We start from the raw sequence: 131727 nt of genomic DNA on the forward strand, positions 1-131727 counted from the left end.
CAGGTCAGAGGTTGGGAACTCTGCGGCGAGTAACTCACCTCCTGACTCCCCAAAGCCTGTCCACCATCTACAAGGCACAAGTTAGGAGTGTGATGGAATACTCTTCTCCCCCGAGCTTAGAGTGCTGTTTTAACTGCAGCCATCCAGGCAAGCAAAAAGAAATGTGGTAGTAATAGAGGATTGCATAGTTAGGGGAATAGATGCTGTTCTCTGCAGCAAAGATGTAGTCCCTAAGGCTGTGTTGCCTACCTGGTACCAAGGTTAAGGACATCTCTTCTGGGCTGGAGAGAAATTTGGAGTTGGAGGGGAAGGATCCAGTTGTCATGGTCCACATAGGTACCAACGACATAGGTCGGATTAGGAAAAAGGTTCTGCTGAGGGACTATGAGCAGCTCGGGGTTAAATTTAAAAAGCAGAACCACAAAGGTAATAATCTCCGGATTACTATCTGAGCCACGTACAAATTGGCGTAGGGTAAATAAGATTAGAGAGGTAAATGCGTGGCTCAAAGATTGGTGTGGGAGAAATGGGTTACGATTCATGGGGCACTGGGGAAGGAGAGAGCTGTTCCGTTGGGATGGGCTTCATTTGAACCGTGCTGGGACTAGTGTCCTGACGAATCATATAACTAGGGTTGTAGTTAGGACTTTTAACCTAATTAGTGGGGGGGAGGGTTCAATTGGAGGGAAGTTTAAAAAAAAAAACCGAGAGCAGAGGTGCAGGGTAGTGAAGAGGCGAATGATAATCGAAGTGTGATAGGAAGGGGCAGAAAATATAACGGAAGAGTGCAGCAGAAATTAGAACCAGAATGAGTAATAATGGCAAAAAGTCAAAGCTTAAGGCTCTTTATCTGAATGCACGCAGCATTTGTGACAAGATAGATGAGTTAATGGCACAAATAGAAATTAATGAGTATGACTTGATAGCTATTACAGAGACTTGGTTGCAGGGTGACCAAAACTGGGAACTCAATATTCAAGGGTGTTCGACATTCCGGGTAAAATAGACAAAAAGGAAAAGGAGGTGGGGTAGCATTGTTAATAAAGGGAGGTATCAGTGCGGTGGTGAATAGTGATATAGGTACAATAGATCATGATGTGGAATCAATTTGGGTGGAAATAAGGAATAGCAAGGGGAAGATGTCATGGGTGGGAATCGTCTATAGGCCCCTGAAGAGTTGCCTCACTGTAGGACAAAGTATAATTCTGGAACTAACGGAGGCGTCTAAGAAGCGTGTTACAATTGTCATGGATGATTTTAATTTGCATATTGACTGGCCAAATCAGATTGGCAGAGGTAACACGGAAGACAAATTTGTAGAGTGCATCAGGGATTGTTACTTAGACCAATACGTTGCAGGGAACAGGCTATTTTAGATCTAGTAATGTGTAACGAGATGGGATTAATAAGAGATATCATAGTTAAGGATCCTCTAGGGGGTAGCGATCACAACATGGTAGAATTTCAAAATTAGTTTGAGGGCGAGCAATTCGGATCTCAAACCAGTGTCCTCAACTTAAACAAGGGCAATTACAGAGGTCTGAAGTAAGAGTTGTCTAAAGCAGGCTGGGAAAATAGACTAAGGGGAAGGTCAGTGAATGAGCAGTGGCAGACATTTAAGCAGATATTTCATAACAGTCAGCAAAAATTTATCCCAGTCAAAAAGAAGGACTTGATGAGATGGATGATCCACCCGTGGTGAACAAAGGCAGTCAAGGAGAGTATCCAATCAAAAACTAAGGCATACAAAGCAGCAAAAACTAGTAGTAGGCCAGAGGATTGGGAATTTATTTAGGAACCAGCAGCGGATAACTAAAAAGCTAATAAAGAGGGAGAAAATTGATTATGAAAGTAAATTGGCAAGAAATATGAAAACAAACAGCCAGAGTTTCTACGGGGATATAAAAAGAGAGTAGCTAAAGTGAGCGTGGGACCCTTGGAGGATGTGACTGGAGAATTGATAACGGGGAACAGGGAAATGGCAGATAATTTAAACCAATATTTTGCATTGGTCTTCACGGTGGAGGACACTATAAACATCCCACAGATATCAGATAAACAAGGAGTTAATGGGAGGAAAGATCTTTTAACAGCCTCTATCACGAAAGACAAAGTATTTGACAAACTAATGGGACTAAAGGCAGACAAGTCGCCAGGACCTGATGGCCTGCATTCAAGTGTTTTAAAGGAAGTGGCTGCAAAGATAGTGGAGGCATTGGTTGAAATATTACAGAACTCACTGGATTCTGGGAGGGTTCCAGCGAACTAGAAAAGCGCTAATGTGATGCCCCTGTTTAAGAAGGGAGGGAGACAAAAAACAGGAAACTATAGGCCAGTCAGCCTAACATCAGTCATTGGGAAAATTCTAGAGTCCATTATTAAGGAAGATATAGCAGGAAATTTGGAAAAGCTTAACGCAATCAAACAGAGTCAACATGGTTTGTGAAAAGGAAATCATGTTTGACAAATTTGCTAGAGTTCTTTGTGGATATAACAAGCAGAGTTGATAAAGGGAAACTGGTAGATGTAGTGTATTTAGATTTCCAGAAAGCATGCGATAAGGTGCCACATAAAAAAATTATTGCACAAGATAGGAGCTTACGGTATTGGGGGTAATTTGTTAGCATGGATTGAGGATTGGTTAACTCATAGAAGACAGAGAGTCGGGATTAATGAGTCTTTTTCAGGTTGGAAAGACATAACTAGTAGAGTGCCACAAAATCAGTCCTAGGCCCTCAATTATTTACTATCTATATTAATGACCTGGAGGAAGGGGCAGAGTATCCAAATTTGCTGATGATACAAAAATAGGTGGGAGGGCATGTTGTGATGAGGACATAAGGAATCTGAAAGGGGATATAGATAGGTTGAGTGAGTGGGCAAAAACTTGGCAGATGGAGTTTAATGTAGGAAAGTGTGAGGTCATGAACTTTGGTAGGAAGAATCAAAAGGCAGACTATTATTTAAATGGAGATAGTCTTCAGAAAAGTGCAGCACAGAGGGATCTGGGTGTTCTTGTGCATGAAACACAAAAGGTTAGCATGCAGGTGCAGCAAGTAATTAAGATGGCAAATGGAATTTTGGCCTTTATTGCTAGGGGGTTGGAGTTTAAAAATAGGGACGTCTTGTTACAAATGTACAGGGTGTTGGTGAGGCCACACCTGGAGTATTGTGTACAGTTTTGGTCCCCATATTTAAGGAAGGATATACTAGCATTGCAGGCAGTTCAAAAGCGATTCATTAGGCTAATTCCTGGGATGAAAAGGTTGACTTCTCAAGAACGGCTAAACAGGTTAGGCCTTTATTCATTAGAGTTTAGAAGAATAAGGGGTGATCTTACTGAAACGTACAAGATTCTGAGAGGGCTTGACAGGGTAGATGTTGAGAAGATGTTTCCACTGGGAGGGAATCTCGAACTAGGGGACATAGTTACAGAATAAGGGGACGCTCATTTAAAACTGAGATGCGAAGGAATTTCTTCTCTGATGGTAGTGAATGTCTGGAATTCTCTACCCCAGAGAGTTGTGGAGGCTAGATCATTGAAAGTATTTAAAGAGGAGGCAGATAGATTTTTGAAATATCGGGAAGTTGAGGTCTATGAGGAGTTGAGGTCTGGGGCAGATCAGCCATGATCTTATCGAATGGCAGGACAGGCTTGAGGGACCGAATGGCCTACTCCTCCTATTTCTTACGTTTTTATGTTCTTATGTACCATCCAGGATAAACCAGCCTGCTTGATTGGCATCCCATCCACCACCATCGACATTTACTCCCTTCACCACTGACGCACAGTGGCAGCAGTGTGTACCACTTACAAGATGCACTGCAGAAACTCCTTCGACAGCACCTTCCAAACCCGCAACCTCTACCATCTAGAAGATCAAGGGCAGCCACCTGCAAGTTCCCCTCCAAGCCACACGCCATCCTGACTTGGAACTATATCGCCATTCCTTCACTGTCACTGGGGCAAATTCCTTGAATTCCTTCCCTAACAGCACTGTGGGTGTTACCTTCTGTCATGATCCTGTCTTTTTTTTTTCTCTGGGAAATATATCTTCAAGACAGCAAAGGAGCTGTACTGCTTTAAGAACCAGCAAGCCTCGAGAATTAGAAAAAGTGCATTTTGGTTGCTGTTAGATACAAGCATACGGAGAGGGAACCAACCAGCTTCAAAGAATGCATCCTGGTTACCCGGCAACAGCCATTCAGAGACCTGGGACCGGGTATACAATGTTGCAATTATCTTTTAAACTAGCTTTTTAGTTGACAGTCTGTTCTAACAGGGGACACACAAAGACAGCTGTATGTTAGCACCTGAAAGGAGAAACAGACTATTTAAACTGAAGGAGGAAAATTTAGTCTGTTAATTCATTATTATCTCTCAAAATTCTAAAAAAAAGTCAAGCCAAAACAGAGATCTCTGATAATTTAAACTGAAGGAAGGGAAGTTAGACTGTGACAATCTTTTATCCCTCAAAAATTCTAAAGCCAAATTGATTCATTTAAAAAGTGTTTGCAAGTCATTAATTGTGGAAATTCATCGCTGGCGAAGGAAAGCATCACTTACTGCTGGAATTAGACTACGGACTGTTCTACTGTTGAAGAACCTTTTTTTTCCCCTCCCCATCGGATGGCTGAGGACTTCAAGCAAACTTGGACGTTTTCATCTGCGGCAGAGTGTAAATTTGTAAGGACTGTAATTTCTTCTATTTTAAATGTTGTTTAAATTCTTAAACACTAAGAAGATATAGTTTTTCTAATTAAACAGTTAATTTGTTGATTTAAAAACATCTGGTTTGGTTAGTCTCATTCGGGGGTTAATAGATGGTACAATTTGGCTGGTCTTTCTTTAATTTTGAAAGTTTAAAATGATATGTCAGGCAATCTGTGGAGGGATGGGATTGAATTAACAGTGCGTTTCTCCCACCACAATCAGAATAGTTTATTTTGATTGGGGGCTTTGACTAAGTCAACACCTACCCCTCATGGATAGCAGCGGTTTAAGAATGCAGCTCACCATGCCCTTCTCAAGGGCAATTAGGGATGGGCAATAAATGCTTCCCTAACCAGCGATGCCCACATCCTACAAAGAGAACAAAACGGAAGGTGTGCGATAGGACAGAAGGCCGGAGAGATTAACTGACAGGAAGGTCATGGGGCAAAGGCAAAGAGAGTGTGCTAATGGTGTGGTGAACGGCAAAGCATTAGTGCAGAGAGAGTGTTAATGAACAGTCCTAGCCAAAAGCACAAACATGAAAAATGCAGTAGGCAGGCACATGGTTAAAAAAAAATGATGAAACAAAATAAAATAAAGGTTTTAAAAAAAAGGGCCAGCAAAAGTACATGTTGGCCCAGTGGAAAGAGACTGCAGAAATTATAATGGGGAATCAGGAAATGGCAGTGATGTTGAACTAATACTTTGTATCTATCTTCACAGCTCAAGACACAAAAAATGTCCTGAAAATAGTGTGGAGTCAAGGATCTAACGACAATGAGGAACTTATTTTAATTAATAAAGAAATTAATGGGACTAAAAGTTGACAAATTCCCTGGACCTGATGGACTGCACCCCAGGATCTTAGAAAAGGTAACTACAGAGATCCTAATATGAATAGGTAAAGTCAATACAGACTTATGAAGCGGAATAAAAACAAGAAATGCTGGAAATACTCAGACGGTCTGGCAGCATCTGTGGCGAGAGAAACAGAGTTAACGTTTCAGATCAGTGACCCTTCATTAGAACCTTCACAGCGCAGTGGTTAGCACCACAGCTCCAGCGACCCGGATTCAGTTCTGGGTCCTGCCTGTGCGGAGTTTGCAAGTTCTCCCTGTGACTGTGTGGGTTCCCGCTGGGTGCTCCGGTTTCCTCCCACAACCAAAGACTTGCAGGTTGATAGGTAAATTGGCCATTACAAATTGCCCCTAGTGTAGGTAGGTGGTAGGAGAATGGTGGGGATGTGGTAGGGAATATGGGATTAATGTAGGATTGGTACAAATAGGTGGTTGTTGGTTGGCACAGACTCAGTGGGCCGAAGGGCCTGTTTCAGTGCTGTATCTCTAAATAATTTTAAAAAATAGTGTTGTGTACAGTTTTGTTCTCCTTACCTAAGGAAGAATATACTTACCTTAGGAGTGCAATGGAGGTTCATTAGACTGATTTCTGGGGTAAGAGTATTGTCCTTTGAAGGGAGATTGAGTAGATGAGGCCTATATTCCTAGAATTTAGAAGAATGAGAGGTGATCTAATTGAAACACAACATTATTTAGGAGCTTGACAGGGCAGATACTGGGAGGATGTTTCCCCTGGCTGAGGAATTGAGAACTAGGGGTCACAGTCTCAGAATAAGGAGTCAGACATTTAGGACTGAGATGAAGAAAAAATGTCTTCATTCAAAGGGTTGTGAATATTTGGAATTCTCCACCCCAGAGAGCTGTGGGTGCTGAGTTGTTTAATATGTTCAAGATAGAGATTGATAGATTTTTGGACACTAAGGGAATTAAGGACCATGGGAATAGTGTGGGAACTTGGGAGTTGAGGTAGATCATTGGCCATGTTTTTATTGAATGGTGGAGCAGGCTCGAAGGACCAATGGCCTATTCCTACTCTTATTTCTTATGTTCTTTATAATACTGGCCCAGATTTTCCTATTAAAATAATGTTGAGGCTAATGGTGATCAGTTACTTATGCATAAATGGTAAAGCAACGTCAGGCTAGTAGCAGATGCACAGTTTAACTCCAATCCAAAAATTGCTGTCCCAGTTATATCACTCCGTCGTTAGCATATGTATGCCTCGCCATTGGATTGTATGAAGTTGCTGTATTTCCAGTAGCTATGCACCACAAAGTTAACTCTTGTCCGTTCCAGTCTAATACCTTTTTTTTTAATGATGTGACAACTTGCATTTATATAGTACTTTTAACATAGGAAAAAGTCCCAAGGTGCTTCATGGGAGCATTATGCAAACAGAATTTGACACTGAGCCACATAAAATCTTAAGGGAGATGTGCAAAAGCTTGGTCAAAGAGGTAGGTTTTAAGGAGTGTCTTAAAGGAAGAAAGAGGTAGAAAGGCAGAGAGGTTTAAGGAGGGAATTCCAGAGCTTGAGGACTAGGCAGCTGAAGACACAGCCACCAATGGTGGAATGATTAAAAACGTGGGTGTGCAGGAGGCCAGAATTGGAAGAGTATAGATATCTTGGAGAGATCACAGAATTGTTACAGCACAGAAGGAGGCCTTTTGGCCCATTGTGTCTGCACTGGCTCTCTGAGGAGCAATTTACCTAGTGCCACTCCCCTGCCTTCTCCCCGTAGCCCTGTAAATTCTTCCTTTTCAGATAACAATCCAATTCCCTCTTGAATGCCTCCACTACACTCTCAGGCAGTGCATTCCAGATCTTAACCACTCACTGTGAGAAAAAGTTTGTCCTCATGTTGCCATTGCTTCTTTTGCCAATTACCTTTTAAATCTATGCTCCCTTGTTCTCGATCCTCCCACCAATGGGAACAGTTTTTATCTTTCTATTCTGTCCAGACCACTCACGGTTTTGAATACCTCTATCAAATCTTCTCTCAACCTTCTCTTCTCCAAGGAAAACAGTCCCAACTTCTCCAATCTGTCTACGTAACTGAAGTTCCTCATCCCTGGAAACATTCTCGTGAAACTTTTCTGCACTCTCTCTCTAATGCCTTCACATCTTTCCTAAAGTGTGGCACCCAGAACTGGATGCAATACTCCAGTTGAGGCCGAACCAGTATTCTATATAAGTTTAACATAGCTTTCTTGTTTTGTACTCTATGCCCCTATGAATAAAGCCCAGGATACTGTATACTTGATTAACAGCTCTCTGAACCTGTCCTGCCACCTTCAATGATTTATGCACATATACACCCAGATCCCCTCTGCTCTTGCACCCATTTTAGAATTGTACCCTTTATTTTATATGGTCTCTCTGCATTCTTCCTTCCAAAATGAATCCCTTCACACTTCTCTGCATTAAATTTCATCTGCCGCCTGTCCACCCATTCCACTAACCTATATCCTTTTGAAGTTCGACACTATCCTCTTGACAGTTCACAATACTTCCAAGCTTCCTATCATCCGCAAATTTTGAAATGGTGCCCTGTGCACCAAGGTCTAGGTCATTAATATATATCAGGAAGAGCAAGGGTCCTAACACTGACCCTTGGGAAACTCCACTACAAATCTTCTTCCAGCCCAAAAAACATCCATTAACTACTACTCCCTGTTTCCTGTCACTCAGCCAATTTTTCATATCCATGTTGCTACTGTCCCTTTTATTCCATGAGCTATAACTTTGCTCACAAGTCTGTTGTGTGGCACTTTATCAAATGCCTTTTGGCAGTCCATATATACATTAACAGCATTACCCTCATCAACCCTCTCTGTTACCGCATCAAAAAACTCCAGCAAATTAAACGCAATTTTCACAAATCCATGCTGGCTTTCACTAATTAACCTGCATTTGCCCAAGTGACTATTAATTTTGTCCCGAATTATCACTTCTAGAAGCTTCCTCACCACTGAAGTTAAATTGACTGGCCTGTAGTTGCTGGGCTTATCTCTACACCCTTTTTTGACCAGGAGTGTAAAATTTGCAAATCTCCAGTCCTCTGGCACCACCCCTGAATCTAAGGAAGACTAGAAAATTATGGTTAGTGCCTCTACAATTTCCATTCTCTCTTCCCTGAGTATCCTTGGATGCATCTCATCCGCTCTTGGTGCCTTATCAACTTTAAGTACAGATATCCTCCAATACCTCCTCCTTATCAGTTTAAACCCTTCAAGTCTGTGAATTACCTCCTCTTTCACCATGACTTGTGCAGCATCTTCTTCCTTCGTAAAGACTGATGCAAAGTGTTCATTTAATACCTCAGCTATGCCCCCACCTCCATGCATAAATCCCCTTTTTGGTCCTTAATTGGCCCCACTCCTCCATTTACCACCTTTTTACTAGTTACATGTCTATAAAAAATCTTTTGGATTCTCTTTTATGTTAGCTGCCAGATTTGGAGCCAATGTAGGTCAGCTGGTACAGAGGTGATGGGTGAACAGGACTTGTCGCGAATTAGGATTAGGACAGCAGAAATTTGGAGGAGTTCCAGATTTTATAGTGTAAAAGATGGGAGGTGAGCCAGGAGAACATTTGAATAGTCAAGTCCAGAGTTAACAGGTATGGATGCAGCAGATGAGCTAAGGGAGGGGTGGAATCAGGCAATGTTACGGAGATGGAAATAGGTGGCCTTAGTGACAGTGGGAATATGTGGTTGGAAGCTCATCTCAAAGTCACATGTGACATCAAGGTTGTGAACGGTTTGGTTCAGTCTCAGACAGCTGCCAGGAAGAGGGCTGGAGTTGGTGGTGAGGGAGTGGATTTTCTGGAGACAATGGCTTCGATCTTTCCAATATTAAGTTGGAGGAAATATAGCTCATTCAGTACTACTGTAATTACTTCCAATCTGACACTAAGATTAACTATTATAAGTGTGGACGCAGAAGTCCTCGAGGCCGCCAACATACCCAGCATATACACCCTACTGAGTCAGCGGCACTTGAGATGGCTTGGCCATGTGAGCCGCATGGAAGATGGCAAGATCCCCAAGGACACATTGTACAGCGAGCTCCTCGCTGGTATCAGACCCACCGGCCGCCCATGTCTCTGCTTTAAAGATGTCTGCAAACGCGACATGAAGTCCTGTGACATTAACCACAAGTTGTGGGAGTCAGTTGCCAGTGATCGCCAGAGCTGGTGGACAGCCATAAAGGCGGGGCTAAAGAGTGGCGAGTCGAAGAGACTTAGCTGTTGGCAGGAAAAAAGACCGAAGCGCAAGGACAGAGCCAACTATGTAACAGCCCCGACAACCAATTTTATCTGCAGCACCTGTGGAAGAGTCTGTCACTCTAGAATTGGCCTTTATAGCCACTCCAGGCGCTGCTTCACAAACCACTGGCCACCTCTAGGCGCTTACCCATTGTCTCTCGAGACAAGGAGGCCAAATAACAAGAAGTGTGGACTCTCATTCCTTCAGGTTTTAGTTGTAGGGAGATTTTTAATGCCAAATTTGACATTTTTCTAAATTTTCAATTTCTGTCTTCACTCAATCCAGTCTTTCCTTCTCTTTCTGTACCTGATTTGACATTGAATTCACCCACTCTAATTTACACTTCCTTTTCAGTCCTTAGGTTAATTCATAATCCTTCAATCTGGTTAAGGAGATACAGTTACCCTGTTCACGCAGGTTCCGATGTTATCATGGAGGTTTCAATAATGTATTACATAGGATTAGGAGTAGGCCATTCAGCCCCTTGAGCCTGTTTCACCATTCAATTAGATTACGGTTGATCATCTCCACTCCATTTATCTGCATTTAACTCCATATCCCTTGATACACCAGCCCAACAAAAATCTATCTAACTCTGTCTTGAAAGCTTCAGTTGATCCTCTTTTGGGAGAGAAATCCAGATTCCATTACCCTTAATGGCAAAAGTTTTTCCTGATTTCTCTCATGAATATCCTTCCTCTAATTTTAAGATTTGCCAAACACTTTCATCACGGTCCCTTTAATTGGACAGGTCAAACTGTGACATCACAGGGCAAGACTCAACCTCACACTGTGCATCATAGTAAGATCACAGTAGCTTTATAAGCTGGGTAACTATAAGGCAGGAGGCTGCACAACCAGTGGAGGTGAAAGAAAGGCATCTGTACTGATGGCAACTAACTGGCTGATCTATCCAGGAGTGAATGTGGTCAGTTAGAAAATCTGACCAGTTTTGCTTTGTGAGGGGAACACAAATAATGAATATGTCATCAACCAGCAGATTAGATGGAAGGTTGTGGACATTGAAGGGTTTGTCTCACCATGGTTAACTTGTATCATAATTTGTGAAAGTAATAACCAGCAATATGAACATTTTAACAGACACAGTAATATTGATGTGCTGAATGGGGGAGTGGATGAATTTGTCGCCACTAGCAGCCCATCCATGGTGTTGCTCATAGGTAGTTTTGGGCCTGCAGCCTGGTTACTGATGGTAACTCAGCCCCACTCTCAGGTCTGTCCTGTGGTCCCTCACTGACCAAATGCTGCCAGTCCTTGAGTATGGTTCTCATTCCCTGTTCTATAAATGTATACAACCCACTGGTAGATTTTCCATGGTGTTGGTCATAGGTAGTCTTGTGGGCGGGCAATAGTTATAAAAGTTCATGGTGTCCCACTCTGAAGTTCCAGACCTGCGCCTTGCTATATGCAAGTACATAATAGAGCTTAATAGAACTGGTTCATCTCCCCTGGCTTTTCCCTTGGGCAAACACTTATGGCCCAGCAGAAATTGGATTCAGCTCCATCTAAGGCCCACACCAGCACTGGCTGGTTGCACCAACTCATTGGCAGCAAGCCAGCATCAGTCGGTCCTGATCGATGGTGTCTAGGACCAGCGATGATCTGGACACCCAGATCTATAGCGCTCCAAAACCAAGAAACCAAGAAACATAAATGCTGTTTCAGAGGGACATTGGGATGTTGGAATCATCCTCCACCAAGGGAGAATAAAGGCAAACAAACCCATCACTACCCATAGCTCACACACCCTGTTCTCTAGGTTGTAATGACATAGAAACCTTTTAATGCATTCTAGCACATCAAGTTATTTTAACCTAAATGGCAAATCATTGGGCTTCAATCACTCATCAAGTTGAGGCCCTTTTAACAGGACAAGTCAAACCGTGACATCACAAGGCAAGACAATCTCACACTGTGCATCATAGTGAGATCAGACATCAGTCATTAAACATGAGGCAGGAGGCTGCACAACTGGTTTAAGTGAAGAAGGAGCTGCACTGACCGACCAACTGGCTGATCTATCTAGGAGTGAATGTGGTCAGTTAGAAGATCTGAACAGCTTTGCTTTGTGAATGGAGTGCTAATAATGGAAAATCGCTAGCCAGCTGACCCTCAAAGTTGTTGCTATAGAATGTTTGTTTATAAATCAGAATAACAGTAAAATCCACTATAACGACCATTCAGATATAAAGGCTCAAATCCAGGGCAATGAAACTGTTCTGTGTAAAATGTGCAGGCTTTCTTGCTCAGTCATGTTGGTTGTTCTAATTAGCTTATCCTAGACCCTGGAATAGTCTGTGGGATATCTCAGCTTAAATAGACAATTTAAACAGTTGAGGGAGTCAGCCCAAACTGACCATTCGAACAGCTGAGAATATCCCTATTTGAATTGCGGGTTGGTGTTGAGCAGTGTCCCAGCGTGCAGTTTTGAGATAGAATGAATTGGACTAAGTAAGAGGAGAGGCTGAGAGGGAGAGAGAGAGAACATCTGAATAAACAGTTATTCAGAAATGTGCACCATTACTGAAAATTCAGGCTTGAGATTCAAAGGAGGCAACTGAAGAAATTCTTCACACAGGCAGTTATAAGAAGAAGTAGCTATTGAGACAGAAACTGCAACATCATTTAAATAATGATATTTGAAAATGAAGAATGTAAAAGTATATGGGGAAAGGCAAGGATTAGATTGCATCAGTTGAAGAGCTGCACTGGGCACAGGCGGACAATTTAAATGGTCCTGTTCTTGCTGTAACTGTGCAGCAGTAGAAGGGGAGTTGGCTTGAATGGTCAGCGGGGCTGCAGTCATCATTTGCTCCAGTAGGTAGACCGAATGGTTTCTACTGTGAACATTTGAACAGATCCAGTAACACTGAGGCACAGCAGGATTGAGCCCTTTATTTGTTGTCACTGCGAGATGTCCTGTGACTTTACCCACAGTGAGCCCAAAACCTGCTGTGTGGTTATTCATATTTACTAGGCCCCCAACTGAAACCTTAGGGCTAGATGTTCCTCCACACCAGTAATCCCACTCGGGCTCTGTTGACTGACCTTGGTTCATATATCACCATTCTGACACTGGCCCAGGTGCTAGCTTTCAAGAGAATTGGGTATTTACTTCTAAAGCAAGAATTTTCAGATCAGGGTCTTAGCAGCTGTGGGGCCAGTACGGTACTTTGCAACTCATGCAAGAAAACAGCAGTGGGAGTGAAAATTAAAATACCACAGCTAAGGAATCCCATCCTGGCCACATGGCAGCCTTAACCAATTTTCCTGAGTTACAAAACTCAAAATTCATTTTTCTCATTAGAAAACCCGATTCCAAATGCTCTAAATAGAGCACACGGATCCAGCAGAATGGGAGAGAATAGAAGGCTTAGAAAGGGGGAGAAGAAATTGACAGAGGAAGAGTTAAAGGTGGGACGTAGATACAAAAGAGAGACCAAGATAATAAGCAGAGAGCTCAAGATGGAGATGAGAAAACCTACACTAGATCGAGGGACTCTCAAAGAGGCAACTATTGCAGCAAATGAGTAATATACTAATTACTTCCATTCTTTAAAGCTGTTGGCAATATTTGATCCTGGGGGACAAAGGTAGTATCTGTTTTTTTTTAAAAAAAAGGAAATGTTGTTCCTGGAATAGTTTATTTAATCGCTTGGTTGTATAGAACTTGAGTATTGCTGAAAAAAAAGAGACATGCTGTTAAAGCTTTTCGTCAAGGTTGTTAGTGTAATTCTTAGCACACTCGGGATTGTTCACAAGTGTTCTCCAATCGTGCAATCACATCTAACGTTAGACATTGTGTTCTGAGTTTTGCAAGTATGGGCTGGTTGAGTACAGTCAGTACTCTGACTATTGCGAACAGGTGAAGCTAGCCGTTTCACACTGCCACTATGCAGTAGCAACACAAGTCGTATTTTCCACGAAACGGTTGCTGCCGTCAAGCCAAAAAGACATTCTGCCTACCACATAAATGAGTAATGTGATATATGAATTCCGGTACCAGTACGATGCCAGATATGTAGGCTGTACATCCCAACGACTGGCAGATTGTATCAAACATTAACCAGCACTTACTAAACAATCCTGATTTGTGCTAAGAATTACACCAACCTATTTAAGATCATCAGTCTGGCTCACTTATGCTTGCTAAAAGCTACATATATTCATATGCAGGGAGCTGTCCTCTGCAGGCAAAAGGAACATGTCCAGGCATTCTGCCATTTTATTTAAGAAGTTCTGTCCGTTGGATTGCGACCCTAACAAGTTTTGACTTTTTGTTTTTTTGGTTTTTCAGTAGATTTGTTGGGAATTTGGAATAGTGGGAATGGAGATTAAGGCAGTTGTATGTTCCTGCTGCAGAATGTGGGAGGTAAGGGTCGCCAAGAGTGTCCCTGCTGACTGCATCTGTGGGAAGTGCACCCAACTCCAGCTCCTCGAGAACCGCATTAGGGAACTGGAGCTGGAGCTGGATGAACTTCGGATCATTCGGGAGGCGGAGGAGGTTATTGAGAGGAGTTATGGGGAGGTAGTCACACCTCAGGTAAAAGAAGTAGGTAGATGGGTTACCGTCAGGGGAAGGAGAGGGAACCAGCAGGCAGTGCAGGGATCCCCTGTGGCTGTTTCCCTCAACAACAGGTATACCGTTTTGGATACTGTTGCGGGGGACGACTTACCAGGGGTAAGCAATGGGGTACAGATATCTGGCACAGAGTCTGTCCCTGTTGCTCAGAAGGGAAGGGGGAAGAGGAGCAGAACATTAGTCATTGGGGACTCCATAGTTAGGGGAACAGATAGGAGGTTCTGTGGGAACGAGAGAGACTCACGGTTGGTATGTTGCCTCCCAGGTGCCAGGGTTCGTGATGTCTCGGATCGTGTTTTTGGGATCCTTAATGGGGAGGGGGAGCAGCCCCAAGTCGTGGTCCACATAGGCACCAACGACATAGGTAGGAAGAGAGATGGGGATTTAAGACAGAAATTTAGGGAGCTAGGGTGGAAGCTTAGAGCAAGAACAAACAGAGTTGTTATCTCTGGGTTGTTGCCCGTGCCACGTGATAGCGAAGCGAGGAACAGGGAGAGAGAGGAGTTGAACACGTGGCTGCAGGGATGGTGCAGGAGGGAGGGATTTGGTTTCCTGGATAATTGGGGCTCTTTCTGGGGTAGGTGGGACCTCTACAAACAGGATGGTCTTCACCTGAACCAGAGGGGTACCAATATCCTGGGGGGGAGGTTTGCGAGTGCTCTTCGGGGGGGTTTAAACTAATTCAGCAGGGGAATGGGAACCCAAATTGTAGTGCCAGTGTACAGGATGTTGAGAGTAGTGAGGTCAGGGATATGGTTACAAGGACGCAAGAGGGCACTGGCAAGCAAGAACCTGGTTTAAAGTGTGTCTATTTCAACGCCAGGAGCATCCGGAATAAGGTGGGTGAGCTTGCAGCATGGGTTGGTACCTGGGATCTCGATGTAGTGGCCATTTCGGAGACATGGGTAGAGCAGGGGCAGGAATGGATGTTGCAGATTCCGGGATTTAGATGTTTCAGTAAGAACAGAGAAGATGGTAAAAGAGGGGGGGGTGTGGCATTGTTAATCAAGGAGAGTATTACAGCGACAGAAAGGACGTTTGAGGACTCGTCTACTGAGGTAGTATGGGCTGAGGTTAGAAACAGGAGAGGTGAGGTTACCCTGTTGGGAGTCTTTTATAGACCTCCGAATAGTTCCAGAGATGTAGAGGAAAGGATAGCGAAGATGATTCTCGACAGGGGTGAGAGTAACAGGGTAGTTGTTATGGGGGACTTTAACTTTCCAAATATCGACTGGAAATACTATAGTTCGAGTACTTTAGATGGGTCAGTTTTTGTCCAGTGTGTGCAGGAGGGTTTTCTGACACAGTATGTAGACAGGCCAACCAGGGGCGATGCCACATTGGATTTGGTACTGGGAAATGAACCCGGCCAGGTGTTAGATTTAGATGTAGGTGAGCACTTTGGTGACAGTGATCACAATTCGGTTAGGTTTACCTTAGCGATGGGCAGGGACAGGTATATACCGCAGGGCAAGAATTATAACTGGGGGAAAGGAAATTATGATGCGATTAGGCAAGATTTAGGATGCGTAGGATGGGGAAGGAAACTGCAGGGGATGGGAACAATCAAAATGTGGAGCTTATTCAAGGAGCAGCTACTGCGTGTCCTTGATAAGTATGTACCTGTGAGGCAGGGAGTAAGTTGTCGTGCGAGGGAGCCGTGGTTTACGAAAGAAGTTGAAGCGCTTGTCAAGAGGAAGAAGAAGGCTTATGTTAGGATGAGACGTGAAGGCTCAGTTAGGGCGCTTGAGAGCTACAAGCTAGCCAGGAAGGATCTAAAGGGAGAGCTAAGAAGAGCAAGGAGAGGACACGAGAAGTCATTGGTGGATCGGATCAGGGAAAACCCTAAGGCTTTCTATAGGTATATCAGGAATAAAAGAATGACTAGAGTTAGATTAGGGCCAATCAAGGATAGTAGTGGGAAGTTGTGTGTGGAATCAGAGGAGATAGGGGAAGTGTTAAATGAATATTTTGCGTCAGTATTTACAGTAGAGAAAGAAAATGTTGTTGAGAATACTGAGATTCAGGCTACGAGGCTAGATGGGATTGAGGTTCACAAGGAGGAGGTGTTAGCAATTTTGGAAAGTGTGAAAATAGATAAGTCCCCTGGGCCAGATGGGATTTATCCTAGGATTCTCTGGGAAGCTAGGGAGGAGATTGCAGAGCCTTTGTCCTTGATCTTTATGTCGTCATTGTCAACAGGAATAGTGCCGGAAGACTGGAGGATTGCAAATGTTGTCCCCTTGTTCAAGAAGGGGAGTAGAGACAGCCCTGGTAATTATAGACCTGTGAGCCTTACTTCGGTTGTGGGTAAAATATTAGAAAAGGTTATAAGAGACAGGATTTATAATCATCTTGAAAAGAATAAGTACATTAGAGATAGTCAGCACGGTTTTGTGACGGGTAGGTCGTGCCTCACAAACCTTATTGAGTTTTTCGAGAAGGTGACCAAACAGGTGGATGAGGGTAAAGCAGTGGATGTGGTGTATATGGATTTCAGTAAGGCATTTGATAAGGTTCCCCACGGTAGGCTATTGCAGAAAATACGGAAGTATGGGGTTGAAGGTGATTTAGAGCTTTGGATCAGAAATTGGCTAGCTGAAAGAAGACAGAGGGTGGTGGTTGATGGCAAATGTTCATCCTGGAGTTTAGTTACTAGTGGTGTACCGCAAGGATCTGTTTTGGGGCCATTGCTTTGTCATTTTTATAAATGACCTGGAAGAGGGTGTAGAAGGGTGGGTTAGTAAATTTGCAGATGACACTAAGGTCGGTGGAGTTGTGGATAGTGCCGAAGGATGTTGTAGGGTACAGAGAGACATAGATAGGCTGCAGAGCTGGGCTGAGAGATGGCAAATGGAGTTTAATGCGGAAAAGTGTGAGGTGATTCACTTTGGAAGGAGTAACAGGAATGCAGAGTACTGGGCTAATGGGAAGATTCTTGTTAGTGTAGATGAGCAGAGAGATCTTGGTGTCCAGGTGCATAAATCCCTGAAGGTTGCTAACCAGGTTAATAGGGCTGTCAAGAAGGCATATGGTGTGTTAGCTTTTATTAGTAGGGGGGTCGAGTTTCGGAGCCACGAGGTCATGCTGCAGCTGTACAAGACTCTGGTGAGACCGCACCTGGAGTATTGCGTGCAGTTCTGGTCACCGCATTATAGAAAGGATGTGGAAGCTATGGAAAGGGTGCAGAGGAGATTTACTAGGATGTTGCCTGGTATGGAGGGAAGGTCTTACGAGGAAAGGCTGAGGGACTTGAGGTTGTTTTCGTTGGAGAGGAGGAGGAGGAGAGGTGACTTAATAGAGACATATAAGATAATCAGAGGGTTAGATAGGGTGGATAGTGAGCGTCTTTTTCCTCGGATGGGGATGGCAAACACGAGGGGACATAGCTTCAAGTTGAGGGGTGATAGATATAGGACAGATGTGAGAGGTAGTTTCTTTACTCAGAGAGTAGTAAGGGCGTGGAATGCCCTGCCTGCAGCAGTAGTCGATTCGCCAACTTTAAGGGCATTTAAGTGGACATTGGTTAGACACATGGATGAAAATGGAATAGTGTAGGTCAGATGGTTTCACAGCTCGGCGCAACATCGAGGGCCGAAGGGCCTGTACTGCGCTGTAATATTCTAATTCTAATTTTGAATTAAACTAAGTGTGGGGGACAATAGTTCCCTGGTGCATTCTCCATGGCAATCCCTCGACCAGAGTCGACTTGCCAACCCATCAGCATCCCTTTTTCCATGCAGTATAAATTGTTGCTCCCTTTGAAATTTGGCATTCTTGTCTGTCCTGATGAGTGCAAGATGAAAAGCTTTGCCAGCATGTCTCTTTTTTTTTCAGCAATACCCAATAGTTTATTTCTTAATTAAACCCAGTGTATTGGCACTCAGCTTGAGAGCCTCAGACAATATTACTGAAAGTGGAGTCTGTCTTGATAGTGGCTGTTCTAAATATAGAAACAAATATTATGGCACAAAAGGAGGCCATTTAGCCCATTATGTCTATGATGGCTAAAAAAAGAGCTATTCAGCCTAATCCCACATTTCAGGTTTGGTTTGTAGGTTAGGGCACTTCAAGTTGATAACTAAATATTTTTCAGATGTAATGAGGGTTTCTTCCTCTACTATACTTTCAGGCAGCGAGATCCAGACTCCTACCATCTTATGGGTGAAAGAAATTTCATCTCAAGTCCCCTCTAATCCTTCTGTTAATTACTTTAAACGGAAAATGTAAATATTGCTCCTGAATTGAATTATTTTGTCCTGGAATAAATTATTTCTTAAATGAACTCAGTGCACTTTATCATGCAAAATTAAAAAAAAAAATCAGGAGCTTGGGCTTAGCATGAGACAATGAGACTGAAGCAGTCAGGGAGAAGCTCATGAACCAGGTGGTACTAGTGTCATCTGGGTTTGCCAATCCCTGGGTCCTTGCCAACTATCGCCCAGCTCATCTAACACACTCCAATGGTGTCAGACAGCTCCTCTTATATCAGTGATCCTGGTTCATCTAATGGCATTGCAGCCATTCTGCACCTTCTGATTCCAAAGAAGGCGTCAATTGTCTAATTCCAGAACCAGTAGAATCTTCTGTCTTTAATACTCAGCTAGCATCAGAATCTGTGGCCAATAATGTTACAAGAAGCAAGTCAATATGTTTTTTGGATCCAGAATCTGCATTTAGTATTTATAGATTGTGGTTTACTGTATGAGGGGAGCTATAAAAGAAAAACTGTAATTCTTGTTGCTCCAGTATTTGTGTAATTTCTTCTTTGACCACAGGTGCACAGTTAGTATCAGATGAACAAAAGGAATTTTAAAACAAAAGTACAGGCTAAAGTTGTAAGGAACAAAAGCACGTGGATCTAAAACAAAGAGCACATACCCACCAAAGTCAAATCAATGACAGTGGAGACACCATAATGGTGGGAGCAATGCAACTGAAATTGTCCTCATACCATCCCTGTGTTCCTTCTATTGTTCAGTGCCAACCCTACATCTTTTAACTTGGTTTTTAATTGACCGCTATGACCACCCATCCAACATTGTATACTTGTCTAAATGCCCAGTCAATGGTTTATCCCATCCTTCTGCTGCATTTCTTCCCTATCCTAGGCATCCAGCTTTAGCAAAATGTAAGGGGCAGCCTTCCAGGCCTACTTTGTGCCCCTAAGATAAAATAATTAAAGTAGGTATGGATTTTAAGAAAGCATTTGACAAAATACCACATAAAAGGCTGAACAAAATTGAGGCTATTGGAATAAGAGGGTCAGTGTCAGATTGGATAAAAAAATTGGCTTAACAAAAAACAGCGAGTCATGCTAAATTGTTGGTTTTCAGACCGGAAGATGGTAGGACCACTGCTTTTTTGATATATATAAAATGACTTGGATATTGGAATATAGAGTAAAATTTCAAAATTTGCCAATGATACTAAACTTGGAGATGTGGCAAGCAGTGAGGATGATACCAATTGACTGCACCAGGACATAGACTAGCAGAATGGGCAGACAAGTGACAGATGGAATTTAACAGAAGTGTGAGGTGATGCATTTTGACAGAAGGAATAGAGAGAGGCACTATAGGCTTAATGGCACAGTTCTAAAGAACGTGCAGGGGCAGGACCTGGGGGTTCACGTGCATAGATCTTTGAAGGTGGCAGGGCATATTGAGAATAGTTAGCAAAGGCCGAATAGCCTCCTTCTGAGCCATAATGACTGACTCTCCAGACAGACGCAGTCTAGTATGTCTATAACCGGGTGGGATCGACTCCTGGACCGCCCTGTAATGATGACACGTTGCTTCTCATTGATGCTCGACGCTTGGTGCCACATTTGGCTGGGGTGAACAACACAACAGTCAGCGCACTCAGCTATACAGAGCCCACCCTGAGGTAGTCCAGACTATTGCAGGATTTTTTTTTGGGGGGGGGGGGGGGGGGAAAAAGGGCTGGGTTTACAAATTGATTGTCCAGTGTTGCATGCAAACCTAATCACCAATCTGCTCAAGGAACGTAGCCAGTCATGGTGGAGGCTCGAACATTCATTTGCTTCTAGATTCTGTTGATCAGGTTTGCCTGATCTCAAAAACTACAGAAAATTGCAGCAGAGTGTAGATCTGGTTTAGCCTGTACCAGCCTCACAAAGCCTGAATGTTGTCTAGGTCTTTACTAAATGTGAGGACAACTGCCTTGTCTGAGGAGTTGCAAATAGTACTGAACATTGTGCAATCAGCTGTGAACATCCACACTTCTGCTTAAGATGGAGGGAAGGTCACTGATGAAGCAGCTGGAGATGGTTGGGTCCAGGCCACATCCCTGAGGAACTCCTGCAGTGATATCCCAGGGCTGAGATGTTTCACCTCCAAAAACCACAACCATCTTCCTTTGTGCTAGGTATGACTCCAGTGGAGCGCACTCCCCCCATCCTATAATGAGGTCTGGAGCCAAGTGGTCCTGGCATAACCCAAACTGAGCGGTGAGCAGTTTATTGGTGAGTAAGTGCTGCTTTATAGCATTGGCAGGGCTATGTCCTTCTGAGTCAGAAAGCCAACAATTTCTCCGGTGTAATGCTGCCACTCCAGTTTTGGAATGCAGATTTTAAGAACCACAAGATTTCACAGCGCTCGTGTGATCGTGCAAGAGGCTTAAAACAAATCACATCTTTGGCAGTAAACGTGTGAGAATTGGCATATCGGAAGAGTTCTCTGATGGGGATTGGAGTGTGGTTCTGGGCTCAGCTCCTGATTGGATGAACTCTGAGCCACACACCAGGGAGGAGCCAGAGACATTCTGCAAATACAAATGTACAAAAAGGAAATTAAAGACCATCAGGTCCATCAAGATTTCCCTATCCCGTAGGTAGTATAACCTCGCATGCTGCCGGCCATCTCCTAGTGACATTATCTCTTGGAACAGACAAGAAAATGCAGACAGTTCAGGAGAAACTCTCAACAATTCGCTATTTATGCACAAATTGCACAGAACGTCAGGCCTGGGGCAGAAGCAGGGTTAAACGCGAAAATCCTAAAGTTGCTGTTCGAGTTGTGCTGTAAGCTTCAGGAAAACTGCAGGTCGCCATTCAAATACATTGAATGGTGTGAAGTTGCTGTATTTGTGCAGCAGACACAAACTAAACTGACTACAGTAAGTTAAGACTTGTCCATTGCAGTCCATTTACCCTCTCAACGTGATTAATTACTGCCAATTTAATTGGCAATTTAAAAATGTCAATTAAAATGTTACTTTTCCTTCATGTTTTTCTCTCAATCCAATCTTGCCTTCTCTATTTCTCTCTGTACCTGCCATTTGACATTAAATTCACCCACTCTAATTTACAAAAGCAAAACACTGCAAATGCTGTAAATCTGAAATAAAAACAGAAAATGACACAACTAGCATACTCATGCCAACTATGCACGCATGCGCCTGTCTCTCCCTCCCCCAATACTCTTTTCTCCCCCACCCCCCAACCAACCCATCCCCAAGGCGGACTGCCACATCTATCGTGACTCGTGCACCAAGGGCCAGAAACATAAATGCCAGATCTCTGCTCCTTTAACACATCATACATAGTTAATAGCTTTCTCCCCAGTGCAGTATACAGTAGTGTTGGCTATACTTCTGATTCTTCAATCTGTTTGAAAATTTCTTACACTAACCATTTTCATTCTGAATGCAATATTGGATGAATTTACTCTCTATCCCTTTAACACTGTTCTCACTGACCATTTTCAATCTGAATGCAGTATTTATTTAGTTTACACTGTATCGGTCATTTACAAAAAACTAGTTCAATACCTTTTTTCCAGTGCATTGTCCAATATTGTAATTAACAGTCATCAGTTCTTGGTAACACAGAATGCTTTTATGAAGAGCACATGCTTCCAATGAAGGCCTTTTCCATTTCTACATCAAATGGATTATGCCAGACAAAAAAAGATTGTTTAGCAAGATCAAAATAAAATTCACTGTGCCTCAGACCTGCACGTGAATACATTAAAATGGGAATGGAGAAGCTTTTGCCTCTAAGCTAGTGGCAGCCTACACAGTATCATCTCTACAGGCATAAATTTTTGCATCAATTATGTAAACAGCAAAACACACTGCAAAGCCCAGATGAGAATCTTTCCACATCAGCAAACCACCTGCTTTTTAAAGACACCCCAAACTTTTTTTTAATGCCGTTTATACAACAACCTCTCATTGGAAACAGCAATTTGATTAGAGCTCTACTGTACAATTATATCCCACTGGATGTGCTTAAATGCATATTTTGCGAAGACATTTTCAGCACAGTATAACTGAATTGGTTTACTACAAATGTAGAGAGTATCATCTTTACCAAGTCAAACTATATACCATACGTTACATATTCAGACTTTTGAGCCATTTCATATACCATGGAACACATTTTGAACAGAAGATTTAAAAATGTAAAGATAATTGCAAACAAACTTATTGTAGCCCATGCCCATAATACACAATGGAAAATATGAAATCACAATTTTGTTGCATTTGTTGTAGTTAGCTAGAACAATTTTTACTTTTAAAGGGAGTGCCAATCTTGTACTGTACAAGAGTTTCTTTTTTTTTTAAAAAAGCACATCATCCTATATGAAAGTAACCATAAGATGTTTTGTGTGGCCTGATTATGTTAGTGTAAAAAAAAAAGTTTTGTTCAGTGCCATAAAAGGTAATTCCACTTTATAGGCCAATTCGAGTGCAATTTTTTTGCACATATTCATCAACTACTTACGCACCTATACAGAAAACATTAACAAATATCACAAACATTGCTGTGGCATTCAACAGTTTATAAAAGTTATCAGAGGCTTAACAGAAGAACAATGGGAATAGCTTTGTGGTACTTTTTAAATCAGAGTGTTGGGGGCTTCAATCCATATTTTTTAGCAACTTCCGTCTGTGCATATGCAGCATCACAAAGCGAATACAGATGTGCCATCTCCATTTCTGACTTGGCCAGGTTAATGGCCTTGCTAAACATATCGATGGCCTTAGTCAGATTTCCTCTGCAAACAGATTTTAAAACAAACTTAAGTTAAGATGCAAATACTATGGGAAAAAAGAGCAATTGTTGAAAACAATTTAGATAATCTATGTAGAAGATGTACTTTCAGCTGCAGCCATCTAAAAATCTAATACTCAAACATCAAAGGATTAACATTTCAGTAGATGGGAAAATCATAACCAATTAGGCTTTCTTGCTAGATTTCCATGAACACATTAGAACAACAATTCAAACCCTAATATTCTTGTCTTTTTGCTTTTAGACAACTAATTTCCTAGATTCTAGAACAGTCCCCATGGATTGGAAGATAGCAAATGTAACCCCATTATTCAAGAGAGAAGGAAAACAGAAAATAGGAAACGTATTAAGTTAGTTAGCCTGACATCAGTAGTAGGGAAAATCCTAGAATCTATCAAGGACACTAAAAGGACACTTAGAAAATCATAACATGATTGGGCAGAGTATACAAAGTGATTTATGAAAGAAAAATTGTATTTGATAAATCTGAGAGCACTTTTTTTCAGTTTAACTAGCAGGGTGGATATTTTGCATTTTCAAAAAGCATTTGATAAGGTGCCACACAAGAGGTTATTACATAAAATTAGGGTGTAAGGGATTGGGGATAATATACTAGCATAGATAAAGGATTGGTTAATGGACAAAAACAGAGTAGGAATGAACAGATCATTTTTGGGTTGGTAGACTCTAACTAGTCGAGTACCATAAGGATCAGTGCTTGGGCATCAGCTATTTACAATCTATATCAATGACTTAGATGAGGGGACTGAGTGTAAACAAAGAACAGCACAGGAACAGGCCATTCGGCTCTCCAAGCCTGCGCCGATCTTGATGCCTGCCTAAACTAAAATCTTCTGCACTTCCGGGGTCCGTATCCCTCTATTCCCATCCTATTCATGAAGTTGCCAAGTTTGCAGATGATACAAAGTTAGGTAGGGGAAAGTAAGCTGTGAGGACGACACAAAGCTGCAAAAGGATTGAGACAGTTTAATGTGGAGTAGTGTGAAAAATAGAAAAGCAGAATATTTTTAAAATGATGAGAGACTGGGAAATGTTGGTATTCAGAGGGACTTGGGTACACAAATCTCAAAGTTTCTGAAACAAAAACAAGAAATGCTGGAAATACTCAGCATGTCCGGCAGCATCTGTGGAGAGAGGAGCAAAATTAACATTTCAGGTCAGCGACCCTTCATCAGTTCTGATGAAAGGTCACCGACCTGAAATGTTAACTCTGCTTCTCTCTCCACAGATGCTGCCAGACATGCTGAGTATTTCCAGCATTTCTTGTTTTTGTTTTATATTATATAGGGCCTTAGTTAGAACATACGGTGTACAGTTTTGTTCCCTTTACTGAAGGAAGATCATTATTGCATTGGGGGGAGTGCAACGTAGGTTTATGAGATTGATTCCTGGGAGGAGGGGACTGTTCCATGAGGAGCGATTGAGTAGACTAAACTGATATTCTCTGGAGTTTAAGAATGAGAGATCTCATTGAAACAACTGAAATTCTTAAGGGGCTTGACAGGGTAGATGCTGGGAGGATAAAGAATAAAGGTTTGGCCATTTAGGACGGAGATGAGAAATTTGGAATTCTGTACCTCAGAGGGCTGTGGATGCTTAGACGGAGTATATTTAGGACAGACTGACAGATTTTTGGGTACTAAGGGAATCAATGGATATGTGGATAGTGCAGGAAGGTGGAGTTGAGATAGATCAGCCATGACTTTTTAAAGATTCGTTCATGGGACGTGAGCGTTGTTAGCAAGGCCAGTATCTGTTGCCCATCCCAAATTGCCCTTGTGAAGGTGGTAGTGAGCCGCTTTCCTAAACCACTGCAGTTCACGTGGTGTAGGTACACCCACAGTGCTGTTAAGAATGGATTTCCAAGATTTTGACCCATTGACAGTGAAGGAATGGCGATATGTTTCCAAGTCAGGATAGTGTGCGACTTGGAGGGGAACCTGCAGGTAGTGGTTTTCGCATGAGCCTACTACCCTTCCTCTTCTAGGTGGTAGAGGTTGCAGGTCTGGCAGGTGCTGTTGAAGGAGGCTTGGTGAGTTGCTGCAGTGCATCTTGTAGACAGTACACACTGCTGCCATTATGTGCTGATGGAGGGAGTGAATGTTTAAAGGTGGTGATGGGTGCCAAACAAGTGGGCTGCTTTGTCCTGGATGGTGAGTGTTGTTGGAGCTGCACTCATCCAGGCAAGTGGGGTGTATTCCATCACACTCCTGTGGAGTGGAGATGGCCTTTGTCTGGCACTTGCGTGGCACAAATGTTACTTGCTGCTCATCAGCCCAAGCCTCGACTGTTGTCCAAGTCTTGTGCATGCAGTCACAGACTGCCTCAGTATCTGAGGAGCTGCAAATGGTACTGAACGCGGCAATCGCTGTAAACATCCCTATTTCTGGCATTAAGATGGAGGGAAAGTCATTGATGAAACAGTTGATGATTGGGCCTAGGACACTACCCTGAGGAACTCCTGCAGTAATGTCCAGAGCGGAGACGATTGGCTTCCAACAACCGCAACCATCTTCCTTTGTACTAAATATGACTCCAACCAGCGGAGAGTTTACCCCCGATTCCCATTGACTTCACTTTTGCTAGGATTCCTTGATACATACTCGGTCAAATGCTGCCTTCAGCAGTTGCTCTCACCTCACATCTGGAATTCAGTTCTTTTGTCCATGTTTGAACCTGGGCTGTAATGAAGTCAGGAGCTGAGTGGCCCTGGTGGAACCCAAACTGAGCCTCGTTGAGCAGGTTATTAGTGGATAAGTGCCACTTAATATCACTGTCAATGACACTCTATCACTTTGCTGATGATTGAGAGTAGATTGATGGGGTGGCAATAGGCTGGATTGGACTTGTCCTGCTTTTTGTGCACAGGACATACCTGAGAAAATTTCCACATTGTCAGGGAGATGCCATGTTGTAGCTGTACCAACAGCTTGCCTAGGGGCAAGGCTGGTTCTGGAGCACAAGTCTTCAGTATTACAGCTGGGATTTTGTCAAGGCCCGTAATTTTTGCTGTAGGGTGCAGGCTGTGCCTTTGTTGTTTCCAGTGTCTAGGTTGATGCCGGGTAGTCTGTCCAGTTTATTCAACTTTTCTCTAGCAGTTTGATAGAACTGAGTGGCTTGCTGGGCCATTTCAGAGGGCAATTAAGAGTCAACCGCATTGCTGTGGATCTGGAATCACATGTAGGCCAGACTGGGCAAGGGCACACAGATATCCTTCCCTGAAGGACATTAGTGAACCAGACGGGTTTTTGAATGACAACCTGGTAGTTCCCTGATGATAATTAATGATACTAGCTTTGCATTCCAGATTTATTATTTAATTGAATTTAACTATTGTGCTAGTTTGGACCTCATTTTTCTGCAGCATCAGACTGAGCCTCTGGATTATTAGTCTAGTAACATTACCACAAAGCTTTTTTTTCCTTTTTGGCCTCCTTGTCTTGAGAGATAATGGGTAAACGCCTAGAGGTGGTCATTCATTTGTGGAGCAGCATCTGGAGTGGCTATGAAGGCCAATTCTAGAGTGACAGACTCTTCCACAGGCGCTGCAGGTGAAGTTGGTTGTCAGGGCTGTTACACAGTTGGCTCTCTCCTTACACTTGTCTCTTTTCCTGCCAACTGCTGAGTCTCTTCGACTGGCCTCTCTTCAGCCCCGCCTTTATAGCTGTCCGCCAGCTCTGGCGATAACTAGCAACTGGCTCCCACGACTTGTGGTCAATGTGGCAGGATTTCATGTTGCATTTGCAAACATCTTTAAAGTGGAGACATGGACGGCCAGTGGATCTGATACCAGTGACAAGCTCGCTGTACAATATGTCCTTGGGGATCTTGCCATCTCCATGCGGCTCACATGGCCAAGCCATCTCAAGCACCGCTGGCTCAGTATGGCATACATACTGGGGATGCTGGCTGCCTCAAGGACTTCTGCGTTGGAGATACGGTCCTGCCACCTGATGCCAAGGATTCTCCAGAGACAGTGAAGATGGAATGCGTCGAGACGTTGCTCCTGACTGACATACATTGTCCAGACCTTGCTGCCGTAGAGCAAGGTACGGAGGACACAGGCTTGAAACACTCGGACTTTTGTGTTCAGTGTCAGTGTGCCATTTTCCCACACCCTCTTGGCCAGTCTGGGCATAGCAGCAGACGCCTTTCCCATGCGCTTGTTGATTTCTGCATTGAGAGACAGGTTGCTGGTAATGGTTGGGCCTAGGTAGGTGAATGCGTGATCCACTTCCAGAGCGTGGTCGCCGATATTGATGGATAGAGCATTTCTGACGTCCTGTCCCATGATGTTTGTTTTCTTGAAACTGATGGTTAGGCCAAATTTGTTGCAGGCAGCCACAAGCCTGTCGATGAGTCTCTGCAGACACTCTTCCGTGGGGGATGTTAATGCAGCATCATCAAAGAGGAGTTCCCTGATGAGGACTTTCCGTACTTTGGCCTTCGCTCTAATACGGGCAAGGTTGAACAATCTGCCATCGGATCTAGTGTGGAGGGAAATTCCTTCTGAAGACTTGAACGCATGTGAGAGCAACAGAGAGATGATGATTCCAAACAGTGTAGGTGCGAGAACACAGCCCTGTTACACACCACTCAGGATGGGAAAGGAGTCGGATGAGGCACAGTTATGCTGAATTGTGCCATTCATATTGTCATGGAATGAGGTGATGATACTTCGTAGTTTTGGTGGACATCCGATCTTTGCCAATAGTCTGAAGAGACCACGTCTGCTGACGAGGTTAAAGGCTTTGGTGGGATCTATGACGGCAACGTAGAGGGGCATCTGTTGTTCACGGCATTTCTCCTGTAGCTGGTGAAGGGAGAACAGCATGTCAATGCTGCACTGTGCCTCAGGCTAGACACGCTCAGCCAGCTTCTGGAGTATGTTTGAAACGACTCGAGCAAAGGGTTTCCCCACTGTGCTGAGCAGGGAGTTTCCACGGTAGTTGTTGCGGTCACTGCGGTCACCCTTGTTCTTATAAAGGGTGATGATATTGGCATCGCACATGTCCTGTGGTACTGCTCCTTCATCCCAGCACAGGCAAAGCAGTTCATGGAGTGCTGAGTGTACACTTGATTATTTTTGGGGTAATGCCGTCCTTTCCAGGGGCTTTTCCGCTGGCTAGAGAATCAATGGCATTACTGAGCTCCGATTTTGTTGGCTGTTCGTCTAGCTCATCCATGACTGGCAGAGACTGGGCTGAATTGAGGGCAATATCAGTGACATCATTTTCCCTCGAGTACAGTTCTAGGTAGTGCTCCACCCAGCGGTCAAATTGCTTGTGTTGGTCAGTGATAGTTTCCCCTGATTTAGACTTGAGGGGGGTGATCTTCTAGACGGTTGGCCCAAAAGCTCTAATGTGGTCATACATTCCTCTGATATTTCCAGAGTCGGAGGCCAGCTGAATACTGGTGTTCCCAGTAGTTGTTTACACAGCGCCTGGCTGTTCTTTGCGCGGTGCTTCTGGCGGCTTTAAGTGCTCAGGATGTTAACTCACTGGGGGCTTTCTTGTAGTTCAGCAGCGCAGTGCGCTTGGCAGCTATGACTGGTTCCATCCCTTCAAAGTGAGTCTGCATTCTGCTTCTCACGTTTGCCAAAGGTGGTCATTGCTGAGTCATAGATGGCATCTCTGATGTGGGCCCACTTGGTCTCTGCATCCCCTACAGGAGTGTTTTGAAGGGTTTTTTCAAGCAAATTGAGAAACTTTTGCGACAGTTGTGGGTAAGAAATTCTGGTAGTGTTAATGCACGAGCAGCCATTCTGCTTGGAGTATGATTTGAACACTGTTTATGGATGCATGCTTTGTGACGATGAGGTCCAGCTGGTGCCAACGAGTTCATTCCTCTGCAGCATCAGACTGAGCCTCTGGATTATTAGTCTAGTAACATTACCACTAAGCTACTGTTCCCATATTCACCACATTGAATGGTGGAGTAGGCTCGATGGACCATATGCCTCCTGCTCCTATTTCTTTTGTTCTTATAACTAAGTGCTTTTATTTGCACAAGGATCATTCCACGACATAGGGCTTCAAGTCTTCAGGAGACTTGCAGAGCTGAGCATGCTTTCATTGGAGAAAAGAAATCCAAGATGGATAATATGCCAACCAATGGTGGGAGTCATTAATGATCAGAGTATAAATTTAAAATTAAGAAGCCTCAAATGAGATAACTGTTTTATCGCACCCCCCCCCCCCCCCCCACCTCCTGCAGAGTGTTACCTACATGGAACTATTACAAAAAGCAGTTGAAGTTATATTGGTCAATTCCTTCAAGAAACAGCTGGATAAAAATTGGGTTGGGGATAAACTGAAGGTAATAGGGAAAAAAATGAGAATGATCACAAAATTCCCAGGACATGGTCCCTGTACTGCTGGGGTAGAAGAGAAGGAATATTGCCTGTGGAGGATGGCTGAGCATTGCAGAACACTGAACATAGATAAATATGCTTGAATTTTTCTGCCACCATTTTTGAAAAAACAGGTTTATTTATACAGCACTTCATCACAGAAGGTTAAGTGGTGGGGCAGAGCCCATGATAGGGTAGGATAATACTATGCTCTGCCAAAAATTATGACAGGGTCCTGCAGGATAAGAACATAAATAGGAGTAGGCCAGAGGGCCCCTCAAGCCTACTCCACCATTCAATATCATAGTTGATCTGACTGTGGCATTAACTCCACTTTCCTGCTGGCTCCATAACCTTTGACTTCCTTGTGGATTAAATGACCCTCCGAGAAACAATTCCTCATCTCAGTCTAAAAAGGGAGACCCCTTATTTAGAAACTGTGACTCCTAGTTCTAGACTCCCCAATGAGGGAAACATCCTCTCAGTATCTACCATCAAGCCCACTCGGAATCTTATACATTTCAGTAAGATCACCTCTCATTCTTCTAAACATTAAAGAGTATAGGCCCAACCTGCTCAATTGTTCCTCACAACACAACCCCTTCATCCCAGGAATCTGCCTAGTGAACCTTCTCTGAACTGCTTCCAATGCAAGTATATTCCTCCTTAAGTAAGAAGACCAAAACTGTATGCAGTACTCTAGGTGAGGGCTCACCAATGCCTTGTACAGTTGTAGCAAGACTTACCTACTCTACTTTTATACTCCATTCCCCTTGCAATAAATGCCAACATTCCATTTGCCTCATAATTACTTGCTGTACCTGCATGCTAACTTTGTGATTCATGTACAAGGACACCCAGATCCCTCTGTACCACAGCATTCTGCAGTCTCTCTCCATTTAAATAATATTCAGCTTTTCTATTCCCGCCAAAGTGGACAACCTCACATTTTCCCACATTATCCTCCATCTGCCAAATTTTTGCCCACTCACTTAACCTACATCTCTTTGGAGACATTTTGTGTCCTCCTCACAACTTGCTTTCCTACCTATCTGTATCGTTCGCAAATTTGGTTACAATACAATCGGTCCCTTCATCCAAGTCATTTACAGATTGTAAATATTTGAGGCCCCACCACTGATCCCTGTGGCACCTCACTAGTTACAGTTTGCCAACCTGAAAATGACCAATTTATCCCAACTCTGTTTCCTGTTAGCCAATCTTCCATCCATGCTAATATATTACCAACACATGAGCTCTTATCTTGTGTCGCAACTTTTTATGTGGCACTTTATCAAATGCCTTTTGAAAATCCAAATACACTACATCAACTGGCTTCCCTTTATCCAACTTGCTTCTTACATTCTCAAAGAACTCTAATAAATTTGTCAAACACTACTTCCCTTTCATAAAACCATGTCGACTCTGCCTGATTGTATTATGATTTTCCAAATGTCCTGCTACCACTTTGTTAACAATGGATTCTAGCATGTTCCCAATGACAGATGTTAGGTTAACTGGCCTATAGTTTCCAACGATACAGCTCCCTCTTTCCCCAGTACTAGTGGCAGTGTCCCATGAATCGAAATCCATTTCTCCCAGACCACTGAGCCATACATTCATCTTATTTTTCTTTCATAGGATATGGGTGTCACTGACAAGGTCAGCATTTGTTCCCCATCCCTAATTTCCCTTGACAACTGCATGGTTTGCTAGGCCATTTCAGAGGACAGTTAAGAGTCAACCACATTGCTGTGGGTCACATGTAGGCCAGCAGATTTCCTTCCCTAAAGGACATTAATGGGTTTTTATGGCAATGATGGTGTCATGACACCATTACTGAAACTAGCTTTGAATTCCAGGTTATCAACTGAATTCAATTAATTGAATTTAAATTCCACCAGCTGTTGTGGTGGGATTTGAACCTGTGTCCCCAGGGCATTAGCCTGGGTCTCTAGATTATTAATTCGGTTATTTATCCTGTGCCAATTTGCTTGTGGCTCAGGTAGTAATCCATAGATGATCCAGTCTCTTGCGAAACTGGAATACTAACTGAGAAAATTCTGACATTCTTGGTCTTCCCCTCAGCAGGTCCACAACTGTATCCAGCACCTCCCTAGATTGCTGTCTACAGCACATCACAACCACACAATTCAGACGCGTTTGAATATACACCTGTCGGTTGGACGGGCACTGCCGCAACAGCATTCAACGCAATGAATGAATGATAAAGCAATACACTTTAGTTGGTGCCACTGCCATTGAAATCAACGTGCCTCCCCTCCATATCATGGCTGCAGTATTTACTACTTATAGGATATGCTGTAGGAACTTGATAAGCGTACTGTAACTGCATCTCTTAACACTGCAACGTCTTTCCTGAGTAGGACCAGACAAGCAAGGTCAGGGGAACAGCATCACCTCCAAATTCCCTTTCAAATCACAAATAATCCTGACATGGACATATATAGTCATTTGTTATTCATTGCTGGACCAAAATCCTGGAATCCCTCAACACCATCAGCACAGAAACTAGAACAGCTGAAGGAGGTCCACCACCTCTCAGGATAACTAGGAATCAGCATTTAATGCCGCCCATATTCCAAGAACAAACACATTTTAAAAATGCATCCAGAATCTTGTGCACTTTCAAACAATGAGCTGCATAAAAATTAGCATAATGAAATGATGGCGTTTCTATCTGACAGATGTAATCCACACCAGCTTTACAAGTTCTAAAACCATACATGTTTTATAGCGAACTACAACTTTGAGTATCTTCCAAAGTTAAACAGCAGAGAATATTCCTTTTAGAAATGCAAGCTTTAAGAGCAAGATTCAGTGGGAGTAGAAACAATTCATTAGTAAATTACCTCTGGACCTCGATAGTGCCCATGGTCTCGTATGCAAAATCACATTTATTGTCGATCTCAATGGCTTTGCTGATTAGTTCCAAGCCTTTATCCAAATCCTGTTTCCACTGAAGCTGAAGCAAACTAAAATAAATTAAGTACCAAATTGGCATAAACAAAAAAGCAAGGTCGGTACAATTCAGTAATTCTGTACAAACTGTTTATAAACAGCAATATCAATAGAACAAAAGAAGGACATGCCAACTTTCCTCAAAGCAATGAACTCACTGGATTGGCTCCAAATTTTCAAAAATCACAGTATGAAAGTACTACATAGGTTCCTCACTTTAGTTAATGAATGAGATATACAAACTAGGCAGGCCCGATGTTAGATCTGTGGGTTGTGCAAAATTAGATGATCTCAGTTCAGACACACAAGGAGCAGTAAACGGGCTTCAGCATTTCTGGGATGGGGTGGGGGTGGGAGGGGGGAAGAAATACTTTAGATTGCTATGCACTGACTTCTGCAGGGAATGTGCTTCTATAAATATTGTTTGGTGAGAGGAATGGGCTCAACCGTGCTGCTCTTACAATTGAATTATCTGCTGATAGTTGCAGCCAAGGCCTATACTTAAGAACTCCCACTTGAGGAAGGTACTGGAGAGCACCATGCAACTGTATCCTCAAAGCAGACAATGAACTGAAGAGAAAATTGGCAAAATAAATGCGCATGTTGTACCACTGAGCCATACAGAACAGGAATTTTTCAGGGTAAATCCTTGTGCCTGCATTGAATAAGCCAATTTCAGCTAGACAGCAGTGAATGGGCATTACAATTTAAAAAAATAAATTCATTCATGGAATGTGTCTCTCTCGCTGGAAAGGCCATTCATCATTTGTTGCCCATCTCCTTTTGGTCTCGAGTAGGTGCTGCTGAGCCACCTTCTTGAACTGCTGCAGTCCATGTGGCTTTGGAATTTCATTTTTTTCTGATGGCTGGCAGGGACAGGGTAGAGTGAAGAAAGGAAAATTTGAGGGAATGATGACTAGAGCTCCCAGTCCTGATTGCTGCTCTCAGTTGAAATTCCACATGTGCAGAGTTAACTTTTGCCTATGGTAATTAAGGGGCACTACTGCCAGAGCAACTAAGCTCCAGCATGATTTAGTGACATCATGTGCAGAGGTGGGAGGGGAAAAAACTGGAGCAGGAAAAGAAACTATTAATTTCCAAGCCAAATTTATTTGAATTGTGTGAAGTTTAAAAAAAAGCTATTCTAGACATTTGCCAGTACTAATGGTTCCCCTTTTCTAAAAATTAGTTGTAGTTTGTGTCAAACAATTTGATTGACAAATTTCCTTAGTCAGCATGCCTATGATCCAAGGACTAATTTCAGCATTTATGGAGGACTTCCTTCCTCAGCTCCAAATATGTCTGTCTAGAATATAGACTTGAGCTAATATGGTACTAATGTTCAAATTAAGTCCTTATAGGGAAAGCTAAATAGTGAAAACAATTATAAAAGTTCCCAATTATGTGTATTTCTGAAAGCAATAACATCATAACTGAGCAAAATTCAGGGAAGAGACAACCTCTACACACCAGTGGTACACAACAGGTATATGGAGTTAGGCCGCGGATCAGCCATGATCTCATTGAATGGCGGGACAGGCTCGAGTGGCTGAAATCCTGTTCCTATCTTCCTATGTAACTTCAAGCAATATTGACAAAGTAAATGCATAGCCTGACTGTCTTTTCACTTTTACTTAGTGCAGTTCGGGATTAATTGGAGTGTTAGCACTACATATTTGGCCTTGATATTGTAGATGGAAAAATTGAAATTACTGGGTTTGTTCCAATTCTTATAAATTACAGATCACTTACCCTTTGTGAACATATGTTGTTGCATTGTCTGGTTCCAGTTCAATGCATTTATCGTACATTTCATCTGCCTTGCTAAAATGTTGCTGGTCAGTTAAAGCCTAGAACAAATTTTTTTTTGTCATGTTATATTCTTAATAACATACGTCTAAATACAAGATAGCATAGATTAAAGTTCAGAATTCTAGTGAAACTGAATTAGAAGAACTTGCATTAAAATACCTCCCACATCATGATATTCCAAAAAGTTTCACAGCCAATGAATTTCTTTTTGAAATTTAATCACATGTAACACATAGGGAAACAACAGCCAGTGCGTACAGCTAATGGCCAGATAATTTATTTTGGTGGTGTTGTCCAAGAGATAATATATTGGCAAGGACACGAGAAGAACTCCCCCAATCTTCAACTGATATGTAATCTTTTACTTCCAGACGAGAGACGGGGTCTCAGTATAATTTCTCATCAGACGATACATCACTCCCTCAGTATAATGTTATACAGCTGTTGTCTCAGGGGAGATTTTGAAGATACAGGCAGCTATTTTGGGCTGAGATGGAGAGCATTGGAACCCCAAACTCTTGATTCAGATTTGTAATGTTTGTTTCTCTGCCAAGTTGGTGTATTCACCCAATAAAATACAGGAATCTCTGCAGATACAAGAGCATTGAACAGGTTGCCATCATCTGTGCTGCTTTCCACCCTTATAAACATTTGAACACAGTCTTTATAGTAATAAAAGTGGGGATGGGGGGGTAGAGGGAGACAGAATTTTCAAAAATTTTGAAGTGACTTTTAAAACTGGCATAGCTGTGGGCATTCATCTTAATTTGTAAACTAAAACATTTTAGTAACCTGCAAAGCGGCATTTAGGATTGACTTATATGTGTCTCGAACCAGGAGACCCTTAAACGTATTTCAAAGCATTTACTGTATTTACTAAAAATACATAAATAAACGAAATGTGGCAATGACAAATGGAAGAATAAATTTAAATGAAAAATTTGACGTCCTAGATTGACCCATGTTATACCACGTTCTGCGCTATAGCGGACTGCATTATAGCAGGCCCCCAGCATATTCTTGCCTTATACACGTAGAATCAAAGAATGTTCATTATTGCAATAAATTGAGGTTGCCATGCAAGTTGCATGGCTGAACTAGAAATTTATTTTAGAACGGGTTGGTACCTGGGATCCTGATGTTGTGGCCATTTCAGAGACATGGGTAGAGCAGGGGCAGGAATGGATGTTGCAGGTTCCGGGATTTAGATGTTTCAGTAAGAACAGAGAAGAGGGTAAAAGAGGGGGGTGTGTGGCATTGTTAATCAAGGAAAGTATTACAGCGGCAGAAAGGACGTTTGAGGACTCGTCTACTGAGGTAGTATGGGCCGAGGTTAGAAACAGGAGAGGAGAGGTCACCCTGTTGGGAGTTTTCTATAGACCTCCGAATAGTTTCAGAGATGTAGAGGAAAGGATAGCGAAGATGATTCTCGACAGGAGCGAGAGTAACAGGGTAGTGGTTATGGGGGACTTTAACTTTCCAAATATTGACTGGAAATACTATAGTTCGAGTACTTTAGATGGGTCTGTTTTTGTCCAGTGTGTGCAGGAGGGTTTTATGACACAGTATGTGGACAGGCCAACCAGGGGCGATGCCACATTGGATTTGGTACTGGGTAATGAACCCGGCCAGGTGTTCGATTTAGATGTAGGTGAGCACTTTGGCGATAGTGATCACAATTCGGTTAGGTTTACCTTAGCGATGGGCAGGGACAGGTATATACCGCAGGGCAAGAATTATAGCTGGGGGAAAGGAATTTTTGACGCGATTAGGCAAGATTTAGGATGTGTAGGATGGGGAAGGAAACTGCAGGGGATGGGCACAAACGAAATGTGGAGCTTATTCAAGGAGCAGCTAATGCGTATCCTTGATAAGTATGTACCTGTCAGGCAGGGAGGAAGTTGTCGAGCGAGGGAGCTGTGGTTTACTAAAGAAGTTGAAGCGCTTGTCAAGAGGAAGAGGGCGGCTTATGTTAGGATGAGACGTGAAGGCTCAGTTAGGGCGCTTGAGAGTTACAAGCTAGCCAGGAAGGATCTAAAGGGAGGGCTAAGAAGAGCAAGGAGAGGACACGAGAAGTCATTGGCGGATAGGATCAAAGAAAACCCTAAGGCTTTCTATAGGTATATCAGGAATAAAAGAATGATAAGAGTTAGAACAGGGCCAATCAAGGATAGTAGTGGGAAGTTGTGTGCGGAATCAGAGGAGATAGGGGAAGCGTTAAATGAATATTTTTCGTCAGTATTTACAGTAGAGAAAGAAAATGTTGCTGAGGAGATTACTGAGATACAGCCTACTAGGCTAGATGGGATTGAGATTCACAAGGAGGAGGTGTTAGCAATTTTGGAAAGAGTGAAAATAGATAAGTCCCCTGGGCCAGATGGGATTTATCCTAGGATTCTCTGGGAAGCCAGGGAGGAGATTGCAGAGCCGTTGTTGTTGATCTTTATGTCGTCATTGTCGACAGGAGTAGTGCCGGAAGACTGGAGGATAGCAAATGTTGTCCCCTTGTTCAAGAAGGGGAGTAGAGACAGCCCTGATAATTATAGACCTGTGAGCCTTACTTCGGTTGTGGGTAAAATGTTGGAAAAGGTTATAAGAGATAGGATTTATAATCATCTTGAAAAGAATAAGTTCATTTGCGATAGTCAGCACGGTTTTGTGAAAGGTAGGTCGTGCCTCACAAACCTTATTGAGTTTTTCGAGAAGGTGACCAAACAGGTGGATGAGGGTAAAGCCGTGGATGTGGTGTATATGGATTTCAGTAAGGCGTTTGATAAGGTTCCCCACGGTAGGCTATTGCAGAAAATACGGAAGTATGGGGTTGAAGGTGATTTAGAGCTTTGGATCAGAAATTGGCTAGCTGAAAGAAGACAGAGGGTGGTGGTTGATGGCAAATGTTCATCCTGGAGTTTAGTTACTAGTGGTGTACCGCAAGGTTCTGTTTTGGGGCCACTGCTGTTTGTCATTTTTATAAATGACCTGGATGAGGGTGTAGAAGGGTGGGTTAGTAAATTTGTGGATGACACGAAGGTCGGTGGAGTTGTGGATAGTGTCGAAGGGTGTTGTAGGGTACAGAGGGACATAGATAGGCTGCAGAGCTGGGCTGAGAGATGGCAAATGGAGTTTAATGCGGAGAAGTGTGAGGTGATTCACTTTGGAAGGAGTAACAGCAATGCAGAGTACTGGGCTAATGGGAAGATTCTTGGTAGTGTAGATGAGCAGAGAGATCTTGGTGTCCAAGTACATAAATCCCTGAAAGTTGCTACCCAGGTTAATAGGGCTGTTAAGAAGGCATATGGTGTGTTAGCTTTTATTAGTAGGGGGATCGAGTTTCGGAGCCACGAGGTCATGATGCAGCTGTACAAAACTCTGGTGAGGCCGCACCTTGAGTATTGCGTGCAGTTCTGGTCACCGCATTATAGGAAGGATGTGGAAGCTTTGGAAAGGGTGCAGAGGAGACTTACTAGGATGTTGCCTGGTATGGAGGGAAGGTCTTACGAGGAAAGGCTGAGGGACTTGGGGTTGTTTTCGTTAGAGAGGAGGAGGAGGAGAGGTGACTTAATAGAGACATACAAGATAATCAGAGGGTTAGATAGGGTGGATAGTGAGAGTCTTTTTCCTCGGATGATGATGGCAAACACGAGGGGACATAGCTTTAAGTTGGGGGGTGAAAGATATAGGACAGATGTCAGAGGTAGTTTCTTTACGCAGAGAGTAGTAGGGGCGTGGAACGCCCTGCCTGCAACAGTAGTAGACTCGCCAACTTTAAGGGCATTTAAGTGGTAATTGGATAGACATATGGATGAAAATGGAATAGTGTAGGTCAGATGGTTGGCGCAACATCGAGGGCCGAAGGGCCTGTACTGCGCTGTAATGTTCTAGTTCTAATTCTAATTCTAAAAACGGTTAGGGGAGTGCAGAATTCAAATGCTAAGCATTTAAATTATATTTTAAGTAAAATTAATTTTACGTGCTCCAAATTCAAAGAACAGGGCAAGGTGGCATAGATTCAAAGCTGTGACAGGTCAGTTTAACAGAGACTCCTGGAAACAAAAGGTAAAATAAAAAAGGAAAGTTGTGAATGCTGAAAATCTGAAAGGAAAACAGAAAATGTTGGTAACACAAAGTTAATAAAAACAGCACGATATGATTTAATCAGCAGCCTGGAATGGGTTGTAACTTGGCCGAGACCAGGACAATGCAATGAAAGGAGACAACAGACCTTGTTTGTATATTTTAAGGATCAGCCAAATGGGTTGAAGTGCCTTTTCTAAACATGCCTTCTGATCTTTAGGAGAATCAAAATTTAGTATCCGTGCAGCAGTAGTTTGAAGGACATGCATGTAAACAAAATAAATTTGCTAATATTTGCAACTGGACACAAAGTCTTTAGATGTTAAATGTTCCATTCTGCAGTATAATCCTTAACCTTGCTGAACACAAATGCTGAAATAACCTGTGTTGAATGTTGAAGGCTTACCTGCGCATATAATGCATAACCCTCTGCACACCTGGGAAAATTTTTAATAACATCTTCAAAGCCTTTTACAGCCACTTGAATCTGCAAAGGATTGCTTCCAGTGTAGGCCTGACGATACTGGAAGAAAATGTATGACAGAAATGTATTTCAGTTGGTAGAAGGTGAGAAATTTTTTTTGTTAGTAACGTGAAATTACATTTTTTCTTTTTAGATGTATAAAGATCAACTGTGTAAGATTTAAACAATTTTTATTCTATTTTCATGGGATGTGGACATCACTGGCAAGGCCAGCATTTGTTGCCCCTCCCTAACTGCACTTGAACTGAATGATTTGCTAGGCCATTTCAGAGGGCAGTTAAGAGTCAACCACATTACTGTGGGTCTGGAGTCATATAGAGGCTAGACCAAGCAATGACAGCAGATTTCCTTCCCTAAAGGACATTAGTGAACCAGATGGGATTTTGCGACAATTGATGAGAGTTTCGTGACACCATTACTGAGACTAGCTTTCAATTCCAGATTTTTATTAATTGAATTTATATTCCACCAGCTGCTGTGGTGGGATTTGAACCAGTGTCCCCAGGGCATTAGCCTGAGCCTTTGGACTACTCGTCCAGTGACATTACCACTACTCCACCGTCTCAAATCTTACAGTGCCCTTTGCATAGCACAAGAGAATCTCAGTGGTTCCACAATAAGGGCCTGAATTTCTAGATATCTTGGATGCTCACTGTAGGAATTATGTGGTGTAAAACAATATCCAACTTGGCACACTCTAATTAGCTCAAAAGGTGCACTAAATACCGCTGTCAAGATGTATAGCTATTATTGATATTCATTCATGATCAGCTCCACATCATTTAGAGCCTGTACCCTTGGTTTGAAACGTACAGAAAAACAAGGCATCTTTGTCTGCCAAGAATCTAGAGCTCACCTGTAAATTAAAACTCTTAGCTGTGTGCGTTTAGGTGACAGGAATGGAAGAGAACTTGGAAGGTGGGGAAAACGAACAGTCGCTGAGAAGGCCTTCAGATTATTTGAAGACAGAGGGAGGTAACCACATTGTTACTTCTGGGTATCCTCCAATTATTTATAGTTGGTCCCCCTCTACTTCTTTCTTGTCTACATGCTGCCCCTCGGTGACATCATCTGAAAGCATGGTATGCATGCTGATGACACTCAGCTCTACCTCGCCAACACTTCTCTCGACCCCTCCACCGTTGCTAAATTATCAGACTGTTTATCGGACATCCAGGACAGGTACAGCAGAAATTTCCTTCAATTAAATATTGGGTAGATTGAAGCCATTGTTTTCAGTTCCCACTCCAAACTCCGTTCCATAACTACCAACTCCAAGCTTCTCTCTGACAACAGTCTGAGAAAGCCAGTCTGCTCACAGCCCTGGTGTCACATTTGATCCCAGAGATGAGCTTCTGGCCTCATACCCATGCCATCACCTCCGTAACATCACCCGACTTCACCCCGCATCAGCACATCTGCGAAACCCTCATTCATGCCTTCGTTACCTCTATAGTTGACTGGCTCAAGTCACTTCTGGTTGGTCTTACACATTCTACTCTCTCTAAACTGGAGGTCATCCAAAATTCTGCTGCCTGTGTCTTAACTCGCACCAAGTCCCATTCCCCTATTACCCCCGTGCGCACTGACCTACATTGACTCCTGGTCAAGTAATGTCATTTTAAAATTCTTATCCTGGTTTTCAAATCCCTCCATGGCCCCAGCCCTCCCCATCTCAATTTCTTCCAGCCACACAACCCTCCAAGATATCTGCGCTCCTTTAATTCTGGTCTCCTGTGTATCCCCGATTTTAATCGCTTCATCATTGGTGGCCATGCCTTCAGTTAACTGGGCCCCAAGCTCTGGAATACCCTTCCTAAACCTCTCTGCCTCTCAACCTCACTTTCTTCCTTTAAGACACTCCTTAAAACCTACCTCTTTGACCAAGCTTTTGGTCATCTGACTTAATATCTCCTTTTGTGGCTCAATGTCATTTTCTTTTTTACAATGCACCTGTAAAGTGCTTTGGGACGTTAAAGGCGCTATATAAATATAAGTTGTTGTTCGGACAAGCCATAGATTGGGGGGAGGGGGCAAGGTGGCTGAATGACTGGCCATTGATGGTACAGGAGAGAATGAGAAGTAGGCTGTACTGGGAGGAATGTAGTCAATGCAGGGAAGTGCAAGGCCATGGAGGGTAGATGAAAACCTTAAAGCTCAATTCCATGCATCACAATAAGCCAGTGGATCTTGGCAAGGATCAGGGCGATCAGGTAAGAACTTGCAGTTTATAAATGGCATAAGTAGGAAGCCTGCAAAAAGCATCAGAGAAGTCCAGCCACGTGATAACATTTGCGCAGTGGTGAGCAACATATCAAGGTTCCACATTGCTGGGCTAAGCCTGAATTGATAGTCAGAGAATGAGAAGGAGCAGAGGCATGTAGGTGTTTGTGGGAGTGGAAGAGGACAGTTTCGGCTTTACAGACAACACATTGGAGGAAATTTATCTAGGTCTTGATGGCAGACAGGCAGTTGAAGATGATGGCAATAGTTATGAGGATCAATGGAGGTAACAGTGAGGCAGATCTACCACATAGAAATGGATGCTGTTCTTCCAGATAACAGAAGAGTAAGAGGCGACTTGATTGAAACATATAAGATCCTGAGGGGTCTTGACAGGGGGATGTGGAAAGGATGTTTCCCCTTGTGGGAGAATCTAGAACTGGAGGTCAATGTTTAAAAATAAGGGGTCTCCCATTTAAGACAGAGATGAGGAGAAATTTTTTCTCTGAGGGTCGTGAGGAACTCTACCTCAAAAGGCAGTGGAAGCAGAGTCCTTGAATATTTTTAAGGCAGAGGTAGATAGCTTCTTGATATGTAAGGGGGTGAAAGGTTATCAGGGGTAGGCGGGAATGTGGAGTAATCAGTTCAGCTATGAATGGCAGAGCAGGCTCGAGGGGCCTACTCATGCTCTTAATTCTTATGTTCGTAACATCACTAACGGGTAGCATGTAAATGATGAATAGCGCACTCTAATCGACCTTAATAGGGTAACTCACTATGCGGCAGCCAGTAATATGCCAGTTAGAAGAGTAAAGTACTTAGTGTTATTTATTAAAGATCCTTCTCAGTTTTTGTTCCAGATAAATATCACAGGCAGTTATATTGTGCAATAAGACATTCATCTGTAGTGAATTTTACTGAACAAAATTAGAACTAGAGCACTTACCAATGCAAAGCATTTCTGGGCCTGTGCTAGAGCAGAGTCTGGTCGTAGTCTAATGCACTCATCAAAATCTTCAACAGCCTCCTCAACGCGGTCAAGCAAAATCTTCAGCTATAAGCAAAAATTTAGGATTACTGCATAATCATATAATCTGCACAGACTTTGAAATTAAGGCAGACCACGTTGTTCATTTCATTCTCCCATTCCTTCAATACTTCTGACACTACATACAGAACAGAAAATGGAGGGAGTGAAGAAAGGGGGAAAAAAAAAAAAAGGGCTCTCACCTAATCTGTTCCTTCTCAAAAAGCATCTCCCATCATTTCTTGATTGGGAGTGTACAATGGAAGGCAGGACTATCAGCTATGTAGTCTGACAGGTTTACTCCAGCTTACCGCCCTCAACAATGGATGGGCAATAAAGGCAGCCATATCAATATCATTGACATACAATTCGTTACAGTAAAGTTGTATGACTGGTCCACTTCCTCAATTAATCAGAAATTTGCGGGTTGTTTTAGCTCTAAAGAAGTGAAGACAATTTTTTTTAGACTGATTCAGACAACTGTAGCTCTTCCTACCTGTCCACGATGATGGTAAACATCAGCATTTTGAGGATCAATATCAGCAGCCATGTTGAAATCTTGTGTAGACAGTTGCGATTGTTGCTGCTGCATGTACATGCTTCCACGCTTGATCAATGCATTGGCACGCAGCTGGAGGACAATACAAACAATACATCATAAGTTCTCACTGAGTACATATATTATTTGAGAGACTGGTCACATATTCTCATATTCAGCAATCCAGATTTTGATAGCTGGTAAGATCATGCTGTTAATCCTTCATGTTGCAGAAAATGAACAATAATTCTGGCTTGAGACAAGGAAAAGTGGGGAAAATGTTCATTGGATGGTCAGTATGATATTTAAGGAATTGATGAGAAATCAGAACTACTTTCTCTTCACTGGATTAGTCACCACACACTGCACTGAAATGGACTAACTTCAATGTAGCTGATACATAACCTACCTTGAAAGGGTTTACTTACTTTTTAAAACTATTTATATTTGTAAAATGAATCCCAAACCCGCTTATCCCATTAAAAGCAACGGTAGAGTGTCTTGATGACAGACAAAAGTTCTCAACACTTTTGCCTGCAGCATGCCTTGGTGATGGTCATGATGTACTTATGTAATTGACACAGTAAGAGAACCATTTTTTGTTGGGAACGTTGTAACACAGTGGTTGCTACTGGACTAATAAACCAGGGGCCTGGACTCATGCTTCAGAGAAATGAGTTCAAATAAATCTGGAATAAAAAGCTAGTATCAGTAATGGTACCCATTGCTAACTACCAGATTGACCTCTGGTTCACTAATGTTTTTTCGGGAAGGAAATCTGCTGCCCTTACCTAGTCTGGACTATATGTAACTCCAGACCCTCAGCATTGTGGTGGACTCTTAACTGCTCCCTGAAATGACCTAGCAAGCCATTCAGTTGTCAAGATGGAGGTTCACCACCACGGTCGTGAGGGCAACTGGGGTGGGCAATAAATGCTGGTGTTGCCAGCGATGACTATATACTGTGAATGAAGTTTTTTAAAATTTGGTTAACTACAAAGCACAGCAACTTTAAGTGAATATTTACAATTTAAATAAAAAGCATCATAAAATGACAAATATATTTTGTTTTCCTGCTCTAGGTTGTTTATTATCAAGCTAGCATGTAGGCTTCTTGATGAAAACAACGACGCTAGATTAAGGAATTCCCCAATGAGGTTAGGAAAGTTTGAATGTCAGCTACAAATAAAATTCAAAATGATTACATTAATTTGGCAATTGACCACACATTATAATTTTGATGACCTACAGTCAACATACAAACCAATCCAACTGCTGAAGAGTAGAATATCAAAAGACATTCTAGAACAGAATTTCCTGTATTACTTCCAGACCGTCAGTCAAACAGATCAATTAAACTAGCTGGGAGTGAGAAAATGGATTCGGTCAACTTGGTATTATACTGATGAATGGTTTTAGTCATTAATTGCTGTAAAAAGACCTTTTTATTGGGGTGAGGGCACAAATATACAAGGTCGTTTCAAAGGTCTACGTATGTTCACAGAGCCTTAGTTTCAGATTTGCAGTATTTCTTTTAATATTTTAACTTTAAATTCACCTTATTGAACTTATTCCTGTAAGACTTCTAAATAAAACAAAAATAAATTAAGTTTTCCTCGTTCTTCAAATGAGATTTCGATCTATTCCTTTTACTAACAGTATCAGCTTGGTTTAATGCAAGGATAGTCCTAGCAACTACAGGCCAGTTAGTTATCAGTGATGGGTAAGGTTTTAGAAACAATAATAAGGGAAACTATCAGACACTCAAAGGTTTGAGCTAGCATAGATTTGTAAGAGGCAGATCATGCTTGACTTATCTAATTGAGTTTTTTGATGAGGTAACAGAGAAGGTTGATGAAGGGAATGCAGTGTATGTTGTTTAAACGAATTTTAAAAGGGCATTTTATAAAGGTACCACATAAGAGGCTGCTTAACAAAATCGATCCTCATAGGAGAGTCAGTGTCCAACTGGATAAAAAATTGGCTTAAGGACAGAAAACAGCGAATTGTAGTAAAGGGTTAGTGCTGGGACCACTGTTTTTTTTGCTATATATAAATGACTTGGATATTGGAATACAGAGTAGAATCTCAAAATTTGTCAATGACACCAAACTTGGAAGTGTGGCAAAGTGAGGATGATATGAATCGCCTGCAACAGGGCATAGATAGGCTAGCAGAATGGGCAGACGGGACAGATGGAATTTAATACTGACAAGTGTGAGGTGATACATTTTGGCAGAAAGAATAGGGAGAGGCAATATAGAGTTAATGGTACAGTTCTAAAGACTGTGCAGAACAGAAGGATCTGCGGGTACATGCGCATTGATCTTTGAAGGTGACATATTGAGAGTGTGGTTAGTAAAGCATATGGAATCTTGGGCTTCATAAATAGAGGCACGAGTACAAAAGCAGGGAAGTTATGCTGAACCTTTATAAAGCTCTGATTAGCCCCAATTGGAGTATTGCGTCCAGTTTTGGTCACACTTCAGGATGGATGTGAGGGTCCTTGAGAGGGTGCAGAGATTTACCAGAATGGTTCCAGGGATGCAGGATTTTAGCTACAAAGTTAGGTTGAAAAAGCTGAGTTTGTTCTCCTTAGAACAAAGGAAATTGAGGGGAGATTTAATAAAAGTGTACAAGATTATGGTAGGCTTAGATAAATTAGACAAGGAAAACTGTTCCCATTAACTAATGATACAAAGACTAGGGGACACAGATTGAAAGTTTTGGGCAAAAGATGCAGAGGCAATATGAGGAAGCACTTTTTTATGCAGTGGGTGGTAATAAATAGGAACTCACTGCCCACAGGCGGGTGGAAGCGGAAACAATCCATGACTCCAAGAGGAAGTTGGTTGGCCACTTGAGGGAAATAGACTTGCAGGGCTGTGGGGATGGAGCGGGGGATTGAACTGACTGGATAGCTCCGTGGAGAGTGGACATGGACTCGATGGGCCGAATCACTTCCTTCTGTGCCATAAATGGCTCTATGACTCCAGTGGTAGCGCACTCCTCACCCGAGTTAAAGGTTCTATGCTCAAGCCTCACTCCAAGCCTCGAGCACATAATTTAGGTACACATTTCAGTGCAGCCTGAGGGAGTGCTTGCTTGTCTGAGGTGCTGTTTTTCAGATCAGGCATTAAATAGAGGTCCCATGCACATAAAGCTCTCATAGCACTTTTCATGGAGAAGGTAGTTCTCCTATTGCCCTAGCCAAAATTCATCCATCACTCAATCAATATCACCAAAACAAATTAACTGGCCACTTATTTCATTGCTGTAGGAAATTGGATGATTACTTCAAAATCAATGCATTGACCTTGAAGCACTTATGACATTGGAGACATAAATGGTAGTACACAAATACAAGCTTTTTTTTTTCTTTGTGCTATTTTGAACATATTCTTTGCTGTCTAAGTCTCACTACTGCCTTACCTGGTCCACAAAAGCTAACGACCGCCTTCAGGTGAGCCTGGTCGCAGCAGTGAAGAAGAAATCATTTGATAGTATGCTGTGATTTTCTTAAAGAACGATCAGCAATTGAGGAAGGTTTTTTTTTTGTAAATGACTGCAGTTGTTTTAGCAAGATAGGACTACTTATCCTTATTCCAATGCTGGATAAGTGAAAAGAAATTTGAATATAATACCTACCTTCACATTTGCATCTTCCATACTAACGACCATATCAAGGTCAGGTTGAGCAGCTGTAGCATTGCCTATCAGCAAATAGAAGGTAGCCCGAAGCAATAAGGCTTCAGCCACATATTTTCCCTTTGTGTCTATTTCTTTGGTGCATTCACTAATAATTTTGTCATAGTTCTCTTCCTCCATGTATTGTTTTGCCTTCTGGTATCCAGATCTGAAAAACATAAAAACACAGCTATGACTAAATTGCACCATCAGAAGAGTTTATTTCCACTCACTCCCTTTGTTAGTCTGAGGAAACCACTAGACCTTTCAGCATAAGTTAATGGCAGCCACAAATCAGTAGCATTTACCAGGCTGGTTTTGTGTCATGTATTAGATGTATCCATCTTTTGTCACCAACGCCAGGATATGACAAAAGCACAACATTGATTTGCACCTACGACTATATAGCCAGCATCACTTTGGTGTTCATTTACATGTGCTTTAAAATTTTTTTACTCGGAGGGCGGTTAGAATGTAAAATCTGATTCTACAAGGCGTTTTTGAAGTGCAGGTACTTTTTAAAAGGAATTACAACATAGCTTAAAAAGGGGAATGGCAAAATGTATGAAGATTGGGATTAGATGAGGTGGCTCACAAAGAGAAAAATATTGGTGCAGACTTGATGGACTGAATCTGAATAGGCTCTTTCCGGGCTCCAATACTCTAGGAATTCATGCTGCAGTACAGTTCCACAGGCATTGCACAGCCCTCTAGTATCCTCCCGAGGAACCACTCAGTGCTAGGCTATTCAACTATTAACAAAAGATCCATCAAAGGCAAGGTAAATCCAACCATCATCAAAATACCCTTCCAGCAGCACTAATAAACAGCCACCAGGAACCCTGTTCATGTTTTCCTCCTATCTAGCTGGAGGGTGTTGCATGCAATGTAAACCCCTGCTAACCTAAGTGTAATGAATTCACTCACCACAGATCATGGATTAAAATTAGAACCTTTCTGATCTGTACCACATTATACAGTGCATTCACTCATTGGGGCTTGACAAAAGTATATTTTATACAATCACCTTCCTGTTCCCCTAATATCAGCAGCTTCACCCTCCTTGTCTTTGTCTTCATCAGGCTTTTCACCTTTAAGCAAAGGCTGTGAGATGATGTCATCAGTGAAGGAATTGAAGTAGGATTTGATGAACTGTGGGGAGGGCATCAGTGGCTCTCTATTCTACAATGGAGAGAAAACAAAAGAAATTTAGAAAGCAGAGTTTTAAAAGTGAATGCAAGGATCACAATCACATTGATCACCTAGAAGCACACCTCATAAAAAGGCTCTAATTCAATGTATAAAATGCAGAGTTCCACTAAAAAGAAAATTGTTTCATAACACTGCCATCAAATGCAAAGTTGTTTATACAGTTCCTTTCTGACTGAAATGGTTATTAAATAACATGCAAACCCTCCCAAAGTTCTCTGTCTGTATAATGGCTCAGGTAATTTAAGATTCTCTTTCCAGGGGATGCCATATAAATACACAAATACATTTTGCTTTGACATTATTTATTCTTCCCTTTCTCTATCCCTGTTCTTTTATTTTACTTTCCCTCTCAAACCATCAATTATGAATTTTGATTTTATCTGCACTAACATATAATTTTGTTTTATTACTCTGATTTCCCCTATGCAGTCTCTTCCAGCCAGTCCCACAGCTCTCTCCATGCTCAAGACATGAACTGACATCAATATTGTGAGTTAATGTACTTTCTATATTAAGAATTCAGGGCATCTACACTGCTGCATGTCTACTCTGACCCCTCCTGTTCCCAGCCTGCTCCCATGCCCATCTCCTTTCCGATCACCCATGAACCCCTATCCAAGTTTCACCACATCTGGACTTCTGCCATTTCTAAACTTAATCGTGTCTATGAAACCCTCAACCTCCTCGGCCATAGTACTTGATCACCCAACTTTCTTTACCCAGTACCATCAAACTGCACCGACATTGTTTGAATCTGCTATCATTGCTCCTTTGCTACCAACTCCTCCACAACTATTCTATCTTCAATATTATCTTCCTTTCTAGAGTCCTGGAATATGTCATCCAATCAGATTACTGCCAGGAGCTCATGTTAGTCAAAGCCACAAGTGAAATTTTGTGCAACTGTTACTTGCTTCTTACTATCCTCCATTATTCCATTGCCTTGGAAGACACCACCCTCCTCAAAAATGTCTCCTCTGCAGCTCACCTCCATAGTATTACTCTCTCCTGGTTCCATTCTTACTTGCATCTTAGTTGATTTTACACTGTCTCCTGTCTTGCCCACAGTTACAGAATGCATCACAGATCTCCATCCTTGTTCCCAGGCGCTCCTTCAGTGACAATACCACCCTCCCTGGATCATCAGCACATCCACCTTACCAGCTTCCACCATGCCTTCAAAGCCTCCTGAAGACCAGACTCTAATTGTGCCTCCCCTCGGCTCATTCTCACTTGTTTATTATCCATTTGTTTGCCCCATGAAACACTCTGCAAAGGTTTGCTTGTGGGACTATAGAAATGCATGCTGCTGTCCCCTGAACCCAAGCAATAGCAGACTGGAAAAAAAGTCTGCCAAAAGCAATGTGGTGCAAACGCGCATTTGTTTGTATTAATGTGCTGGGAACAAATTCAAGATGGTATATATAACTACCTGTGACATTTCAGTCACTAACCTTGTACTTTTCTTTAGCTTTCTCTTTTCCAAGCAGCTTAAGGACTCTGTCAGCAAGCAGCATGCTTTGTTGGTTTTGGAATCCCTCCAGGATACAAACTGCAGTGACATCTGAAAGATGCAAAGACACCAGTCATGCTTCCAGAGAGTGCACCTTGAAATATGCTCAGCAATGGCACAAATCTCATTAATTTTTTTAAAGAAACACATTTCTGGCATAGTTGTGATTCAAAATAGGTTTGTAACAGGTAAGGTTGGAAAATACTGGCTGCTTTGATATCAGTGTGATTGTAAACCTAATTAGCTTGAATTAAGCATTTCTGTTAATTTATCAAATGGATTTTACGTGGTTGAATTACAAAGGGCAGAATGAATTTTGCAAAGCATAAAATGGTTACAATTTGGGTTTTCTCCCAAACAAGATAGTTTCCAAAGGTAGCGTGCCACAGGTTTAAAAATAATTCCTTAAGTTTTTTTTTACAGCAGATGATGTTTCAGATGTCCACTGTATATTCCTGACCTCTTCAGCACATTCGGATATTATTGAGGCTCTAACTACAAACTGAAATTTAAATAATATAACATATGAAGAAAAATGAATATAGATTTGCACCCAGCTTATTTGATGACTTGAAAACAAGAAAAAATAATTTCAGATGCCATTTTCACAACCTTTAAACCAAGGTTTGATAATCTTTTATGCAGATGCATGCCACCGTGCCTAGATTTCTCTCCATCACCAGGGCACCGAAACACAATTGAACTGAGTGAAATGAACATGCTAGTATTGTTGCACAGATATATGTCACTTCCTTCAAAGTGCAGACCAGCTTCTTCAACAAAACAGTAAACAGGGAATTACAAAGCATGTCACTGCAAAGGATTCCGCTCTTGTTTGAATAGTGACGTGTTCACCTGTGGGGGCAGACAGGACCTTGGTTTAACTGGGTGCCATGTTCTGCATTAGCAACGAATGCAGTGCTCCTTCAGTATTGAACTATCAGCCTTGATTATGCACTCAATCTTTGCAGTGGGCATTAAGAGTGCTTCCACTGAGCCAAGGTTGCCATATTGCCTTATAGCCAGGTTAACTTATCTGTTCTCTCCACAGATGCTAACTGATGGGTTTTTCCATTTTTTTTTAACGTAATTTGTAGTTTGCTGCTTTTTATTTATTTAAAAAAATCTCCAGTTCTCCCTCAGGGGGTGGACAGTTACTTATTTCTAACATCTAATCAAGTGGCAAGGGGGAAATAGTCCCCTTATCGTCTGGAGCAATGTTTACTGAAACAACTGAAGTTCCGTCTTGCATGACAGCTTTGGCAGTTGTATAATCACAGATAATAAGCTCCAAAGTTAAAGTTTCATAATCTGAAAACACTAATCAAACAACCCAATTGTTACTTCATGTTAGCAAAGCCCAAAGACACGTATCTGCAGTGCTTACAGGTAATATTACACATTGCTAAAAATTCAGTCAGAATTGCCTTTTCCTTCAGAACTCCTTTATAAATTTAGTTAAAAAAAATATGCACACAAATACTTGGTCATCTGATGCACGACAGTTAGACAATGCCATTACTATTTAATTTCTCAATTTAAGGAAGAAACAGGAAAACATTTTGTATGTAAACTATTTTTCTGCACTATGTTTGAAGAATCGAGACCGGGATCTACAGCATAAAAGAGTCAACAACTTGGTGAATTGATGGTGGCTAGCAAAGGACGTGGAGAAATTCACCAGGGTAATATAAGAGGATGGGGTCAAGGCACATTAGTGGGGTATAAAAGTCAGAAATTTACGATGCACCAGATCTGTTTCATGAAGACAACCGTTCAAGATATTCTTCACCATAACCAGAAAGAAATTACCAGAAGTTAAAAATATAAGAAAAAGATATAATGCTAACAACCTGTAGTGGCAAAAATAAAACAATGAAAGGCAATATGGATTTTCCACTCAAATTTTGAAGTGGTATTTTCTTCTCCCCCCACCCCCCCCAACAAAATCATACATAATTTCAGGATGCTACTCCCAGCATATCAAAGACCAGCTCTGATCATTTCCTTGCGTCACTTCCACCCACGTCCTCCTTCCACATCTAAATCCTACCTTCTTCTGTATATGACCCTGGAAAAAAAAACTATCCCCAAGTTCACTTACAGCTGCACTTCCAAAATCCAAATAGTCCAGCTTTTGCCCCATTTCCACAACATTTCTGCAGCTACTGATTTGCTCAACCACACCCTCACCTCCACCTTCAATATCCAAGTCCCCAATAAAACCAATACCCACTCTTTCTCACCTTGGCCATTCCCCTGGTACAGCCTTCATCTCCACTCCCTATAGTCCAAGGACGCAGACTTGAACTGATGTGGGCAACAACTAGTTTAGCCAATCACCACCAGATCTGGCTGGACCACAACGAACTAGCAGGTCCTGCTCTCATCTGCTAAAACTGCTCACTATTCCAGGATTACACTGAAATGCAAAGATAACACCTGGTTTCTTTTCTCTACAGAAAACTATTGTCTTAAACCCAGCGTCCGCCTGCTCCACCCTCACCTCCAACAAGAAGTGTGAGGAGCTCAGAGTCATATAGTCATAGTTATGCAGCACAGAAACAGGTCTTTCAGCCCATCGTGTCTGTGCCAGCCATCAAGCACCTATCTACTCTAATCCCATTTTCCAGCACTTGGCCCGTATATCCTTGTTACTCCCAGGAGGGGCATCTTCCATTTATTATAACCTTCTGCTTTCAATCCAGTTCATTATGTGCTGTTAATTCTATAAATCTTAGCCTTCTTTAAAGCTTCCCATGGGCTTCTTTGTCACCAAGATTGAGAGCATTCAATCAGTTGCATCTGCCATTTCTCTCCCTTCTATTAGCCCACTGGGCCAAACTTCCTCTAAAGCTCCCTATCTAAATCCTGAACTTTTATTTTTCTCTTTCTCTCTCATCTCCCCTCATGCCTTCTCCGAGCTCATCTTGTCTACAAGACCCGCCCCCACTCCCTTAACCCCATTTCCACTGAGCTGCTGACCACACAACTTCCCCTCCTTGGTTCCCATGTTAGTTGAAATTGTTAACAGTTCTCTCTCCTGAGCTACTGTCGCCCGCTCCTTTAAATGTGCCATCACCCCCTCCTCAAAAATACCAACCCTTGACCCCACTGTCCTTGCAAACTACCACCCCATCTCCAAACTCCCTTCCCTCACTAAATTCCATGAACGTGCCATTGCTTCCAAAATTTGCGCCCATCTTCCACGGAACTCCATGTTTTAATCCCTCCAATCAGGTTTCCACCCCACCACAGAACCAAAACAGCACTCAGTCAGCAATGACATCCTGTGTGCCTGTGACAAAGGTAAACTATTCCTCCTCATCCTTCTCACCTATCTGCAGCCTTTGACACAGTTGACCACACCATCCTCGTCCAATATCACTCCACTGGATGGGGCTGCTCTTGCCTGGGTTCATTCTTACCTAATCAAAGCTGGAATATCATCTGCAACAGCTTCTCTTCCTACTCTCGCACCATTACCTCTGGTTTCCCTCATAGATCTAACTTTGGCCCCCTCTTATTTCTCATCTACATGCTGCCCCGAGGTGACATAATCTGAAAACACAGTTAGTTTAAAATATACACTGACGTCAACCAGCTCTACTTCAACTCTCTCAACTTGGCCACTGTTGCTAAATTATTAGACTGCTCGTTTGACATCCAGTACTGGATGAGCAGAAATTTCCTCCAACTAAACATTGCAAAGAGTAAAGCCATTTTGTCCTCAGTCCCGGCTACAAACTCCATTTCCTAGCTACTGACTCCCTCCCTATTCCTGGCAACTGTCTGAGGCTGAACCAGACTGTTTGCAACTTTGGTATTATATTTGACCCCAGATGAGCTTCCAACCACATATCTGCACCAAGACAGCCTTTTTCCACCTCTGTAATATCGCTCAACTCCGCCCCTGCCTCAGCTCATCAGCTGCCAAAACGCCTGTTATTTCTCACCTTGACGATTCCAACGCACTCCCGACCAGCATCCCACATTCTATCCTCCATCAACTTGAGGTCAGCCAAAACTCTGCTGCCCACATCCTTAATTGCACCAAGTCCCATTCACCCAGCACTGTACTAGCTGACCTACACTGGCTCCTAGTTAAGCAATGCCTCAATTTTGAAATTCTCACCTTTGTTTTCAAATCCTTCCATGGCCTTGCCCCTCCCTATTTCTGTAATCTCCTCCAACCCACAACCCTCCGAGATATCTACGCTAAGCTAATTCTGGTCTCTTGAGCAACCTCGATTTTAACTGCTCCACTATTGTAGCCGTACCTTCAGTTGCCTAGGTCCTAAGCTTTATACTTCCCTCCCTATACCTCTCTGACTCTCCTTCCTCCTTTAAGACATTCCTTAAACCTATCTCTTTGACTAAGCTTTTGGCCATCTGCACGCTGTCGAATTGTGTTTTATAATGCTCCTGTGAACCACTTTGGGATGTTTTATTAAAGGCACTTTATAACACAAGTTGCTGTCTAAAAAGTAATTTTCACAGCATTCATCTATGCCAAGAAAAAACTTTAGTTGGATGTTTAAAAAGTATGTTATCACTTCACTTATCCCGGAAATCACCACTTAGAGCCGGCCAGAAGATAGCATTTAGAATTCCTGAACTTGATCCCATTCTAAATTTAATGGGCACAAGTCTACAGTACAATTGTGGCCTTACAATTCCAATGTGGATATAACGTTTAGAAAGTTGGGCTAAACATGATGGGTTAGAACATAATACTAAGTCATCCACACCAGAAAGTTGCAGGTTCATTCCCTGAAATATCGGATTTCATCCCTAACAATTAAGGGTGAAAACTGGGCTCAAGTTTGGAGATAGGATATGAAAAAAATCAGACAAAGTTCCTGCTCCTCAGTGCTACTAAGTGACCACTGCGGTAAACCACACATGTGGAAAATCTGGTTCAGATGCAATTCTCCTCCATGGTAAAAGCCTGATATTCACCATCTAGGCTTATACAAGAATGGTCACAGGGTAGACATTCGAAGGCAGATAGCACTTGTGAAACCGAACCCCAGTAAAGTGCTTTCATGATAGATGCAGAGGAAATTTTTGAAGGGGAAAAAATGAAAATTAGGTTAAAAAAAAAGACACAAACCTTCTAAGCACTCCTTCTTATTATCTAGTTTTTCGTATGCCTTTGCACGGCGGTATAGTGCTTTTATGTACTTGGGGTTGAGTTCTACAGCCTTCGTGCAGTCCTGAGCAACTTCATTCCATTTTTGCTGCAATACAAATGTTACATGATCAAAGTGAATCAGTGATTTTGTTGTACAATCTTTGAACAGGATAGAATGCAGCACCAAAACATTCAAACTAATGAAATTGCCATGAGTTGGTCAGACTGCATGTGGGTTATCGACAGCAAGATGGCATAAAAAATTTATCTTCCATGGGAAAGGGGAAAAAGAACTGCAGTACAATTTTGATCGACACCTGGCATACAATGGGACATTGCAGTGTGGACTCAACTGATCAAATTATTTTGTCCCTTCCTAATGTCCACTCCAGATACAGCACTCCAATCATGGCGACTCAAGCTGCAATAGCAGCGCTACCAATGTCTGCCATTCTTTCTGGCTGTAAGCAGGCTGAGGGCTACATGAACCTGCTCCAGCAAGAACCCAAAAATCACAGGAGCATAATTTTGTGCTCATGCAGCTATTTGTATTTTTACACTGGTGCCATGGGAACTCAAGGCATCATTCAGAACTAGATATTTGTAGGGAGGGGACAGGAGATAAAAAGAAAAAATATTGAAATTTTATTCCATTCTATTTGTACACAATTTTCAACAATGCAGTACTCACAAATGAATGCAGAGTTTAATTGTGCATTGTTTTAACAGTTTAATATAATTTGAAACTTAATATGTAAAAGTTATTTCTTACATTATATATTTTACATATGATGAGAAACTTTGTCAGATGTTTCACATCAACTATGTAATTCTCACAAATATATTGATAGTGGACAGACTAAAACTACAATTAACCCATTAACAAAACAAAACTCATTAGCCCTGATTTTGCAGTTAGTGGTTGCGAGTGCAGACGTTGGACAGAGACCGCAAAGAAAGCGTCCCGTAAAGATCTAGTGATCTCTGTGGCGTAAATTTTCCCTTACCCAATGACAGTTTAAAGGGGATGTCTTGGCGTGCAGCAACAGTGATGTCAGCAAGCAGGTAAGCAGCCAATTACACTGAAACGTTAACACACAGCAGACCAGGAAGTTAAAAACACTTAGTATACTTCACTTTTAATTAAAATTTTCAGATAGTGAAATAAATGATGATTGAATTAAGATCGAAGCTTTAAGAAAAAAGTTTATTTTAGCTTCTAAAATTGTTTTTTTTTAAAAAACGTGGAAATTATGGGGAAATTTGATGTTCCACAAGTATAAAATTAGCTCTTCAGGGCCAGTGAGGCTGCTTAGTAGTAATTATGTAGTACATAGTTAAAAACTCATTCAACAAGGTGCAACTTTTGAAGTTGAAGCTTTAATAGAGACTAATAGCATAAGAGTTGAAGCTCTCGTCAATTCAATTGATTTCCCATTGATGGCAGGCTGGGGGTGCCCTCTGAAGAAGCGTAGAATCACCGACAAAAAGAGACACCCACATCCCATGAACAAAAAAAAACTCCTGGATTTCCACATAATTCTACGCATGTACGGACTCCTGAAGTTATTGTCAGTTTCAGAGAAGTAATGATATCAAATGCTGACAGTTTCACCATCATTACCATGTCATGCTAGGCCCCCATCTACCAAGAATGAATTAATTTTGTCATGAACATTGATTTTAAACTGTGATTGGAGTGAAGAAAGGACTTGCTTTAAAAAAAAAGCCAGATCTTGGCTTGAAAGACATTTGCATATTAACAGTCAGTCAGTGTTTGGAAGGACAAAGCAGCCATTCCCTGACACATTCAACCCACAATGGACCCTTGGCTGGAAAGACATTTGCATATTAACACACAGCGCTTGGAAAGTACAAAGGACCATTCCCCGACACATTCAACCCACAACGGGCTTTTGATCAGTAGACATTGAAGGTGGAGGAGCTTGCATTCCAGGTTGACTGCTAAGATGGCTGAATACATAAACGGACATGGTCAAAGCAGCTAGTCACATGGCTAACCTGCTGGGCAACCTGAGTTTTTTTGAATTTTTACACCAGTTTGGGCAGAAACTCTTCAGATATTGCCTCAAACTTTTCCACTTTATTTCTTTTTCTCTTTCTGTCTCTATCTGCATGTGTGTATCACATGTGTATGCTAGCATGGGCATGTTGTGTATCCGTAGGCGTTAACTGAATTAGAGTTCAAGTTTAATAAATTTCAACTTTTCTTCTTTGAACCTAAGAAAGCCTGTTTGTGCCAGTTTCTTTGCCTCATAATTGGAAAGTGGTGAACAAGGATTCACCAAGGGGGAGCTAAAAACATGTATTTAAAATTAAACCCTGTTACAGTAAGACCAGGTGAAGACTGAGGGGCCCCTAGACACCTTTCTCACCTGGTCATAACTGCCACAAAGTTCAGGCCAATGAAACAGCAATGTTCCACATGGGTTCAAACCCTCAAATGCTAGGAGGGTTTATATACTTTATATGCACTGGCTTCATATGTTAATTTTGAAAGTACAATTCCTGTCCCAAAATTGTAGCCATCATTGATGTGCAGAGCCAAAGGCCAACGTAAACATACTACTGTCAACAACTGACTGACTTCAATAAAACTTCCTGTCTTTAGCTACATGAAGATGCAGGTAGGTCAGGCACTCCACTCTTTAGTTAGAATGTGAATTTCTAAATGAATTAATTCACCTTGGCCCTCAGTTAAAAGTTAAGAATCGAGTGAATTTGGTATATCGCAACACCCCACCCCAACCACCCCATATAGAAATGAAGAGCTGAGTGAATAGTGCAATTCCACTAGTTGTTTAAAACTATATTCATTATCAGATAAAGAAATTTTTAAAAGCATAAATCACGTGGCATTTACTTACTGCAATGACAGTTGTTAAATGATTAGGAGGATTAAGTGTATAGCAGCTCATGGAGTTTTGGAGTAATTGTTAAGTCTGAGATGCTCAATACAGACAACTGCCGAGAAAACTAAACACCATGTGTCAAAACTCATGCTGTAATTTGCACTATATTTTGTGTGAAGGAAGGTTTATTCATACCCAACTGTTGTGTCAATTGGTTATAAGATTCTGTCAATGCAGAAAACTGAGTTGGAGCATAACTCAAGTCCATTAAAATCTACAGTAGGATTGTGGTATATCCTAAAATTAGATGAGGAAGAGGAGGTAAAAACGTTGAAAACATGCAGCTATACTGAATGGCAAAAAACACACATTGCAATACCAACATTAATTCCCTCCAGTCTAATATTTAAATTTACCAGAAATACTTTTAAAAAAAGTTATGGCTAAGACATCCTACAATAAACCCTTGAATAAAAGATTTAGTGCAGGAGTACCCAAGTCGCTGTGGGCCACATAGATAACATACCATGGAGCCTAAGGAGCTACATAAAATTTATCTCCATGTTCAGATTGATGTGCACCCATCTGAAGTTGCTATCAACAGACCCTAGTGCCTTGATTTAGGGCTTAACCAAAGTACGGTGTTAAGCAAAGCAGCTTCCAAACGTCCAGGCTCTCAAAATTTATAGGACAAACCCCCAACAAGAAATGCAAGTAAAAACAGGACACAGTTGCACGGGCTTTGACAACTGGATTGCTGAGTTTGGGGACCACAAGTAGGACATCCCTGACTTAGGAAATATTTTTCTGTCCGAATGTTTTATCAATAAAGTATATTAAGCTAACTTGCAGAAGTCTGCCTTTGTTGCCATAGAACCGCAATAGGACTTATTACCTGGTTTAATTATTTTTTTGAACTCTACTTCCCCAATACATAACTAACTGTACAATACTTGGATGCAGCTGCCTCTGCTGTATTGGTAATTCGTAACTCTAGCTTAATATTCCGCTGCCACATTAGTTACACCATACAATGTGGTAGCAAAATGTTAAGCTAGAGTTATGAATTACCAGCACAGTCAAGGCAGCTGCATCCAAGCATCATATAGTTAGTAATGTATTGGGGAAGTAGAGTTCAAAAAAATAACTAAACCATGAAATGAATGCTATTGAGGTTCTGTGGCAAAGGCACAAGTTGACTTACCATAATTTATTGATAAAACATTTGGACGGGAAAAATATTTCCTAAGTCAGGGATGTTCAACTTGTGGTCCCCAAACTGTACCACAGCCACGCAACCTGGACATTCCGGCGCAGGCCAAGTACAAGTCGGACCCTTTAAGCTACCACGCATGTGTGGCCATGCAAAAAAGCTTAAAGGGCCCATGCAGTTAAATGATAAGGCTGTGTACAACAACAACAAAAATTGGAGGGAGCGTTTCTTCTATGTGACATTTAGTTAGTCTGATGGTTATTATTGAAGTACAAGTAAAAATGACTACATACCAGCTGTTCAAATGCTGCAGCCCGATTCTGATAAAATGTTGAAAGATCCTGTTTCTGATTCAGTGGACATAGACCAATTGCCTCAGTATAACATTGAATAGCTTGTTCAAATTTGCCGGCTTTAAAATACTTGTTTCCTTTATTCTTTGCAGCTTGGGCTTGGTCTAACAAGCTCTAAGGAAGGAACATGATATTTATAATGGATTACAACATTTCAATTTCACCACCCCCCCACACCCCATGACCGAGAAACCAGACTAATGAACGAATAGCATCTTTCTTGTTCCTTCTTTTACCATTAGCACTAATTTCTGAAAAATAATCACTGCCTGTTATGTTTCTTCATCCCCACCCCGCCACCCTTATTCCTCCTGCCAAAAGGAAGTTCCATAAATGTCAAGCGGCCCTGTGACACACTGTTTAAGAGTCCATGTTTCCCGCTATTTCAGCATTGTAGCAGAAACCAAAGGACACAGTAATATGGGAAAACTGAACTTGGATCCATGAAGTGCCCATTGTACAGTGGCACTTCAGCACAGCATGCCACCCAACATAAATACTGCAGCAGCAGACTTGTGTATATTTGCGGTCTGTTAATAATGTACATTACAGAATTTTTTGATTTTTGAAAATATTTAGAGAAATCTAAAATTTTACAAATTTTGTGTACATCGCTACTAGAAATGCTTCTGGGTCTAAAGAAATCAAAAGTACTCCGATTACTGAATTTTGCTGATAAACCCTAATAATTTAAAGAACATGACTAATGTCAGGCTAATATCTGACTGCTCTATAAGACTAGGTCAAAAGTGAAAATACAGTTCTCAAACAACGAGTTAATTTGTCTACTCAGGAGTTCCCAAATACTATTTTATACAAGTCACACTTATTTCATAAAGAAATGAGATTGGATTATTAGCTGAAAATAAACTGATTAACAATAATGAAATAACCTGTAGCTCCAGTTCACATGTTAGCATGCAGGGGTAGAATGTATCTGCTCATCTACACATTGCCCTTCCCCTATCACTTGTTTTAGGGCCAGGCATACATAGATGTTTTTCAAGTCAGCAGGATGTGTCCTATGAATCTGGTCTCAGATTTTCTTGCTTTCCATTTATATTAGATGATTTGAAGATAAGCTTACTTGATGATGCCAAACAAGAAATGGCAAATTGTGAACAAGAGGTGCAGACAGATACGGACAGGTCAGCAGAGTCAATATAAATAAATATTACAGAAGATGGAGTTCAATGCAGGGAAATGAGAAACACTACACTGACAAACAGAGAAAAAAAGCACACATTGAGTTAAAAATCTTAGAATAGAGGAATAAAAACAATTCAATGATGCAGGTATACAGATCTTTAAAAGTAGGTGTGCAGATGGGAAAAAAGCATATAAGACACTATATACACAATGAATAAAAGCAAGGAAACACTATTAAATTTGTATGAGACACTGGTTAGTCCACAGTTGCATTATCTCGGCACAACATTACATAAAATAAGACTAGAATAATGAAAAGGCAACAGTGAAGATATACGAGAATACAGGAACAAGACGTTACCAGTATCAAGGAAGGTGGAGGCATTTTGCACCAAGAAACTGTTAAGAGGATTGAAGAAAGGTTTTCAAACTTAAGAATTTGAAATGAGTAAATAGTGAAGGTTTGCTTCCACTCGGAAAAAATCAGTAACAAGAGCATAGATTCAGGATTAAGAGAAAGTTAGCAGAATTTCTTCTAACAAGAAATGGTGATGCAGCAAAAGCTGGAGTTTGTTGAAGGAGTACAGAAATTAAAATTGGACTTAGAGGTATACGACATATCTATGTTTAACAACGTATGTCAGCCAACGGCGACGTCTCAATTCATTCCATCTTCGCTGCCTCCGGAGAATATTGTCATCAGGTGGCAGGACCGTATCTCCAACACAGAAGTCCTCGAGGCGGCCAACATCCCCAGCATATACACACTACTGAGTCAGCGGCGCTCGAGATGGCTTGGCCATGTGAGCCGCATGGAAGATAGCAGGATCCCCAAAGACACATTGTACAGCGAGCTCGCCACTGGTATCAGACCCACCGGCCGTCCATGTCTCCGCTTTAAAGACATCTGCAAACGCGACATGAAGTCCTGTGACATTGATCACAAGTCGTGGGAGTCAGTTGCCAGCGTTCGCCAGAGCTGGCGGACAGCCATAAAGGCGGGGCTAAAGTGTGGCGAGTCGAAGAGACTTAGCAGTTGGCAGGAAAAAAAGACAGAGGCGCAAGGGAAGAGCCAACTGTGTAACAGCCTCGACAATCAAATTTTTCTGCAGCACCTGCGGAAGAGTCTGTCACTCTAGAATTGGCCTTTGTAGCCACTCCAGGCGCTGCTCCACACACCACTGACCACCTCCAGGCGCTTACCCATTGTCTCTCGAGATAAGGAGGCCAAAGAAGACGTTTAATATAAAAGGAAATCAAAAGGGGAAAAAAACAGAAGCAAAGATTAGAAGAGCTACAAGAAGTATGAAGAGAGAATGGTAAGGAATAATTGGAATTAATAAAGGATTTCATAAACAAATGGTAAAATAGTTAAAGGGAAACTGCCATGTTTTTCATAAGAGTGTGCTAACAGAGCAATTAAATAGGATTTATGATGTCAAGGATGAGGGATTTTAGCTCTGAAAAACTAGGGTCTTTTCATGAGAACATAAAGATTAAGAGATCTGATAATCATCCCCTCCTTTCACACCATTAACTAGATCAGTTTGTACAATCTACAACACACCCCATCGCTAAGCATATCTTTCCCTCTTCTACCCATTTTGCAGAGGAACTGTTCTATCTGGATACCTTTACCTCCAACTATATTTCTTCAGCACCTTTGCTCAAAGCCAAAGAAGCTTCAACACTTGATCAACCCTTCTCACACTGTTGTGCAGTACCCAAATTTCTGTCATCTAACCGCTGCGCCAAAGATATTGGGGAAAGCAAATGCACAGAGACACCACTTTCCTGGAAGCTCCAGCTCCATCCACATACATAACCCCCGAGCCACTTTAACTACCCTTCCCATTCCCACTACAACTTCCTAACATTATTCCTAACAAACCAATCACAAGATTTAGGTTTCACCTAGGTATTCTGTAGTCCCTGGTGGGTATTAAACTTCAGACCTTAACTATATCCTTTATCTTTACAGTAGGACATGCTAATGATGTGGGGCTTTTGGCATTCCAGAAAGGAGAATCAGGTTCATGTCTGGGGTGCATAGTTTAACAAAATGCTGGTGGGGAAACTGTGGTGACGGTTTTCTCTTTTTGGGGGGGGACTTTGCAGGATTAGTTCTCCAGTGTTTTCTGTTTTAATTTCAGACTTACTGCATCTGCAAATCCCCTCTCCCATTTCTCACCTTTTTGCTCGTGGACCTGTTTCATGCCTTTTCAACTTCAATGTATTACACTGCCTCTGTGACTGAGGTATCTCGTCATTTAGCCTTCCCCTCATTGTTATTTAACTTCACCAAAATGTTTATCCCCAAAACATTAAACTCTTTTCTCTTTACAGTTTCTGAAGCACTTGTCTACTTCCAGTATTTTCTGTTTTTGATGTTCAAATCCCTTCATAACTTTCATCAAGTAAATAAGGGAATATTTAGGAATATAACAGGAGCATGCCATTCAGCACTTCATAGCTATTCTACCATTCAAAGAGATTATTGCTGATCAAGTTGATGAGTCAGTAACTGGAAGACTAAATTTAAGATAATCACTTATACAAAATGTATAATGGGTTATTAGGAAACCCATATCCTACCAGAATCTGCGGTGGAGGCAAAATCCATTATAGCTTTCAAATAGCAAACCGATCAATATTTGAAAAAGAAAAAATAATGAACGGGGAGAAAGAGGGTTTCTTCAAGTTGACATTCAGCACACTGAGCAGAAATCAACAACTCTTCGAATAGCATCACAGGCTATACTGTAATCTGATTCTGGGATCATTAGAATATGTAACAATTTCACAATTAATTCCTGAGGGAGAATATATTCAAGGGGGAATTCGATGAGAATTTTGAAATACTGTAAGGGGGGGGGGGGGGGGCGAAATAGAACAGGAAAACGAGATTTAGAGCAGAGAGTTTGAATTGAAGGGCTATAGACAGCTCAATACTATAATTTCTCCGATTCCCTGCCCCACATTACCTACCCTTCCCCATTTACTGTCTCCGGATGCCCTTCCCTCCTCCAAAATACCTCCAATCAATTTCTAACCACACCCGTTAGCCTCTTTCTGTTCCTACCTTCCCCTAGGCAGGCCTCCTCCCAGTTTTAGTCAGTCTCTGCACCCCACCCGCGCCGCCCCTCCATACCAGACTGTCCGTTTCATTCTCCCCGCGGCCGCCGTCCTCCTTTGGCACAGGGCTGGAGCTACCTTCCGGCGCTTTCCTCTCACTCCGCTTCGCCACCGTCCTCTTATTCCACAGGTAGACGGCGCCGGCCCCCAGCAGGATGGGACCACCAATGGCGAGAGCCAGTTGCCAGCGAGACAGGCCGGTGCCGGAACTCGACTGGGATTCCACGGGCTTCAAAGCCGCCATCACCGTACGGACAGCGACAGAGAAACAGAGGTCAAGGGGAAAGGCACGCGCCAGCAACCACTTCCGGAGGGCAGCCTCCTCCAATCACAGCGTGAGCCAGCGCCGGGGCCCGCCCCCACCCACCAGCGCCACCATTCGGCACGGAGGACCAAAGGACATGCACAGCGCTTTGCTTCCCTCTCAATATCACCAACGTATCTCCTCTTCATACTTCCAAAGTTTATAGATTTTTATTATTTCCATTTTTTTTTCTGCTCGTGTTCTCCCCGCTGAATCACATGGAATTATTAAAGCTGTATGCGTGAGCCGACACTACCGGTTTTCAATTAATCCAGGGATCCTGAGTCCATCATATTTGTCTCCCAAAAGCCAAATACAGCGGATGCTGGAAATCTGAAATGAAAACAGAAGGTGCTGGAAATACTCAGCAGGTCTGGCGGCATCTGTGGAGAGAGAAAAACAGAATGAATGTTTCATTCAGGTCGTTGACATTTCATCAAAACATTTCATCTATCAGATTTCTGCATTTATTGATTTAGTAGTACGGAATTCATAAATGACAATCTCAGTGTTTCATGCTGATGGTCATCATGTTAGCATTTGCTGTCAAAAATCAGCAACAGGCCCGCCTGCTTCCTGTTTTAGCAGTTCTGGTGAAAGGTCACAACCTGAAACATTAACTCTTTCTCTCTCGACAGGTGCTACCTGACCTGCTGAGTATTTCCAGCATTTTCTGGTTTTGTTCCGCTTCGTTCCTGTTGAGTCCAGTGTGAATACAGTATATTGAATATGTACCTCATCACGCTTCTAGGACGAATGTATACTGTACGTGAAGCAGCAACAACTTATATTTCTATTATTAACTCTGTTTCTCTCTGCACAGACGTTGCCAGACCTGCTGAGTATTTTCAGCATTTTCTATTTTTATTTTAGATTTCCAGCATCCAGATTATTTTGCTTTTACATTTATATACCACCTTTAAACAGAGGAAAAGGTCCCGAGGCCATTCATTAGACAATATTTGACACCAAACCAAAGGAGATATTAGCAGTGAATCAAAGCTTGGTCAGTTAGGTAGGTTTTAAGGAGGGTCTTAAAGGAGCAGAGAGAGAGATGTGGCAATGCAGAGAGGTTTAAGAAGGGAAATCCAGAGCTTTGGGCCTGGATGGCCGAATGCACATCACTAATGGTGAGGCAAAGGGCGTGGAAAATGCATGAGGTGCCAGAGTTAGAAGAATGCAAAGTTCTCAGAGGGTTGTAGGGCTGGAAGAGGCTACAGAGATAGGGAGGGATGAGGACATAGAGGAATTTGAACACCAGGATGGGAATTTTAAATTCGAGATGTTGGTGGGCTAGTAGCCAATGTAGATAAGTTAGCACAAGGGCAATGGACTACTGAGACTTGGTCCAGTTTAGGTCAAGGTATAGGCAGCAGAATTTTGGATGCGCTCATTTTCATGGAGGATGGAAGATGGGGAGGCCAACCAGGAGATCATTGAAATAATTACGTCTGGAGGGAACATAAGCTTGGATGTGGGTTTCAGCAGTAGATGAATTGAGGTAGGGATGGGGGACAAGCAATGTTACGGAAATAAAAGTAGATAGTCTTTATGATGGTGTAGGTATGGGGTCAGAAGCTAACACTCAAGTTAAAAAGAGTTCCCATTTGATTAAGGGATCTGTGAAATCCACAGGTTGCCCAGACTTTCTGCCCCTAGACAGTAGCATAGCCTGAGTGCACCCACACGTGTTAGGGCATTATTTTGAGAACCAGGCTATCTGTTGCTGCAAAATCCTGCTAAAAGAGAAAAGGGAACAACTTACCTGATGGACTTTCCTCATAGCTCCACTACCGTTTTTGTGCTGTATAACTCTTTGACTCTATGACTCAGCACTTGTATGTTTGAGCACTCCAACAACAGCCATGCAGAAAAATGAGATGGGGGTGAAAGGTTATTGGGGGTAGACGGGAATGTGGAGTTAAAGTTACAATCAGATCAGCCATGATCTTATTGAATGGCGGAGCAGGCTCGAGGGGCCAAGTAGCCTACTCCTGCTCCTAATTCGTATGCTCGTATGTGATGTGAAGGAATCCTAGGTGCAAGGCCAGTACTGCACATGCAGAAAATTCCAGGGCACCATATCGAGGCAGAGAGGTGAGGGAGTGTATCTCTATTCCCTTTTCCTCTTTATTGCGCGAGGAAACCGAGCATTCCTGGATGCAGCAAAGAAGAAAATGGGCCCTAATATCTGGTAATGCAACATTGTCCAGGGGTTAAATAAAAACTCTGGAATTAACAGAAGCCATAACAGAAACATAGTCTGCTTGCCATTGGATACTGAAAGAATAAACACTCAGACTGTGTAACGTAAGCTGTAAGTTTAAATCAAATTTATTAAGGGCAAAGGTTAAATAGTAGCATAAAGTCAAAGTGGTGACTTTGCTGCAGAATTTCTAACATATACCTCCTCAAATACAAAAGTAATGAAAGAGGTGAAATATTGATCTTAGTTAAACAAAGCTAGGGTAGCATCGGCACATAAAACCTATACATGAGCTTTCATCTAGCTATTATTGAAACTTTATGTATTTGTCTGTATCTTGGTGAACCCAGATATATGGCTGAACTGGGAAAGGCTGACCCATTTAACCTTCACAATCAATGCCTTCTGGCTACTAAGCTGTTCATCAATTTCTTTATTATTGGTTCTCAGGATACGTGCAATGCTGGCAATGCTGCATTTATTACCCATCATAGAGAAAATGATCGCGGGCCTTCTCTTGTGGTAGCAAAATTCCCAGAATGGTGTTTGGTAGGGTATTCTAGAATGTTGACACAGTGGATTTGAAAACATCATTGTCCCATTCAGAAACCTATCTTTAGCCAAACAAGGTGGCAAGATGACAATACCAGCAAGTGTGGCTGATGAGATTGTTATTAATGACTATAGTTAATTTAGTAAATAACATATCAAGGCCAACTAGAGTAATGGCAGCCATATATAGCAGCATCATTTGTGGACCTGTTTCCCTCACAATAGAATTTTCAAAGGGCCTTGGGATGTTTTATTGCATTTACAACTGCTCTTTATAAATGTGGATTCTACCTCACTTGGAGACACAAAGTCGACAGGAGCATAAATCTAAAATGACAGTCACATTTCATAGATGAATATTTGAAAATATATATACTTTATGATTTGAATTGTGACTGAATTTCTATTCATCATGTGTAATTAATTCTGGGAGAGAGAGATTGTTAAATAATTATTTGGTATTTGTGTTGTGCAACAGTCAGTATATTTAGTGCTTTTACTTGAAACATTCTTTAAGCAATTAATTACAGAATAACAGACAAATACAAATGACGTGTGAAGATTACTGACATCAAATTGCTGTAATAGTGTCAGAGAAACTACTGCCTACATTACAGTGCACCTCACATTTGCTGCTTATGGGTATGTTCGTTACCTGATGCCGTTGCACTTGCATTAAAAATTTGAGCAGGCCTAGATGATGTTTGCTTGGCTCATTATTGAGCAGTTTTGGATAGTTTGTATTTTGCACTGATTTTTGTCAAGCAGACACTACTTGGGAAATTCTAATGGTTGACATGTATGGTCAAGGATCCTGTTACTCACAGATGAAGGAAAACCTTGGCTGATGAAAAAGGAGAACTAAAGTCCAGAAAATGGAGAAAGGACAAGGACATCCAGAAAGGGAAGGGAAAATAATCAGAAATGGCCCATGTAAAGATGAAGGATGAGAGAAACTAGGAAGTATGATAACTGAAATTCTGCATTAAACAGCACCGATGGGGGAAGAGATCAGGGAAGGGGCTCGAATGGGCATTGGGATAGTGAATTTTCTAAATATTGTACAAAAAAGGTATAACTGGGTCCCAGAGACAAAAACAAAAGTGCTATAAACACTCAGCAGGTCAGTTACCAACAGGGGAGAGATCAGTCAGTTGTAACCCTTCATCACAGCAGGGGGAAAAAAAATAAACAGCATTTCAAAAAAAACAAAACAAGGGGAAGGGGAAAAACTCACATGCATGAGAGGAAGTAGAAGTCCTGCAAATTGCTTAAAAGGAAAATAGGAGATGGCTGAAGTGCTAATAATTTGAGATGATAAACAGAATAATAAGATAAATTAAAGACATTTAAGAGGCACAGACATGTGCATAGCTGAGGCAATGCAGGGTTGGGGGCAAGGCAGGTTTGAAATGGAAACAGGAAAAGCTGGCAAAGTGCAACAGAATCCAGTAGCTTGAGGAAAAAAAAAAGTAGGCTGACATCAAGGGTGCAGCCTGGTGGTCTGTGAGAGGGTCCCCAGCCAAACACTGACCCATCTTCCCTCACTCCCCAGAAACTCTAACACACCTATTCCACATTGCCAGTACCTCCTGCTATAAAGAAATTGGCAGCTAAACTTAAGGTCCAACATTATTAAAGTGAATATTAAAACCAGAGGGCTGCAAAATGTTTAACAGAAATATGAAGATGTTGTTCCTTGAACTTATGTTGAGTTTAATTGGAACAGTGGAGAAGGCCAAAGTCAGTGAGGTCAGAGTGGGAGTGGTGCATGGAATTGAAATGACAAATGACAGGGAGCTCGGGGCAGCACCTGCAAGAGGTTCCAGCAAAGTGGTCATCTAATCTGTGTTTTGTTTTCCCAATGTAAAGGTAGGCAGTGAATAGAGCACTCTAGGCTGGATAAAATGCTTGAAAATTGCTATCTCTCATGGAAGAATGTATGGGAGATGAATAGCCAAGTCCTGTGCTTGTATAGGAAGGTGCTAAGGGGAAGGCAGCAAGTGGCAGAAGAATGAACTATGATATTCAGAAGGGACAATCCTTTTGGAAAGCAGAGAGGAGGGAAAATATAATTGGTAGCGGGACCACGCTGGAGGCAGTGGAAATGCCAGAAGATGATCTGACAAATATATAGATGGAAAGATGGAAGGTGAGGACAAGGGAGACCCAGTTAAAGTGATGAGGTGGGGAAGAGCGGGGAGCAGAAGCACATTAAATAGGACAGATGCAGTCTAGTGTCATGTCTAACAAGTAGGAGGGCATTCTTGGTTTATGGTAAAACAGGAGGTTTTGGAAGATCTGGTGTGAAAGACAACATCATCACAGCAGTAATTTCCATGATATAACAATATCAAGTGTTTACCCTTAGTGAAAATTAGACTCTTCAAAAACACTGGTTAGAATGTGGAACTCATTACCACAAAGAGTAGTTGAGATGAATGACATAAATGCATTTAAGGGAAACTAGATAAAGACATGAAGGAGAAAGGAATAGAAGGATATGTTAATAGGGTTAGCTGAAGAAGGCTGGGAGGAGGCTTGTATGGAGCATAATTACCCGAATGGACCTGTTAGGCAGAACAACCTGCTTCTGTGCTTTAAATACTTTGCAATACTTTAAAAAAAAGTATTATTATCAGCTTGGCTCTGTGGAGGCACTCTTACACCCAAAAGTTTAAGCTCCATTCTATTACTTTGGCACCCAATCCTGATGGACACTTCAGTGCAGTATTGAGGGTGTGCTATATTCGGAAATCTCACAGCAGTCTGGCCAACATTTATCTCTCAACAACCAACATCAGCAAAAACAGATTCACTGGCTATTTATCTATTATGTGCAGCACGTCATTAGGATCATGCAACTTCTGCAATTGCACGGGAACCCAAGCAAATCCAATGATAAGTTCCAATTCAAAATCTCTCTTAAAGGTAAATGTCACAGGACAGTCAGCAAAAACAAGACACACAATGCTGTGTGGAAAGCAACATTTCTCAGATCATAGTAAGGAAGGGAATTTAAAATAAACACGATTGTTAGAGCTTGCTCCATTCATTCAAGACTGACTATATACATACAGATTTGATTTTTTTTTCATGTAGATCCCATAGTCATTTGAGGTTACAGGACCCTCTTCTGTTGAACTATAGTATGTGTCACTTTCATAGATTAAACAGTTGGAGCATCACAGTACAACAATTAAGGTTTGAAAAGAACAATAATGGTGAATAGCAAAATATGTTAACGGCATCACTTTTTGTGTTCTAACTTTTCAATACGTCTTTGCTCTACTCTCCAAGGCATTCATTTCTGTTAGACAGTTTGACAGGTATCTTCCAGCACCTTGTCCATGTGGCCATTCATGTGCGAGCCTAAATATTGAGTGTTGGCAGGCTATTTAACTGTGGCAGTGGCACATCTAAACCCAATCCTGGCATCACCGAAGTTCACATGCATGCACAAGTATCTCTAGATAACTATCAGGGTTGGAAAACTTGCATGATTCTCCCCACACTTGTTCAGAAGCCCTTATAGCACCCTTATTTATACCCTAGCTGAGATCTGCTAACTCATGATAGGGCAAAGATTGAACCTGGAGCTTTACTAATCTGTGTGGCTCAGTTAGTTACTGAATAAGTTTGCTGAGACTTTGGGAAACATTCTCACACTTGATTAAAGTTCACTTACAATAAAACAAATACTCATCCAAGGAAATTTAAAGCATTCTTAGGCTGCAGTGCATTTAATGGATGATTTCACAATCCAGTGCACTAATTGGCAGCTCATCTTGGAAAATTGATGGATGGAAAATCACAGGCAGCATGTCTTTGATTTCCTGAGATATTCCTGTCATGTCACTAGAAATTAACAACCTACCTTTTACTATTATTGCACCCGAACCTCATTTCCAGACATGCATTCTTTACTGAACAAAAACTTATAAGAAATGGACATCTAAAAATGAGGTTAAGGTGGAATTTCAGTGTAACACATGCGGCTGAATTTTGGCATGAGTGTCGGAACCCGGAGTCATTTCTGGGTCGTGAACCTGCTCGGGCAACAGCGCATCTTCCAGCTGAATTTTGCAGGAGGTAGCGAATTAGTAAGTCGCCTCCATATTTGCTGTCCTATTAGGGATGGCAGGCAGGTTCCAGAGGCAGAAGCTGCAGACAGTGCAGCCCACTGCAAAGGAGACTGACAGCCATCACTGAGTGATCAGTGGGAGTGCTCCTGAGGCCCAAGCAGCAGGAGTGGCAGGGAAGCACTGGAGCTGCCATCAGTATCAGGGGAGTGGCTGAGACCTCATTAGGCCCATGACGATCGGAGACATCCATCTCCAGGAATTCCACACTCAATGGCAAGGCTGTGATATGGGACGACAGCAACCTTGCCATTTTCTGTCGGAAAAATTTAGATCGCCTTTAGTTCTCACACAGCTCCGACCTCCCACTGTGAAGCCGTCTTCTCTTAGTTGCCAGGGTTCTGACACTGTGAGAGGCCCACATGACACCAGCAAAATTGCTGTGTGGTGTGAAAGTTGCCAATAGTTAGTTATTCAACAACCTTAATTGGCATCCTGCCAGGGACATGCGGGTTGCTGGTATCAGACCTTGCGTTGCCCCGGGAATCGCAGTTGGAGGTGGGAATTCATCGGCAAACCGGCCCGACATCTTTTTTTCATAATTTTCTTGTCCTCCCACCTCCGTACCCATCTCCTAGGGCCTGGGAAAATTCAGCCCATAGAGTCAATTTTTGTGTAGAGCAAAGGTAAACTATCCCTCCTCATCCTTCTTGACCTGTCTTCAGCCTTTGACACGGTTGACCACACCATCCTCCTCGAACGCCTCTCCACCATCATCCAGCTGGGTGGGACTACACTCACCTGGTTCCATTCTGATCATTGCCAGTTTATCACCTGCAATGGCTTCTCTTCCCGCACCCACACTGTAACCTCTGGTGTCACCCAAAGATCTATCTTTGGCCCCCTCCTATCTCGCATCTGCATGCTGCCCCTTGGCAAAATCATCTGAAAACATAGCATCAGTTTTCGCATGTACGGTGATAATATCCTTCTCTACCTCACCACCATCTCTTTTGACTCCTCCACTTTCTCTAAATTGTCAGATTGCTTTTTCGACATCCAGTACTAGATGAGTAGAAATTTCCTCCAATTACATCATGATTGTCTTTGGTCCCCACTATAAACTCTGTTCCCAGAGCTAGAATTTTACCTTGCAGCAGTGGCTCACACACTGGCACAAAAGTTGGGGGTGAGCCTGCCTCTGCTGGGCCACAAAGCCAGGCTACAATTTTGCATGGCCCAGGCCCTTGGCCTTGTTTGGGTCTTCTGCTCCTCTGAAGTCCCGCCTCCAACAGCTGCTGGCCAATCATAGGGCCAGCAGCTCTTCAGCCCCAGCAGTGCAACCGGGAGGGGTGGCCACTGCTGGGACTGCACCCGGCCATGATCAGCAACAATGGAGGAGGCTGTGAAAAAGGTGAGTGAGGATCAGGCCTCACTGGGGACAATCGGCTGGGCCCTGGCGAGGGATTGTGCGTCGGAAAGTAGGGCACTGGGGGGTGTTTTAGGGGGAACGGCCAGTGCTGCTGGGGGCTGCCCGATCAGGTGGGTTCCCCCCCACTGCCAGGCATTACTGAGCAGCCTCCTCAGGTGCTGAAGTGCCCATCCGCCGCTGGTAGTATACCAGCAGCGGCAGAAGGAGGCCCTTAAGTGGCAATTACTAGGCCAGTTAAGGGCCTCAATTGACCTGGAGTGGGCGGTCCGTTTGCCACCTCCCCCACTGCTGTTATAATTGCAGCGGGGCCTAGTAGGCGATGGGAATGCCATCCCCCTCCTCCCACTCAATTTTACGGGCCCCAGACTCCAAGCCTGCTCTCGGGGGGGCATAAAATTCCAGTCCTAGCTGCTGACTCTATCACTCTCCCTGGCAACTATCTGATGCTGAACAGACTGTTCATATTTGACCCTGAGATGAACATCTGACCACATATCTGTGCCATCACTAAGACCGCCGATTTCCACCTTTTGAAAAATTCTTTCACGGGATGTGGGCGTTGCTGGCTATGCCAGCATTTGTTGTCCATCCCTAATTGCCCTTGAGAAGGTGGTGGTGAGCTGCCTTCTTGAACTGCTGCATTCCACGTGGGGTAGGTACACTGACAGTGCTGTTAGGAAGGGAGTTCAAGGAATTTGACCAGTGACAGTGAAGGAAAGGCGATATAGTTCCAAGTCAGGATGGTGTGTGGCTTGGAAGGGAACTTGCAAGTGATGGTGTTCCCATACGTCGGCTGCCTTGTCCTTCTAGGTGGTAGAGGTCGCAGGTTTGGAAGGTGCTGTCAAAGGAGCCTTGGTGCATTGCTGCAGTGCATCTTATAGATGGCACACACTGCTGCCACTGTGCGTCGGTGGTAGAGGGAGTGAATGTTTGTGAATGGGGTGCCAATCAAGTGGGCTGCTTTGTCCTGGATGGTGTTGAGCTTCTTGAGCATTGTTGGAGCTGCACCCATCCAGGCAAGTGGAGAGTATTCCATCACACTCCTGACTTGTGCCTTGTAGATGGTGGACAGGCTTTTGGGAGTCAGGAGGTGAGTTATTTGCCACAGGATTCCTGGCCTCTGACCTGCTCTTGTAGCCACGGTATTTATATGGCTACTCCAGTTCAGTTTCTGGTCAGTGGGAGCCCTGAGGATATTGATAGTGGAGGATTCAGCGATTGTAATGCCATTGAATGTCAAGGGCAGATGGTTAGATTCTCTCTTGTTGGAGATGGTCATTGCCTGGCACTCGTGTGGCGCAAATGTTACTTGCCACTTATCAGCCCAAGCCTGGATATTGTCCAGGTCTTGCTGCATTTCTACATGCACTGCTTCAGTATCTGAGGAGTTACGAATGTTGCTGAACATTGTGCAATCATCAGCGAACATCCCCACTTCTGACCTTATGATTGAAGGAAGGTCATTGATGAAGCAGCTGAAGATGGTTGGGTCTAGGACACTACCCTGAGGAACTCCTGCAATGATGTCCTGGAGCTCAGATGATTGACCTCTAACAACCACAAACATCTTCCTTTGTGCTAGGTATGACTCCAGCCAGCGGAGGGTTTTCGCCCTGATTCCCATTGACCTCAGTTTTGCTCGGGCTCCTTGATGCCATATTCGGTCAAATGCTGCCTTGATGTCAAGGGAGTTAACTGAGAGTGAGTGGAGAAGGCGAGGACGAGCACGAAATGGGAGGGGGAGAGAAGAGCATCAGCTTGAATAGGGGCTAATGGAATAACACTATCTTAACTAGCTTAGAAAGGGAGAAGCTTTCCATGTTGAATGTCCAATTTAGCCAATAAATGTTTCTTTAATTTTGCACAGAGCAAAATATACCCCATTATTTGTTTAATAAGGCACGGCAGTACTTAATACTAATTCCGACTGCAAATGACTCAGTGGTAACTATACACCGGACAGTTTGATAATAAAAGGCTTCTGGAGAAATAAATTATTTTGTGTTGGACAATGATAAAGAACTCCTTTAACAAGAAAAAGCTTTAAAATCGTCACCCACCAGAATTAATTTGACTTAAAGCCTCCTTTTTTCTCACTTTTTTTATTCGTTCATGGGATGTGGGTCAACATTTATTGCCCATCCCTAATTGCCCTTGAGAAGGTGGTTGTGAACTGCCTTCTTGAACTGCTGCAGTCCTTGGGGTGCAGGTGCACCCACAGTGCATTTAGGAAGGAAGTTCCAGGATTTTGACCCAGGCGATATATTTGCAAGTCAGGAAGGTGTCTGGCTTGGAGGGAAACTTGGTGTTCCCATGCATCTGCTGCCATGGTCCTTCTAGGTGGTAGAGGTTGCAGGTTTGGAAGGTGCTGTTGAAAGAGCCATGGCGAGTTGCTGCAGTGCATCTTGTAGTCACTCACCAATTGCTATATCACCTTCTTCTCATCAATATGTCTCTGTTTCTCTAAATAATGGGCTACTAACAAATTGGAAAACGTACCTCCAAGGTGTATATTGAGAACAATACTGCATAGTTATTGATAGTGAAATGAAGCTCTGTGTGAAAAGTGCAAAATGTGTATTGTACTTTTTTCTAATCACCATTTATGCCATTAGACATAGCTACCTCACTAATGGAAGGATGAAAAGCCCCTGCTTTAACTAGATTACAACATTTGCTTGGAAAGCCAGTGCCATCTGTGTATTTCTGGGTCAACCTACAGTGGGACGACTTGAAAGGTACAAGATTATCCAGTATGTCAACTGTTTTTTGGTGGGAGAAATTGTTGTGTTTCCATTTGCACCAGCCAAAGCTGTACTGCCAAGCCATACATGGAAGAAGAAGAAGATGAGGACATTGCCTTTGCCAAATGGGTGAGCAGATTTTGGGGCCACAACTGGATGGATGAAGGTGAGAGGAACAAGCAAGCCCATCGCAGGTGGCAGTTAAAAGCCCTGTCCAAAAACAGAGCCTATTTACCTTGCCCAGTTAGAGATAGGAGAGAGAGTTAAGTTGTATTACTTCAATTGAAATAAATGAATGAAACAGTTTTGTAACTTAAATTCTGAAAATAATAATATCCACCGAAATCATTTAAAGGATAAAAATATCTGGGTACTGCCTGTGTGGAGTTTGCAAGTTCTCCCTGTGTCTGTGTGGGTTTCCTACAGGTGTTCCGGTTTCCTCCCACATGCCAAAGACTTGCAGGTTGATAGGTTAATTGGCCATTATAAATTGCCCCTAGTATAGGTAGGTGGTAGGGAAATATAGGGACAGGTGGGGAAGTGGTAGGAATATGGGATTAGTGTAGGATTAGTATAAAATGGGTGGTTGATGGTCGGCACAGACTCGGTGGGCCGAAGGGCCTGTTTCAGTGCTGTATCTCTAAAATAAAAATCTGTGCAGAGATCATCTAGTAATAATCGTAACTGATAAATACTTAAGCGAATAGCACACAAAATTGGTCTGGTCTTATGCTCAACAAAGAACAAAGAACAAAGAAAATTACAGCACAGGAACAAGCCCTTCGGTCCTCCAAGCCTACGCCGATCCAAATCCTCTATCTAAACCTGTCGCCTATTTTCTAAGGGTCTGTATCTCTTAACTTCCTGCCCATTCATGTATCTGTCTAGATACATCTTAAAAGACGCTATCGTGCCCGCGTCTACCACCTCCGCTGGTAATGCGTTCCATGCACCCACCACCCTCTGCATAAAGAACTTTCCACGCATATCCCCCCTAAACTTTTCCCCTTTCAATTTGAACTCGTGTCCCCTTGTAATTGAATCCCCCACTCTGGGAAAAAGCTTCTTGCTATCCACCCTGTCTATACCTCTCATGATTTTGTACACCTCAATCAGGTCCCCCCTCAACCTCCGTCTTTCTAATGAAAATAATCCTAATCTACTCAACCTCTCTTCATAGCTAGCGCCCTCCATACCAGGCAACATCCTTGTGAACCTCCTCTGCACCCTCTCCAAAGCATCCACATCCTTTTGGTAATGTGGCGACCAGAACTGCACGCAGTATTCCAAATGTGACCGAACCAAAGTCCTATACAACTGTAACATGACCTGCCAACTCTTGTACTCAATACCCCGTCCGATGAAGGAAAGCATGCCGTATGCCTTCTTGACCACTCTATTGACCTGCGTTGCCACCTTCAGGGAACAATGGACCTGAACACCCAAATCTCTCTGGACATCAATTTTCCCCAGGACTTTTCCATTTACTGTATAGTTCACTCTTGAATTGGATCTTCCAAAATGCATCACCTCGCATTTGCCCTGATTGAACTCCATCTGCCATTTCTCTGCCCAACTCTCCAGTCTATCTATATTCTGCTGTATTCTCTGACAGTCCCCTTCAGTATCTGCTACTCCACCAATCTTAGTGTCGTCTGCAAACTTGCTAATCAGACCACCTATACTTTCCTCCAAATCATTTATGTATATCACAAACAACAGTGGTCCCAGCACGGATCCCTGTGGAACACCACTGGTCACACATCTCCATTTTGAGAAACTCCCTTCCACTGCTACTCTCTGTCTCCTGTTGCCCAGCCAGTTCTTTATCCATCTAGCTAGTACACCTTGGACCCCATGCGCCTTCACTTTCTCCATCAGCCTACCATGGGGAACCTTATCAAACGCCTTACTGAAGTCCATGTATACGACATCTACAGCCCTTCCCTCATCAATCAACTTTGTCACTTCCTCAAAGAATTCTATTAAGTTGGTAAGACATGACCTTCCCTGCACAAAACCATGTTGCCTATCACTGATAAGCCCATTTTCTTCCAGATGGGAATAGATCCTATCCCTCAGTATCTTCTCCAGCAGCTTCCCTACCACTGACGTCAGGCTCACCGGTCTATAATTACCTGGATTTTCCCTGCTACCCTTCTTAAGCAAGGGGACAACATTAGCAATTCTCCAGTCCTCCGGGACCTCACCCGTGTTTAAGGATGTTGCAAAGATATCTGTTAAGGCCCCAACTATTTCCTCTCTCGCTTCCCACAGTAACCTGGGATAGATCCCATCCGGACCTGGGGACTTGTCCACCTTAATGCCTTTTAGAATACCCAACACTTCCTCCCTCCTTATGCCGACTTGACCTAGAGTAATCAAACATCTGTCCCTAACCTCAACATCCGTCATGTCCCTCTCCTCGGTGAATACCGATGCAAAGTACTCGTTTAGAATCTCACCCATTTTCTCTGACTCCACGCATAACTTTCCTCCTTTGTCCTTGAGTGGGCCAATCCTTTCTCTAGTTACCCTCTTGCTCCTTATATATGAATAAAAGGCTTTGGGATTTTCCTTAACCCTGTTTGCTAAAGATATTTCATGACCCCTTTTAGCCCTCTTAATTCCTCGTTTCAGATTGCGCCTACAATCCCGATATTCTTTCAAAGCTTCGTCTTTCTTCAGCCGCCTAGACCTTATGTGTGCTTCCTTTTTCCTCTTAGCTAGTCTCACAATTTCACCTGTCATCCATGGTTCCCTAATCTTGCCATTTCTACCCCTCATTTTCACAGGAACATGTCTCTCCTGCACGCTAATCAACCTCTCTTTAAAAGACTCCCACATATCAAATGTGGATTTACCTTCAAACAGCTGCTCCCAATCTACATTCCCCAGCTCCTGCCGAAGTTTGGTATAGTTGGCCTTCCCCCAATTTAGCACTCTTCCTTTAGGACCACTCTCGTCTTTGTCCATGAGTATTCTAAAACTTACGGAATTGTGATCACTATTCCCAAAGTAGTCCCCTACTGAAACGTCAACCACCTGGCCTGGCTCATTTCCCAACACCAGGTCCAGTATGGCCCCTTCCCGAGTTGGACTATTTACATACTGCTCTAGCAAACCCTCCTGGATGCTCCTGACAAATTCTGCTCCATCTAGACATCTAACATTAAGTGAATCCCAGTCAATGTTGGGAAAATTAAAATCTCCTATCACCACCACCCTGTTGCTCCTACAGCTTTCCATAATCTGTTTACATATTTGTACCTCTATCTCACGCTCGCTGTTGGGAGGCCTGTAGTACAGCCCCAACATTGTTACCGCACCCTTCCTATTTCTGAGTTCTGTCCATATTGCCTCACAGCTCGAGTCCTCCATAGTGTCTTCCTTCAGCACAGCTGTGATATCCTCTTTGACCAGTAATGCAACTCCTCCACCCCTTTTACCTCCCTCTCTATCCCGCCTGAAGCATCGGTATCCTGGGATATTTAGTTGCCAATCATGCCCTTCCCTTAACCAAGTCTCAGTAATAGCAATAACATCATACTCCCAGGTACTAATCCAAGCCCTAAGTTCATCTGCCTTACCTACTACACTTATTGCATTAAAACAAATACACCTCAGACCACCAGTCCCTTTGCTTTCATCATCTGCTCCCTGCCTACTCTTTCCCTTAGTCACGCTGACTTCATTATCTAGTTCCTTACAGGCTTTAGTTACTACATCCTTACTCTCCACTGACCTCATTTGGTTCCCATCCCCCTGCCACATTAGTTTAAACCCTCCCCAACAGCGTTAGCAAAAGCACCCCCAAGGACATTGGTTCCAGTCCGGCCCAGGTGTAGACCGTCCAATTTGTAATAGTCCCACCTCCCCAAGAACCGGTCCCAATGTCCCAAAAATCTGAACCCCTCCCTCCTGCACCATCTCTCAAGCCACGCATTCATCCTGACTATTCTTTCATTTCTACTCTGACTATCACGTGGCACTGGTAGCAATCCTGAGATTACTACCTCTGAGGTCCTACTTTTTAACTTGGCTCCTAACTCCCTAAATTCTGCTTGTAGGACCTCATCCCATTTTTTCCCTATATCATTGGTGCCTATGTGCACAACGACAACTGGCTGTTCACCCTCCCCCTTCAGAATGTTCTGCAGCCGATCTGAGACATCCCTGACCCGTGCACCTGGGAGGCAACATACCATTCGGGAGTCTCGTTTTCGACCACAGAACCGCCTGTCTACTCCCCTTACAATCGAATCCCCTATGACTATAGCCCTTCCACTCTTTTTCCCGCCCTTCTGAACAGCAGAGCCAGCCACGGTGCCATGAACCTGGCTACTGCTGCCTTCCCCTGGTAAGCCATCTCCCTCAACAGTATCCAAAATGGTATACCTGTTGTGGAGGGAGATGACCGCAGGGGACACCTGCGCACCCTTCCTGCTCTTTCTCTGCCTTTTGGTCACCCATTCCCTTTCTCCCTCAGCAATCCTAATCTGCGGTGTGACCAATTCACTAAACGTGCTATCCACGACCTCCTCAGCATCGCGGATGCTCCAAAGTGAGTCCATCTGCAGCTCCAGAGCCGTCATGCGGTCTAACAAGAGCTGCAACTGGACACACTTCCTGCACGTGAAGGAGTCAGGGACATCAGCCATGTCCCTGAGCTCCCACATTGAGCAAGAGGAGCATGTCACGGATCTGAGATCTCCTGCCATTTTTAATCTTAAGCTTAAACTTAGTTAAATGAAAAGGAACGAAAAGTTTTTTACCAATCACACGGTAAAAAAAAAAGAGAAATAGAAAAAGCCTTACCTTATCTACATACCACCGAGTCCTTTTTTTTGGTTAGAGGAGGAGGGTGGGTGGGAGACACTACAGGTGTAGTGTCTCAGGTTCAGAAACGGCCCAAATATATAGGGTTTTACTTACCCAGCAGCCCCCTGGTCTCCGCCGAAAACAAAAGGAAATTAAATTTACTTTAAACTGACCTTCCCAGCTGCTCACTCGCTCGCACTCTCTGCTCCCGAAAAAGCTGCTGCAATGAAAGGCAAGTTATTTTAAACGGCCCAAATATATAGGGTTTTACTTACCCAGCAGCCCCCTGGTCTCCGCCGAAAACAAAAGGAAATTAAATTTACTTTAAACTGACCTTCCCAGCTGCTCACTCGCTCGCACTCTCTGCTCCCGAAAAAGCTGCTGCAATGAAAGGCAAGTTATTTTATACGGCCCAAATACATAGGGTTTTACTTACCCAGCAGCCCCCTGGTCTCCGCTGAAAACAAAAGGAAATTAAATTTACTTTAAACTGACCTTCCCAGCTGCTCACTCGCTCGCACTCTCTGCTCCCGAAAAAGCTGCTGCAATGAAATTAACATTAATAATGATTTTTATTGTGCTAGAGCCCTACTTTGCTATTTCATCTAACACAATAACAGATTGATTAGTGCCACCGTGTTAATATTTCATTTTGCGTGCACTTTAAAAATGCTGAGGTGTTTTTGCTGCCTATTTTTGACCTCAGCAATGTGGAGGAAATTCCACTCACAATCCTGATAAGTCAAAGGCCTGCCCACGATCATGTCAGAATTTTTTTTTATTCATTCATGGGGTGTGGGCGTCGCTGGCTAGACCAGCATTTATTGCCCATCACTAACTGCCCTTAAGAAGTGGTGAGTTGCCTTCTTGAATCTCTGCAGTCCATGTGAGGTAGGTATACCCACAGTGCTGTTAGGAAGGGAGTTCCAGGATTTTGACCCAGCGACAGTGAAGGAATGGCGATATAGTTCCAAGTCAGGATAGTGTGTGACTTGGAGGGGAACTTGCAGGTGGTGGTGTTCCCATGCATTTGCTGCCCTTGTCCTTCTAGTTGGTAGAGATTTGGTTTGGCAGGTGCTGTCTAAGGAGCCTTGGTGCATTGCTGCAGTGCATCTTGTAGATGGTACAGACTGCTGCCACTGTACATTGGTGGTGGAGGGAGTGAATGTTATTTGTGGATGGGGTGCCAGTCCACCGGGCTGCTTTGACATGGATGGTGTCGAGCTTCTTGAGTGTTATTGGAGCTGCACTCATCCAGGCAAGTGGAGAGTATTCCGTCACACTCCTGACTTGTGCCTTGTAGATGGTGGACAGGCTTTAGGGAGTCAGGAGGTGAGTTACTTGCCTCAGGATTCCTAGCCTCTGACCTGCTCTTGTAGCCATGGTATTTATATGGCTGGTCCAGTTCAGTTTCTGGTCAATGGTAGCCCCTAGGATATTGATAGTGGAGGCTTCAGCGATTGTAATGCCATTGAATGTCAAGGGGGGATGGTTAGATTCTCTCTTGTTTGAGATGGACATTGCCTGGCACTTGTGTGGCACGAATGTTACTTGCCACTTATCAACCCAAGCCTGGATATTGTCCAGGTCTTGCTGCATTTCTACATGGACTGCTTCAGTATCTGAGGAGTCACGAATGTTGCTGAACATTGTGCAATCATCAGCAAACATCCCCACTTCTGACCTCATGATTGAAGGAAGGTCATTGATGAAGCAGCTGAAGATGGTTGGGTCTAGGACACTACCCTGGGGAACTCCTGCAGTGATGTCCTGGAGCTCAGATGATTGACCTCCAACAACCACAACCATCTTCCTTTGCACTAGGTATGACTCCAACCAGCAGAGAGTTTTCCCCCTGATTCCCTTTGACTTCAGTTTTGCTAGGGTTCCTTGATGCCACACGGTCAAATGCTGCCTTGATGTCAAGGGCAGTCACTCTCACCTCAATTCTTTTGTCCATGTTTGAACCAAGGCTGTAATGAGGTCAGGAGGTGAGTGGCCCTGGCGGAACCCAAACTTAGTGTCAGTGAGAAGGTTATTGCTAAGCAAGTGCCGCTTGATGGCACTGTTGATGACACCTTCCATCACTTTCCTGATGATTGAGAGTAGGCTGATGGGGCGGTAATTGGCCGGGTTGGACTTGTCCTGCTTTTTGTGTACAGGACATACCTGGGCAATTTTCCACATTGCCGGGCAGATGCCTCTGTTGTAGCTGTACTGGAACAGCTTGGCTAGGGGCACGGCATGTTCTGGGGCACAGGTCTTCAGTACTATTGCAGGAATAATGTCAGGACCCATAGCCTTTGCAGTATCAAATGCCTTCAATCGTTCCTTGATATCACATAGAGTGAATCTGATTGGCTGAAGTCTGGCAGTTGGGAACTTCAGGAGGAGGCAGAGATAAATCATCAACTCAGCACTTCTGGTTGAAGATTGTTGCAAATGCTTCTGCCTTATCTTTTGCACTGATGTGCTGGGATCCCCCATCATTGAGGATGGGGATATTTGTGGAGCCATCTCCTCCAGTTAGTAGTTTAATTGCCCACCACCATTCATGGCTGGATGTGGCAGGACTTAGATCTGGTCCATTTGTTATGGGATCACTTAGCTCTGTCCATCGCATGCTGCTTACGCAGTTTGGCATGCAAGTAGTCCTGTGTTGTAGCTTCACCAGGTTGACACCTCATTTTGAGGTATGCCTGGTGCTGCTCCTGGCATGCCCTCCTGCACTCTTCATTGAACCAGGGGTGGTCTAATGGCTTGATGGTAACGGTAGAGTGGAATATGCAGAACGGAATATGTTGGGCCATGAGGTTACAGATTGTGGTTGAGTACAATTCTACTGCTGATGGCCTACAGCGCCTCATGGTTGCCCAGTTTTGCATTGCTAAATCTATCCCATTTAGCACAGTGGTAGTGCCACACATCACAATGGAGGGTATCCTCAATGTGAAGGCAGGACTTCATCTCCCCAAGGGCTGTGTGGTGGTCACTTCTACCAATACTGTCACGGACAGATGCATCTGCAGCAGGCAGATTGGTGAGGACAAGTATGTTTTCCCCTTTTGTTGGTTCCCTCACCACCTGCCGCATACCCAGTCTTGCAGCTAGGTCCTTTCAGACTCAGCCAGCAGTGGTGCTACTGAGCTACTCATGGTGATGGACATTGAAGTCCCGCACTCAGAGTACATTCTGTGTCCTTGCCACCCTCAATGCTTCCTCCAAGTGGTGTTCAACATGGAGGAGTACTGATTCATCAGCTGAGGGAGAGGAGTAGGTGGTAATCAGCAGGAGGTTTCTTTGCGCACGTTTGACCTGAGACTTCATGGGGGTCTGGAGTCAATGTTGAGGACTTTCAGGGCAACTGCCTCCTGACTCTATACCACTGTGCCGCTACCTCTGCTAGGTCTGTCCTGCCAGTGGAACAGGACAGGGACGGTAGTGTCTGGGACATTGTCTGTAAGGTATAATTCCGTGAGTATGACTATGTTAGGCTGTTGCTTGACTAGTCTGTGTGACAGCCCTCCCAGCTTTGACACAAGCCCCCAGATGTTAGTAAGGAGGACTTTGCCATTGTCTAGGTCGGTGCCGGGTGGTCTGTCTGGTTTCATTGACTTTGTAGTAGTTTGATACAACTGAGTGGCTTGCTAAGCCATTTCAGAGGGCATTTAAGAGTCAGCTACATTGCTTTGGGTCTGGAGTCACGTGTAGGCCAGACCAAGTAAGGACAGCAGATTTCCTTCCCTAAAGGCCATCAGTGAACCAGATGGGTTTTTACAACAATCGACAATGATTTCATAGTTACCATTAGACTAGCTTTTTAATTCCAGATTTATTAATTGAATTCAAATGCCAGGTTTTGCTGTGGTGGGATTCAAACCCATGTACCCAGAGAAATTCTCTAGGTTTCTGGGTTATTAGTCTAGTAACAATACCACTATGCCATCACCTCCCACTAATCACAAGCTTTAGGGAAAAAGAGTCCATATATCTGTGATTTTTTGTTTGTTTGACGAAAACTAAACCAGTTTATTTTAGAAATTCACAGGAATTAAAAACTTAGTACCCATTATATTAAAGCAGGCTGTTTACTATAAACATGCATCATAGATTTATTCCCCTTTGAAGATCCATTTTTAAAAATCAAGCTTCCTGCCCATTTGTATCAAATTTACTTTTAATGTAGCTTCTGTGTTGCCATATAGTATAGAAGGATCCTTTAAAATTTGGAGGTTTCAGTCCCTATTTGTGTTTGAAAGTTGGCCATCAATTAATTAGCCAAACTATTTTCTGCAGTTTTAAATCTGACATTTCAGGGCAGTACTTAGAGAATTCTACATTGGTTGAAAGTGTCATCTTTTCAGTCAGATGTTAAACTGAGGCCCTTGCAAAATATCCCCTGGCATTATTTGGAGAACAGGGAGTTCTCCCAGTGTCCTGACCAAATTTCATCTCTGAACCAACACCATCAAAAAAGAATATCTGTTAGCTAAACTCATTTGCTGTTTGTGGAACCTTGCTGTTTACAAATTGGCGACTGTGCTTGCCAAATAATAACCATGATTACACATCAAAAATATTTATTTGCTGTGAAGCACTTTAGGCCATCTTGAGGACATGAAAGGTGCCATATAAATGTAAACCTTACTTTCTTTCTGGCACATTACCTTTACAGTGGTTCTCAAACTGTGGTCTCAAATCTACTGCCAAGCTGAAGCTTTTGTGATAACAATTACAATGGAAAATTCTTTCTGAGGCAATCAACATGCTGGTATCTGCTATAGTTAAATTGATCACCAGGTTCAGTTACTTGTCTGTGCTGAGAAAGTTGATCTCAGCTAAGGTGACATTGCAACACTGCATCACCTGGGGCTAAGAAATAAAAAAGTAATTGAGGATTTCCACTCCAGATCAATATTTGTATAACTTTTCCTCCCCTCCTTCCCCTGAACATGTTGACCTTTTCCCTGATGCAATTCTAAAGATGCTGGTGGCTCTCTGATGCCTGGCTCATGGCTGGGAAATTCCTTGGAGTTGCTCCCAGTCCACCGGTGTACCTTTGCCAGAAACTCTGGTGCAGTGAACCTGATCCACAAATATGCTTTTTTTGGTTTTGTGTTATCATTCTAATTTCCAATTTGAAACAGATATAGCTAATGGAGGACTGAATGACGACCTTATTTCAAATCCTATCTTAGTGGTACCCATAAACTGAATATGACAAACTTAAAAGAGCTGTACATTACAGGGACTCCTTAACAAAAAAGAAAAGAAATTAACGGTGGGAAGAGGATTTTCACATTTTTTTTAACTGAGGTCTCACTCTGGATTATCGCAAGCCCCTTTTTTCTGGGAACAGAATTCCGATTCAGCACAGATTGAATTTATGAAAGCCTCTTTAGTGGTATAGGAGTTCTATGTGAAATTACTTTGGGGAGCCCCAGCTCAGTTTGTACAAGATATGGAACCACAACACAAACCTGGTACTGATTGAAATGTCACTCAGAAGGGCTGCAAGAGCAGCTGTTGTGGGAAATGAAAATATCATACACGTGCAATCAGAGATGCATTTCTGAAAATGCAGTTAAAAGGCACATGGAAGCAATGCTGTGAAGTGGTCCTGTTTCATTTTTTAAAGCAATTTGACATGTCCTATGCTTTGTTTGCCTGGGTCTTCAGTTCCTCACTATGCATTTAGAAACTGACTCGTGTCTTGTAATAAATTATCACATGTACAGTTTGACCACAATTCCCATTTTGGTTGATTTGTAATTGTCCCTTCACATAAGGTTTAGAATATTTAATTACTGTAGAATGTTTATAAAATCATATATATTTAAAACTCCTTTACTATAATCAGTGATAATGAATCTTGTTAGTTCCAAACATTACATTAATTTCAAATGAAGCAAAATTCTGCAAAACATAATATTCTCACAAAAATTATAACTTGTGAGGGTCCCAGGTGTCTTTTCTTCATGTGACAATGCAACACAGTATTGAATTAAAAGAATTACTTTGTCACTAAATACCTCGCAATTGCTTAAATACCTAACACCTTGTTACCATCTCTTACCATTTTGTCACCCAATTAACCATCCGGCACGATCAATGTTCACAAAAGCAGTTGACTGAATAGCAGATCTTCAAGCTGGCAACTCTACTCTCACCCTCTCTTGATTCAATTGGCAGCATCTGTGTTCGGAAAAACAGATGATCAAACAGCTAATTTGTTAGTTGAACTGAAGGCAAGTACATCCCCACCAACTGCTCATCATCTGCTTGCCCAGCTCCTCTTATGAGCCCTGATCTTATAGGGTTGTTCTTGAGATAGTACAATAGATTCGGATTGTAAGCTGTATCCTTTGATTGAAAATGAACTTTTTTAAACTTGCAAGACTGGAACTTCTGTAAATATAACTTTTTATTGTAAATATAGCCTATTTCACAATATACATGACAGGTTTTTGACTAAGCTTTTGTGTGTGTGAGAAGTATCAAACTTATATGCTTGGTTAGCATGTAAAAAATTGCATAGAATTGCAGATTGATTTTCTTTCAGCAGATTTAATAGGGTTGTGGTCATTGTATGTTAGTGTGTGATTTATCTGAAGAATGAGATTACAGAAACTGTACCAAAAGTAAACTTGCGGTTTAAGTGGCTGGTAGTTTATTAAAGGCAAGCTATTTCCATCCACAGATTTTTAAATAACAGTGAAACATATCAGAAAGACCACCAATACAGAGATGCAACCTCTGCCCAGCTTTAACAACATATCAAAATTCAAACAAGTCTGTATTGTAAGAAAACTGAATTCCAACATGAAGGATGTTATAATAGGCAGGTTTTTCTGTACTGTATTAGTAACAATGGTCACTCTGTTAGCTCTAAATTTTATTGGTAGTTTTATATATTGGCAATTTAGTACTTTGAAGTTATAACTTTGGTCACTGTAAACTGTAATTTAAAATTGAGGAATGAATCTCAGAATTCTTTTGAGTTTTTTTTTTGACTGGGAAGATGTTTGGTTCATAGCACTAATATTGTATGTTTTTTAAATCCCAGAATTTATTAATTTGTGGAAACTGGTAAAATTATCAAAAAAGAGTGAGATAGAATATGAAGTAATCTGTCTGATCACTACGATGTAATGAAAAAAGGTGCAATGTCAGTTTCACCTCTGAGTCAGAAGCTATGGTTTCAAATCTTATTTCAGGACCTAAGTACGTAATTTAGGCTGATATTTCAGTGCAGTACGAACAGAGTGTTGCTTGCTGGAGGTGATGAGAGAGGGCTGCGTTGCTGAAGTTGATGAGATTACTATCACTCGAGAAAAAGTACAAAGAAAACTAATGGGAGTAAGCGCTGATGGGTCACCTGGACCTGATGGCCTGCATCCTCGGGTCTTAAAAGAAGTGGTTGCAGAGATAGGGGAGTCATTGGTTGTAATCTTCCAAAATTCCCTAGATTCTGGAAAGGTCCCAGTGGATTGGAAAATCGCAAGTATAACACCTCTATTTAAGAAATGAGGGAGACCGGAAACAGGAAACTATAGGCCAGTTAGCCTAACATCTGTCATTGGGAAAACGCTAGAATACATTATTAAGTAGTAGGAGGGGAGAGGAGGGGTGGTCGGGGGAACAGGGTAGCGGAGTGGGCCGGGGACTGGGGTGGAAAGAACGGGAGAGTGCAGCGAGCTGGGGACGGTGGGGGGGGGGGGGGGGGGAATGGAGCGGCTGGAAAGAGAGGAGCGGCCGGAGGGGGTGGAGGAGGATGCGTTTTTCTGCGCATGCGCCATAAACTTGCAACAGCAAAAGACGTACCAGCTGGTCCCCGCACCCGGTGACACCAAGGTCTTCGGCCGCTCGCTCCCCACAGCTCTCTACGGCCTGTCACTTCCGGCCCCCGCCATCCAGCTGTTCCCTCCAGCTGCAGATCCCCCATCCAGCCACTCCCTCCAGCTGCTCTCTCCCCTACTTCTCAACTGTACAGCAGGCATTGCAGCTGTCTGGTCCCTGCCTTTTGCATCCCCCTCTTCAGGCAGTTCTGAATTTAACTCCCTCCCACTACACCCTCACCACCCCTCTCCCCTCTCACCACCCTCCTCTACCACCCCACCACCCCCCCCCCCCCCACCCCCAAGGACCACACCACAGTTGAATATCTGAAGTGCACTTGCAAAGTTGGGAAAATATCATCAAAAACCTCAACAATTCCATGTTTAATTATTGAGAAATTTTATTAAGTACATGAAGCATTCGAGGCACTGCTGTGCATGGATACATGAGTGTTGTGTCGCCAGCATTCCCGTGAAACAGAGAGGCTGAGTCTCTGCTATGCAGAACTAAAGAGATTGTTCCTGGAGAGCCTTGTAGTGAATGAACGCTTGGCTCTCTATTCCACTACTGTATTGTCCATGTGAAGAAGGCAAAGTCTCAAGAGTCTGAGCTCAGTCTTTTCTTGGTGAATGTTCCCCAAGCGCATCCCAATGTGCGCTCCCACTTCATTTCCTTGCAGATCATAAACAACTGATCCCTCAGTTCACCGTTCAGTGGGTAGCTGCTGATCTTCCTCCTCATGCTCTGCATCACATGGAACTGACAGAGAAGAACCTTTGCAGCTGGGAGATGCTTCCTGATCGCATTGATCTCACTGATGTCCTTATCCACAATGGCTGATCTCACGCGGCAGCGCTGGATCCCATGAAATCGACAAAAACACCCACAATCTTGTCCAGCATCTGAGCCGTCTCATTCCTCACCATGGCATAGAACACAGCCCTGCCCCTAGCAACATTGTCCTGCACCATCACCTGGTACAGAGGGTAGCCGCATTTGTTCACTTTGTATGTTCTGTCCATGAACAGCAGTTCAGGAAAGGCCTGCAGGTGGGACTTCATAGCTGGTGTCATGAAGGCAATATAGAGGATGTTGCTTCCCTGCAGGCCAACCTGCACCGTGGCCCCATCCTGCTGAATCTTCTCCAGCGTATCACACAGCGCATCCATGTTGTCATCCCCTGTTTTGAGCTGGGATTTTACATTTCTAATGTCACTAAATGTCACGGTCTTATTGAATGAATGCTCGATATAATCCTTCAGCTGTTTGTTCCCAGCCTGCAGCTTGACCAACTCTTCTACCTTCTGCCTTTCACCCTGGTTCAGTTGTCGTCTCCTTACATAGAAGCGTAAACATTCTGGATCCAAAACATGACCGGTATGTACAAGATGGTAGGAGCTGACACACAGATTGTTCTTGCTGGTATTGAATTTCACACTGATGAAGACTTCACAGCCCAGTGCGAGATACCTGAAAGGTTACACAGACATTCAATGAGCACGCCCAAGTTCCTCGTGCCCTCACCAAAAGGTCAGCCATCCTCAGGCGTGTTGTTGGCAGCAGTTTACATGCGCACCATGATAAGGTCCCAAAAGCCGGTGCGCACCCGTTTCGCAGTGCAGAGGAGGTTGCGCAGAGGTGGTCGACCAGCCATTGCTCCATCCAGGAAATCACAACGAAGGCAGTCTGTAGACACGTAAACTGACCCTAGGAGAGGGGGGAGGGGGCATACTCCATAGAAACTTTACATAAACGAAAGTGACCGTTTAAATGGAAAGCTGTTTGCTGGACTGGAGCACATGTACTGCCTGCACACAGTCCCAGACAATGGAAAGGATTTTAGTGCAGTGCAGTGGACTGGAGCACATGCAGTGCCCCAGACAATGGAAATGTTTTCAGAGCAACTTACAACAGCAGATCAACTTACCTTGGAGCAATCTCCTCTTTCTAATAAAAATGAAGCAGACTAAAATCTCCAAAACGACTAAATAATTGCGATAAAATGCCCGACGAAACCTCTCCTCCTTCCACTTTCAGAAACTCGAGCCGAAGATTGACACATGCGTGAATATCGGAAGGTTGACGCATGTGTGAATACCCGTTGGCGTTGCATTGCTGACAGCGTAAAGCATATGCGCAGAGACCAACCAGGCATGTCACGCAATGATGTCATCAGCACATGTGCTAACCGGTCCTGGCAAGTTGAAACGCAGCACATGCGCAGAGAGCTGGAACCTGTCTGCACATGTGCACGCCGGGGCGCAGCCTGATGACATCAGTAGCCGGCTGCGTTGTCAGGAATCACTTTGTAATATATTAGCATGGATAGAGGATTGGTTAACTAAAGCAAACACAGAGTCGGATTAAATGGGGCATTTTCAGGATGGCAAACTGTAACTAGTGAGTGCCATAGGAATCAGTGCTGGGACCTCAAATATTTACGATCTATATTAATAACTTGGATGAAGGGACTTAGTGTATTGTAGCCAAATTTGGGGATGATACAAAGATAGGTAGGAAAGCAAATTATGAAGAGGACACAAACTGTCTGCAAAGAGATATAGATAGGTTAAGTGAGTGGGAAAAAATTTGGCAGATGGAGTATAATGTGGAAAATGTGACATTGTCCACTTTGGCGGGAAGAATAGAAAACCTGAATATTATTTAAATGGAGAGAGATAGCAGAAATGCTGTGGCACAGAGGGATCTGGGTGTCCTTGTACATGAATCACAAAAAGTTAGCATGCGGGTAGAGCAAGTAATTAAGAAGACAAATGGAATGTTGGAATTTATTGTAAGGGGAATGGAGTATAAAAGTAGAGTAGGGAAGTCCTGCTACAACTGTACAGTTCAATGGTGAGACCTCACCGAGAGTACTGCATACAGTTTTGGTCACCTTACTTAAGGAGGAATATACTTACAATAGAAGAAGTTCAGAGAAGATTCACTAGGCTGATTCCTGGGATAAAGGGTTTGTTTTATGAGGAAAGGTTGAGCTGGTTGGACATTTATTCGTTGGAGTTTAGAAAAATGAGAGGTGACCGTATTGAAATATATAAGATTCTGAGTGGGCTTGACAGGTTAGATGCTGAGAGTATGTTTTCCCTCATTGGGGAATCTAGAACTAGCGGGCACAGTTTCAAATAAGGGGTATCCCTTTTAAGATGGTGATTAGAAGGAATTTCCTCTGAGAGTTGTTAATCTTTGGAATTCTCTACCCCAGTGAGCCGTGGAGGCTGGGTCAATACACGAAAACATTCAATGATCTCAGCAGAGTTGCCAAAGTAAGAATCTTGCCTCCCACCCTAATTACTCTGTCCTTACATTTCCACACCAGTAACCACACTACTCATAATATTCCCCTTCCCTGTTTCCCTTCACTCTCCTACAATCACTACACCACACTTTATTCCAAGTCCTTCTCCTCCTACTCACATACTCTGCATTTCCTATTCTTGCATCCTTCATTTCCCCACACCTTACATCTTCCACGGTATAAATGAATTACTCGACTATATTAGGCACATTCTCAAAAGACTTTGCAAGGTTGTCACTAACACACTCCCTCCTTTCTTGCAGGAGCAGATCACATACAACATGGAGTCCACAATTGTAGGAGGCTAAGGATGCCTGCACACCCTGGGGTGAATTTTACTGGACCCCAACGTCAGGGGTCATGGCGGGGGGCTGAAAAATTACTCAGGGAGAGGCCTGCCAGGGGCCTCGATGCTAGGAAGGCCCCGCCCCATGTTACTGGCGGTAGTGAGACCTCGTGGCAGCCCCTCCGCTGCTCGGCAACGGGAACATAGTTAAAATATGTTAAATTTACATGCATTAAGAATTAACACTTACCTTGTCGCGCCGGCTGTCCTGCTGCAATATTCTGGCCCGTTGCCAGGACTCCCACGCCTTCAGATCTCCATTTGGAGATCCGAGGCGGCACACTGGTTGGGAGAGGGGAACAGGTAAGTTTTCAGAGCAGGTCGGGGTGAGAGGGGAATTTATTGCGATTGGTGAAGGGGATGGTGGGAAGGGGTTGAAGGTGAAAGTTAATAAAGCTCGGGATCGCAAGGTAAGTTTATTGGGGGGAGAGGGCGATTAATAAATTGTCATTGGGGGCGGGAGAGGGGCTTGAATCTTTTAGTAACTTTTTAACTTTAATTTTAAAATGTATACAACTTTAAAAATTTAAATGGAAATGTAAGGGCTTGAACTCACTTTAAAATGGTGCCGGCATCTGTGCAGTGGTGGCAGATGCCGTTGCCGGAGACAGAATGCCCGCCCCCTCCACATTATTGGTGGGCAGGGTGGGCGGTCCGCCCTGTCCATTTAAATGAGCCGCCGTGCTAAATATTGCGGTGGCTCCGCACTTTTTGAAGCTCGCCCCTGAGAACCACCTGTGTCCTGTTGAAGAAAACTTGCTGGGCGTAACGTGCAAGGGAAAAGTCATGGACCTGGTGATGTTGGAGGAAACATCACTCAGGGTTTCTTTGTAGCTTTTTCCTTTCTTATTTCTGTTTCACCTTCTCCCTTTTCATGACATAATGCATTTGTATTCAGCAGACACGTCTCTCTCTGCTCTTCCTTCAGACTAAAAACTGACCCTGTCCACCTCTTTCATTTCAGCTGCTGAAAACATCAATTCCCCTGTGCCAATTCATGAAGAGGAGGCCAGCCTTCCTGCAGATGGGGCATCATTCAAACTGACTCTAGAGACTGGCACCACATGCAATTTAGTGGGTAGGCTAGAGGAGGGGTCTTCACGTAATGATTCACTCACTACCAGGAGGTGTGGTGGTCTCTTACAAATATGAACTGATTAACATGAATTGATTTGGAGGATCGATTAGCTGAGCCACTGTACATGTTAAAGTGTCTTAAAGTAATCAGTTGTTCTTTTTCTAAAAAGTCTGCCATGTCGTGGAATTTGTATATCCAGAAGGTGGCGAGATGCCATGTCTGGACAAACCCTCTCGGTCACAAGAAACTTTTTGTTTGCATATTTGTTCTCAGTATCTGGAGACAAAAGGGCCAGAATTTTACGACCGCCCCAACGAGTGGGCTGGTGGCGGGGGTTGCCGTAAAATTGAATGGGAGGCAGAAGGAGCCGTTCCTGACGCCTTCCCGCCTCGAAGCTATTTTACGCAGGGAGGCGGCAAGAAACAGCCTGCCTGCTCCAGTCCAATCAAGGCCCTTAAGTGTCCAATTAACTGGCACTTAAGGGCCTTCTCCCGCCGTCGTGGGTATTAGACTCGCAGCAGCCAGATAGCAAAGGCACCAAGAACACTGCCAGGTAAAAGCTGGCGGCCTTCTTGCAGGCTGGGTGGTGCGCGGGGGCGGTGAGGCCCTCCTGATCCATTAGGTGGGACTTCCTGCCTCAAGGAGGTGGAAGTCTCACCCTAGGCCAATTTAGGGCCTGGGGAGCGAAAAATCCCAGCGTGGCCCCCTAGACCCAGCGGAGGCGGGATTCCCCCAGAATTTTCAACCGGTGGGCAGGACCTGACCAATATAAAATTCCAGCCCAGATGTGTTTTACCACCAAGCATGCCAGTCAATTATGATTACCAGTAATGGTTAAAATGAACACCAATAATTGTTAAAGCATTTGCCCTGATTACAGACATCCTGGATGCATCCATATCAGAACATTTACAGGACTGGCCCCATTATGAGTTCTTGTAACAGCCAGAGTGGGGTCTCGTCCTATTGTGTAAGTGTCAGCCTGGGAAGTGACTCTTAGCATGAGGGGTGATATCATATCTGACCATTCACAGAGTCGATCATGCGGGGGTGGGGGGGCAGATGCAAACCAATCATTGATTGCCACAAGGTCTGAGCACGAGGAGAAGCTGTGCACAGAAGGGGACAGAATGGGCCTTATCCCTTTTTCATTGCTGTGCAGCAAAATCATTGGTCAACGCATGAAGCAGCAATTGCCCCCTGAGCATCTGGTCAGCGCATGGAGCAGGAATGGGAACAAAGTCTAAATGGCACGAGCTGGACTGGATAAGAGAAAAGCTTGTGGAATCATACCAGGCAACTGGGTCAGAAAACCTTTTAGTCTCTCTGGTTTAATCAGTAAATACAGAGTTGGGTGGGAGAGTGATGCCAGTTTTCTGTGGTTGAATTACAGTAAGGACATGGACTGGACAAAGTGGTCATTTCGAGGGGTAGTAATAACGTAAAGCCATGGAGTGGGTGAGACAGATCAGTCTGTATCATTGATAAGTTCTGTGCAGTGATATTCGCCTGTCCATCAGCTATCAGTGTGCTATTATCCTTGTGGTTTTGAGGTGTAGTTCAATAAAGTTAGCTCAAGGATTTTGTAATACTATACCTTTTGTCAGTGTTGTCATTTATTCTATTTGAGTCCAAATCCGAGTAGCGGTTAAACATGTTACATTTGCAAGAGCTAGGGCAGGGGAATAGGATGTCAGAGTTGCCAGCTCGCCAGAGGGTGAGATCACATACTAGCTCTGTTGCAGAGGACTCAGATGCACATTTTGAGGATGCATTGAAGAAGGCTGATTGGCAGGCTGCCCAGTATACTTAGTATTTCATGCTGTTTGCCAGCAAGTGTGTGCGCAATGGCTCAGAACATGGAGGAGTTCAGAAACAGCCTGTATCGTGAATTCATATAGAGCGTGGAAATTATTCTGTCCAACATGGAGTGAGCGGTGAGCTCCATGAAAGGAGCACCCACCATGATGGAGCCTCAGCTCACACTGCTGCAATGGAAGTTCTGGCAGCTGTTATGTTGGTTCTGGGACCAGGGTTGTCAAGGGTCCTGCACTTTATTCTCATACAGAGCCCTAGGAGTGCTCAGCAGGGTGTCCTTGGCTCCATGCTATCTTACAGGATGGTAATCTGCTTGTTCTTCCATGATTCAACTCCATCAATATCCTAGCTCATGCCACACAGCCAGCAAACTATGACCAGACTGCTCTGGCCCACTCTGAGATGCTGCTGTCTGCAGCCAGGCCTTCAAGTCCCAGAGCTACTCAAGGCCATCCACTACAGCCCTCTGAAGACCTCAGTGAAAGGTCAGCAGCCTTCCACCTTGCCAGCTGGAACTACTGGGGAGTACTAGGATAGGTAAACAAACACAGAGGGCAGGCATCATGGGATTGCAGTAGTGTAATTCTTAATTATTCCTGATAAGTATTAGACACAGATGGAATTGAGTTCTTGCAATAATTGTTGTTCTGGATTTGGTGTTGGGGTTAATATTTTGTCGTGAAGTGAAGGCAAGACCTATAATTGAAGAAACATAATTGGAAGTGATGGTAAGGATGGTGATGATGAGGATTGTGGGACTATTGGTATATTGGAAAGGGAATGCTGGTTCAAGTGAAGCACTCAGAATGAGCTCTCTAAGATCTAGGGGCACTGTGGCGGATGCTGCTCATGCTTTTCCTCTTCTTTATGCTACTCTTCCTACTTCTGCTCCTCCCGTCATTGTTGGTATTCAGATGGTGGTGAGGGCTCCTCCCTCATGATGCTGAACTCGGGCAGCACATGACCACAAATCTGGATATGTGGTCAGGACTGTGATGCAAAGTCCCTCCCAAACAGTCCAGGCAGTGGAAGTGGTGCTTGAGCATGCCGACGGTCTGCTTGGTGAGGTTTCTGGAGGTGGCTCTCATTGTACACCAGCTCTGCAGATTTCTGAGAGGAGTCTTAAATGAGATACACCTTCTCACCCAGTAGCCAGCCTGCGACCTGACATCCTCATAGGAATAAAGCTGGCACAGAGGACTGGCGACGGATGAACAGATCTTGACGCTGCCAGGAAACTGGACACATCTGCATATTGCACTGCCTTTAGTCACAAACATGCTGGACCTAGAGGGAGTACACTTATTGCACATTTACTGTCTGCCTCTGCCAGGCTGTCAGAAAGGGTGGTGGAAGCAGCAATGATCAATGACTTCAGGAGGAAATTGGATGGCCGCCTGAGAAAAATAGACTTGCAGACCTACGGGGATGGAGCCGGGGATTGGGACTTAGTTACGTGGGGAGCCAGCATGGACTTGATGGGCCTGTAAATTACTCTATGAATAGCTTACACCAGTTCCTATTTCTTGTTATACATGAATCGGTTATGAGGGTAAATTCAACATTAAAAGCGTGTGCAGGTTTGTAATATATCTGCAACATGGTAGCACCAATTCTCCAACCTATAATTCCTTCCCTATGTCTCCCCACCTTGATGGTTCAAATGCTGAATTTACCCTATAGAATATTAAACTGGTTTACTCTTTTCAATTTTGTCTGGTTAGTTTTTTACTCGCATGGTTAAGGTATCAGCAGCTCAGAAGTGATTTGCAATGGTAGCTGAGTTAATGTTTAAAGCATGATGTTTGTGAAGGTGTATGGGGCCACTGTACTATGCCCATGTGAACAGGTTTGTTAGCATACTGGACAGATTAGGCAATAAATGAAGGTTGTGTTTATGAGCCTGCAGGATGAGTCTTACTGCCTGCAAAGGCATTTCAGAAGGGATCTCTTCACGGTCACTGTCAGTTTCCTTGTTCTGCCCTTGACTTGGCTGGGCTTCCTTCTCCTTGATTCGGTCTCTCTAGAAAGCAACATTATGTCATAAGCAGCTGGCAATACTGGACTCAAAGCTCCTGGGAAGGGAATACTGTATTATGCCTTCTGATCAGTCCAGACAGCTTCAAGATGCCTCTGTTTTTTTTTATTCATCCATGGGATGTGGGCGTCACTGGCCAGGCCAGCATTTATTGCCCATCCCTAATTGCTCTTGAGAAGGTGGTGGTGAGCTGCCTTCTTGAACCGTTGCAGTCCATTTGGGGTAGGTATAGCCACAGTGCTGTTAGGAAGCGAGTTCCAGGATTTTGACCCAGCGACAGTGAAGGAACGGCGATATAGTTCCAAGTCAGGATGGTGTGTGACTTGGAGGGGAACTTGCAGGTGGTGGTGCTCCCATGCATTTGCTGCCCTTGTCCTTCTAGTTGGTAGAGGTCGTGGGTTTGGAAGATGCTGTCTAAGGAGCCTTGGTGCATTGCTGCAGTGCATCTTGTAGATGGTACACACTGCTGCCACTGTGCGTTGGTGGTGGAGGGAGTGAATGTTTGTGGATGGGGTGCCAATCAAGCGGGCTGTTTTGTCCTGGATGGTGTCGAGCTTCTTGAGTGTTGTTGGAGATGCACCCATCCAGGCAAGTGGAGAGTATTCCATAACACTCCTGACTTGTGCCTTGTAGATGGTGGACAGGCTTTGGGAGTCAGGAGGTGAGTTACTCGCCTCAGGATTCCTAGCCTCTGACCTGCTCTTGTAGTCAGGGTATTTATATGGCTACTCCAGCTCAGTTTCTGGTCAATGGTAGCCCCTAGGCTGTTGACAGTGGGGGATTCAGCGATGGTAATGCCGTTGAATGTCAAGGGGAGATGGTTAGATTCTCTCTCTTGTTGGAGATGGTCATTGCCTGGCACTTGTGTGGCGCGAATGTTACTTGCCACTTATCAGTCCAAGCCTGGATATTGTCCAGGTCTTACTGCATTTCGACAGGGACTGCTTCAGTATCTGAGGAGTCGCAAATGGTGCTGAACATTGTGCAATCATCAGCAAACATCCCCACTTCTGACCTCATGATTGAAGGAAGGTCATTGATGAAGCAGCTGAAGATGGTTGGGCCTCGGACACTACCCTGATGAACTCCTGCAGTGATGTCCTGGAGCTCAGATGATTGACCTCCAACAACCACAACCATCTTCCTTTGCGCTAGGTATGACTCCAGCCAGCGAAGGGTTTTCGCCCTGATTCCCATTGACCTCAGTTTTGCAAATGCTCCTTGATGCCATACTCTGTCAAATGCTGCCTTGATGTCAAGGGCAGTCACTCTCACCTCACCTCTTGAGTTCAGCTCTTTTGTCCATGTTTGAACCAAGGCTGTAATGAGGTCAGGAGCTGAGTGGCCCTGGTGGAACCCAAACTGAGCGTCACTGAGCAGGTTATTGCTCAGCAAGTGCCGCTTGATGGCACTGTTGATGACACTTCCATCACTTTCCTGATGATTGAGAGTAGGCTGATGGGGCGGTAATTGGCCGGGTTGGACTTGTCCTGCTTTTTGTGTACAGGACATACCTGGGCAATTTTCCACATTGCAGGGTAGATGCCAGTGGTGTAGCTGTACTGCAACAGCTTGACTAGGGGTGCGGCAAGTTCTGGAGCACAGGTCTTCAGTACTATTGCCGGAATATTATCAGGGCCCATAGCTTTTGCATTATCCAGTGCCTTCAGTCGCTTCTTGATATCACGCGGAGTGAATCGAATTGGCTGAAGTCTGGCATCTGTGATGCTGGGGACTTCAGGAGGAGGCCAAGATGGATCATCAACTCAGCACTTCTGGCTGAAGATTGTTGCAAATGCTTCGGCCTTATCTTTCGCACTGATGTGCTGGGCTCCGCCATCATTGAGAATGGGGATATTTGTGGAGCCATCTCCTCCAGTTAGTTGTTTAATTGTCCACCACCATTCATGGCTGGATATGGCAGGACTGAGGAGCTTAGATCTGATCCGTTGGTCATGGAATCGCTTAGCTCTGTCTATTGCATGCTGCTTATGCAGTTTGGCATGCAGATAGTCCTATGTTGTAGCTTCACCAGGTTAACACCTGATTTTGAAGTATGCCTGGTGCTGCTCCTGGCATGCCCTCCTGCACTCTTCATTGAACCAGGGTTGGTCTGCTGGCTTGATGGTAATGGTAGAGTGGGGGATATGCCGGGCCATGAGGTTACAGATTGTGGTTGAGTACAATTCTGCTGCTGCTGATGGCCCACAGCACCTCATGGATGCCCAGTTTTGCATTGCTAGATCTGTTTGAAATCTATCCCATTTAGCACGGTGATAGTGCCACACAACACGATGGACGGTATCCTCAATGTGAAGGCGAGACTTCGTCTTCACAAGGACTGTGCGGTGGTCACTCCTACCAATACAGTCATGGACAGAAGCATCTGCGAGAGGCAGATTGGTGAGGATGAGGTCAAGTATGTTTTTCCTTCGTGTTGGTTCCCCACCACCTGCCGCAGACCCAGTCTAGCAGCTATGTCCTTTAGGACTCGGCCAGCTCGGTCAGTAGTGGTGCTACCGAGCCACTCTTGGTGATGGACATTGAAGTCCCTCACCCAGAGTACATTTTGTGCCCTTGCCACCCTCAGTGCTTCCTCCAAGTGGTGTTCAACATGGAGGAGTACTGAGTCATCAGCTGAGGGAGGGCGGTAGGTGGGAATCAGTAGGAGGTTACCTTGCCCATGTTTGACCCGATGCCATGAGACTTCATGGGGTCCGGAGTCGATGTTGAGGACTCCCAGGGCAACTCCCTCCCTACTGTATACCACTGTGCCACCACCTCTGGTGGGTCTGTCCTGCCGGTGGGACAGGACATACCCGGGAATGGTGATGGCAGTGTCTGGGACATTGTCTGTAAGGTATGATTCCGTGAGTATGACTATGTCAGGCTGTTGCTTGACTAGTCTGTGGGACAGCTCTCCCAACTTTGGCACAAGCCCCCAGATGTTAGTAAGGAGGACTTTGCAGGGTCGACAGGGCTGGGTTTGCCGTTGTCGTTTCCGGTGCCTAGGTCGATGCCCGGTGGTACGTCCGGTTTCATTCCTTTTTATTGACTTCGTAGCGGTTAGGTAGAACTGAGTGGCTTGCTAGGCCATTTCAGAGGGCATGTAAGAGTTAACCACATTGCTGTGGGTCTGGAGTCACATGTAGGCCAGACCAGGTGAGGACAGCAGATTTCCTTCCCTAAAGGACATTAGTGAACCAGATGGGTTTTTACAACAATCGACAATGGTTTCATGGCCATCATTAGACTAGCTTTTTTTTAAATTCCAGATTTATTAATTGAATTCAAATTCCACTTTCTGCTGTGGTGGGATTCGAACCCATGTCCCCTGAGAAATACCCTGGGTCTCTGGGTTACTAGTCCAGTGATAATACCAATCAATAATGATCCTACTGGCTATATGGCTCACTTTATATGCATTCAGCTGACATTTTTGGCTGTTGCAAGAATGTCATGAGCCAGCTATCTTTGCAGTAAAGCCTCTTCTTCAAACAACACAGACACAAAGAATTACCTGAAAACAGACAAATCAGGACAGAAAGCATGGAGTAGGGATGAATGTATGTTTGGGATGTCATAACGATGCACCCCAGTCAGCTGTGCTGGGACATCTCTAGTTTTGTATTTATATAATTGATTTAAACATAGGCATAAGCTGAATGATATTGAAACAAAAGCAAAATACCGCAGATGCTGGAAACCTGAAATAAAAACAAAGTGCTGGAAATACTCAGCAGTGATTTTGAAGTTTGTTAATACTAAGTTGTGAGGAAGAACAAGGAGATTATGGGAGGACATAGGTTAATGGAAGGGACAAATTGGTAACAGGCGTAGTTCAATACAGATAATTGTAAAGTTGTATATTTTGGGAACAAGAACAGTGAAAGGAAGTATATCCTAAATGGGAAGATGCTTACCAGGACAAAGGAACAGGATGAGTCGTGGGAGTTTAATCCCCATAAGGATCATAGTGGTTCAAGAAGATGGCCCATCACCATTACGGTGTAGTTAGAAATGGGAAATGAATGTGGTATTTCCAGTGTTCCCTCTCCTGCAATCTGACAACAGGTTGGAAAAATTAGTAGTATAAATACATAGCTCTTTAAGGGTGGTAATGTGAGTTGAAAAGCCTGTAAAAGGCAAAAGACTCAGGCTAAAATTTGTCACTTTTTATGGTGCAGGCGACATGATTCACAAACTGCTCGCAGTGGGCAGCATTCAAATTTGGTGCTGCTGCCTCATTTTACCATATTTGTAACATGGGTTCTTCACTTCTGGCTTCCTCTTTGTCTTGCTGGCTGCTTCTGCACTCGGCAGGGGCCAATTAGCATTAGTCTGTCCCTCTTAAAGGGAAGCTGCAGTGAATAATGTTGCTGGAATTTAAAACGTGGAAAATGGAACACCAGGGCAGCGAGATAGTTCCAGTCTAATGGATGCTGTGATGGAGGCATTAGTGGTGGAGATGGGCAGGAGGAGAGACGCCGTGGTTCCGCGGATGGTGGGGGGAAGGTGCTGGTGGCAGGAGTATTAATTGTATATTAATTGTGTGCAGATGGTGGGCATTAACTGAGGTTTCACTTGAGCACCTACAAGGAGACACAGCTTGAAACTGTGGTAGTTGAGTTACGGGGTTATTCTTGTAGTGTTTAACTCTGTAAATAAATGTAAGACAGAGTAAAGATTGACTCCAGTACTATCCTTCACCTAGATTTCTGGACTATACCATTGGTAGCAGAGGATGGTTGCCTAAAGGTAAAGGTAAGAGGCTAAGAAAAAAAAAACTCAGACAGAAATCTAAAATCCTAGTAGTCATTGCGGAAAATGGAAGAAGGCAAGTGTAAATTGTGGGGGTATTATTACCCTCTGATCTCACAGTCTAAACCATATGACCAGTGGAAGAATGAAGTGGATTTTTGTACACGGGTTACGTCCCTATCAAAGAGGAAACATGGTATGGCCTTGGCGTGTTTAACTTCCTAAAGTTAGATAGTGATGAAGGTTTGGGTCTGCTTGGAGTCACATGACTATGTCCTGGTACTTAGCTCATTAGTATACTATGATGTTAAAGGGACATCACTCTTAAAGGCAAGGTCACAAAAGAGTAATAATTCCCTGTAAAAGAGCTGGAGTAATCCATTTTATCAGTACTTATGTAGTCTTGAGTGAAATACCCAAGTTGTTGAGTAAACATTCTATGAAAAAGACACAAATGAAAATTGACATGGAGCATGATAAGGAAATTATTTTTGGAAAGTTAATGGATCTGCAGTTTACCCAATCAGAACATTATTGTATTCCCCTTACAAAGCCTGATGGCTCTTGTCAGAGTGTTAAACAAGTTTTAATAGCATCAGGTGATGAGGCTCAGAGAGAAAAAAAGCAAATTGTCTTAAATTTACATAGACAATTTGTTCAACTTACTTGTCAGAGGTTAAAAATCCTGCTGGTTGAAGAGCATGTGAGACTAATATTGGTTAGTGAGAAGTGCAAAATCTGTAAAAATAAATATTGGAAGACTGCACCATGTCCTATTGCAAGCCTTCCGTTGGCATGTAATAACAACAACAAAATTGTCATGGATCTAAAAGTGTGGGACAAAGACAAACATTTTACTTCTACATTTTTGTAAATCCAGCAACCAGATTTAGTTTTTCTACAATAATACTTAGGAAGAACGGAAGGGTTATATAGACAAAATAATAGAAAAGTGGAGAGAGACTGGATTTGGGGCACCAGTGAAGTTTCTAACTGATAATGGAGGGGAATTTGCCATTGATTAGTTCAGAGACATGTGCGAAAACATGAACATTATGGTCATGAATACTGCAGCTGGAAGTCCTTTCTTACGACCGACCGCTGAAGTCAAAGCCCCCAATCAAAATATACGATTCTGATTGTGGTGGGAGAAACATTTCATTGATTCAGTCCTGTCCCTCCACAGATCGCCTAACATATCATTTTAAACTTTCCAAATTAAAGAAAGACCCAGCCAAATTGTAACCCCTGAATGAGGCGAACCAAACCAGGTATCTTTAGATTAACAAATGAACTGTTTAGTTAAAAAACTAAATTCTTAAACACTACTAAGATATAAACAACATTTAAAAATAGAAAAAAGTAGAGTTCTTGCATATTTACGTACCTGCCAAAGTGAAATCTTCCAATGTGGAATTGTCCAAGGTTGCTTGAAGTCCTCACAGCCATTCAATGGGGGAAGAAAATGTTCTTCAACAGTAGAACAGTCCCTAGTCTAATTCAGCGGTTGAATTGATGTTGTTCTTTTCCAGCGATGAATTTCAACAATTACAGTTCAGGAGTTAAAGGAATTTGATTGTTTTCTTTTAAGAAGTTAATCTAGCTTGACATCAGAATTCTGAGAGTATAATAAATAAGGTTTAAATAAACTGAGAGAGAGAGCTCTCATTTCCTTCAGTACATGCTGGTCTAGCTGTCTGTCTGTGTCTGAGCGTTAGAACAGTCTGTTTCCACTATAAGCCAGTTCAAACGTCAATCGGCAACAATGTATCTCGTGTCTTTGGTCCTGAGTGGCTGTATTCTATGGCAACGAGAATGCACTCTTTGACTCAGTCTCTGGAGTTTGTTGCCTTAAAGCAGTACTGCTGCTTTTCCAGCCTAAAAGGCACACCGCATTCTTCCCGAAAAGAAAACCTACAGGATCATAACACCTCCGCCCCTGGTGGAATGAAACACCATTCCTGAAATGCATTTCATTACAATGTGTAAAAAATACAAATTGAAAAAAACGCTAACTTTGTTTTCGCATTTACAGGCATACACTTTACTAAAATATTAAGACTACAGCAAGTTCCACTGGAACATTTCGGCTTAAAATTTTCAAAAGGTTGTCCCAATTAACCCATTTCAAATTTCCAAGCATAGTCTTCCAATAGTCCTCCAAGTGTTCCTATTGTCCATCACCTCAGCCAAGTAAACTGCACAGCTAGGAGAACTGACCACTACTGGGTTTACTATTCTATCAGAAGTTGCTTGAGTACCACTTAACCTATGTAGCATCATTTGACACTGTAAAACCCTGCCGGTGTAACAAAAGCTGATTTTTTTGCACCCTGGGGTGTCAAAGGATTTTGACAGGTTTCCTCCAACACATTTGTCTCTTTAAGACATATGGTGTTGCCCACTCTGTCCATGCAGTCCTTTAAATGAAAATTTGGGTAGGAGTCTGCCTTCTTTACCACAGTGACTTTTCTAGAGTCTATGCAAGTTTGAGCCATCCCACAAGGTTTAGACATCTAGACCATCTGCGAATTCCAGCTGTCCTGACCAGGTTCAACCAAGCTACCCTTCAGCATGCATTGTACCTCTGCTTCCACTTGGGCCTGTTCTGTCTGGACCTAAGCGACAAGGATGCTGTTTTACAGGAATGGTTCCCCCTATATCCACATCATGTTTGGCTAAGGTTGTGCATCCTGGCTTATCCCTACAAACGTTTTGAAATGTTGTGAATACCCTGGTAAGGACTTCACGCTGTTTTGCCTCTAAGTGTAAAAGCCTATTATTTAATTTTCTTAGCCATTCCGTATTCACTAATCAGATAGTTGGAGGTTCAATCTGATAATTTCCTAGGCCTGCTTCTGCCACATCCTCACTATCCTTTTCCTTTACCACAGTCCCGATTACCTAACATACCTGTACTGGCTTATCCTCCTCCCTGCAGTAATATTGTTTGAACATATTAATGTGACTCAACCGGTGGTTCTTCCAGCTATCAGGGGTGACAATTAAGTAATCTACCTTGCCCACTCTTTTTAATCACTCTATATGGGCCACTGAACCGTGCTTTTAATGGTTCTCCCTGTGATGGTAACAACACTAATACTTCAGCCCCTGGTTTTATGGTAGGATGTGGTTTTCCCACCATTTGGCAGGTATGGCATGTTCTACAAAATTGTCTCATATTTGTAAGACCTGGCCAGTAATAATGTTGGCTTATGCGTGATTTGGTCTTCCGAATTCCCCTATGTCCTGCAAAAGAAAATGTCGTGTGCTAACCTTAATAATCCTTGTCGATATTTAGGTGGTGCCACTATCTGTTCAACAACTGTCCAGTCTTTGTTGGCAGGTCTATGAGGCGGTCTCCATTTCCTCCTCAAAACCCTGTTTGCCATGTAATAGCCTTCCGGAACTCTTCTTGCCTCAGCTTCTGACAGAGCCATCTGTGCTATCGGTATATCTCTGGATCAGCTTGCTGTGCTGCAATGATAGATGATCTGTTAAACAACTCAGTTGGATTATCTAAATCCCCAAATAAGGTTTCAGATCCTTGGCTATTTATTTGTGGCGCCTCTTTTACCTCCGACAATGGTTCCTGTTTAGCCATTGCTAGGGTAACTACACGTGACGGAAATATTTCCGGAACTTGTTCCTGTAATTGTTCCATTTCCTTAATTTCACTTGGTTCCTCTGTAACTACAGGAGAAACTGATATTTTTGATCCAGCCAAATTACTTCCTAGGAGTAGATCAATTCCCTTTACTAGTAAACTGTGGACAACACCTACAGTTATTATCCCAGATATTAAGTTACTCTCTAGGCGTACTTTATACAAATTTACATGTATACACTCCCTGCCAATTCCATTAACTAAAACTTTAGCATTCAAGGCACTCTATGGTGGAAACCTCATACCTTGCCCCAGCAAGAGGTTTGGGTTGCTCCTGTGTCCATGAGTATAATAGGTTTTCCTGCCTCACTTACAGGATACGGAGTTATTCTCCCCTTTGACAAAAATTCATTATAACTCTCAGGTATTTTATTCTGAACCTCTGCACTCCTTTTAGTTTTAGTATCTGGTTTCACTTTCACTGTTGTCATTAAAGCTATAGCCTGGTCTGCTATACTCTCAGTCAGAATCTTTTCCTCTGCATTAACTTTGCATACCCCAACAAGTCCTATGGGTTTACCTCACAATTTCCAGCACTCTGAACGAAGATGACCCATTTTGCTGCAATGATAACACTTTGGCTTATGAAGCTCACTTCTACCCTCAGCACCTTCCTTTCTGACCTGAGGAGGTGATCCTGGGACATTCCCAGCTGTTCCTTCTTGTTCCCAGCTCCTTGCTTTCCTTCCACTCTCCCACTTTCTATCCTTCTCGGGTTTATGGGGGTGACGGACAAAATAGGTTGGCTTATTCACAAGCTCAAAATCATCAACAATCTCTGCTGCTTGCCTAACTTTCAAAACTTTCAAGTTATCTATATGAGTTCTCACTACTGAAGGAATGGAGTTTGTAAACTCTTCTAAGAGAATCAATTCTTGAAGGTTCTCATATATGGTTTCTATCTTTAATGCTCGTATCCAACGGTCAAAATTCATTTGCTTCACCCTCTCAAATTCTAAATATGTCTGCCCAGCCAACCTCCGTAGGTACCTAAACCTCTGAGGATAAGCTTCAGGGACCAACTCATACGGAACGAGAATAGCCTTTTTTACCATTTCACAATCTGCAGAAGCCTCTTCAGGTGATGGCATAAGCTTCATGAGCTCCGCCTACCAGCCTACTCTGAATAAGCAACGTCCAGCTTTCTTTCGGCCATTTCATCTGTTTGGCTATTTTTTCAAAAGATATGAAAAATGCCTCTACGTCCCTTTCCTCGAACTTAGGGAGAGCCTGAATAAATTTGAACAACTTCTTGCTGGGTCCTGATCTAAATTCAGATTCTTCCTGACCCAAATTTTCCCTGGATTCAAGACTACCCTTTTGTCTTAGTTCCATCTCTTTTAACTTAAATTCCCTCTCTTTTTCACTTTCTCTTTGAAATGCTCTCTCTTTCTCCCTTTCCTCCAATTCCAGTTTTCTTATTGCTATTGCTATTGCTTTTTCTTTTTCCCTTTCCTCTTTTTCCAATTCAAGTTTTCTTATTTCTTTTTCTGCCTCAAGTTTTTCGTTGCTAACTGAATCCTAGCCAATACCACTGCATCACTCTTGGACCTACTACTTTCATGTCTCTTGTATTCCCTTTCTTGTTCTCATATTCCCCTTCAGCTTCATCATCTTCTACTAATTCCAGATGTTCGGCCATTATGTCAATTATCTCTGCTTTTTTGGCACCTGATTTTAATTCCAAACCCAATTTCGCTGCCAATTCTTTCAATTTGTTCTTAGTTAAAGTTATTAAGTCACTCGGGGAAACACTCTGCTTTCCCAAAAACTCTGCTACAACCATTAATGCTATTACAATGATATAGACTGTACCTTATTATGCAAGAAATCTGGTTCTTTTAATTTCTTTGTAATTGGTGTTAGATTTAGATCCCAACAATTGAGTTTCCAATTGATCTGATCTCCGACATGGGAGCAATAAAAATGCCAAATGCAAGACCCAGATTTAAGTACGTTATCTCAGAAACGAGTAATTAATATGATTCCAAATGCGAGCCCTCCAGATTAGTCTGATTCTGATCCCAGATGCGAGCCACCGAATTAAATATGATTCAAATCTCATGGATGAGCCCCAATTAATATATGATTCAAATCCCTGATAAGAAAATAAATTAATATGTTACAACCGACCGCTCAAGTCAAAGCCCTCAATCAAAATATACGATTCTGATTGTGGTGGGAGAAATGCACCCTTGATTCAGTCCTGTCCCTCCATAGATCGCCTAACATATCAGTTTGAACTTTCCAAGTTAAAGAAAGACCTAGCAAAATTGTACCATCTATTAACCCCCAAATGAGGCTAACCAAACCAGGTAACTTTAGATTAACAAATTAATTGTTTAATTTAAAAAACGAAATTCTTAAACACTACTAAGATATAAACAACATTTAAAAATAGAAAAAAATTAGAGTTCTTGCATATTTATGCACCTGCCAAAGTGAAATCTTCCAATGTGGAATGGTCCAAGGTTGCTTGAAGTCCTCACAACCGTCCGATGGGGGAATAAAAAGGTTCTTCAATAGCAGAACAGTTCGTATTCTAATTCAGCGGTTGAATTAATGCTTTTCTTTTCCAGCGATGAATTTCAACAATTACAGTTCAGGAGTTAAAGGAATTTAGTTATGTTCTTTTAAGAAATTAATCTGGCTTGACACCAGAATTCTGAGCATATAATAAATAAGGTTTAAATAAACTGAGAGAGAGAGCTCTCATTTCCTTCGGTACATGCTGGTCCACCTATCTGTCTGTGTCTGAGAATTAGAACAGTCTGTTTCCACTATAAGCCAGTTCAAACGTCAATTGGCAACAATGTATCTCATGTCTTTGGTCCTGAGTGTCTGTATCCTATGGCAATGAGAATGCACTCTTTGAATCACAGTCTCTGAGTGGCTGTATCCCAGGGCAATGGGAATGCATTCTGTCATGGTCCTGTAGATTTTTTCCCCCAGGGAATATGTGGTGTGTCTTTAAGGCTGGAAAAGGATTAGTACTGCTTTAAGGCAGCAAGCTCTAAGACTGAGTCAAAGGGTGCATTCTCATTACCATGGATACAGCCATTTGGACTGAGCATCAAGTGATACATTTGTTACAATTCAATTTTGAACTGGCTTTTTAGTTGAAGACAGTCTGTTCTAACAGAACACAGACTGACCGCTGGTGTTAGCACCTGAAACAAGAGCTCTCAGCCATTTAAACTGAAGGAAGAGAATTTAGTCTGTTTAATTATTATCTCTCAAAATTCTAAAAAAAAGTCAAGCCAAAACAGAGATCTCTAATTTAAACTGAAGGAAGGGAAGTTAGACTGTGACAATCTTTTATCCCTCAAAAATTCTAAAGTCAGATTGATTCATTTAAAAAGTGTTTGCAAATTATTAATTGTGGAAATCCATCGCTGAAGAAGGAAAGCATCACTTACTGCTGGAATTAGACTACAGACTGTTCTACTGTTGAAGAACCTATTTTCCCCATCAGACGGCTGTGAGGACTTCAAGCAGCATTGGACTGTAAATTTGCTAATTTTTTTCTATTTTAAATGTTTATATCTTCATTGTGTTTAAGAATTTAGTTTTTTTGATTAAACAGTTAGTTTGTTGATTAAAAGACACCTGGTTTGGTTAGCCTCAATCAGGGGTTAATAGATGGTACTATTTGGCCGGGTTTTTCTTCAATTTGGAAAGTTTTAAATGATATGTTAGGCGATCTGTGCAGGGATGGGATTGACTTAACAGTGCATTTCTCCCACCACAATCAGAATTGAAGATTTTGATTGGGAGCTTTGACTGGAGCGGTCAATCGTAACAATTCTTTGACTCAGTCTCTGGAGCTTGTTGCCTTAAAGCAGTACTGCTCCTTTTCTAGCCTTAAAGGCACACTGCATTCTTCCTGAAAAAAAAACTACAGGATCATAACACCTTTCAGTAACAGACTCTGCGAAAGGAATCATGCAGTGATCGATGAAATGCTGCATAATATTTTAGCTGATCAACCAGATTTCAAGTTAACAACTACTCTGATATGGGCAGTTCATGCAAAGAATTCACTCCAGATGGTTGGAGTGTATAGTCCCTATCAATTGGTCTATGGGCAAAATCCCAAATTGCCTTCTATGCTATGCAATAGTCCTCCTGTTCTAGAAAGTATTAAGTAGTTGTAATATGGGTGATCATGACGCTCATGGCAGAGCTATTGCATCTAAAGGCCAATTGCCAGAATGGGTACTTGAGTTACGTATATTCCAGAGAGGCCTAGTGAATGGGGTGGGGGGGGGGGTGGATGCGACAATTATGGGACATGCATGAAAAGCTACTGACCAGTTGAAATATTGGTTGAATGTTGAAGCTGATGGCCAAGAAGTGAGATCCATGGACTGGCAGAATGTGGTGAAAGAGTGGAGAGTACAAAAATGCAGTGCAAATTCTAATAGTGGGTCTGTAAGTGATTCATGCATCAGAGAACTATCACATACTGAAAAAAGTCCCTTCGATGGTGCAAGAAGTCATACTCGCAGTAGTAGTCCTGACAGACATAAAAATGCAAGATGAAGCCATAGCTTGAATAGATTACACAATGAAATGAAGGCCATAGAGCAATCACTGAACAGAACTAGAAGTAGAAGTCCTCATGATCATGAAGTTTTGGTGCCAATAAACTTGAGGATAAACTAATAAGAGAGGCAAAACAAAGTGAATTAGATAGTTGGAGAGAGATTGGAGTTTATTCTGAGGTACCAGATAAGGGACAAGCAGCTTTGTCACAAAGGTGGATTTGTACTGAAAAAGTCCTTGCAGATGGGATTTAAGGCTAAAGTGAGGCTAGTTGTTAAGGATTTTGAAGAGCGACTGGGTGAGACAGATGTTAGAGTGAACTCTCCCACAGGTAGAAAAGTAATCTTAAATTGTTTTTAGCTCTTCTGGCCACGTATTCGTTGGAGTGTAGATCAATCGACTTAAAAGCAGCATTTCTGCAGGGCAATGATTTTCAAAGAGAAGTGTAAGTGAAAATACCCAAAGAAGCATCAGATTCCCAGGAATATGTGGCCAGAAGAGCTAAAAACAATTTAAGATTACTTTTCTACCTGTGGGGTAGTTCATTCAAATATCTGTCTCACCCAGTCGCTCTTCAAAATCCTTAACAACTAGCCTCACTTTAGCCTTAAATCCCATCTGCAAGGACTTTTTCAGTACAAATCCACCTTTGTGACAAAGCTGCTTGTCCCTTATCTGGTACCTCAGAATAAACTCCAACCTCTCTCCAACTATCTATTTCACTTTGTTTTGCCTCTCTTATTAGTTTATCCTCAAGTTTATTGGCACCAAAACTTCATGATCATGAGGACTTCTATTTCTAGTTCTGTTCAGTGATTGCTCTATGGCCTTCATTTCATTGTGTAATCTATTCAAGCTATGGCTTCATCTTGCACTTTTGAAACCTAAACAAATGTGTTTATTGCCTGAATGATGCTTCGGTGAGATCTGTTTTGCTGAAAGTAGGTTGTGTTCAACTAAAAGCAGATCCTGGAATGTTTTACTGGTATCATAAAGGAAAACTTTCAGGCATCTTCACAATTCATGTTGATGATTTCTTAGGGCGTGATTCTGTGGAATTAGAGAAATGGGTTATTAATCAGGTTAGAGTAGAATTTAAAATTGGGAGTCAGGCTTGTGGGGCTCTTAAATACTTTGGTTAATATCTTAAGCAAAATAGTTCTGGAATAACTTTAAACCAACAATCCTATATAGAGTGTAACTCCCATTCTGGTTAACGGTGCTGGGTCATCACAGAAATATAATATATCTAAAGAAGAGACGAGAGCAATTGCGAAGTTTGATTGGTCAGTTGAACTGGTTGTGCACCAACTGATAGTTTTCATGTGTTAGACTTAAGTACTATAATGAAACACCTGAAAGTCAAGAATGTTTTAAGGGCAAACTAAACATTTAAAATATTAAACGGGAGAAATGTTCCCATCCTTGGGTGACTCAAAGAGAAACTAGTCATTTTTAACAACACTTCACATGCTACTCTTGATGGGTATTGTAGTGCTGCTGGTTTTATAACATTTATAATGGGTGAAACTGGGGGAGCTGTTCTTTAGCCTGGGAAACGAAGAAAATAAAAAGGATTGTTAAGAGTACTTCAGCTGTGGAAACACTGGCTCTTGTGGAGGCAGTGGATATGGGACTGGATGGATGTGGAAAGGATGTTTCCTTTTGTCTGACAATCTAGAACTAGGGATTACTGTTTAAGAATAAGGGGTCGCCCATTTAAGGCAGAGATGAGGAGAAATTCTTTTCTCTGAGGGTCAAGAGTCTTTGGAACTCTCTTCCTCAAATGGCGGTGGAAGCAGAGTCTTTGAATATTGTTAAGGCAGAGGTAGATAGATTCTTGATAAACAAGGGGGTGAAAGGTTATCGGGGGTAGGTGGGAATGTGGAGTTATCAGTTCATCATGAACTTATTGAATGGCGGAGCAGGCTCGAGGGGACAAGTGGCCTACTTTTGCTTGTAATTTGTATTTTCGTAAATATTTTAAGTGAGATGCTGTATAATGGGTGCACTGGAGATAGTATATCCATTTGAATGTTATGCATTTATTTGTACATTGTGCGATAATGTACACTCTACAAAAGTGGGAGTGAGAAAAGGTTATGGATTGACCTTGCTGGCTTGAAAGAAATGTGAAGAGAAAGAAAATCTGTAAAATTAAATGGTGGATGCAAGTCATCAACTGGCTGATTGTTTAAAAAAAAATGCTTGTATGAAGAATTTGTTAGGGGCCCTAGGGAGGGGTATCTTGCAAGGTGATGATTTGTACAGAATATGGAGGTTTTTGATTTAATTTGTTTTGAAATTTTGGTTGTGCATGGTAACTCTTTATTTAAGTAGAAAAGAAAATCTGTTAATTGTATATTAATTGTGTGCAGGTGATCAGCATTACCTGGGGTTTCACTTGAATGCATATAAAGAGACACAGATTGAAGCTGTGGTAGTTGAGTTAGGAGGTGTATGCTTGTAATGTTTAACTCCGTAAATAAATATAAGACTGAATAAAGATTGGCTCGAATACTACCCTTCACCAGCTGTATTTCTGGACTATAATAAGGAGGCCTTCAAAGATTGCATTCAAAAGGGATGGTGGGGGTGGGGGGGTGCAGATGGCCAGAAAAGTCAACTCCCGAGGACTTAACAGCAGTGCCACAAGAAGCCTGATGACCTCACGTGGGTGGTCAAGTTCAGTGAATGCATCTTCATATGACATCTCCTATCCACCACAACAGTAACCTCACACTGTTCAATGCACCACACCCCCATCACTCACTGAGCAGCTCTCCCTGGCACTCAGGCCTCATGCCTAACATCCAGATACTCCACATTGCTCTCGCACAGCTACCAATGCTGCCAGCCTCGTTCACCTCTTGTTGCCTCCACATACTTCAGCTATTCAGCTGTGGCAGGCACATCACCCAAACATAGTGCTACAGAATCACTGACATTTTTCCCTCTCAGTTGTTGAACAAGGTGGCACACAATAGAAGGGAACAGAGCAAAATCAGCATGGGACAAGGATGCCCGCATCTCCTGAGCCCCACAGAGGAGATGGCTTTCAGAATCATGGTGCCAGCTGCGATGGAGCCTATGGCATCTAACGTTGATGAGAACATTGAGAAAGATGATATGTCCTTGCCTTATGCCTTTTCTCAACTCCCAGCGCACCCTCATCCTGTCACCTGAGATGATCAAGTTGCTGATAGTCACACAAACTTTCCTCTCCTGATTTCCTCCTTTCATACACTCAGGAACTGCCAGCTGCCCAGCCACAGCAACCCAAGGAGGAAGAGAGAGAGCATCAGCACTGCACTGATGAAGAGGTCCCATCACTTGAGCTGACACTCGCAGCCTCTAGCTCTGGTAGTGGTACTTTTATAGTAGCCTCCAAGGTACATGAAGTTGAGATCAGCAGATGATGAGTCATCCAGGCGCATGTGGGCTGTAGCCAGGCCAGGGGCAAAAGATGATTTGTTTACCATGGGCAAGGCCGCAGACGAATTCTGCTGCAGTGGACTTGGATGAGGACCTCGATGGGCTGACATAGGAGAGCTTTGATGGATATGCACACTGAGATGCTGGGTGCATTGGCTGGCAGAGAGCCTGCAGCCAAGCAACGTGGAGGAATCCATCTCCAAGTTGGCAGAGGGCATCATGTAGAGCTTGATCTTTCTGCACTCTCTGCTTCAGGCCCAGAGGCACTGCCACTGCTGCTCCGATACACGAAGCGTCCTTTTTTTGGACTGGTCACCTAATCCTCTGCTCTCCGTGTGAGGATGCTGCAAAACTCTAACAAATTCAGGAACTCACTAAAACACCTCCAAAAATACTCCACAGTACTTCTAGCCACGTTGCAATAGCAGAAGTTCTTAAAATTACTTCACCTGCAATTTGGGCCTACCTTGTAGCTCAGTGCATGTTGTTTTCAGAGTAACGTCCAAATTCGTTGTCTGGACGTATGTGATTTAAATTATGTAACCTGGCGTTCCATCAGTCAGTTGGGCTGACTGAAGGCATTTGATTCCAATGCCAGAAGGCATTTGATAAAGTCCCACATGAGAGACTGTTAACTAAGGTAGAAGCCCATGGAATTGAGGACAAATTATTGACATGGTTAGAAAGTTGGTTGAGTGGTAGGCGACAGAGAGTGGGGATAATGGGTAAGTACTCCGATTGGCAGGATGTAACTAGTGGTGTCCTGCAGGGATCTGTGTTGGGGCCTCAATTATTCACATTATTCATTAACGACTTGGATGATGGTATAGTAAGTCATATATCCAAATTTGCTGCTGATACAAAGTTAGGCGGCATTGTAGACTGTTTAGATGATAGCATAAAATTGCAAAGAGATGTTGACAGACTAGGTGAGTGGGCAAAACTGTGGCAGATGGATTTCACTGTGGGCAAGTGTGAGATTATCCATTTTAGACCAAAAAAGGATAGAGCAGGGTACTTTCTAAATGGGAAGAGGTTAAGTACAGTGGATGTCCAAAGAGACTTGAGGTTCAGGTGCATAGATCTTTAAAATGCCACGAGCAAGTGCAGAAAATAATCAAAAAGGCTAATGGAATGCTTGCCTTTATATCTAGAGGATTGGAGTATAAAGACACAGAGGTTATGCTGCAGCTGTACAAAACCCCGGTTAGACCCCACTTGGAGTACTGTGAGCAGTTCTGGACACCACACCTTAGGAAGGATATATTGGCCTTGGAGGGAGTGCAATGTAGGTTTACAAGAATGATACCTGGACTACAGGGGTTAAGTTACGAGGAGAGGTTACACAAATTAGGCCTGTTTTTGCTAGAATTTAGAAGGTTAAGGGGTGATCTGATCTAAGTCCAAGATATTAACAGGAAAAGACAGGCTAGATAAAGATAAACTATTTCCACTGGTTGGAGATTCTAAAACTAGGGGGCATAGTCTAAAAATTAGGACCAGACCATTCAGGAGAGATGTTAGGAAGCACTTCTTCACGCAAAGGGTTGTAGAGGTTTGGAACTCGCTCCCACAAACAGCAGTTGAAGCTCGGACAGTTGTTAATTTTAAATCTGAGATAAATAGATTTTTGTTAAGCAAAGATATTAAGGGATATGGGCCAAAGGCAGGCATATGGAGTTAGGCCGTGGATCAGCCATGATCTCATTGAATGGCAGGACAGGCTCGAGGGGCTGAATGGCCTACTCCTGTTCCTATCTTCCTATGTTACTTTGATTGCGCTCCTTCACAAGCTTCTGACGTGCTGAGGAAACACGCAAGGCCGACCCTCTCAAGAGGAGGCAGCACTAAGGAGGTGGAATTTTCATCCTCTGGGTTTCAAACAAAGGAACATTTTTAATATAAAGCAAGTAAGCAATGTTAAATTTGCACAAACTATTAGTTAGGCCACAGTTGGACACTGTGCAGTTCCAGGCATGCTACACAGGGTGAAACATTAGAGTTATGGAAAGGTACAGCAAAGATACCAGGAAAGGGGTGTGGTAACAAAGAATCATAGAATGATACAGCACAAACAGGAGACCATTTGGCCCATCAAGCCTGTGCCAGCTCTTTGGTAGATCTGTCAAATTACTCCCAATCCCTTGCTCTTTCCCCATAACTTATTTTTTTTACCCCTTCAAGTATTTATCCAATTCTCTTTTGAATGTTGTACTGAATCTGTTTCCACCACCCTTTCAGGCACTGCATTCCAGATCACAACAACTCGCTGCGTAATACAATATTTCCTCACGTCACCTCTGGTTCATTTGCCAATCACCTTAAATCTTTGTCCTCTGGTTACAGACACTTCTGCTGCTGGAAACAATTTCTCCTTATTTACTCTATCAAAACCATTCATGATTTTGAACATCTCTTTTAAATCTCCTCTTAACTGTATCTGCATTAGGGGGAACATCCCAAGTTTCTCTAGTCTGTTGACATAACTGAGCTCCCTCATCAATTCTAGTATGTATCTGTATCATCTCCAAGGCTTTGACAGTCTTCTTAAGATGGGTGCCCGGAATTGGATACAATACTCTGATTCAGCATAGCTTCCCTTGCTTTTGTCATCGATTCCTCTAACAATATAGCCAAAGATCCCATATGCTTTTTTAAAACAGTCATTTCAACTTGTCCTGTCACTTTCAATAGTTTGTGTACATACACCCCAGGTCTCTCTGTTCCTGCATCCACTTTAAAATAGTCCCATTTTGTTCATATTCCCTTTCTTCTTACCAAAATGTATCATTTCACAGTTCTCTACTAATATTCATCTAAATTTCATTTTGTCTGCTCATTTCACCAGTCTATGTCCTCCGGAAGTTTGTTAATATCCTTCTCATTGTTTACTACATTTCTGAGTTTCATATCATGTACAAACTTTTAAAATTATGCCCCGGGTACACAAGTCCAGGCCGTTAATATATATTAAAAAGAGCTGTAGTCCTTATACTGACCCCCAAGGAACAGCACTGTATACCTCACTCCAGTCTGAAAAACAACCATTCACCGCTACCCTTTGCTTTCTGTCCCATAGCTAATTTTGTATCCATGCTGCCATTGTCTTTTTATTCCCATGGGCTTTAATTCTGCTTACAAATCTCAGAAAAGATTTTGATGGTTGGTGAATCAGTGCTAAGGGGTCATGGACTCAGGTTTATCAGGGGTCATGGACTCAGGATTATCACCGGAAAAACAATGGGGAAGTTAGAAGGAATTTGTTTCATACAGAAGATTTTCACAACATGGAATGCTTTATCACTATGTACCACTGGGTCTTGAGGCAGGGATTGTTCCATGTAAAATTGGATAAGTATTTGAAAGGGAAGAATATAAAAGGATACAGAGAAAGACCATGGAGATGAGATTTTTGTAGATAATTCCAGCTGAACAGTGAAGATTGATGCAGGCTGAATGGCCTTGAAAGAGCTTTCTATGATTCTGACTGCTGCTTGCGCATTGGACACTGACCTGAATGATCTTGTGTTGCTGGTCACTGACCGCTTGGGAATTGATAGTGTTACCCTTTTCAGTTCAGCATTGCCATGGGATTGCACATAAAGACCTGATTGGTGATATGGGTGCCAAAAATACCAGTCTGGGCTTTGGGATATTCAGTGATGCAGTACTTGCAGTTCTTTCATTCTTCTGATTCCATGGGGGAAATGACGGTGTTCGCTTTTGGCAAACAATACATCATTGCCCTAATTGTTGAATCTGTGCATTAAGGATTGACAGATGTTGCTTATGAGCCCCTGTGGCAGTTTTGAAGGAGCTGGAGGCATAAAACCTCAGTGCTCTGGTCAGCTTCATAGCCACCAAGCCTGTTTATCTGTTGCTGCTGCTAAAATCCAGAAGATGGCGCAATTCAGTCACTGTCTCCCTGTGAAGCAGAACCTTTAACTTGAAATCTTCAAGACTCATCATATATCTAGAGCATCTCCACTTCTAAATGTTTCGTTATCATGACTACCATATTGGCGGGTTATGTCTAGTTTAGCTAGCGCTAATAACATTCATAATGTTGGTGGAATATTGGATGTTGTCTGTGATGCCGACACAACCAAAGCAGAAGCAGAACCCATGAAGCCCAGGACCGGACCTAGTCGCGCTTGGGTTTGCAAGGAGTTGTATGGGTAAGGGCTGGTGCAGGCAGTCAGCATTTGCAAGCAAAGCCGCCTTCCATATCTCCTCTTGTGCACTTTTACCTACAGAAACTTAATGATAAATACAAAAGGGATTCTCTTGATCAATCTATACTTTCTAATCAATGATAAGAGAAGGACTCGGATTTATATAGTGTCCTTTATAACCTCAGAATGTCCCAAAGTGCATTATAGCCAATGAAGTACTTTTTGAAGTATTGTAACTATTGTAATGTAGGAAACACAGCAGCCAATTTGTGCATAACAAGCTCACACAAACAGCAATGTAATAATGAACAGATCATCTATTTTTAGTGTTGGCTGAAGGATAAATATTTGTCAGGATACCAGGCGGGGAGCTCTTCTCCAAAAGTGTGTCATGGAATTTTTTACCTGAGTGGAAAGACAGGCCCTTGGCTTAATGTTTCATCCAGAAAATGGTACCTCTGATCAGTGCTGCACTCCCTCAGTACTAGATTGGAGTGTCAGCTCCCTAGAGTGGGACTTGGTAGACCAGAGTACTACCCACTGATCCATAGCTGGCATTGCCCCATTTTTAACCTCCCTTTTCTCTCTAAGGTCCTCGAATGTGTTATTACAGAACAGAAATGCTTTGTTGGAATTCCCATTTTGCTGCTTATGCTATCTGTTTTATGTTTAATGAGTTTCAGCAATCCTCAACTTTCTGTTGGCAGGAAGATTCCCACAGTGACAAATTTGAGAACACCTTTTTCCTATATTTACATTCAGCTGAAGGAAAAAAACTCGCTTGACCTTGCCATCACCAATCTACCTGTTGCAGTTGTATCTGTCTATGACAGTATTGGTAGTGGTTATCACCGCATAGACTTCACACTGAAGATTCCCTCTATCAAGTTGTGTGGCACTACCACTGTGCTAAATGGGATAGATTCAGAACAGATCCGGCAGCTCAAAACTAGGCATCCATGAGATGCTGTGGGCCATCAGCAGCAGCAAGATTTTATTCAATTACAATCTGTAACCTCATGGCCTGGCATATCCCCCACTCTACCATTACCATCAAGCTGGGGGATCAACCCTGGTTCAATGAAGAGTGCAGCGAGCATGCCAGGAGTAGCACCAGGCATGCCTCAAAATGAGGGGCCAACCTGGTGAAGCTACAACACAGGACTACATGTATGCTAATCAGCGGAAACAGCAATTCACAACCAACTGATCAAATCAAAGCTCTGCAGTCCTGCCACATCCAGTAGTGATGGTGGACATTTAAACAACTAACCAGAAGAGGCGGCTCCACAAATACCATCATCCTCAATAATGGAGGAGCCCAGAACATCAGAGCAAAAGACAAGGCTGAAGCATTTACAACAATCTTCAGCCAGAATTGCCCAATGAATGATGCATCTCAGCCTTCTCCTGAGGGCCTCAGCATCACAGATGCCAGTCTTCAGCCAATCCGATTCACTCCATGTGATATTAAGAAAGAGCTGAAGACACTGGATACAGCAAAGGCTATAGGCCCTGACAACATTCTGGCAGTAGTACTGAAGACTTGTGTTCCAGATCTAGCCACCCCTCTGTTAAACAGATCCAAGCCAATTGGCGAAGAATGAAGCGAGACACTGATTCTTTTCTTGATAGTCAGTTTATTCACTGAATGCAGCATTACATATCTCTGCCTCCACTTTTTCACCTGTGTCCCAGCAGGCTCTCTTTTTATATCTGCTCTAACTCCTTAATTAAACAATGCCCTTCATCTGTGTATTTTAACAACATAAGTAGCCAACCATTAACAGATTCCCCTTTATTTAAACAAATACTTTATAACGTACTTAAATAATTACAAAGCAATCAACAAATGATTTTCCATAATTCTCACATCTCATCATAAAATATGGTGTCTTCCTTGAGGGACCTCCAACAATTTCTTGGAGCAAACATTCCTCTTTGTAAAACGGTTCGATAATTGGTGGTTTGTATCGACCCATTTTACCTTTAGAGATCTCTTTTCTCTCCAACATTTTTTTATACGAGCAAGGTCAATCCTTAACCTTTTCCTCAGTGACACTCTTTGTCGAATGATCATTATCCCATTGAAAACGATTATCTACATAGCATTCAATGGGCAAACTTTTCTCAGATTGCCCCTTGTATAGGATTTCCTTCAAAATGTTAGATAAGTTAAACCCCGTATCTATCACTTCTACTTATACCAGTGTTTCTGCAGCTAGGGTACTTTTAACTGTCCTTTTTTTAATTTCTTGGCTTTCCAGGCCAAGGAAAAGCACTTTTCATTTTTCCCCACCAAGAATATGATAAACCTGGATGTACTTGAATATCCGTCAAGAAGATTAGCATGAGAAGCATCACTAAAAAGGACTAATTTCATGTCTTTCGGATCACCCAAAACTGGAAACTTGAGTACGCATTTCTCCAAATTTAATTTCTTTAATGTTTTATTTGCCCTCAAAACCTCCTTCTTAACTGTAGTCATAGAGCCATAGAGTTGTACAGCATAGAAACAGGCCTTTTGGCCCACTGCGTCCATGCCGGCCATAATGCCTATCTATACTAATCCCACCTGCCTGCATTAATTCCATATCCCTCTATGCCTTGCTCATTCAAGTACTTGTCCAGATGCCTCTTAAATGTTGCTACTGTTTCTGCCTCCACTACCTCCTCAGGCAGCTCATTCCAGATACCCACTATTCTTTGTGTGAAAAATGTACCCCTTTGATCCCATTTAAACCTCCTCCCTCTCACCTTAAATCTATGCCCTCTAGTTTTAGTCACCCCTACCATGGGAAACAGACTCTGGCTATCTACCCTACCTATGCCTCTCATAATTTTATATATCTCTATCATGTCCCCTCTCAGCCTCCTTCGCTCCAGGGAAAACAGACCCAGCCTATCCAATCTCTCTTTATAACTCAAGCCCTCCAAACCAGGCAACATCCTTGTGAATCTTTTCTGCACCCTCTCTAGCTTAATCACATTTTTCCTGTAGTGCAGCGACCAGAACTACACACAGTACTCCAAATGCGGCCTAACCAACGTCATGTACAACTGTAACATGACGTCCCAACTCTTGTACTCAATGCCTCGGCCAGTGCAGGCAAGCATGCCATATGCCTTCTTCACCACCCTGTCTACCTATGTTGCCACTTTCAGGGAACTATGTACTTGCACCCCAAGGTCTCTCTCTGCTCAACAACACTCCCCAGGGCCCTGCCATTCACTGTATATGTCCTGCTCTGGTTTAACTTCGCAAAATGCATCACTTCACACTTGTCTGTGTTAAATTCCATTTGCCAATCCCTTGCCCAGTTTCCCAGTTGATCTATATCCTGTTGTAACCTTAGACAACCTTCTTCACTGTCCACTATACCACCAATTTTTGTGTCATCTGCAAACTTACTAATCATGCCCCTTACATTCACATCCAAGTCATTAATATATATGACAAACAGCAGAGGGCCCAGCACTGGTCACCTGCCTCCAATCTGAAAAACAACCCTCCACTATCACCCTCTGTCTCCTATCACCAAGCCAATTTTGTATCCAATTTGCTAGCTCACCCTGGATCCCATGTGTTTGAACCTTCTGGACCAGACTACCATGCGGGACCTTGTCAAAGGCCTTGCTTAAGTCCATGTAGACAACATCCATCGCCCTGCACTCGTCAATCCTCTTGGTCACCTCCTCGAAAAACTCAATGTGTGTTTCATCGTAGTACTAAGTTCCAATACATGATAACTGGCATCAGGTCTTGTCTGAGTACATAACCAGTTGAACTGTCCAATCAAGATTCTGAACTGCTCTGTTTCCTCTTTGGATGCAAGACCATCTTTGTGACGACCTGGGTTGATTGTCTAGATATGATTGTTGATTCAAGGTTATTCCCAACCTATTCTAATTAATGTCTAAACCTTTATATTTAAAGGACTCCGAAGCCTGACTTCTAATCTTAAATTCCCCTTTTAACTTATCTATAACTAATGGCTCAAATTCCACAGAACCTCCCCATAGGAAATCATCGACGCCTGACTGCAAGTTTCTCTTTGTGATACCAGTAGAACATGTTTGGATCTGCTTTCAGCTGAATACAGCCTACTTTCAGCAAAGCAGACCTAACCAAGGAATACCAAACTCTCGACGCATCAGTCAATCCATAAACACATTTGTTTAACTTCTACAGCTTCCTTACTACATCACTCGCTTATTTAGGCGGTTTCGAAAACATTTCTCTTTGAAGTTCTTCACCCTGCAAAAATGTGGCTTTTATATTGCTTGACCTACATTCCGAGTATTGGCTAAAAGAGCTAAGAAAATATTCAAGATCACTTTTCCTGCTGCGGGGAAGTTCACGCTAACATCTTGATCACCAGGTCAGTCTTCGAAATCCTGAGCCACTAGCCTCACTTTAGCCTTGTATGTCCCATCTGGGAGTACTTTTTCCCGTACATATCCATCTGCGTGATAAGGCTGGCAGTCCCCTTTCATGCACTTCAGAATAGAAACCAAATTCCTTCCAACACTTTTTGTTTTGCCTCTCAATAATTTTTCTTCTTTGTTTGCAGCTACCATAATGTCCTAATCATAAGGGCTTCTACTTTTAGTAGTGTTCCTAGATTGTTCTGTAGTCCTTGTTCTATCGCATAGTCTATTCAAGCTACAGCCTCTACTTGCCCTCCTCTCTCTTTCTGAACTACTGCGACAGGATCTCTCTCTCCTTCCTATGTTTGGAGGTTTTGTTGCCAGTACGCGATCATTTCCTAGTGCCTGAGTCACTTCCAGATCCACTATGAGGACTTGCACTGTGTTTTCTTGCTGTCCACCATTTCACCTCATTTTGCCAGTCCATAGATCTTACCTCTTGTCCATCATCTTGGACATTTAGCCAATGTTTGAATTTGCCAGTGGCTTTCCCTCCTCTCCCTACAATGATCACATCCCTCCATTCAGTGGACCCTTCTGGTGTGTATATTACCCTAGTACCAACTTTAGGCAGTTGTCCTTTCGGTAAAATAGCCATATCCTGTCCACCAGTATCACTTTGTCTATCGTCATCCAGTCCCTATCTACTGTATTCTGTTCCTCTTGGTTGTCAAATATGAATATGTGAGGTACAGCATGCCTCATCACTTTCTTCTAAATGTTCAAATTGCTGCAAGTTTATAATCAATCCCGATTAACCCAGATGAATGGACCCCAATAGTTTAACTACCATATTGGAGAATCACTGTTTTCCCATCACTTTACCCGGACCTTTCCACTCTTTCTGACCTCTATTTTATAGTATACTAAATCCCGAGGATTAAAGTTTATTTCTGACTGTCTTATCCGATGCTGTAAGGCTCGTTGAATTTTCTCTGAGACTTCTACCTTGATGAATGCCCTTCTCCCTATGTGTGGGTCAGTCAAGTGTGTAGAAAAGGTGTAACTAATTGTAGTCCCTTCTAAGGTCGGGGGATGATCACACAGCACAGAAGGTATTTTGGCATTCCTCCCAAAGACCAAATGATACAGGCTATAGCCCCCAACCATTTGAAGCAAATTCTTTGCATGGACTGCCCATGCCAGTGCAGATCTTCTGGTGCATTTCAATCACTACGTGATTTCTTTCACAGAGTCCATTACTGAAAGGACTTTCAGCTGTGGTGCTCATATTAGAACAAAGAACAAAGAACAGTACAGCACAGGAACAGGCCATTCGGCCCTCCAAGCCTGCACCGATCTTGATGCTTGTCTAAACTAAAACCTTCTGCACTTCCGGGGACTGTATCCCTCTATTCCCTTCCTATTCATGTATTTGTCAAGATGCCTCTTAAATGTCGCTATCGTACCTGCTTCCACCACCTCCCCCGGCAGCAAGTTCCAGGCACTCACCACCCTCTGTGTAAAGAACTTGCCTCGCACACCCCCTCTAAACTTTGCCCCTCGCACCTTAAACCTATGTCCAATAGTAACTGACTCTTCCACCCTGGGAAAAAGCTTCTGACTATCCACTCTCTGTCCATGCCACTCATAACTTTGTAAACCTCTATCTTGTCGCCCCTCCACCTCCGTCGTTCCAGTGAAAACAATCCGAGTTTATCCAACCTCTCCTCATAGCTAATGCCCTTCAGATCAGGCAACATCCTGGTAAACCTCTTCTGAACCCTCTCCAAAGCCTCCACGTCCTTCTGGTAGTGTGGCGACCAGAATTGCACGCAATATTCTAAGTTGATGTCTCTAAATTTGTCATTAACAAATTCCACCCTTCCACCTCACCACCCCCATCTCCCCACCCCCCCCCCCCCCCACCTTCCACCCACCATTGTCAGTCAGGAATTTAGTCGGTGCTCCCAGTCCACTTCCTAACCATTTTTCCATGATTTTATCTACAATCATTCTTTTGTCTTTACCATAAGTGCAAGTGTTTTCTTTTTTCTTCCCTTTAAAGGCTATTATGGATTCTGTTTCCATTCCTGTTGTGCAGAAAAATTACCTGTGTAAACACAATCTCCGAACCTCACCTTTCATGATAATCTTAAATGCATGCCTTCTAATTATCAATTCAAAGGCATATCAAGTTCCCAGCCTATCTTGCATACCATGAGGAATTTGGCCCTTGGTCTCTGCTCAGTTAGCTGATCTTAGTTGAGGTGGTGCAGTGAAGTCTGCTTCTCTTTGACTTTTGTTGTTTTAGATATTGGCTGTCTTCTGGGTTTTGGTTGTTGCTGGAAGATGCAGGTGAATGATTGGGATTGTGGTGACAAAAATTACAATTGCTCCTCACACCCCCATAAGTATTGTGTTTTTCTTACCTTGATCACATTGGTCAATAATAAGTAAAGCTTCTGCTTCTGTAGTACCCAAATCATTTATTGGTCCACATATTGTGCAACTCTATCTACATCAACAACACTGCTGTGAAATGTAATATTTTAGAAATTTGGAAGACCCAGCACAGGGTTAATTCTCTGTATCAGAATGGAACGGTGTGAGGACCCCTGGATATTGGTTCTCAGACCTCTTTAGCATGAGGTCAGTGTTTTGTGAAGAGCCTTCCAGGAAGACAGAACAAAGGTTGGGCTGCAGCTAGTGCCGCTGTGCCCTTAGAATGAAGGATCGCGGGGCGTCAGTTGGGGGAGTGTTCATTATCTGTGGAAGAAGGAGGCCAAAGGTTGTGAGCCTGGGTGTCAGGGACTGGGAGGGTGGTGGAGCAGAGTGGGCAATGTGATTGTGGAAGGTGAGCTATGTCATGAGTTTCTTTGTGTTATCTGAAGCAACACAATGAGGTATGTGCAGTCCAGTTCCTTGAAGATCTCTAAAAGATTTATTTCCAGCTAAACTAATACACACAATACTGAGCAAACTATATACTGAACCTTTGTCCAGGGTGTTACAGTGCAGAGAGACTATGGCTTATAGTCACATGACTACATCCTGGTACTTAGTTCATTAGCATACTGAGTTCTTTAAGGGACATCACTCTTAAAGCAATCCTACAACAAGCTACAGATTGGGGCCAAGATCATGTTTTGGGGAGTCTGGAAATCAAGGGCAGGAACCTTGGAGCTGAGAGGAGGCAGCCAGAGGCAGCAATCAGGATGGTGCTTTACAGGTAAGTAACAACTTTTTTTGCAGGTGATCTATAAGGTTGGTTTCACCGAGCACAGATAGTTCTGGCAATGTCGCTGCCTCAGGAGAAACCAATGTCGCAGCGGGGACCTGAAGCAAGCCTTAGGCCTTTTGCATATGCAAATAAGTTTCCTCACACCTGCTTCAAGCATGGGAATAGGATGCCAAAATGGCTGCTGGCACATTTCTGGTGGGAAATGTATATATGCTTCCTGCTTACCATTTATGGGTCTTAGCAGTCTAATTTCAGCGCCTGAAAAATGGGTGCTTTGTGACCCAATTTCCAAGCCATAGACTCACCATATGACCACTTTAACCCTAACCTCAATATCCTCAATGGTACTTTCCAAAACGACAACAGCTATTTGTTATACCAGCTCTTGAATGGCAGTTAATGAATATATGTAAAAAAATGTTGCTTTACGGCAGATATAAAAATGAAAAGAGGCAATCTTCTGTTTGTAGTAATCTGAAGCATCTGCTGATTTTGATTTTAAAAAACTGATCTGAAATTATCAAGATGTATTACTTAAAATTAAATTGCCTGATCATTGTTATTTAAAATAGTTAATTTCGAAGTACTCATTGAGATGGTGACCCATCTGAAAAAAAACCACAATGTTTTTTGAAGATATTCAAACTTGATTAACTGTGCCTATCCACCCCCATGCATAATAGATTAACATTATATAAAGCATATGATTACGTAAATTGCCTGAAGTCACTGTTTACATGAGTCAGATATCATTCCAGAACATAAATAATTAATCTCTTTAATTATCTCTTTGTTAAGGGAAAAGATGAATTGCTATATCTGTTTTGGAATGAGGAACTGTGACAAGTAATCACGGGTCTCCCCTTTTGTCCTTTCCTCCCTCACCCCGCCTTTTCCATTGGCTCTGTTCTTGCTTAAAAACTGTTAAATGTCTAACTTCTTCCAGTTCTGATGAAAGCTCATAGACCTGAAATATTGCCAGTGAAATTGGGCACCGTAGTGCTGCTGGTGTATACAGAACGGAAGCCCTGAAGGTGTAAAATGGTGCTGATCATACTCCAAACCATTTCTTGCACGGCCCGCATGGCGCCCCTTGCTGTGAAGAGCATTAGCTGGATATGCCATGCGTAGCATTAGAAGAGGTCTTACCATGACATCAAACAGCCATTCAGGAGATTTGACACTCGTTTCACTAACTTGGTATTCACTTGTCCACTAACCTGTTCACTAACTTGGTATGCACAGGTCTGTGCTAATCAGTCTCAGCTGAACAGGTGTTCAGTAGCATAAGGGATTCCCAACTCACATTAATTAAAAGGCCAGCCACCAACTTGTAGGTAAGGTGTGGCTGGCCAGGTGGCCATTCTTGGACATCTGAAAGCATAAAATCAAATGGGGAGGGTTGGAGTGCTGGAATGGGGAGGGTGGGGGGTGTAAAGCAAGAGGTCCATGGTTTCTCCATCTGCAGCTTGTACTTCATGTCATATAGCAGAATGAGGGTGAGGTGTGAATTGAGAAGGGGAATAAGACAGTAACATATTGTCATCCTGAATGTTCTCAGCAACCCTGGATACCACGGACTCTGTCGCAGCCTGACCCATGATGCGGAACACCCTATCCTTCAGGCTAAGAGGATGAAGGCATATCTGGTTCACATTAATTTTCTGCTGCTCCCTTGTATTCTGTACCATTTTATGCTGCAAGAGAAAGCAGAATGTCAGTGATTGTGTTGCACTGTGTTTGAGTGATGTGCCTGCCATAGTGACTAGCTGGAGGCATGTGGAGGGGAGTCTTGCATGAGTGGAAGGTATGTGAGGGTGTGGTGAAGTATCTGGATGTTAGGCATGAGCCCTGTGTGCCAGGGAGTGCTGCTGGGTGAGTGATGGGGGTGTGATACACTGAGCAGCATGAGAGGTTTGTGGTTTGGTGGGTGTGAGAAGTCATGTGATGATGCAGTGAGGCCATTAAACATCTTCCGGTCAGGTCAGACTCTGGGAGTTGACCTCCCTGGCCACCTGCTCCCATTCCCTTTCGAGGGAGGACCTTGAGGGCCTCCTGGCTCACTGCAGAGATATGGTGTCTTTCCTCCTGTTCGCATGCAGAAATCATGGAAATGAAGAGGCAGCACAAAGTTGATGTGCTGCCTGCCTTAACGGCAACGGGCATAGGCAGATCACGGATCAAGATACCCATGCCTGAAAACAGGCCTTAACAAATTTTATCCCCTGCTAACTCTGTTTCTCTCTTCACAGATGATGCCTGAACTTTTGAATGTTCCCAGTGTTTGCTATTTTATTTCAAAAACAGAAGTGTTAGACCAGAATGAAAATGGTTAGAGTATCATTCTTTTCCTCCTTCAGTATCTGCACTGAGCGACTCGTCATCTTCAATGATTTCAACCTCCATTTCAACTCACCTTGCCCTCTCTTTTCTAAGTTTAACTGTCCTCCTTTAACATTTCTCTCCATGTAATCCTTCCTACCCCATAACATCTCACATGCCTCTTTATTCCTATTATCTCAATCACTGACAAGGCCTTCTCTGATCACTTCCTTATATCTTTTGCCACTCACATTCCTCTTCCAACCCCACTTCCTTTTGCATCCACCCCAGAAAAGTTCAAACATTAGCAAACAGATTAACTCATTGCTCTATGTGGAATCTTGCTGTGTGAAAAATGGCATTTCCTTACCCAAGTCACGCCACTTCAATATACTTCATTTCAGATAGTTCACAGTTCAGTTAGAATAATATGCCAAATATATACATGGAAGAGGGCAATTTTAATTTAACCCACTTGTCAAGAAACTGACGGGATCAGATGTAATGTTAGCTTTACACCCTGCCTGATTTTACTCTCCATTGAAGTAAATGAGATAAATATTGGGTGGTGTATAAACCCGGCATTCCTCCTGAATCCATGGGTTTCCTGCCTGGCTGCTGAGGGTTTCTTTCTATCTCTTCTTTCCCATGACTTCACAATTGGAAAGCATCTTACTTCCTTCAACCGTTGAATCCTCCTGCATTCTACAGGCTTTTAAAACCCATACTTGACATCATATAAACACTATATTATTGATCTTGTCTTCTCTCCTACTCTTTTCAACCTTGTTCTTTATCGGGTATCTTGGCTCGTCACCAAGGTTCCTCAATTACAAGGCAGCAAAATGACACAGAGTGCATTTTGATGTGGGTTATCTAATTGTACTGCATGTCTGTAAGCAAACATAAAAAGTACTTGTCAACACTTCTTCATGAAGGTGACACCCCTTTAAAACAAATTTATTTGATTTTTCTTTTCCTTTGGTGCCCATGCACTCTTCAAAGTTGATTATGCACTGTGCACTAAAACATTTTCCATTTCTGCAGCCAGCAACAGTATAACAATATAACAATATAAGCCAAATAGTTTGGATTTATGGTCATTCTTTTATGTTTAACTGCACCATTTTTAAAAGCCAGATGTCACCTTGTTTTTACTAAAGCAATGCTATGCCAAGATATTTTCACTGGAATATTAATTTATTTATAGGGTAATTGTCCCAAACTTCCATGAAGCTATGCTTGTTTTAAAATTTGAAGGTCAAGTGATTTACAGCAATCCCCTTAACACTCTAATCAAACTACAGTCTTTAATAAATGCTGTGTTATCTGTTATAGTTTTTGTATAATTTTCTCCTTTCCTGTCCTGATGGAGTTGGCTTATGTACAGTTCCACTATAGGAACAGGAGTAGGCCATTCAACACCTGGAGCCTGCTCTGCCAGTTAATTAGATCATGGCTGATCTGCACTTCAACTCCATTTAGCCACCTTTAATTCATATCCCTTGATATTATTACCTGATTAAAAAATTGTCAATTCTCAGGCTTTAAAACTTGATCCAACATTTTCAGTCTTTTGCAGGAAAGAATTTGATATTTACACTACCCTTTGGGTGAAAAAGTGCTTCCTGAATGATATAGCTCTAATTTTAAGCTTGTGCTCCCTTGTTCTGGATTCAGCTGCCAGAGGAAATAGCTACTCTGTAAAATCCTGTTATCATTTTAAACACCTCAATTTGATCAACCTTGAACCTTCTAAACTCAAGGGAATATAATCCAAGTTTATGGGACCTGTCATCATAACTTCCTCTTCTTTGTTTTACAATCTTCTTGAAATAAAGGCCAACAGCGTATCTCCAATATAGCCATTACTTAAGTGTGGATTCAGAACATGAGTGTTAGGAGCCTATTCAACTATAATGGTGATAGGCAGAGAGAATATCCAATTATCATTCAATATTCACTCAATTGCTCTTTCCAATGCTAAAGATGCTGAGGTGCTAGCTGAGATCAACTAACTCAAAATACACCTGGAATCTCCCTGATTGATATGGCTCAGCACCACACTATACTGTGCCTTTACCCACTGAGCCATTGGGAAGCCCTGCTGTAATATATGTTGTACCATTCATACTCACAGGAGTTATTAACCCAGAAATTAGATGCACTGCGCCCATTTTACAGGTGCAAAATGACACCTAGGATTCCAATATGACAGGCGGCAAGTATGGGCTCATTTTGTTTCAAAAGTGCATCGCCTATTATTTAGGGCTGCTCAATGGGTGTCCAGGACATGTGACTGAAACAGTCACGTTGTTAGGCCTATTGCATGTAGAAATCAGGGACCTAACATCTGCTTCAGACCCTTTTCCTACATGGCACTGTGAATGATCGCAGTATGCAGTTCCTACAGGTGCTCAGCAGTCAAACCAATGGTCCTTAAAGGCTATCACCAAAAGGTTGTTCCTTGTTCTTTATTTACCATATTGTGGAGCCGGGAGGAGTCTCTTTGGCCACGGCACCCACAGCTCGCCGAAGGGGACTGGCAAACTAATTTACCACAGCTCTGCTACCAGCCTCATTAGGCTTGTGCAGCATGTGCTACACCAGCATCACATCACGATTCAAGTGTAATCCAGTTTCTCGGCTATTTTATTTCAAGTTTTTTTTTATGTTGGTCACAGGTGTCAATCTAAATCCTGGCTGTTGATGATGAAATGACATTCACACAAGAAGATGAATGATTCTGATGTTATTCTTGCAGGTTTATTGAGAAATGATTTTTAGCTAATTTCCAGAAAGTTCTCAGTGTAGTATATCTTGTGTGAGGAATATTGCACAGTTGTATAGAAGTTCTTTAATAAGTGTATGAATGATTCAAAGCTGACAAACTGACTAGAAAATTACTGTTTAAAAAGTGTGGTGTTTCATGTCTGAGTAAATTCCCTGAATAAAATATTTTTTAAAAACATGATAACATACTTACTTAACTATATCTTAATTAAAACTACCCTAACACTGACTAAAGTACAGTGCAGAACTTTCAACTCATCATTAATTTAAAGGTGACACCCTAATTTCTGAACAGTATCCATTTTTAAATATACATGCACTCATCTCATAGTTTACTGGTATATATTTTGTATCAAACAGATTAAGTGAAGGCTTTATGGCAATTCAAAGCTGCTGGGGAAAAAAAAAATCAGTCCTGAATCTCCACCAAAGTTGACTCCTTCAGCACGTGGCTCAGTCTTCAATCTATTAACATGTTCTTCAGGTTAGAAGATCTGGCTCATGTCACTTAGAAATTGACGATCTTACTCATTCTTCACATCTGCAGATTATTTATCTTCTAGATATTACCAATAAACAAACCCATGGATATTGGTTTATTTTATTTTGTTAATCTCTATGCCAAATGTATTTAATAATCTCCATTAGTCCTACCCTCTTCACTTTTATCCTCCTTCTTGGGTGGAGAACCTGTAGAAAGGTATTACAGCCTCCTCCGTGTAGGCTGTGGCTGCGAAATATGCATGTACAATGCCTGTAACTCCCATAACAAAAAGATAAAAGCCTCAATAGTAACAGCGGATAGAATGAGTCACAGTATCCGCTTGGTCTCTAGGCAGCCAAAGAGCAGTGCACAATGCCATTGTAAAACAAAGCTTCAGAACATGGAAAGATAATTGGGAAAAAGCAATAAATTTATTTCCAGGTATGTGCTATTGTATTTCAGCCTGTGTTACAAAATTTTTATTCATGATAAATTTTTGTGGGGTATTTTGTTGTACTTGTTTGATCTTCCCACTACTGCCTATGAGTGGAGTCCCTGAGCCTGTTTATTTTATACTACATCAACGTTTATGTTCAAAGTTTGAATTTACAGGACCAGAATAAAACATGTGGTTTGAATGAGAGATGTGCTTCGAAATTGGGCTCTGTAACAGTGCTGGTTCAAGCACTATGGATGCCCTGATGTGAAATATGGGTGGCAGGAATACTTCTGGCCACATCTGATGCCACCCTCTCTTAAAAGTTCAGCTGCACGACGGTACCCCTGCCCACCCCACCACTCTGCCCGATTAGCATTATTTACAGGACTATCCAACTTCCGGGTGAGGTGTTTGTGACATAACTTTGCTGGTGCAGAGTTAATGGAAGCTCTGTGTTCTCTGTTATCGGAGGAGCATTGAAAACTTTTTGGATTTTCAAGCGAGTGGTGCTGGACTTTAACAGGGAGGTCACAGGAGTTGGTTGGCCTGTCAGGAGAAAGTCTGCTTCAATAATGGTGGCTCAAGTTTAATTGTCTCTGGGGCTGTTTTGGAAATGGAGCACAGGCAGCAGAGAAGGGAAGCAATGCCCAGAGGAAGGATGAGAAGAAGGAGGAGGAGGAAGAGGCATCCAAGACCTTTTCACTCTGGACAAGTTGTCCTTGACTGGATATTCAGACTTTGGTTCCCCTAAGACACCATCCCAACACTGCAGTTGCTCCACAAATCCCCACCTTTCAATCCATCCGCTACACATCATCAGAGCGTCCTATTGGCCAAAGTCCTGAAATAAAAACCACCACCAAAAAAAATGTCATTACAACTTTATACAATAGCACTTCCAATAATACATACAAAAACTGAACAGCTCCACCTGATGCATGCCCTTACAGTCTGACTTATAGGTGCCTTTGCCTATCCTAGTGCTCCTATGCAATGCTACACCAGTGACTGCAGCATAGCTGGTAGAAGGCTGCTAACTTTCACTGAAGGAGATTGCAGATGGCCCTCCAGGCCAACCTTGAGTAGCTCTGGACCTTGAGGGCCCAGTTTTGGACTGCACCACCTGGCATGAGCAGCAGTAGTCTGGGCTGTCTGGTTGAAAGGCAACAGCAAAGGAACTGGGGGAGTGGCAATGACAGGTGCACAAATGCTGTCATCCTGAGAGATTACAGCAGGTTTGTGCACTAGCTCCCCAGGTCAGCAATCCTAGTAATCTGTTGGAGGGCAGATTGCTGGACTGCTGTGCGAGCCTGTGAGCCCCTTTGAGCACTGGTATCTGCAGCCGTGATAGCAGAAGTCTGAGCCTCCGTGGCAGTTAGCATGGATCTCATGACGTCAGTATGAGTTTCTACTCCAGCAATGAGATATTGGGTGGCTTCTGCCTGTGCTGCAGTGGAAGCTGAGATAGTGGCCACCAGATGCTGCGTCATGGCTGGGTCTACAAGTGTTCTAATGGAGTTAGCCAGCACTTCCACATTGGAAAGGATGGGCTTCAAGCTTTGCGGGTAGCCTTGTACTAAGTTGGAACTGGAGCCCTCCATGTTCCTTGCCAGTGACAACAAACTGTCTGGCAGACCTGC

At 42.8% G+C, this 131727-nt stretch overlaps 1 protein-coding gene across 1 annotated transcript; it reads right to left on the reverse strand.

Moving 5' to 3' along the window:
* Positions 1-22283: 22283 nt before the first annotated feature.
* tomm70a (translocase of outer mitochondrial membrane 70 homolog A (S. cerevisiae)) lies at positions 22284-63563 on the reverse strand. The gene is made up of 12 exons (XM_068041026.1): positions 63289-63563; positions 58929-59102; positions 54529-54655; positions 49354-49463; positions 47715-47869; positions 46649-46856; positions 42959-43093; positions 42382-42489; positions 39135-39251; positions 34595-34692; positions 32734-32856; positions 22284-23470 (listed from the first exon to the last, which is right to left on the reverse strand). Exons 1-12 carry the CDS (start codon positions 63514-63516, stop codon positions 23317-23319), a joined length of 1737 nt encoding a protein of 578 aa, XP_067897127.1. The 5' UTR covers positions 63517-63563; the 3' UTR covers positions 22284-23316.
* Positions 63564-131727: the final 68164 nt, after the last annotated feature.

Source organism: Heterodontus francisci, chromosome 10, assembly GCF_036365525.1.
Source record: "Heterodontus francisci isolate sHetFra1 chromosome 10, sHetFra1.hap1, whole genome shotgun sequence".
NCBI classification, from domain to species: Eukaryota; Metazoa; Chordata; class Chondrichthyes; order Heterodontiformes; family Heterodontidae; genus Heterodontus; species Heterodontus francisci.

Coding starts and splice junctions, on each gene's coding strand:
- tomm70a (XM_068041026.1), bottom strand. CDS start 63,516: ATGGCGGCTTTGAAGCCCGTGGAATCCCAGTCGAGTTCCGGCACCGGC. Junction 49,464..54,528: donor TAAGAAGGAGTGCTTAGAAG/GTTTGTGTCTTT, acceptor TGCATCTTTCAG/ATGTCACTGCAGTTTGTATC. Junction 47,870..49,353: donor AAGCTAAAGAAAAGTACAAG/GTTAGTGACTGA, acceptor TCTCCATTGTAG/AATAGAGAGCCACTGATGCC.